The 129814-nt window shown below is 33.3% G+C and overlaps 2 protein-coding genes, 3 long non-coding RNA genes and 1 pseudogene across 7 annotated transcripts; all 6 read right to left on the bottom strand.

Moving 5' to 3' along the window:
* Nucleotides 1-4325: 4325 nt before the first annotated feature.
* Nucleotides 4326-5840, bottom strand: LOC127706035 (uncharacterized). Its single transcript, XR_007984157.1, has 2 exons — nt 5157-5840; nt 4326-4480 (listed from the first exon to the last, which is right to left on the bottom strand). It is a non-coding gene; the product is annotated as an uncharacterized LOC127706035 (long non-coding RNA).
* Nucleotides 5841-34367: 28527 nt separating this feature from the next.
* On the bottom strand, nt 34368-41447 carry LOC127706030 (uncharacterized). The gene is made up of 2 exons (XM_052210421.1): nt 40853-41447; nt 34368-36132 (listed from the first exon to the last, which is right to left on the bottom strand). Exon 2 carries the CDS (start codon nt 36126-36128, stop codon nt 34485-34487), a length of 1644 nt encoding a protein of 547 aa, XP_052066381.1. The 5' UTR covers nt 36129-36132; nt 40853-41447; the 3' UTR covers nt 34368-34484.
* A 22599-nt stretch (nt 41448-64046) lies between these two features.
* LOC127706037 (uncharacterized) lies at nt 64047-69552 on the bottom strand. Its single transcript, XR_007984159.1, has 2 exons — nt 69521-69552; nt 64047-65779 (listed from the first exon to the last, which is right to left on the bottom strand). It is a non-coding gene; the product is annotated as an uncharacterized LOC127706037 (long non-coding RNA).
* Nucleotides 69553-74132: 4580 nt separating this feature from the next.
* LOC127706561 (uncharacterized) lies at nt 74133-99159 on the bottom strand (annotated as a pseudogene).
* On the bottom strand, nt 80727-92650 carry LOC127706036 (uncharacterized). The gene is made up of 2 exons (XR_007984158.1): nt 92604-92650; nt 80727-83175 (listed from the first exon to the last, which is right to left on the bottom strand). It is a non-coding gene; the product is annotated as an uncharacterized LOC127706036 (long non-coding RNA).
* Nucleotides 99160-103687: 4528 nt separating the features above from the next.
* Nucleotides 103688-128993, bottom strand: LOC127706029 (uncharacterized). 3 transcript variants are annotated; one of them, XM_052210420.1, is made up of 2 exons: nt 128406-128993; nt 103688-104281 (listed from the first exon to the last, which is right to left on the bottom strand). In XM_052210420.1, exons 1-2 carry the CDS (start codon nt 128991-128993, stop codon nt 103805-103807), a joined length of 1065 nt encoding a protein of 354 aa, XP_052066380.1. In that variant the 3' UTR covers nt 103688-103804. The 3 variants fall into 3 exon arrangements, with proteins under 3 accessions (XP_052066380.1, XP_052066378.1, XP_052066379.1); XM_052210418.1 differs by lacking the exon at nt 128406-128993 and adding an exon at nt 109379-109557 and having other exon boundaries at nt 103688-105452; XM_052210419.1 differs by lacking the exon at nt 128406-128993 and adding an exon at nt 109395-109556 and having other exon boundaries at nt 103688-105452.
* Between the last annotated feature and the right edge of the window lie 821 nt (nt 128994-129814).

Raw genomic sequence — 129814 nt, 5'->3', positions numbered from 1 at the left:
CAGCAACTAAACAGAATAATAATAGAATGCCAAAAGATATTAAGGCCGTTTAAAAAATCAATATTACTCACAATGCATGCTTCTTTTTATAAAGTCTTGTTGTGGCGCAATAAAATAAAATTGGAAACAAAATCAGTATATTTATCAATATAAACAGTTTTCACAAATTCACAAACATCAACTTATCTCATGTATAAATGTTATATATATTATTTACCAGTTTATTTTAACTTTGTAACTACTAATACTTAAAAAACGTCGTGTACACGTGCTTTCCCTCTACTCATATTGGAATGGCAGCACATATAAACAACATTTATTGTCCAGTGGAAAAGTTGAAATATTAAAAAGAATGTGATTTTAAACAATTTTAAAACAAGTCCATGTCCTAAGTGCCTGTAATGCTCGAGTATGCAAAACTAAGGAAAATGTTAAGAGTTTATATAAACAAAAGTCAGAAAAAGAATTTAAAAAAGTATATAACTCAGCAAACTACATTGTTTAAATAATAAAAAATGAAATAAACTTCACTATGAAAAACTTATCATCATTGGTCGTGCTTTTTATTCACAAACTGTAAAGAGTAATGTACAAAAACACACACTACATGATTCTAATTTGTCATAAATACTGATATTGATGTTCCGCTTTGGTTTGAAATGTAACATTTAGATAAGTCCTTACTGAAACAAAACGTAAGAGGTTTGGACAAACTATCTTCCAATAAAATCATTAATAAAGTTCCAGTAGATGTAAGTTGATGAATTACTTGTGATTTGTAATCCAAGACGTATATGTAGCCAGCATCATCAGTGGTCATATTTCGTGGACCCTGCAGATCGGATGAAGCATAGGAAAAACAGGAGATTCATCTAATGTAATGCAATGAACTGCATTTCCACTTGAATAACAAATATTTCCATTTTGGCAAACGAAAATGTATCCAGAAGAGTTAAGTCCGTATTCGCTTTTAACTGTTCTTTGATTGTTTCCACTTAAGTCTAGGACCTGTATATTTTCTCCAGTAGTTACAAATATATTATCCGGTGTTGCATCAACACCAACACACTCACCTTGTTTCACTTTTACCTTCTTTGATATTTCACGTCTCTCGATATCTAAGAACTGTATGTACGGTTCATATCTACTTGACATAACAGCAGTTATTGTTCCTGGTATTGCTGATATATCATATGGTTCATATGGAGAGTTGATAGATGATTGGTAGGTATCGTTTTTCGTCGCAAAAATATACCTTTCTCGTACTGACATCACAGAAAATCAATGTGTTTTTATCTGATACCGTTATGCCAGTTACTGATTCTAATTTTTTGCCTCTCATATCGATGTCGTAAATATAGGTAAAAGAGATGATCTGGGGCTTAAGAACAACTGGGACCTGTGACTGGCGCTGCTTGTATGGGAAAAATGGAAAGGAACAAGGTGTCTCTGTCAATCTTATTGACCCGAGATCTGCTAATTTTTCCTTCGAAACGCTTTCTACGAACATAAGACTGTTGTTTGCAAACGAGTCAGTAAATTGTTTTACTTTGTTTTCAATTTCATCTAAGACTGGTTTAGATGAATGAACAGAAACGAACGCTTGTTTATCAGAACCATGATCTCTAACAAATTCCAAAGATTCCTTTTGAGCTTTTGTGGATTTTATTAAGTCCCCTATACGTTTCTCCTTTCGTTTTAAACTGGTTAAGTATTTGTTTTTCTTTTCCGTTAGCTGTTTAAAAAGTAACTCTTTTAAAGCTTCCAACTGTTTCACAATATTTTCTTTCATCGTTTTTATTTGTTTCAAAATTTAGGTTTCTTCTTTATTAATTCGACTTCCATTATCCTTGCAATTCTTGCTCAAGTTTTCTAATGCCTCTAGAATAAAAAGCGACTGTTCCTCAGAATCTAGGGAAGACTGCGATTGTTTAGAATTCTTCGAAGCAATGTCAATTGATGTAACGTTCCTGCATGTTTGGTGATTTTTGGGCCAACATTCCTTACAGCAAATAACATCATGATCAACATAAAAATAGTCAAAAGGTAAATGTTGATTATTTGAACAATTATATGATAAATTAATTTTTTCTGGTATTTTACTTATCTCTACCAAATGGTGATTTCTGGACATTTTTTGAACTCTATGCACCTCTGTGCAATCGGAACATAGGGCTTCTTCACATTCGGTACACCATTGGAATGCTGTTGCAGTCATACCACGAGCAGTGCACGGTTCGCAATAATTGGCTGCCATATTTCTACAATGGAAAAAAATCCAAACTTAAAGATGGTTATGCAAATCACAAAAACACGTTAACTTTACACAACTGTAAGAATAATGGGTCGTATATGGTATAATTTATGTTAAAGTGTTATGCATGTAGGAGTGACAACATCATCTATTTTGAGATTTGTCTATTTAAACCTCAAATCTGAAAATAATGGTTACAATGTAATGTGTAATTTTTTTTAGCTTTTGAATAGAGTGGTTCCTTTTATAAATTAAGATTTAAACGAAAATTTGTGCCGTTATTCCATTTTTCTCTACATGGAATATGTAGGTCAATAAAGCTTTTTTGGCTGGCTAGTTAATCAAGTTTATTGAACATATACAAAGACTATGAAAAGACGTAGAGGGAGATAGTATTATCTGTAATTGTTCTACTTTATAAAAGTGTCAAGTATTAAATCAATATAGAAGAAGCAAGCTATACCTCTCTTCTACAGCAATGAAGTCGTGATAACTTTATTTATGAGTGTTTTATTGTACTGTACCTAATCAACATAATCAGAGTGAGAGGAGTCAAAGAGAAGTGTAAATGAGCGTTCCAAACTTTGTAATACCCAAAATGCGATTAGTAAAATAAAGAATATGAATTTGAATGTGTGCCAGTTCGTCATGCCAATAACTCATATGTAATCAAACTAATGATGTCTGCCATGGTGACTGATTTGCAGATATCTAATTTTGCTATATACAGTTTTTTTATTATCTACTATCAAATTTTTCCGCATTAACAACAAAACAAAATCGTCATTTAAGACAAATAATTTCGAAAAGAAGTCGATCGACAATTTCGGTCATTAAACTTTATTTGTAGATCACGTTTTGTTGATCATTTTAGCTATATACACTTTTTCTCTATCTAGTTTCCGAACAAAAGACACACCAAAATGGGTAATAGGAGTGTATACGCTGAATGTCTCGCCTGTTTTACTTATCGTTGAATACATGTTGAAATTCTATTATATGAAGGTTTTACTACAAGTATCTTCCCAGCAGGCACAAAACGTTGTATCAACGTTGATCCAATGTCAGTCTTCAACGTTGTTACAACGTTGAAACTTGGGTTAGTTTTGAAAGTTGTAATGACGTTGAAATTCTGACGTTGAATCAACGTTGCAGTTACAACGTTGTATTGACGTTGATAACATGTTGAAATCGGGTCCAGTGAGGTTGAAATCAGGTCTCAGTTAGGTTGAAATCAGGTCGGGTTTAGGTTAAAATCAGGTCGAGTTAGGTTGAAGTCAGGTCAATTGTAGGTTAGTTGAAGTGATGGTTCTTGGATGTAAATTGATCCTTATTGGCACTTGTTCAAATACAATAACAAGATACCTGAATTATGAAATAAAAAAGCCTCTTTCAAGTTTTATTTCAAGTTAGAATATCCATCAACAGTTCTTTTATCAACAAGAGACAACTGCAAAAGAGAATAGTAGACACTAACAATCAAAACCAAAGAGGAGAGACGGTTACAATATCAAGATTTTATTTGAAGCCAAATATCTGAATATTAACAAAGCTTTCTCTTCTAGCACATCAATTTCTCAAAGCAAAGGAACATATGTAAAAACTCACTACAGCACACTGGTTTGATTCTGGTTGATCACGTTTTCCCACTTATACAAAATCATATAAATGCAGCAAATTTGACACAGTTACACTAAATGCCTCCTTTGTTTTGTGTGAATACATAGCAGGACCATTTAAAAAAAAACCTGATTTCATTTTAGGTTTTTGTTATCCGATATTTAGTTCTTCTTTTTTTGTCTTTTTTTTAAATTTTTTATTGATATCTTGTTGAACTGAAATTTGACTTTTTGAGGGTATACTCCGTTTTTTTTTACATTTATCTTGAAGGCATTTGGAACAAACCATACCATCACCAAGCTGTTTACTCATTCAATCATTATCTATACACCCAATACAATTGAGTAAACCGAACAAAACGTTGCATACCGGTAACACCAAATAATGTATTTCTAAATTTCACTGCCCTTTTTTTACTGGCACTAAATTAACTATAGAAATTAACAAAAAAGAGGTTTTTAAAATGAAAAATTTATTTTGTTTTAAAGATTTATTCTTTTGGCCTAGCAACTCCTTCTGCTCTCTGTGGGGCACACTTTACATGTCTTGCACACTGCTCGGGTATTTTGGATTCTGGTGTCTCTTTGTGGCAGAATAGAACAGCATCTGAAAACATGGAAGAGAAATAACATACATTTGAATTACATAACAAATGGAAGTGTTTAACGACCTTGACTGGATATACATCCCTCGCACGGTCGGTGAATTACATAATAAATGTTGTGTACTTTTAAAAGCCGGAAATGTTATCAAATTCTACCAATTATAAAACAATTATTTTAAATCATAGAACACAACATGTTCATTTGAAACAATTGTTCCAGCTTGCATCAATAACAAGACAAAGCATGAATTCTAACCAGATCTGTTTTTTGCAATAAGCATAATGTTCATATACAGATGAAATTATGAAAGATGAGTGATATTTTACGAAAAAATCTAAACAGTGTTTAAGAGCAGACCATTTCTATGTGTATCAGACACACCCTATCGAGTTGTATTGGAACGAATTGGCTAGTATTCGATTGCACCCCCCCCCCCCCCCTTTTCTGATATTACTGAATCTGTACATGGCTAGATATGTTTTATTTTAGTTTGCTAATTAGAGGTTATATACAATCAAATAATTTAACTGTTTTGACACGAAACTGAATCAAATTCAGTAAGATAAGACCTTGTCATAATAACTGTGAACGTAAGCATGCAGATAACTAATTTGATCATTTGAATGTGTTTGTATTTATCATGATTCTTCGTTAATTTAACTGTAAAATATACTTACGCTAATATCAAGAGGTTTATACAGAAAAGTCTTCTCTCGTCTTTATATCCTTAGACGCAGTTGTTCACTATTTGTTCATCAGTCTGGTGCGATAATTTCTCGAGGATGATTTTCAAAATGTTCTAAACGGATGTTGAAAAGAGGTGCGCGTGCTTGCGTGCGCATCCGAAAGAAAATATTCGGAACTCAACTTGAAAAACCGCGAAAATTTAAAAACTTCTCAATTATTATGATTACATTGCACATCGATGATATTTTAAGTTTATATATTAAATATCAATCGGTAAAAATAATTAAAATAAATATACCAAATAATTGCTCCTATTTATTTAAATGAAAGAAAGCAACTAAACAAATCGATTTGATTTTAAAATATAAACTAAGAATATATCATATTTATACAGATATACATATAATTAAGATAGCATGAACAGGTTTTGAGATCTCCCAAAATATAGAGAATCATCAAACCCAAATTACTTAATAATTGGTTCGAATTGTTTTTTTTTAAAGATACTTAAAATATAAACACAAAAAAAATTAATTTGAAAAAGCCGATTTGTTATTGGTGATGTCTCCTGACCACTTGTTCTTGCCCAAAACTCCTTTCCATGCATAAACAATGCAATCCGGTCTACCCCCTTTTTCGTGGAAAAAAAAATGATTGATTATATAGGGATCATGAAAGCATGACAGGATGAAGCCCCTCACGCTTATGGCAGTCAGTGGACCCCCTTATAAGTATTTTAAAAAGTTCTGGAATAGCCACTTATTATCCAATCGTTTATAATACTGCAGCACTGCTTCTTGTCCGATCTGCTCATCAAATATATCCATACCCTTCAATTTTGACAATGAGATTTTTCTGTCGCGATTGACTGACGTTAACCCAACGTTGAATCAACGTTGTTGTTTAAACGTTGATTTTAAAGACGTAAATTCAATGTTAAAACAACGTTGTAGAGTCAACGTTGAATACCATGACGTTAGATCTACGTTGAATTTAGGTCGATCAACGTCACGACCAAATTTCAACCAAATTTCAACATTGTTACAACGTCGAGTGCCCACTGGGTTATAAACTTAACATTAACAATTTTCTATGAAAATAAGGTCATATGAACCCTGCCAGAGAGACATGTACACCTTACAATCCTTCTGTACAACAAATATAGTGGTCATATTGCTAATAGTACACGAGAAACAGATCAAACCATAAAATCTTAACATTGACAAATGAACCATGAAAATGAGGTCAAGGTCATGTGTACCCTGCCAGACAGATGTGTACACCTTACAACCATTCCATACACCAAATATCGTTTACCTATTGCTTATAGTATCTAATAAACTGACAAAATTACGACTAAAACATTCACCAATGAAACATGAAAATGGGGTCGAGGTCAGCGGAAACTTGACAGACGGACAAGTACATCTGGCAATTATTCCATACATTTTGCTTACACAGCTACTTTTGCATAGGTACTTTTTCTGTACCAAAAATCTGTAGTACTGGAAATCTTCTTTTAATATTTAGTACTATTTTGTTACTTTAAAATTATTGCAATATTTAGGTACCTGTATTTTACAGTACTTGATTTGTACTTTAAATTTAAGTACTACAGATTTTTGGTTACACCGTTACATTTTCAGCATTTTGAAAGTTTGTCTATTTCAAATCTCTTAAAGTTTTGATGTTCAAACATGGAATATTGTGATCACTGTTGGTAGTATTTCTGTACCAAAATTTTAAGTACAAATCAAGTACTGTAAAATACAGGTGCCTAAATATTACAATAATTTTAAAGTAAAGAAATAGTACTAAATATTAAAAGTAAATTTTCAGTACTACAGATTTTAAGTACAGAAATAGTACCTATGCAAAAGTAGCAGTGTATAGTATCTGAGAAATAGACCAAACAACAAAAACTAAACATTGTCCGATGAACCATAAAATTGAGGTATTGTCAGATAAAACCTATCAGTCAGACATGTACACCTTACAATTATTCCCTACACCAAATATAGTTGACATATTGCCTATAGTATCTGAGATACGGACTTGACCACGTAATTTTAACCTTAATCACTGATCCATGGAATAAGGTCGAGATCAGATAAACCTCACCTGTCGGACATGTAGACGTTACAAGGAACCCATATACCAAATATAGTTATCCTATTACTCATAATAAATGAGTATTTCAGTTTTTTAAAAAACTGTTTTTTTTATCCAGCAGTCACTGAACAATGAAAATGAGATCAAGGACAATGGACATATTACAGACGGAAACTTCCTGATATAAGGTATCTGCACACAAGATATGAAGCATTAAGGCCTTCTACCTTCTGAAATATAAAGCTTTAAACAAATAGTTTACACCGTTGCCGTCGCCGCCGCCGGATTGTAACACCTTTGTCTTGCATACTGCGACGAAACAAAAATCGTAATTCAAATGCGTATTACCCCAGACCTACAAGTAGTCAACTGATGATTTTAGTCATGTGGACTCATTTTTAGAAATGGTCCTGCTGATCATTGTGTATGTTACTGCACAGTTTTGTTCTATCTTCTATAGTAAAAGCAAAGAAAACAGCTGCTGTCAGTGTAATAGTGTAACAATATTATGTTGACTTAAAAAGTAAGTTCATTTATCACTAAAATACAGAATTAAAAAAAATAATTCGAAATTTTTCTTTAGATGCAATTTCTTGGTCTTGATAGTTAGCTTCTGTCCAAGATTCATCCACCAGGGTTTACACATCTATCATGTCAAAAGAAATTAAACCCAGACTGTCTGTAAGTGTTAATTGTAAAACAAACGAAGTCCGTTTATCAGTAAAATACGTAAAAAGTAAATAAATGTTTTAACAATTTTTGCTCTGGATACTGTCTTTTAGTCATAAACAAGCTTCTGTCCACGTTTCATCAAAAAGGTTTGACAAAGTTATTGATATCTAAAAATAAACCACAGACTGAACCTAAATGTTGACGCCGCCGTCGACGCCGATAACGATGACGGAATCTCTATGTCTCGCTTTCGCAATATAAATGTCGCAGGCTAGACAAAAATATCGATGTTGAGTGGAAACAGGACAGAGGGATAACGAGACAACCGTATTAAAGAATAGAAAATTAGAAGCGAAACGAAGGAGTGAGAAAAGAAAGGGATGCGTTTTGATTAAATAGCAATTGAAGGGTTATTAGCAAAAAAATTGTCAAAACAATGCATGGACTCTGTATCAGCATTTCGTACGTATTTTAGACTACACCCTATCTAATTAACCACCAAATTACCTCTTTCGACCCTATGCAGCAACACACAGCAATGGATAAGTAATGCAACTGATGTAGACATAAGTGGTCTTTTGGAAATTACGCTGAAGTATGAGTGCCTAAAGTATTGTTTGTAAGACTTTAAATGACGTTCAATTTGAAAAATTGCAAAATTACTTGAAGAAATAATACCTTTAACAAAATTGCGACCAGGAAGCTTAACACCTTTTGTGAACTATTGATTATAATATGGTAGGGTCGATATAAGTAATGTTTAAATATAAACATTACTTTAAACAAGTATTAGCTTTTAAAAAATCTCTTCCATACAGTTTTCAGAATCTATAATTACACAATATCGTCATAACAAGAACCATATTTCTCCATTCTCTTGTCTTTGAAACCAGGCATTAGGTACATGGAAAAAGTCGTTTTCTTGTTTGCTGGTTAAGTTGAATAAGTGTGGTTTTGTTCTGTATCAATTACTTAGTACTCCAGTTACACAACTTTTAGTTAGATTTTATGTGTTTATTGCATTATGTTGCACGAATAGCATTCGAAAAACATTGATTATCATCTTGTTGGTTTGCATTGCTACTGAAAGAGTTAACAGCAACCTCAAATAAACCCCGGGAGATATTTTTTTCTTGTATTATTCATTAGAGATCCATCCTTGCTGATCATCATCATTATTACCACCGAGCTATTTTAGTTTGATTATTTTATGTAAGTTCCTTAATCATTTATAAAAGTTTTGTGTTGCTGTAATCATTGCTTTACTTAACCGTTACTTGGAAATGATGTGTGTTTTATATTTAACTTAGACATGTGATAGGCAATTATGTTTTACAACAAAAACCGTAAATGCTCCCGCAGAATAAGCGTATCATGCGCATGTCAACATTTGCCCCTATCACTACTCGGCCATTCCCTCTATCACTGCAATGGATAATATATAGAATTTATAAGGAGGATTGAAAAAATGCGACTGCGCTGTCGCGGGAAGGACATTCAAAAACAAATGTCTTTACAGACTTCTAACCATGTGGAATAATGAAGAGAGAATAAATATTTATCAAAGGTACCAGGATTATAATTTTATACACCAGACGCGCGTTTCGTCTATATAAGACTCATCAGTGACGCTCAGATCAAAATAGTTATAAAGCCAAACAAGTACAAAATTGAAGAGCATTGAGGACCCAAAATTCCAAAAAGTTGTGCCAAATACGGCTAAGGTAATCTATACCTGGGATAAGAAAATCCTTAGTTAATCGAAAAATTCATAGTTTTGTAAACAGGAAATTTATAAAAATGACCATATAATTGATATTCATGTCATCAACGAAGTGCTGACAACTGGGCTGGTGATACCCTCGGGGACGAAACGTCCACCACCAGTGTCATCGACCCAGTGGTGTAAATATTTATCAAAGGTACCAGGATTACAATTTTATACGTCAGACGCGCGTTTCGTCTACATAAGACTCATCAGTGACGCTCAGATCAAAATAGTTATTAAGCCAAACAAGTCCAAAGTTGAAAAGCATTGAGGACCCAAAATTCCAAAAAGTTGTGCCAAATACGGCTAAGGTAACCTATACCTGGGATAAGAAAATCCTTAGTTAATCGAAAAATTCATAGTTTTGTAAACAGGAAATTTATAAAAATAAACCACAGTATGCATGCTATTTCAGAATAGGACACTTAGTTCATAATATTCAGAATAATAAAAAAACAAAATCGTCTTTCTCGTATACAGAAATGAGATTTTTGCTTATCAAACCATAATCATGCCAGTTTTTTGTTGAATTTTAAATTTTGAATAGAAGGTACTTTATTACATATGTTAATCCTGTTCAAGTACGGTTCGTGCATGTTCTTCAATGTTTAAGTTTATGCGGTCATCGAGTTAGAGTCTGAGATAAAGTTCGATTTAGAGTTCGAGTTATAGTTCGAGTTTGAGTAAAAGTTATAGTCAAAGTGAGGTATACAGTTGTGTTTCGAGTTACACTCGAGTTACATTTCGAGTTCGAGTTAAAGGTGGAGCTATTTTAATTGAGTTTGTATATTAATCTCGAATCTAGAATGAAATAAAAACTACAATATTGCTTCATTTTCGGAGCAATGAATTTTCGAGTAAGAAATCGAACTGGGTAAAACTCTAGTTTAATTTCATGTAAGAAATAAGTTTTGAGGCACAAACGATGTCTCGTTGAAACATATTTGATTTACCTTTAGTAACGTACCCTTAGCAAAGTACCTCGTTAGTGGCTCTATTTTGTCATATCTTCAATTCCCTTAGTAAATATTGAACTTTGCAAGGTGCGGTAATATCTTTTGTGTCATTGCAATGTGGTTTCAAAATGTATAATATCATGATAATGAACTTTGCAAGGTGCGGTTATATTTTTTGTGAGCTCTGCTCGCAATACCCATCTAGTATTTCAGTGCAATGCAGTTTCAAAACGTATTAAGTCATGAGTAATTAAACTTAAAACATATCCAGAATATTATGTTTTGTTTATTTCATTCAGAACAGTTACTATACTCCTTGTGAAATGAACAGAAAAAAAGTTCTTGTATATATTGAAAACTCCTTACACTTATAAACTTACTGGTTAGTTGAGTATTCCTAATCCAAGCGCCATGCATTGTCATCTTGGTGATATAATTAACCAATATGTAGAAGTACCAGTATATGTCACAGGTAACTCTGTGAAAGGGTTAACTATAAAAATCTGCTAGCGAGGCAAATATTCACATGTTAAACAATCTCAATGGAGTGGAACATCCCATCGAAAGGCTAATCTGTATATAAAGATCCAACACTATATAAATTGACTCATGTTATTTACAATGCAATATATTTTGCGATGACCAAGACAGACATCAAAACAATGAAAGGGGAATAAGTCTGAGGTAAAATTCAAACGAAACGTTGCCATGCAATGCTTGCAGAGCGGAAAAGATAAAATCTTAGTTAAAATGCACAATTAGGGAAAACCTCGATCAACCCGTTACTCTTTACTCATCACGGATACATCTTTAATCCCCAGTGGCAAATATTAGATTGATTTGAGGACGAGAACATAATAATGTGATATCTATATGAACCCTGCACACTGCTTTGTACTAGGCTGACATACTAAGCCGGATCATTAACTACTAGTAATACAAAGATTAAAGTTCGCAGAAAAACGTGTCACCCTATCTGTACACATTATTCTAACTTTATTACTCATGATTTAATACTTTTTAACAACATTTGAATGAAATACTAGAGGTATTGCGAGCAGAGCTCACAAAAAGATAGCACCGCCACTTGCATGATTTCCTCATGATGTCCTTGATAAAGGGTTGCTGATCATAAGGGAGCGATTGAACCAAGATTTCCAAGTGGTGAAATCATCCCTTCGTTAATTTTACGGCCGCTATCACGAGATAGTTGACCGTTATGGAATATCCGTTTCACAGATGTAAGCGGATATGTTCGAATTGTCGTAACTACAATCCAGTCGCCTTTCCCCCGAATGTTACATACCGAATTAGACTTATTACCGGATTTGTACTTATATGAGCAACACGGCGGATGCCACATGTAGAGCAGGACATGCTTACCCATCCGAGATCACAGATTACCTTCAACAGGACGTTGCACAAAACATATATACTTTTCTTCATAAATGATCCAAAATTAAACCTCTGTTCAGATGTATATTTAGTTGTATAACTTTTACGTAAATACATATACCCCTGCAGTCGGTGCAGAAAAAAAGTTCCTATATATTGGCTATAACCATTACCGAGGTTTCTTTTTTACTTCATCGATTATAAGTTGATGATGGGCGCTTGGGTGTGGTTCATCCTTACTCATATAAGCATAACATGCAGTGGTCTGTCTGTTTCCTTGGCCTGTGCCTTAAACGTTTCGCTTTCAATTGCTCCGAACGTAATATAATAAAACTCACAAAATATTTGTCAGAATAGGGTTTTATTTTGGGTAATTTACTGAGAAAAATTAATAGCATTTGTTTAACATCCTGTTGAAGAGAATTATGGAAAACAAAACAGTCAACTTAGTGCCGTACCGACCCGTAGTTGTTACACTGATGCCGCTGTTCTAAATTAAGGGGGGTTGACAAAATCAGAATCGGATGACAGGAGGACATTCAAAACTAATTTGCTTTTACAGTGTACACAGTTCAAATGAAATAATGAAACGACCACAGGGGATAAACTACACAGATACATGTGCATGCTAGCTTCAGGTCAAAGAGTCATATTAAGTTGATATTTTATCTGGAACCTGGAGAACCAACACACAAATACGAGTCACCACATTTTTATTATAAATATCCCTGTCAATGCATTGAAGTAGAAAGTGTTTTATGACTTTATTGTATAGTATTAAATAAGTTCGATTTCCATCCTGCAAATGTAGACTTGGCATTTCTATCACTTAGTACAGTCCCAGAACAGTCTTTGTAAGTTCGCAGGTAAACATTATCGCCTTGATTAAGTGCCACTCCTATAGTACCGGAATCAGAGTCGTAATCATAACTGACATCGTTAGTTTCACCATATGTGCTATCGTATATAGCATCATTCACGACTGTGTCAAAGCAGATTGCACCATGGTTACCAGTGTATAACTTGTACGTAAATACAAATAATCCTGCAGTCGGTGCGGAAAAAAAATGCGGTGTATTTGCTGAAACCATTACCAAGTTCGTTTTAACTTCATCGAATATTAGTTGATGATGGGCGCTTGGGTGTGTGTTCCTTCTTACTCATATATGCATATAATGCAGTCATGGTCGGGGTGTTTACCTGGCATGTGCCGATCAAACGTTTTGCTTTTAATTGCTCTGAAAGTAAATATGAAAAAACTCTGAACAGAGTTTTTATTTTGACTCCCTTATGAAGTTTACACTTTGTACTTCCATGCGGTTTTACTTTTTTTATTTTTTGAGGCGCAAACAATGTCTCATTGAAACATGTTTATTTTGTTTTTTGAAACGTACCCTATGCAAAGTACCTCGTTGGTGTCTCTTTTGTCATATATTAGATTCCCTTCGTAAATAATGAACTTTGCAAGGAGCCGTGACATCTTTTTGTGAGCTCTGATCGCAATATCTCTAGTGTGTCATGGCATTACAATGGCATTGCAAAACGTATTGAAACATGAGTGACATCAAAGTTAAAATATATGCAGGATATTTAGTTCTTTTAAGTTCACAAAGAACTATACTCCTTGTGAAATAAATAGAAAAAAACTCTTGTATATATTGACAGGGTTTGTGGTCTGTTGTATGTAAGCGTGCTCGTCTCGGATGCAGCAGGTCTTATTTTTGATCCTGGGTCAAACAAAGACTTCAAAATGAGTATACAGGTAGGGTGACATGTTTTCATACCGACTTTTATCTTTGTAGTACTAGAAGTTAATGATCCGGCTTATCGTGTCAGCCTACTGCAAGGCAGTTTGCAGGGTGTATATCACATTAACATGTTCTTGTCTTAATATTAATGTAATATTTGTCACTGGGCATTTACGACCCATTCATCTACCAATAATGAGGTAAGTTTGAACAGTTCATCGAGGTTTCCCTAGTTGTGCATTTTGATTGAAATAATCCATCGTGTCCACTCTGCAAACATTGCATGCATGCAACATGTCGTTTGAATTTTTTTTTTCTAAGAATAACTCACTTTTGCTTGGTCAATTTACCAGTAAGTCAACTTGAACAGTTGGCCAAAAAAAAACAGATAGTTGATATTTTCAAAGTCTCGGTAGAGAACATTTGTCATTTCGGGGCCTCATTGACAAACATACCACCTCTTCTTTTTTATATTGATGCCACCAATATGAATCCTTCTTCTGCAAAAAAACATTTACATATGCCAGCTACTCTTCTTGAACTTAAAATGAATAAATTTGATCCTTTATAGTTCTATCAAAACGTTCAACTTTTCTACGCGTTAATCAACTATTACACATGCTAAATTGTAAGATTGATTACATTGTCTCTTTAAGTACAGCTTGTTCTTTACAAATGAGAACTTTAGACACAAATTCATTGTTTTGGGGTCATGAACAATCTTGTTTTTTGAAGAACCGCGCTGATTCCCTACAAAAATATACAAAAGATGATATCATTAAAATACCGTTTTCATAAAATATAGAATTTATTCACAACCTTCTTAAGGGAAAAAAAGAAATCCTCTAACAAAGTTCTTTAATTTCACTTTAAGATATACTATTTATGTCCTGTTACTCAAAATTCCTTATTCCAGTGAGTGCTCGAATCTAATATTTCCCAGTGAACTTGAGATTAAGGAAATTACTGAATCTGGGAGGTCTGTTTCATATCTTGATCTTTTCGTCATTATGGACACAGATGGGCGACTTCAAAAATACAAACGTGATGATTTTAACTTTCAAATTGTCAACTTCTGATTTCTCAGCAGTAACATATTTGTTTTTCGTCATATGGCGTTGACACATCTTAATTGGTACGTTGAACTCTTGCATGTACCTGCTATACGGACTTCATATAGATTATGATTATAACACAAAAAGTGCTCCAAAAGAGTTACGAAGTTACTGCAATCTACATGTATCATCGCCAATTGGTTGACCGATGCGATTTATCTATGTCTTATTTCACTAGCGACTTGTGATCGCAGTCGTAGCTTTTTAAATACCAGAAAAAAAGTATAACAAAAATACCGAACTCCAAGGCAAATTCATAAAGGGGAAGTCGATAAAAACTGACAAAATCAAACGTTATCAATCAACGGGACGAGTGATAAACAAGTGTCATATTCCTAACTTGGTACAGGCATTTTCCGAAGACAATGGTGGGTTTAACCTGGTTTGGTAGCTAGCTAAAACTCCCACTTGTATAACAGTTGGTTATAGTTCCGTAATATTGACAAAATTGGACGAGCAACCCAATTAGACATAAAGGGTAATGTGACAATTAATTGGATCCAGCAGCTCAAACCTGTGTAAACATACATCACATCTACAAAATTCAAACAAACATCCAAATAAATCTAATACAATAAGGACGTCAACCTAAAAGGTGATAGTAAATTTGTTGTTGTCCCCGCAGATAAAGCCCCGAACAACATCGTTTTGTATGAAAACCACATTACATAAACTGCTTGATAAATGAATTAAGTATTGACAATTCACCTGGAAACTCAACATTTACCCCCACGACACTTACTAAAGAGAAAATCCTGAATAATCATAGGTCTGTTCTATGTTCCTTTGGAATTTCAACCAAAGATGAAGCACTGGATCTTCCATCACTGTATTGGATACCTAAACTACATAAGTGTCCTTACAAACAACGGTATATTGCTGGGTCTTCCAAGTGCTCCCGAAACCTCTTTCTAAATTATTAACATCAATTTTATCAGCAATCAAAGCCGGGCTTCAAAGTTATTGTGAAATTACCTGTTCTAGAGGTGGCGTGAATCAGATATGGATACTAAAAAATTCCAAAGATCTCATAGAGTACATCTAAGACTCTTTCATCTTGCAATAGTATTAAAACAAATGACTTTAAACAAGTATTCCCTAATCCAAAATAAAAGACAAATTGAAAGAGTTGGTCCTGCTTTGTTTCATAAAAAAGAATGGCCAACGCAGATAAAAGTATCCTGTCTTAGGGAGGGATAAATCCTACTTTGTAAAAAATCACTCTGATTCAAACAAAAAATTCTCTGTAACTGACATCATCAAGATGCTTGATTTCTTGATTGACAACATATTTGTTACGTTTGGAGGACGTGTTTTTCAACAAACAATCGGCATTCCCATGGGAACCAACTGTGCCCCTCTTCTTGTCGACTTGTTCCTTTATTCATGTGAGACTGACTTCATACAAGAACTTCTTAGAAAGAAAGAAAAGAAGTAAGCAGTATCCTTTAACTTTACTTTCCGCTATATAGATGATATTCTCTCACTAAATAATTCAGAATTTGGTGACTATGTTGAACGCATCTATCCCATCGAACTTGAGATAAAGGATACAACAGATACAGTAAAGTCTGCCTCATATCTTGACTTACATCTAAAAATTGACAATGAGGGTCGGTTGAAAACAAAACTTTACGACAAAAGAGATGATTTCAACTTCCCAATTGTATACTTTCCATTTCTATGTAGCAACATTCCAGCAGCGCCTGCATACGGAGTAAATATCTCCCAGGTGATACGATTTACCAGGGCTTGTATTTCCTATCATCATTTCCTTGATAGAGGGTTGCTGCTCACAAGGAAGCTATTAAACCGAGAGTTCCAGGTGGTGAAGTTGAAATCATTCCTTCGTAAGTTTTACAGACGCCATCACGAGTTGGTTGACGGTTATGGAATATCCGTTTCACAGATGATAGTGGATATGTTCCTAATGTCGTTACTAAAATCCCGTCCCATTTTCCCGAATGTAACCTACCGAAATAGACGTATTACCGGGTTTGTACTACATGAGCAACACGACGGGTGACACATGTGGAGCAGGATTTGCCTACCCTCCCGGAGCACCTGAGATCACCCCCAGTCTTTAGTTTTCTATGTTGTATTTTGTGTACTATTGTTCGTCTGTTGGTTTTTTTCTATTTTAGCCATTGCGTTGTCAGTTTATTTTCGACTTATGAGTTTGAATGTCCCTCTGGTATCTTTCGCCTCTCTTCTTTAACGTAGACGCCAACAAGTTCTTGTTGTAAATGGTACATACCGTCTATAGTATACACTTTCTCGATAGGTACAAATTAGATAAAATATAAATACAAGGAAACAACACTTTAAAAACATAGTGCGTCCGAATCGCACCTCAAGACCCACCTGCACAAGGAAAGCTCAACGTAAAAATCCCAGATAGCGGGATGCATAAGTACCGAGTCACGTCAAAAGTCATAAAGACAAAAGAAAGATAATAGCACGAAGACAAATAAAGGGAAGACTGTAATGTAAATAAAAAGATACACAACGTCAGCACCTAGAATCTATAACTCAAGACCATCTTATTTTATTTATGAAGTAGACACTGAATATTTATCTATAAGGTCTTGGTACTTTCCGATGAACCTTTTGAGAAAAAGACCAACATGTTTTTTGGCCAAACCCTGGCTCATAAACTTTTTGCGCAGACACCGATAACGTTTTACAAAGTCTGAGTAGCAGCTGTAAGCTCTTGCATATCATATTAGTTGAGAAATTTAGACTCCATACGCAGTTCTAATTTGTATATTCCTGCTAAGGTGAGGAATATTTATAATTTCAAAATTGAATTTGACTCGTTTGTCATAGATTCTAATACTGAGATGACCGCTGTTTTCAAATTCGAGATAAATGTCTAGAAATGAGCAGTAGAAGCTGTATTTGTGGTTTCTTTAATCTCTAGTTCAGGTGGATATATTAATGGGACCTAATCAGAAAACTAGGATTGTTAATTGAAAAAACATCATCAATATACTTGTATGTGAAATTAAATGATCTAGCTTCTTTGATTTTCTTTTTTTCCACAAGTGTCTAAAGGAACTCCGACTCTTTCAAAAATAAGAAAAAGTTGACAAGGAGAGGTGCACAGTTGGTTCCCATAGGAATGTCGACATCCTGCTGAAAAATTCTACCTCCAAGTCCAACAAATATGCTGTCAATGACAAACTCCAGCATACTGATCACTTGTTCTTCGGTGCAGCATGTTTTATTTTCGGGCTCGTTTTTAATCAAATATGTAGAAATATATCCTAAAACAATAAATTTGTAGCATATGGTACCATTTCTATGGAGAAAAGCATTGTGGAATATTCCTTCATAAAAGTTGTCTTATTTGTAATTTCTTCGTTTAGGTCCTATTCCTGATTGTGATATTTTGTCGGAGAGTGGTTTCGTATGGTGTATGATGCATGCATATCAGGAGACACTTGACCTGTCGAAACACCCGATCTCATTCCTTTTGAATTTCATGCAATTCTCTCTAATTTTGTTTGTCAACTTGATTTATCTTCGTTAGAGATTAATGAGGTTTAAAACAGCGGTAAAATATTGTTGCATAAACTCTCATCATTTATAACTGTTAAGACTGAAAGGTTTTCGGCAGAATGTGGTTATTTATTTGGGCACCAAATGCACACCTTTGTATTTATGTCATTAATAACAATATATGGCCAAACGCAATACAAATCCGTTTTATTCTAATTTACAGGGAAATTTGAGCACAGTTATTGTAAGTTTGATGATATTTTTGCCTTTAATAATCAAGAATTCACTTTTGATTCACGGTGATCCTTTTCTCAGAGAGCTTATGATGTTTACCCACCAATCTACTTGTGGTGTATTGATTGATATTGTTGTCTTGGTGAACACGATTTATTTGTTAGTTGATATTAGTTGAAGCTTGGCTTGCACTAGCTTTCATTAACTCCACATACGTTTAGGCCGGTACTTTGTGTTTTTTGTCATTTGATAGTTTGATAGTTGTTTTTTAGATAAGTGAAGATATAGTAGAGGCAAAAGTAGTATAGTTGTCAAAACTTCATTTCCGATATAAAAACCAACATGTTGAAAAAATCGCTTTAGTACTAGATGTAGCGAGAGTGAAAAAAAAAGTTTTAAAAAGACACAAAGTACTCACCAGAGAGACCTCGCAACTACTGAAAGCTTATACTAACCCCTATTTAAACTAATCAGTTGTTTAAAGCAGAGGACTAACAGTCAACATGGTAAAATGATACTGGCAGACAAATGAAAGTAGCTTACATGTACAACTGCTTTAATTTCTAGTGTACATGTAATATGTCACGATTAATACTCCCATTTATGTGCATCGCGGGGCACTTGTAACACCTCAAGGAAGTTTGATTATAATTTAAAAGCTTATTTTCATACTCTTGATAGCCAATAGCTACAAATGGGATATCACCAATTTGTAGTGTTACTACTGTCCTTTGTATGGATTTCAATGCGTTCAAAACGGCCTTTCTTTTCTCAAATTTTCTTAAAACGTACCCGAGACCAAACATGTCTAACTTTATGTATCGTAGAGGAGCGGTCATCGTAAAAGCATAATCAGAACAAACATAACGTTCATATTCCAAATACGTTCTTATGAGACACTGTAAACGTTTCACAACGATAATACCAGTGTGAATATCTTTACCCATAACTGAAAGTTAGTTCATTATACAAACGATTCCATTGTAATTGGTTTGCTTGAATACAATTGTTTTTTTTTTTATTTCTGAAAAGTTTGCAGCCATGTACTCGACTATGAACCATGATATTGCTTTGCAGATAAGTACAGTTTTCATTTGTATTATTGAACGTGTTACAAAATTGCAGAGAGAAATGCTGCAGAAAAAATAACTAAATTTTAATTATCGTTGATCATTTACAGAAGTCTTACATTTTAAGTAACAATGTTTTCTTGAATCTGTTCTTTTTGCTATGACTTGTAATTAATGAACGGCTAAACTCAATAGCCCTTTTTGGGGACACATCTTCTGCAATTACAGTAAAAGCCAGAACAGCAGTCACTGAAAGTAGAACATACTCTAGGCCAACATGGAGCTCTTTTTACACGCCTAAAACATGACAACACTGAAAATTGATATTAGAAAAAAGAAAACATAAAATATTTATATTGCCCCATTTGTTACAGGAACATGTAATGTTAACAAGTACAAGTACTTATAGTCTAATATTCATATCTGTTGGTTAGTTCGACAACTATAAACGTCGTACAGCTCAACTGATATATTCTGATAGAGCTGCAGATCATTCGAGTGATTTAGTACAAAACTAACTGCAAGGCATAGAGGAATGAACACCATTGATAGCTTTAGAGTCGATTAAGGGAATACAATATATAAAGTCCCTCACTTAAAGTTTATACCATACAAAGACGTGTATGCATTATTGACGAAAAGGTAATGACCATGTGTTATTAAAATGATAAACATCACCTGTATAACATGGTCTGTTGTTTTTTGTGTTGAACATAGTTTTATCGTTTGAATTGTTTTACATTTGTCATTTTGATGCCTTTTATAACGTGAAAAGCGGTACAGATTTTGCTCATTGTTGAAGGACGTACATGTACGGTGACATATAGTTGCTAACTTCTACGTGTTTTGGTCTCTGGTTGAGAGATGTCTCATTGTCAATGATACCACATCATCTTTTTTTTCTATTTGCCAACATATCCATTTCCTTATATCATGTATGTTAATGATAAATTCATCATATATACCAGGATTAAAACTGTAAACGCCAGAATCGCGTTTCTTCTAAAAAAAAAGACTCATCAGTGACACTCGAAAAAAAAGTGATAAAGGCAAAATAAAGTACTAAGTCGAAAAGCATTGATAACCTAAACTTTCGAAAGGTTTTGTCAAATACAGCTAAGGTAATCTATTCCTGGGATAGAAAACCTTAGAATTTTGAAAAAAAATTAAAGTTTTCTAAACGGTTAATTTATAATTATGATCATATCAATGATAATTCATGTCAACACTGAAGTGCTGACTACTGGATTGCTGATACCCTCATGGAGTAAACCTCCACTAGCAGTGGTATCGACACAGTGGTTGTAAATAAACTCATCACAGATACCAGGATTAAAATTTTGTAAGCCAGGCTCGCGTTTTGTCTACAAAAGACTCATCAGTGACGCTCGAAAAAAAAAAAGTTCGAAAAGGCCAAATAAAGTACGAAGTTGAAGAGTATTGACACCCCAAAATTCCTTAAGGTTTTGCCAAAAATAGCAAGGGTAATCCATTCCTAGGATAAAAAATAAATGCGTGTATATCATTTTGTGTAAACCGTTAATTGATAGCAGATAAATGTTTGGAATTCATAAGAAATCGAGTTATCTTTTAATTAACGAAGACAGATATGTGACATATAGAAAACGTTAGGTATGAGTTCTGAATAAAAAAATAAACAACATCTGAATGATTTTCATACATATTTTGATTTTGTGGTTTTATAAATCTGTAGTCTTGTGTATATATTATAATATGGTACATTAGTTTCACAGAATCTTGTTTTACTTTGCTTGTGTTCATGATTCTCATAATTTATTTGAGAGTGTTGACCCTTAACCGAAGAGTATTTGTGAACTTTATGATAAAACGAAATTTGATAATAAATGGAGACCAGACAGGACACTGAAGAAATTATTTGAATGGTATTTGTTTTCCCTGTTTCACTGTTATGCTGGTTACAGATTTGCAATTATCTATAAATGCCATACGAAACTTTTCAAGACTCGATTTAGAGCTCGTTATATTATTTTGACTAGGTCCATAGTTAAAAGGGTTGTGTTTGTTTATGTGGTATATATTAGTTTTTGTTTGACTTTGACGAAGGGGTGTTGCTGTCTTACTGACTCAGTCTTTGTTTTGATATCATCAAATACGACATGTTACTTTTATCATCAGTTGTTTTACTTACAATTATCAACACGATCGATGTGTAGACAAGGAACTTCTTGCTCTATCGAAGCATATGAGTTTATCAACGGTTCGTTTTGCCTCAGTGTAGTATTATCTGCTTTTTCTCTATTTACTTGTATAATCTGTCGTTCTTCGATTTTTTGCTATAGATTGAATTTTTTCCTGTAGACAATTTCGTAATAAAGGTTGTTGGGTACAGAATATTCCTTCAATACACAACATCGTTGAATTTCTTATTATGTCCGTTTGTGATACATTTTGCCATATGTGTTATGCTTGCTTCTAATAGTTTAGGGTTGAGCCCTTTCCATTTGATATAATCTACAATACAACTAATGTTACTTTATAATTTCATATTGTTGATGAAGATTTTTTCCAACGAACATTTCTCTTAAATATGTCATTATTTATAATAAAATTAACTGTTATTGAATCGACTCTCTCGACCGTTAACCGGCTCTTAAAGAATTAAACTGTATTGAATCTATTATTATAATAAAACGACGTGTAGGTAGTATAATGAACTTACTCATGAATAAGTCCATTGTCTTCCAGTATTTCGTCATTTGACATGTTGACTGCAGAAAAAAATATTGTGTATATTCTTACATCTTGATGAGGTAAAATAGATTTCGTCATGCACCTAGAAAATTTGGAAAGTTAAGAGACACTCCCCTCTTATGAGCAGGATACGGGAAAACAGAACAATTTTCATTACATACCACATGACTTGTTCAAAGTTTACTGCAATCTATTCATGTAAGTAGACCTTCCCCCCCCGCCACACACACACACACGACCGTGCGAGGGCTGTATAGCCAGTCAAGGTCGTTAAAAACTTCCATCATCACACACACACACATGTTCTATGTTTAAACTGTAATATATTATAACAAGTGATGTCGTTGTTTGTATTGTATTGTTGGTTGTCTGATTTATAATTTACGTATAAAATACATTTTATATCTTGTTTTTTTTAATTACATATTTAAAATGTACGACGTTTCAAAATTGTGTATTGCGTTTCATCAAATGTAATCAAATATTTTGTTGCAATTTTAGAATTTTTGTTTTTAACAAGACCCATATAAAATTTAAAAAACTGACAAAAAGTAATTCATAAACAGCTAAAAAAAGCCAATTGTAGTCTATGATAAAATATCCTTTGTTAAGTGTAGAGTGCTCCAGAAATTCTGATTTTGGTTCGACGGTCAATCGTAGCACAATAATTCAATTCTCCTATGTACTTCCCAACCCAACCCTTAATTAAGAAGAAATGGGAATTTCAATATTTAGATGTGAATAAAAGGATATGAAGGTAAAACATCAATAAGACAGCAATCAAAAGATCAAAAAAACACTATAGACATGTTTAAAAGAACATATTTTCTTCAACAAGTATGTATTACCCATAATGATTTACTGAAATTGACAAACGTTACTAAACTTAATACATGTAATACATTTCCAATGCAGACGAAAATATCAAAGTAGCAAATGAATCTTACTATGTTGTTTTTAACTGTAACAACAAGACGTGATACCTGCCAACAGAGAACTGTCATTGAAATTAGTAAAAGAATGTTCCTTGGTTTTTATTTGAAAGAACATTGTATTTTATTTCTGTATGCACGGAGCACTCGAAATAAGAACAATAAAAATAACCATTACAAATAGCACTTAAAAGTAAAGGTTAAATTCGGTTTATATGATTTCCTTACCTCCAACAGACATTAACAACAGACAGGTGACTAAACAAACAGAAACCTGCATTCTAATTTTTATAATATTCCGCTAGACACTATAAAAGATATGCATGACATATGAATATGTTTCAGTATTGTTTTTATGATAATTAGTCATTAGTAGGAATCAGTGGTATTAGTTTTAAAAATTATAAACTAGTTGCAAACGACTGTAACTAGTAATAGTAAGAACTTGGTATGCATGAGTTTGAACTCCTTTTAACATTTTGCATTATGCTTCGCGAATGATTTCTAATTTATTCTTAAATCATTTTTTGTCAATTTGCAATAAAAATTTCATTTGCATTATTTTTAAATTGAAAAGTATTTGGTTCGATAGATTTCTTACAGCTATAAGATTAAAATAAGTCCTTGAACATAAGTATCTCTACTTCACAATCTGTATAATTGTTTAAGATTACAAGAGTATTTTAAAATTCGTTTCCTCTCCATATATTGTTATGAAAACTGATGTTATACTTTTGCACCAGAATAAGTTACCACTAGATCATTAAACTGTAAAATATCATTAACAGCAGCCTAATAACGTCATATGAGAAGGACAAAGAATGTCCTCATCTTTCGTTTATATTTTGTATACTAATATGTCAAATGTAAACATTCAAGAAGCGCATAAAGTCGGTTCTAGTCTTTGAATTATTTGCAGTTTTCATTGCACAAATCTTAATACATTCTGAGCCTATTTTGACCTACAATACAATATGCCACTGATTTGTCACAAACTTTTATATCGTATAAAAACTGTTACCATTTTTTTTTAAGCACATGTCGTCATCGTATATGCTATGTTAAACTATACTTGATGTAAAATTAAGAAGGAATGCTAGTGATGTAGTACATTTTGCTTGAAGGGCAGAATTTTCTGTTTGTTAACAATGTGTCATTGGAATTCCTATTGTTTAAAACTACAAAATCTGTGTTTTATTCTTAATTAAATATGATTAAAATGTACTTACATAAGCAAATACAATTTGTATTGTATGGAAGTTTGATAAAGAAATATGTATTGTGTTCCATCATTTATACAACATTGTTACGCAAATGACATCTGAAAAATACAAACCGTTTATTGAAATATCCTGCTTTGCGGTCGTACGTCCTTGCACGAGTAATGGACTAAATACAACGCACAGAACAGTTTTTTTGACAAACTAGAAAAAAACACATTTTCGACTTTATTTCCCTACTTAGATTATGTTCTTAAATCATAACAATAAAAACATCCTTTTGTAACATGTAGAGATACTATTGTAAGTTATCAAATTGATGAGGCGGTCAAAAATACAATCACATTGCACCATTAAATGTGTTACTTTGTGCATAGATGCACGACAGTGGTACGGAAAGAAAGGCAATTAGAAAAATACAACGGTATAAACATAAAGCAACCAGAAAAAATTAAATCTAATATGCAATGTGTGTGTTAACGAAAAGACATAAATTCGACCAGAAAGGAAATTTTATAAAAGTAAATAGATGTGGTATATGATTGCCAATGGAACAGCTTTTGAACTGATTCCATTCATTAAACATAATATTTCCATTACACAATCAACATATATCCTAATCTTTTTAATACATATTAATGCGTGCTTCAACCAACAGGTATCTGTGGTAGTCTATTCAAAATTATTTCAAAAACGTTTTGAATTCAATACAAGGTATTTGTATCTGGGGTGAATTGTAACTTTGATGACGACATTTCATCTATTGATCCACTAAATAACAATATAATCAATTGAATTGCAAGCAAGTACAGATCAGGGTGTTACTCATTCGAAAGGACAGATGTAAACGCTAAAGAATAAGCAGAAAATCATTAGCATGCAGTTTAACTATTTAAACATTACTTGATGATTTTGAATAATCGTAGACACGTGTTTTAAGATTGTTTGACAAATTATTTCACATTTTATTGCTGCATTGGATGTTACAACTATTTTATAGTCCTGAAAATAATTTATCTATTAATCCCCCACACCATTGATTGGCTCTGACCTATCCTGTATGGTACAGAAGAGGGACAGTATATAGATATTAACATAAATACAGTCACAAGAAACCTCATTATATCTATTTAATTGGGAAAAAATGAATTTCATAAAGAACAATCATTTGTTATCTTTTAATTCATATAAATATATATATAAATATAAACATATTTATGTAATTCAGACTGATGGATCAGTTATAAAGAAAAAAAAAGAAATCGCGATCATAAATTTTCCGTATTTCCTAGGCCTTTCGCTCTTCTGCTAATTCGGCTCTGAATTTGGCTAGTTTTTATATGTACATTTGGACTCTCTTATATATAAACATTCTTTTTGTCTAGTTTTACCTTAAAGCAAAGCGTAGGCATGGTTTGAAATGGTATTTCAGTATTGTCTCAAAAGTTATAGAGTCATTTCGAACTATGTTTACTTTGATGGAATAGTTTAAATATATACCCTAACAATGACATAGTACGATGTTTCATTGTGTTATGAATTCTAAGATGACACAGATCCTCGAATGGCTATACTATCTTTATTACGACATTTCTCCGAAATTAAATATAATCAGCGACTTGAATTCACGGTCTAGGATAGGATATTACAAATTATGAAATAAATTAAATAATAAGTAGAATCGCATGAATTTATTATTTATAGTTTATCCGGGTCTGTTGAATATAAAACATCATAAGCTATAACGGGGTGTCCGTGTATATTGAGCTGATTCAGCTCGTTGAATTTTATTTGAAGACAAGTAAATGTATGAAGGTTCTTCGAGTGCATTTTTTATTTCCGAAAGTTTTCTACAGTTATTGTTTGGTGATATAGTTCTTACAGAATATGCTTAAACAGAAAAAAACAAAGCAAAACAAAAAACGCTCATTCTGTATTCCCTGTAGTTCTGGTGTTAGTTTGCTTTCTACATTTGGCTAGCTTTTGATACACTCTTTTGAGTTTTTGTAAATTCTATTATTTCAACATAAGCTTAGATAAAAAAAAAACAGAAAAAAAACCAGTTTATTTCTTTTAGTTTTTAAAATCTAGAACGGCCTCAAAAGTTACATATATATCGGTAATTAGGATACTGCGTACGTTGATTAAACGGTAGAAAGTAGAATACAAATAATTAAACGATAACATTGTGCGATGTTTAACTTGTTTTTGGAACTGTCAGCAAAACACCCTGAGCAAATGTACAAAATTAAGTGATAATTATTTGTTTTTATCTATATTGCTGCCTTGATGACGACATGCAAGCTTGCTTTTCTCTGAAATTTGATATAACTAAATTAAGGTCTGCAACCACAGACCAGTGCATTACTTATGTAGTGTCTAAAGGCTAACATTGGTAGTGTCATTGAAAGTCTTTTATAAACCTACCCAAATAAACCGCGTGTATGGTTCGAAACTGGAGTGAACCCTTGCTCAAAACTCGAATCTGAAATCATCGAGGTGGTTATTAAATCAGTCAAAACTTGTGATTAAAATACAGAAGATGTTTAGTTTTGATTTGGGTATCTCTTCAACATTTATCAGAAAGTATTGGAGCCAATGTTCACATCAAGTCACAAAAAGAAACTCTATATAAAAAAACGATTACCCGTTCATGCATTTTTCTGACTTTTGCTTTACTTATTTTATTATCGTTTGGCCTCACAAAAATATATTTCCATTTCAGGAAGACAAAATGATGAAATGTAAAAAAATAAAATATATATTATTTGATATTGATATTTTGATATTTAATATTAATTTCTACCATGCTTCACAGGCTTTGTACATTGTTTGACCGCATGGTGACATGTAATTGTGTACATATTTTTACTTTGTTCTTTGGTGGATAGTTGTCACAAGAGCAATCTTACCACATCTCTTGTTTTTATAGAAATATGTTCCTTTAAAGTAAGGTGACAGTAGTTTCCCGATGTTCTATCCTCGTAAATAAATTAGGAAGAGAAAAATCAAATTAACAAATAAAAACTGAGGGAATCGCATGAACTCGAAAAGAAGCGAGACCGGATGCGTCGTCGTGGTAAGTGTCTCCTGCTATTAACACTCAGTCATAATCACAATCTAGAATAGGACACAATCGGTAAAATTACAGATCGACGACTGTACTGGTCTCTTAAGATATTAGACCGTGACAACATGTCCTAGTGACTTCCGACACATCGTATCAGTAAACCAATGAACTAATCGATCTGCCAGTAGTGGTGCACAATTAGTGCCCATTGGAATACCGACAGTCTGCTTAAATATCAATCAACCAAACTAAACAAATATGTTGTGGATCAAAAGTCCAGCTTTTTGATGATATTATCTTTGGTGTATTTATCATGGACATCAGTGCGGTTCTTCATAAAGTAAGATTTTTCATGACCTAAAACAAGGAACTTGTATCTATGTTTTTATTTGTGTTGTAAAAACTCTGTTTAATGAGACGATATAGTTAAAGGTTTTAAAGATTATAATTTAAGATTTTGGAGCAGAACCTTAATAACTTTTAAAAATCCTCATCTGATTGACAACGGAGGTTGAATATACCTCATCACTATATTTCTGAATGCCATCTTTTACTGTAGAAAGAATGGTGATAAGAACTTTAGAAAGATTTTTAGTCAAACATCTAGATCATCCAGCAATATATCGTTCTTTATAAAGATTTTTGTAAAGTTAGGGTATTCAGTTTAAACATGGAAGAATTTCATCGTCCATTTTGATGTTAATGAGAAATAGCTAAGTATAGATTTGTTACTTTCTATAATGTCATCTTTTGTGAATGATGAAATGGTATTTGTGGAATTCCCAGTTTTGCTGTAAATTCCAATTTCTTTAGTAAGACATTCCAAATAATGGTTTTTGTAACACAAAAACAGTTTTGTTTTAGGCTTGTCTGCTAAAACAACTAAAATCTATAGTGCAGAGAGGATAAAGTATCCACAATCTTGTGCGTCCTGAAAAGGACAGAAATCCACGAGTTCATTGTTCATCACAGATTTTGAATGCGTGACCGTACAGCTTGTATTCAATCAGATAAGGAGTCCAGTTTTGGTTCATCTGGCTCGCGCTTCATACATTTCCTGGTTTTAACCCAACCTGCATACACAAGAAACCAGAAGTTCTTCCAAATGATGGCTTCTGGCTAACAACTTTGTGAGTTGTTCATTGTTTACAATTTAAAGGTGTGAAGTTACAATATGACCAGCGAGGCTTTTTTTGTTTAGGACGAGGCATAAGAGCAATCGGGCGGTTTTGATTCTATCTTTTTGAGGTAAACTTCTTTAATACGCTATTGTGGTTGAAAATCTTGGAAGCAGTAGGTATAGCGTTGTTTAATGAAATGACAGGTGTAATGTCAAAATAATAAAATCATTGCACAATCTTTCAAATTGGAGAAGGTTTACTGAATTTATCCTTATTACCCACATCGACTTTTATTAACGGTATCCAGTGGTTTAAAATAGTAAATAATTCACTGTTGATTAGTGTAAAAAAGGTGGCAACTTTATATGAACCGACAAAACAATAATGATAATTATGTCGAATGCATAGTCAAACTATCATACTATCTCACTCCAAAAAAAAAAATTAAAGCTTTAAAATTCTAAATTACACGATATTGACAATGAGGAGAGTTACTAGTTAACTATTAAAGTTTAAATTGACAGAAGTCTTAATTAAGTATTTGTTTATTTCTTTTTGAATAAAAAGTTCATATGACATAGAAAATGCAATTTGCTCTAGAATTTAAATGCATAAGATAAGAAAACACAATTGTCATATTCTTATGTTTAAACTTTCAATATACATACGTTTTCCAGGACGTGTAAAATATCTTTATTTAACTAGATTTCTTTACCTGATAGCCTCAAACACCACCATTTTCATAAGAATTTGTAAACAATCGCAATCACCATGATCATGAATTGGATAAATTCAGTATTCCGTGAGTATTTCAATTCTCATCTCTTATACATATAGTACAAAATTATATTAAGTGCACATTTATGACAAAAGAGATGATTTCGGCTTCCCAATTGTTAACTATTCATTTCTATGTAACAACATTTCTGCAGTGCCTGCATGCATATGTAGTAAACATCTCTCATTTGATACGAGGTTCCTATACTGAATTCTTTGATAGAGGGTTGCTGTTTACATGGAAGCTATTGAACCAAGCGTTCCAAGTGGTGAGGTTGAAATCTTCCCTTCGAATATTTTACGGACACCCTCACTACTTGGTACATCGTTATGGAATATCTGTTTCACAGATGACGACGGATAAGTTCCAATTGTCATAATCACAATACTGTCTTACTTTTCTCTAATGTGACCTACCAAATTAGACTTATTAATGGTTTTGTATTTACATGAGCAAAACGACGGGTGCTACATGTCGAGAAGGATCTGCCTTTTTCTACCAGAGCACCTGCGATCATTCCCGATATTTAGTGGGGTTCATGTTGCTCAGTCTTTAGTTTTATACTTTGTGTTGTGTGTACTGTTGTTTGACATTTGGTCGTTTTTCGTTTTTTGCCATGGCATTGTTTTCGACTTTTGAATTAAAGAGTCATTCTATACAGAATTGCAAAGAATTTATTAACCATTCATAATTATGTATAACTAGTATTTGCAATACAAAGTATTTCTACGTCTGTTTAAAATTATGAAATATGAAGACAAGCTTTGGTACACCTACAAATCTAATTAAAATAAAAGACGTAAACACAAATTTCTGCGACAAAAAAAACTTTAAGAGATATCTTTAAACTGTACTTTCAAGAGTATATTAAGTCGATCATTACAGTTCCCATTTTCTAGAATTACTAAAGATATTATTACTCTGTCAATGATCCTATGTGTCCAATATGGACTCTCAGATATTTTTTACTCTACATACTTCATTGCGTCTTGCTGTGACACTTACTACTGGATCATTTGAAGTGTTTACAGGTTTTTTATGATTTGCTGCTACACCACTGGGATAAATATGAGCGCTTACAATTATGTTTAATATCGCCACATTATGTATATATATTTATATATATATATATATATATAAAAAAGTCTAAATTGAAAACAACGTTCAAACCTATGATTGCGTTGGATAAAAACCGCAATTTTTATACGTGTGCATGCAAAACAAATTTCTTCTGAGAGGGGTCTAAATACAGCACAAACAACATTTTCCAAAAGATAAAAAAAGTGAAAAAGTATATTTTAACAAAACGCATTTGACTAACAGGTCGAACAACAAATGTTCTTAAACCCTGCTGACTGCCATTGGCGATTGCCAAATAAACGGGTCACCGATGTAATAAATGGTGTATTTTTTTTGGTCTTTTGGAAAATGTTGTTTGTGCTGTATTTAGAAAAATCAGGCCGTTGTTTTTTCTCGGTTTAATTGTTTTACATTTTGTAATGGTTGGATCTTTCATAGCTTACTATAATAGCCTCATTGTTGAAGGCCAAGCAGTGATCTATAGTTGAATATATCGCCTCCATTTGGTCTCTGTTGGATAGATGTCTCATGGCAATCATACCACATCTTTCAGTTGTATACTGACTTTTGATTCGTAAAAGACGAACAATTCGTCCACAGTAGAAAATAGTCATCATAACAACCTGGTTTCTATTTTTCACTCGATTGTTTTCATTCCTTTACAAAATAAGGGGATGTGGTATGATAATCAATGAAACAACTATCAAACAGTTAAAAAAAACGGATGTTAGAAACAATAGGTCACCGATACAGCCTTCAACAATGATCTAAAATCATACCATATAGTCAACTATGAAAGGCTCCGGCTGGAAACAGTGTGAAACAATGCCAACAGTCTAAATTATGACAAAACAATAAACGAAAAAAGAAATATGACATACACCAACCAACGACACCCACTGAACTACAGGTTCTGACTTAGGACAGGCACATTTAGAATGTGGCTAGTTAAACATGTTCGTGCGCGCAACGCCCTTTTCCTGACCTGTTACAATAGACTATTTTCATATTACCGACTTTTGACTCCGGATTAAATAATTTTTCGACAGGTTACCTACTATGTGGTAGGGCAGGTAAGAGCAACCAGCAACCAAAAACAGTAAAATCCAACACATAATAGGTGTAATTTGGGCGGAAAGTTTACTGTTTTCCCATGATTTTGTCATGAATAAAAAACATTAAACAGTTAATCCCCCCCCACCCCCATTGTCCCAATTGTAATCTTGATTTTACTTTTTTAAGTTGCTCTTACTTGACCGAGTACCAGGATGTCCAACCACAGATAAGGTAACCTGTCGACAAAATATGAATTCCGGAATCAAAAGTCGGTAATATAAAAATAGTCTATTGTGTTACGGCATAACAAAAGAAATAAAATGCTGCGCGGGACTTTCATCCTGAAGGGTTTAGATGTAAGACTGAATACAAAGCCTTTGAAATATCTATAAATATTAAATTCAATTGTATTCAAAATATCTAAAAATGAAGAGAAAATTTCAAACTATATTTATACATAATTTCTTCTCTGAAATTAGATTTGATGCGAATATATTTTTTAACTATGACTCCACTTATAATTTCTATTTACTGAGCAATAAAGTTCTGAGTTTGGATTGTGATTACATATTTGACATAGCATAGTTTCTGACACAGAATGAATGTGGTCTAAGAACTTAAAAATTTGAAATTGGACATTTACCTATTATGGTCCAATATCCAAAATGTAGATACATTGTAATAATCAGCATGTCAAAGAACTCCAAGAATTCATTTTTTGATGAAATCAAACAAAGTTTAATTTTGGACCCTTTGGACCTCAAGGTGGATCAATTTGATAACAGGGCACAAAATCCAAATTCTAATACACACTTAGATTTATCATATCAAAAAACCACATATATTCAATTTATGTTGTAATCTAACAAAGTTTGATTTTGGACCCTGATTTGGATCAACTTGAAAGCTGGCCCAAAATCAAAAATTTAAATACACAGTTTGATTCAGCATATCAAAGAACCTCACATATTCAATTTTTGTTGAAATCAAACAAAGTTTAATTTTGGACCCAAATTTGGACCAACTTGAAAACTGGGCCCGAGATCAAAAATCTTAATACATGTTTAGATTCAGCATATCAAAGAACCACTTGAATTCTCTTTTTGTTAAAATCATACAAAGTTTAATTTTGGACCCTTTTGACTTTATGGAGACCAATTTGATAACCGGTCCCAAAATCAAAATCTAAATACACAGTTAGATTCAGCATATAAAAGAACCCCTAGATTCATTTTTTTTTAATCAAACAAAGTTTAATTTTGGACCCTTTGGATCTAATTGTAAGATTCGGCATATCAAGGAACACCAATAATTCAATTTTTGATGAAATCAAACAAATTTTAATTTTGGACCCTTTAGACCTAAATATGGACAAATTCATAAACAGGGCCCGAAATCTAAATTCTAAATACCCGGTTGGATTCAGCATATTAAAGAACCTAATAATTTAAGACTTTGAATTAAACCCCATTGAAATTAGTCAAGAAATAAGCAATTTATACAAAGTATTACAAAAGTATTGTTTTTGGCACCCTTTTTCCTAAACGGTTAGGGTTATAACCCCCAAAATCAATCCCAACCTTCCTTTTATGGTATTGAATATTTTAGTACAAATGCATAGCGATCCATAGACTTATACTCAAGTTATTGTCCAGAAACCAGAAAGTTCTTGTTTGTTTTCCCTTTTCGGCCCTTAATTCCTAGACAGTTTGGGCCATGACCCCCAAAATCAATCCCAACCTTCCTTTTGAGGTATGGAATTTTGTGGTAAAGTTTCATAGAGATCCATACACTTATACACAAGTTATTGTCTGGAAACAAAATATCTTCGGACGACGACGCAGATATCGCAATAACAATAAACATAATACGAACGCAAACATTTTGCGGTCGTATAAAAACTGCAAAATATAAGCTTGAAAGGACTTAACTGACCAGATGCTTTATAGTGTAAATTTCTTTCAGGTTTCAACCGACCTTGATATGTTGTCCTCATAATAGTGAGGATTATAATAATCTTACTTATATTTAACAACGTAAAAGACAGAAATATAAACTTTAGGTTTGCAATAAAAGTTCTGTTTCAGTTGACCGATTGCGACAAATTCTAACATTTTGTCTTCATTTGCTGAAAACCAAACAGAATAGTAAAGGCAAAAACATATTTAAGCCGTGTTTGACAAAATTCAACGTTACACTACATGTTTATTTTTTATCAACTCCTGTTTTGGGACAGTAAATAACTGAAATCCGATTACCTCTAACTGGCTAATACTATACACAAAACTTGGGGCTACCTCTACCTACTTATTCATAGATTTGTTTTGAATTTTCTTTAATATTTCAACTTATTGTCCCTTTCTTTAAGTGTTCTTGCTATTATTAATTCAATCTTGCAATAAATGTCGGTTGCAGTGATGTCCCGTTACTCTTATTACAACGGGAAGCACGTATGAACGACATTTATTGTAAGGGAAAATAAGTTGCAATATTTTAGAAAAATAATATCTTCAACAAAAAAGGAGGGGGTCAATGCAAAACTCTCGAAAGTGTGAGACCAATTGAAGGTTTAATTTAGCGACATATTTTTAGAAAATAATCAATAAAATGTTTAAAACTCAACAAATAACATTGAAATGTCTTCATACATAAAATTTTTATTCCATTAAGATTCAATGTAAAATCTAATCGAACCTTTGTCGTGCAATTTATCAAAACACTTTAAAAAGTTATTTACAAAACTCCCTCAAAATGTTACCTATATGTTTTGAGTATGGATATTGTTGTTCCGTCTTTATGTGCAATGTAACATTTAGAAATGTCCTTACTGACACAAAACGCAAGAGGATCGTATATATAATCTTCAAATAAAGCGTCGACTAAAGTTCCAGTAGAATTTAGTTTATGAATGTTATTTGAATCTCGACCCAAAACGTATATGTTGTCAGCATTATCTGATATCATATTTCGTGGATTACGGAGGTCAGATGAAGCATAGGAAAAAACAGGACACCCATCTGATGTAATGCAATGAACGTCACTGTTGTTTGAATAACAAATGTTCCCATTTGAGCAAATAGACATATACCTAATCACAAACTGTTCTTGTTTAAGACTTATTGTTCTCTTAAAATTTCCAACCAAGTCTAAGACCTGTATTTTTCCTTTAACTGCTACAAATATGTTTTCCTTTGATGCGGCAATACCACGTGTACAACGTTTCACTTCTACATGATTAGATATCCTACGTCTTCCGATGTCTAGAAACTGTATGTACGGATCATTTCTATTCGATATTACAGCAGTGTTTATACCAGGTATTGCTGTTATATCCCATGGCTGATATGGAGATCTGATAGAAGATTGGTAGATACCTTTTTCGTCACAGAAATGAACCTTTTCCGTATCCATATCACAGAAAACCAATGTGTTATTATCTGTTATCGTCATGCCAGTTACTCCTTTTAATGTTTCGCCTTTCATGTCGATGTCGTAGAGATACGTGAATGCTATTATCTGGCGCTTCAGAACAATTGGAACCTGTGACTGGCGCTGCTTGTAGGGGACAAACGGAAAGGAACAAGGTGTTTCCTTTAATTCTATTGACCCGAAATCTGTTAATTTTTCATTTGAGATGATTTCAACGAATTTGAAACTGGCATCTACAAGCGATTCGGTAAGCTGTTTAACTTTGTGTTCAACTTCATCTGAAACTGGTTTTGATGAATGAATATAAACAAAGGCTTGTTTTTCAGAACCATGATCTCTAACAAATTCCAATGCTTGCTTTTTAGCTTTTGTAGAGTTTACTAAGTCCCGTATACATTTCTCCTGTCGTTTTAAACTGGTTACATATTTGTCTTTCTTTTCAGTTAGTTGTTTTAAAAGTGACTCTTCTAAAACTTCCAACTGTTTTATAAGATTTTCTTTCAGTGTTTTTATTTGATTCAAAATTTGTGTTTCTTCTATTTTAATTCGACTTCCATTATCTGTACAATGCTTGCTCAATTTTTCTAATGCTTCCAAAATAAAGCGCAACTGTTCTTCAGAATCCAGGAACGACTGCGATTGTTTAAAATTCCTTGATGCAATGTCAATGGATGTGACGTTATTGCATGCTTGGTGATCTTTTGGCCAACATTCCTTACAACAAATGACATCATGATCAACACAAAAATAGTCAAAAGGTAAATGTTGATGCTTTGAACAATTATAAGATAAATCTATTTTTTCCGGTATTTTACCTATCTCAACCAAATGGTGATTTCTTGACATTTTTTGAACTTTATGCGCCTCTGTACATTCGGAACACAGGGCTTCTTCACATTCGGTACACCATTGGAATGCTGTTGAAGTCATACCACGCGCAGTACACGGTTCACAGAAATTGTCTGCCATATTTCTGTAATAAAAATAATTTCAAACTAAAAAAATATTCTGTCATTTATACTACTTTCTAAAAGGATCTATTATTAAGATTATGTCAACACCAGAGTTAGTGTATTTCGTATCAGGTCATGCAAATTACATAAAAACGTCTACAAAATTGTAAGAATAATGGTTTTTATATTTAGGAGCAACAACAGCATTAGGTAGACTAGGAGTCTGAGTTTGATTTCGAGTTTTTTTTTTATCTAACCCTTAAATCTGAAAAAATGGTGACAATGAAATGCGTAATTGTTTTTTGCAATCATGAATAGAGACGTTATTTTTATGAATTAAGATTGAAACCATAATTTTTGTATGAAATATATAAGCCAATGACGATTATTTTGGCTCACTAGTTAATTGAGATTATTGAACATATGCAAAGACTATGAAAAGACTCAAGGGGTGATATTATTACATGTATTTCTTTGTTCTACGTTGTAAAAGTGTCAATTGTTAATATAGAGTTATATCTCTTTATCAAGCAATCTAGACCTCTCCTCAACACCAATGAAGTCATGACTACTTTTATAAGTGTGTTATTGTTCTGTACCTTATTAACATAATCGGAATGAGATGAATGAGAGAGGTGTATGAAAGTGTAAATGATCTACAGGGTCCACTTAGAACATACACATTAATACAAATCATAAAGTTCATGCACTATCCACACAAACAACACATGTAATCTAACATACATTATACTGATTATTAATAATTAAAAATGATTAAGAACAAATATAAAAACGATATTAAGAACTTGAAACCATGGGAGGAGGTAGACATTAGTTCACTTTATCTTTTATCTCTTTTTTGTTTGTCTCATCTGAAAAATTTGTATTTAGATACATTTTAAATACTGTATCAAAATTCAAATATTAATTTGTCATGATCCAGATAAAAATGTGTTCTAAATTGATGTTTTTTTTCAGATTCGAAAACTTTGGAAATAAATTTTCTAAGAATTTTAATCTTGGTCCATTATAGAGTAGGCACCTTAGAATTAAATGCATATAACATAAGAAGATGTGGTGTGATTGCCAATGAGACAATTATCTACAAGGGAACAAATGACATAGAAATTAACAACTATAGGTCACCGTATGGCCTTCAACAATGATCAAAACCCATACCGCATAGTCAGCTACAAAAGGCCCCGAAGTGACAAATGTAAAACAATTCAAACGAGAAAACTAACGGCCTGATTTATGTACAAAATAATGAACGAAAAAAAAATATGATATACAGCAACAAACGACAACTACTGAATAACAGGCGCCTGACTTGGGACAGGCAAATGCAGAATGTGGCGGGATTAAATTAGTTTGAAGGCGCTCATTTTCTATTAAGTTATGGGAACAGTGTTGACGGAACCATTCACATCCAGACAGAAGCTCAAGTTTTCCTGTGATTGTATTTTGTTTTCGTTCATATCCTCCAGTTTCTATTCTAAAACTGTGGTTACTCAACCTGAATTTTGTCAAGGTTCTTCTGTTGTTTAAATGTTTCATATTGAAGTGACTTTAATAACTGAAAGTAATTTGAATTTGTAATATGTGCTACATTTTCTAGTATCTTTAAAATAACTGTTGCTTATATTTAGCCATGTCTTTAGAAAGTTCTTCTGGAGACTTTTCTTCACGTACAATTTTAATTTATTTATATTAAATTTTCAAATTGCAAATAGATAGGTTAATGGACTGATTTCACTGTACAAAGTATCTTGAATTATTTGACTGGGTACTGCTAGATTATATTCATCATTATAGGTTCTGATCAACAGGTCATATGAGGAGTGCTCAAGTTTATACCAGTACAAAAATAATAGTTTTAACAAAATTATATATTATGTGTATCTCCAAAGTTCTGACAGAACAGAGTTTTTTAATACAATATGTTTACATAATTTTTTTCATTTCCAAATCTTTGAATTTTTTTTTTATCAAAAACAGAACCTGAAGCATTTTTCACTGCGTTATTTATGTGCGATGAATTTACACATGTTGACTCAAATTGTATGCTATGCGTGGAGTTTTGTATTTAATAATGAATACTGGTTTTTAAGGGTTTTTTGTAAGTTACAAAAAAAGTACATTTCAAAGGATTGGTTTTTTTGGGTTTTTTTTTTTTTGCAATTCAGACTTAGTATCGTAATATAGTACTCTGAACCTTAGACAATGTGAAGGCCTAAGTAAAAAATAAGTCGATAGACGATTTCATCCATACTGACTATTGACTGAATTTGTGTTTCTGATCTCTTCTGCTGTTAAAAGTATCGGTCGATCCATTATAGTTTTTTAAAGACATAGTGTCAGGTAAAAACACTAAAAATAGTCAAAATCATCATTCATCTCCTATAAGGAGTCAAATTACAATTATGATTATGTTTACATATTTATTGATCCTTTGTGATATTCAGTTCCTCTTTATCTACTAAGGTTCCGCTTAAAAAATCGAACTAAATCCATATCAGGAAACAAATGACAATAACTCATACATGTAATCAAACTTATGATTTCTGCCATGTTGACTGATTTGTAGATATCTAATTTTGCTATAAACAGTTCTTTTCATTATCTACTTTTAATTCTTATTGAATAACTTTCTAACTTATTATTTTAATTGCAAAATGTCATATGAATAGTATTCGACAAACATTAATTATCATCTTGTTTTTTTGCATAGATTCTGAAAGAACTAACAGTAACCATGGTAACCTCAAACCACGGGAGACATAATTTATCTTCATACATACATGGTTATAAGCAGCGGGAAAAGTTAACTGGGTAAGAGTGGAACGGTTCATCTCCACCCCCCCCCCTCCCCCCTTCCAAAAAAAATGTCTCAAAGATAAAAAGTGAGAGTCAATGTCTTCTTCCGTATCTCACTTTTCAACCTTTTCTTGATTTCGAGTGTATTATTTATTTGTTGTGTAATTTTATGTTATGTTATGTTATGTTATGTTAAGTATGTTATGTTATGTTATGTTATGTTATGTTATGTTATGTTATGTTATGTTATGTTATGTTATGTTATGTTATGTTATGTTATGTTTTGTTATGTTATTTACTTTATATGGTTCTAAGCAGGCATGGGGTAATGCAAATTTGTAATTGTAATGCATGGTAATGCATTACATTTCCCCAAGTAATTGCATGTTATGTGTAAATGCAGCAATTTTTGCATTACAAGTAATTGTAATTTAATGCATTACTTTAGCAAAAAAGTTGTGTAATTTCATGCATTACATTGCATTACATGGCATTACTTTTTTTCACATATTATATATCTTTAACATATTCTTTTAGATTTACTAAAGCTGAATTGTAGATTTCTTGACTAACTAAGAACATAATCATTTGAATATTGGTTTTCTATTTTCTATTCATTTTTCATCCTCTTCATAAATCGCTACTGAAATTACCAAATGACAACTCTGTAAGTGAATAATACAATATCAGATATAGTTCTTTTTTTCTTATTTCATTTGATTTCATACATTTTCCTGCATAAAAAGATTGATACATCAAAAGCATTACTGTATTCCTTTGTTTTCTAAAAAGATCAAAGAATAACTTGTCATGATTAAATAAAAGATAATTGAACATTGTTGTAAAACACTAATTTGTTTGTTTTACAATCAAATGTTCAACAGTTTGACAATTGATCATTAATTAAGCTCTATGTTTATTATATAATTAGGAAGGAAATTCTCAGTAAATATTTTGATTGAAATTAAAAAAAATAAAAAGTATATTTATAAAAGTATATATTTATATATAGTTAATATTAGGTTAAAATAATCAAAAATGTAATAGCCGTATTGAATAGACATTTTACATGGATACTGAAATCAATACATGGGACAGTTACTGCATATGCTAGAATCTTTTGTGACTTGATGTTGTTTTTCAAAATGTTTGATTTTTCTATTCACTTAATTTACAAATGTAATGTGTAATTCAATGCATTACTTTGCAAAAGTAATTGTAATATAATGCTTTACTTTGATAAATGAATGTAATTGTAATTGTTATTTAATGCATGGTATTGTCAAAGTAATTGTAATATAATGCATTACATTGCAATGTAATTCGCCCCATGCCTGGACTTCTAAGCAGCGGATAGAAGGGAGCTGGGTAAGATTGGAAAGGTACATCTCTACCTCCCCACTAAAACAAATATATCTCAAAGATGTAAGTAGGAGACAATGACTTCTTCCTTGACTCACTTTTCCACCATTTCTTTATTTTGAGTGGATTATGTATTTGTTGTGTTGTGTTAGGTGTTATGCTATATTATGCTATATTATGTTATTTTTCTTTTCTTTTCTTCTGTTGAGTTTATTTTTTGTTGTTATTTCATGTTGCGTTATGTTATGTTATTTTCTTTATATGTGTTTTGTTTTGTTTTAGTTGTTTGGAATTATTTTGTTATTTAGTTCATCTATTTTTTTAAATTCGGAATTAATAAATTGATATGTTTTAGACTCCAACTTTCTGGGGAATGCATAACATAAGATCATTCCAGGTTATATAAAGGTCATGGAAGTATTGACAATGTCATGTTTCTATGATTAGAAATAACATGTATATGCAGCAGTTGATAAGCAATGTCACTCATGTAGCCTTAAGCAATCTTTCTGAAATTACGCTTAAGTATGATTGTTTTTATGTTGAAAAATTGTAAATTACCTTGACAAAATAATCCTTCGACAAAATGGCGACCAGGAAACTTTGTGAACTGTTGGTAATTATAATTTTCCGCGTTTGGCAGTATAGAGGAAAGTTATTGTACTAACGTTTCGTCTGATTAATCGTGTGATTAATCACATGTTTACATGTACATGTAATAAATGAGCGGGAAATATATTCCCGTGTAGTAATCATTCTCTACGCAACACTGATACAGTCAAGTTTCTTAACGATATTTATATATATCGTTTCTTTATAACATTCCAGAGCTCGTTCTTTATTAGGTTTTTATAATGTTTGTGCAATGTATTTGCTCATGTATGAATTTTTGTTGTTGTCATATGTCATATCTTAAAGTATACTGTCCAAGTATGACTCCGGAAACGGTCTTTCGAGCAACGGATTTGGACACAGGTTTCCGACATTTGTTGGTTTTTCCTGGCCGGCGGGATCGTTAAAGATGGAGAAATTTTGATAATTTATTATTTATAACACCAAAGTAATTTATGTTTTATGGTTATGTCACACATGCTGTTATATTTCACATGCTATCATGTTTATTTATTCGTAATAAATCCGGTGTCCTCTAGATTACGTTGGGCAGTCGGCAAATATGTATTTGTTTATTGTATTAATATTATGTATTATATTGGGATTTATGGTATAAATTGCAATGAGATTACATCAGTAAAGTCTGTACTTATCAAGTAGGGTCGATATAAGTTATGTATAAACAATACTATAAACAAATATAAGCTTTTAAAAAAGCTCTCCCACACAGACTTCAGATTCTAATAAAGTACAAATATCATCATACCAAGAACCGTATTACTCTATTATCTTATCTTTGAAATCAGGCATTATTTATAGGAACATGGAGAAAGTCTACTTATTGTTATTTTTTGTGCGCTACTTTAATTCAATTTGCGCGGTCTTGTTCTGTTTAAATTACTTAGTACTCCATGGTGTAATATACCTGACTTAGGTTTGGGGGACTAGAGACAAGTATAATATAAATAAAACGAAGAGCTTTCAAATTATGATCCTTTTACTTTGGATTCAAACACAAAAAGAGGCTGATACAAGTAATAATCACACCAATCACGGACAAGGCAATACAACAGTTCCGGAAAGTACGGATTCAACATACAGATATACAACATCCCCGCCCAAAAATGAAAAATTCCCATATTTTTCGAAAATGTTGAATTCGTACCCCAACAAAAATCAAGTTTTCATTTATATATGACAATACAACATACAAAATAACAGGCACCTTTAAGCTTCATCATCTTTTACTATTACTAGTTTTATATTTCTCATGTTCGCAGACATGTAAATAACTTCAACATACGTATGACCAAATGCTGGTTACTCTTTAACTTCAACATAAATATGATGTAGCGAAATCATATAAAGTATAGCATATCATCATTTTACTGAATTTTAGTGTGCTTGTTAAAAAGTGGTAGATATACAGTACGAGATTAGATTCAGTGGAGTCCCTGCTCCTGGCTAATGGTTAGATACACCTTATAATGAACAAAATTTATAGGTTACACTATGAGAAAAAAAAATCTACTATTGCGCCGACTTTTACGGTATACCATCCCTATCATACACACATGCTCTCGAGTAAATAAAACAATAAAGTGAAACAAATAAATTTCAGCAGAACAAGACTATCAACCAGGGTTATTTCTGAGTCATCTCTTGCACCACTAACACAAAAATCAGATTTCTTTTCTTACTGTACACAGACAGATTTAAAAATTTAATGCTCAGATTTCCATCCAATCAGTCATACATAACGTTCGTTATCATACCAAAACAAATCTTCATTAATATTTACTAACAAGTAAATTTAAGTATCTCCGTACTTCATTTCAAAACTTTAACTTCTACCTCTATGGTTTTTCAAAATATTTCACATGTTGAGGTATACAAAAAAAAACTAACCATTAGAAACTCAACTACTTAAAAATACAACAAGAAATCCTATAATATAGCTGTCCTATCTAGTCTAATCAACATATGTACATGTGGACCAACAAAAAAATCATTAACATAGTGAACTTTGACGGTATTTTCGCACTCAGTGTATTTCAGAAAATAATTAACTGTTCCGTTTAAATCTTTTAACAATTACACAAATTAACTGTCTTAATGAGCCGAAACAGAAAGTTTTATAAAAATTGTAAAATGGAAGTTCTCAAAATGAAAATACTTTTCTCAAAACTTTATATACCGTAATATTCAAATTAGAAGAAAAAAGTAACAGTTCTGTGACAAAAAAAAAACATCTTTGAACATATGTTTGCAATAAATGGTATATACTAATCATAAAATTGTTAACACATAAATAAAATATATCAATAAAATGTATCTTCAAAACAGTTCAGGTAAATTTCTAACAGTAATCAAATAGTAAATCGTGTTTTGTAACTTTCGATATGTCCGATATGCGTGAGATAAATCTCACAGCAAAATATTTCATATACAGCCTTCTTATTGCGATGTCATGAGATAAATCTCACAGACATAAATCTATGGTATAATTGGAGGTGGTCTTGACTTTAATAAGGCACGCGCCTTCGGTCCTAACTGATTTTCATCGATCCAGATAGCGTTCTGTACCGGTTCCCCAATTAAATGTGCAAGGTAACGAATATTTCCATCGTGATTTTTCTTTGCTAAAAATCTTTTCACTTTCAATAATGTCCCGTCTAACGCAGAACTTGTATCGGTGCCTGATAAAGTAACGAAACTGTCATCTCTAAAGCGAACAGGTTTTTGTCTCTGTCTTGTTGATCGCCGTAGATTTGGCACTTCTGGAGCTTCGTCGGTGTTTGTGCTAGATTTGTCACTTGTTGAATTATCACGACTTGTTGACGCAGTATCCACGGTGTCTTGTTTGCTTATGACACGATCTATAAAATATTCACATGGATTTGGTACACGAATATAAGCTGGCTTTAAACGGTTAATGTGAACTGGTTGTGGAATAACTTTGTTTGTTTTGGGTTCCATTAACGAATAAAGATGAGGACTGTCTATGCGATGAATAATATACGGCCCTGCTTGTTTAAGCTTAAACTTCTGACCAGCCCCTCTGGGATCTTTTCCTGAATACACATAATCCCCTTTTTCTAGAGACAGATTATGAGCTGTCTGATTAGCCCGTTCAATCATTGATATTTTAGAGTTTTCTGAATTTTCACGCACTTGATTTCGAATAAATTCAAGTTTGTCAGCAAACTCTCGAATATAATTGTGATAATCTTTTGGAATTTCTGAAAATGCGGTTTTTGTTACACACGATAAGGGAAATGATGGCCTTTGTCCATAGATAATCTCAAATGGTGAATATTTTGTTCCTTCATTCACGGAGTTGTTCATAGAAAAGACGATACTTGGAATAAAATCCTCCCAATTTGTATTGGTCAACAAATACGGTGTAATTCGCTCTGCTAAGGTTCTGTGTGAGCGTTAGCAAGTTCCCAAACAGTGATGTGTAAAACTTGGTGTGAATTTTGGTTTGATATCTAAAAGTCTACATATTTCTTTTGTGCATTTTCCTATCATCTCAGATCCATGATCGCTAATAAGAGTATCAAAAACACCAAACTGAGTGATTATTTTATAAAGTGCATGCGAAACAGTAATTTGGTCAGAATTTGGTATAGGCTCTGTAAAAATAAACTTGCTAAACATATCGACTGCAGTACACACGTAACTGTTGCCTGACTTAGACACTGGAACAGGACCAAAAAGGTCAATTTCCTAAACTTTAAAAGGACGAATTGGAGTCTGAAAAGCAACAATGCCGGCTTTAGTCTTTCTGGTAGTCATTTTACGACACTGGCAAGCATGACATGATTTTATGAAGTCGGACACTTTTCCTGCTAAATTTTAAAAATAATAATGTTCCCTTATCAAATCTACTGTATGCTGAATCCCGCCATGGCCTCCAAGTGGTGAATCGTGGTAAAGCGAAATAATTGTTTTTACGGCTATTTCAGGTAATGCAAGCTGATACTGACAAAATTGTTGTGTTCGCTTATAATTAGATCTTGCGACTCTAGTGTGAAAAAGCAAACCATCGAATAAAGAAAAATCTCCTGTTTCAAGTAGAACTTTACGAGCTAGTTTTTGTGATTGTGGTAAATCACCTTTTTCTAAATATCGGAAAATATTGCAAAATTGCGGGTCATTAATTTGTAACTGTTTTATACTTTTCGGACTGAAATCACAATTTCTGAAAATTTGCAGCGATTCTATTTTCTGTTGGACAGTTTGCTCATCCGAAATAAAATTAACATCTGACAAATCGTCTACAGTTGCCGAAACTAGGCTATCACTATCGGATATATTTGTTGAGCTTAATGCCGATTAGCTCTCCTCGACGGTATTTGTAATAAATTGATCATTACAAGGACTTTCGCCTGAAGTGTTCATCATAAGGTTCTCATCACTAGTCTGAGAAAATCTTATTTCCCCATTGGAAGATTGTATAGAATTTTCTTTTTCGGAAATTTTTGCAGTTGAGTCGGACATGTCAGACACCACCGGTTTCTCGGCTAATGATAAGGGTTGATTCGTACGAACTCGTTTCTTTGTAAATTTGCGAGAAACACAATCATCGTTTTCCCCTGTATCGCCATCATATTCAAAAAAAAAAAGTCAGTTTGTTTGAAAGATTCACTTACTGGCCTACTAAAAAAATTCTGCAAAATATCAATATTATTAAGCTGTAGCTCGTCGGTGACACTTGATTTGTCACTACACAATAAGCTTGTAAAAGGCATTCCATTCGGTGTAATAATATTTCCGACATTTTCGGTGTGATAGGGGAAATATGGATCAAGCTGGTCCGGACTTTCAAATCCTGTTGTTGACGATTTGTTAGGCGCACGTGACAGAGCGTCGGCGACTTGCATGGGTTTACCCGGTTTATATCTCAATTCAAAATTAAACTGCTGTAATATGGCGATCCATCTTTCATAGATTGCTCCTTTTAACTGTTTTGAAAAAGTGGCTTAAGTGCTTGGTGATCGCATTCAACTATGAATTTATGTCCCCTTAAATACATTGAACAGTCTAATATTGCTGTTACCATACCAAGAAGCTCTAATTTCGTGGGACCGTAAGACCTCTGCCATTTACTTAGAGACTTTGAACCAAAACGAATAACGCGTAATTCTTCGCTAGTATCTTCCGTTGGGTGATGTTGATATAACATATATCCTATTCCTTTACACGATGTGTCAACTGCAAGGTAAAACGGCAGGCTGTACTTCGGGAACGCAAGAACTGGAGAGTTCACTAGTAATGACTTAACTTTCTTAAAAGCCTGTTCCTGTTCGATTCCCCATTTAAATTTTACAGATTTTTTCAGTAACTTGGTCATTGGGTCAACTTCCGCACTAAAATTTTGAATGTACTTTCGAAAGCAGTTGAAAAGTCCAATGGCTCGTCGTAAATCTTTAACTGATGTTGGCGATGGCACATCAAGTACTGCACTAACACGATCGGCGGGAGGTTGAATTCCGTCTTTTGATATCAAATGTCCAAGAAAAACACAAGAACTTTGTGCGAATGAACATTTCTTCGGTCCGAGCTTTAATCCGGCAGTGGCAAGACGATTGAAAACTTCATTTAAATCACCAATATGATCTTCAAATGTTTCAGAAACTATCAGTATATCGTCCAAGTATCATAAACAAGATCGAAATGTTAAGCCCTTCAAAACTTTGTCCATCAATAGCTGCATGGATGCTGGAGCAGAACTTAAACCCATTGGTAAACGGAGAAATTTATATGATCCAAAACAAGTGTTAAATGCAGTATATCTTTGACTTTCCTTTGAAATAGGTAATTGGAAAAATCCAGAACTCAAATCTATAGATGTAAGAAAAACGGGTTTTCGGTCAGAAAAAGATTCGGTTAAGTCTTGTAAATCAGGAATTGAATACCGGAAGTCTTGACATTGACTATTTAAGTACCTAAAGTCACAACAAAATCTAAACTGTGACAAACTTGTTGATTTATTTATTAAATTGTTTTTTGGGTTGAGGTCTCGTTCGTTTAGATACAAGAACTATCGGACTAGTAATCGGTATATCTTCCGTTTCTTGAACCGTTGAAATAATACCTTGTTTTAATAATTCATCCAAGTGATCACGTAGTACATTTTTCTTGTCCGGTGACAATCTATAAGGTTGCTGATGTTTGGGTTTAAAGTCCGGTTTTAAGCAAATGTTATGTTTAACAAGTTCTGTATATCCTAACCTTGGATTTTCATCGGTTACAAACAAATCTTTATATTGAATTAAAAATTGTGATATTTGCCGCTGTTCATCGGTTGATAAATGTTTCGGCAATTCAAAGTGTGACAAAAACTTGGACTCAGTTCCTTCACCTGTAGTATGACTTTTATTATCTAATTGTACATTTTGAACAAAGTGTTTGTCCTTTTCATCTGCATTAATTAACATGTAGTCTTCCGTGAACGGTTCAAAATTAGCAATAACGTCTCCACGAGAGATACGAATTTGGTCATTAGTAGGATTTAATGACTTGATCGGAACAGTTTTATGGCTATTTACAGTAAGTACGGCTTTCGAAATTAGAAGTCCGCTTTTCAACAAGTGAGAACTATTCTGGCACATTCCTGTTTGTCCCTGTAGAATATAGTTTGACACTTTACCCCATATCAAAAGTTCAGAATTTGGATCTACAATAACATGCTTTTGTAATTTAACTTTTGCTGTTTTATTTGAGACAGATAAACTACTAAAATCTAATACTATGTTCTTTGAAATTAAGTAACTCGTACCAAGAATCAATGGATGTGAAGATTGAGTTAGAATATACGTATGTATCCAATGTTTACCCTGCGGCACTTGTATTTTGACGGTACATTTGCCAACAATATTAACTGACTGGTTATTCGCCAAAACTATTTTCTCTGATACTGAACATTTTGACGTTTTACAAGTGTCCGGCAAAAAATCATAAAAACTTTTAGAAATAATGTTTATTGAGCTTCCAGAGTCTACAAGTGCTGCGACAGATATGTGATTAACCTTGACGGGCATATGAATAAATTGAGATTTGAAACTAGTTAAATTTTCATCAGTAAATTCGCAGTCTTCAGTATCAGTGCAATAATTAGCATAGTTTATTTCTTCACGTTGACGACTTTGAGGCGGACTCCTTTTTCTGGCACCTATGGATGAACGCCCGAGGGGCGTGCCCTGTGACCCCCGGGTTCGACTGGTTTCCCGGATTACTATGATGGTGACACTGAAAGCACCATGTCCAAATTGCTGACAAAGTTGACACTGCAGAGTTGGACTTATTTCACCGTGACCATTCCAGTTGCAATTTGCTTGAAAATGACCAGGAGCCTGACAATTAAAGCACGTTGTTGGTCGGTTATTTCCTGCCCGACTTGAAAAGTTATTGTTGTAACGAGGGTTTTGATATTTTGGAGGCATTCCTGGTTTGATATCGTTAGTTTGTGATTTTAATTCTGATAATGCTTTTGTGAGCTCTTTAACTTGGTTTTGTAACTCTTGAACCGGATTATTATCATTAACAACAATTGGCTTAGCAGCTGCAACACAAACTACATCGTACTTCCTATACCCATAGTCTTCGCCCATTTTAGCTGCGGACAATGCACTAGCACTGTCTTTATGTGTACCAGCCCTAACAAAAAACGCAAGCTGTTCCGGTAAACCCTTGATAAACTGAGAGAGAATTTCGTGGTCCTTCTTCTTCAAAATCTGAGCTTTCTCAACTATCTGTCCATAAAAATCTTCCAAAATTTGACCCCTACTTAATTTCATATTTTGAAAATTTTCGCTCTCAAGGAACACGGTCGGACTTTGCCAATCTAACTCTATATACTTTTCATCAAAAATTGCAAGAACTTGTCTCCATGTGCGTTTGCTTCCCGCATCTAGTGAATTAAACCATGTTAATGCAGGGCCTGTTAAGTTAAGGTGAAAAGCGGCAATCATTCTTTGATCATCGGCATGGTCAATTTTGTGAAGAGTTGCAAATGAAGTAAATTCTTTCATAAACACCGACGCATTTTCGTGGGGATAACCCCCAAATTTGCGACAAGCAGCCAATTTTTCCATTATTGCATCTGAATCTCGAATGAAAATACCTGGTTGATTTGCCAATGGCACAGAAATTTTGGGAGTGTTTATTGTAGGAACTAAAGAAAGTAATTCGTTTAAATCTGCATCCTCAGATTCGTAATTTCGTGGCATATAAGTGTCATGAAAAAGAGCTAGATTGTCGTCACTATCATATCGGTTCATGAGTAACACTCGATCTTCTTGTCATAGAAAGTTCAAATGTAATGAGATAAATCTCACATACATAAATAAACAGTTTTATTCAAATATACAGCCATTTTCTGCCCTCACGTAACGTTGTGAGTCAAACCACGTGTTTTGTACTGTTGACAATTATTTCAAGGCTTCATTTTAATGTTTCATTTTGTAAATATCAGGTACCAATTGTTCGATTTTAGGGTTCTCCACCATGTAATATACCTGACTTAGGTTTGGGGGACTAGAGACAAGTATAATATAAATAAAACGAAGAGCTTTCAAATTATGATCCTTTTACTTTGGATTCAAACACAAAAAGAGGCTGATACAAGTAATAATTACACCAATCACGGACAAGGCAATACAACAGTTCCGGAAAGTACAACATACAGATATACAACAATGGCCAGTTATACATTAAACTTTCAGTCATATTTCGCGTTTTTATAGCAGTATGTTATATGAATAGCATTCGACAGACATTAAAGTCATATGAAACTTCAAATTAAAAAAAAAAAAAACGATGCATATGTTTTTATAACTAAATGGCTAGTTTTTATTATAAAACCTATGTACATATACATTTTTCTCAAGAAAATTCATTAATTTGTCCAAATTTAGAAGAAATTTACTTTTTTTGAATTATTGGGCTCGCAGACAATAATTTGCCGACATGTTTTCCGTATGCAGTGACCTCAGGGTGACCTTTCTCGTAAAAATCCGGTGATCGCAATAGGCATCGCTACGCCATCGAAATAAACTATATCTTATTGTACATGTTATACACGTGCTTACCTCAATATCCATGCTTCTTTGTTGATTGTTTACTAAGGTTACAATTGGTAAACTTCGGCTTCAATACACGACAATTAATTAGTTGCCATATTTTCACACCAAAACAGACCGAGTGAAATATTTTTTTTGACGATTAAACGATATGGATGCGAAAAAAATGATAAAATCGTGTACATAATAATAAGTTTATGATATATACATGCATTTGTTCAAGAATTAGATTAACATTATTTTTCACCAATCACTCGTTTCATATGACTTTAATTATCATCTTGTTTTTTCGCATCGATTCTGAAAGAGTTAACAGTAACCATGGTAACCTCAAATAAACCACGGGAGACATGATTTTTTTGCTCACCGATTTATGTTTAAAGGGACATTAGCTACGATTTAGACAAAAATTCGGAATACGGGTTTTCTATGTTTCGAGTATTAATAAAAGTGGAATTTTATAATAATATTTCGTTATAAGCTGTCAGTTTGGCCCGAATTCGTCAAAGTAAGCTCAAAAACAAAGCTATTGTATTATATTCTTGCAAGTCAATAATTCAATCTCATGGGAATCCGTATTCATGTGACCTTCAATTTAACCACTTAGCTAGAGATGTGTTATGCATTAACTAGGCATGTTCATCTATTAAAAGGAAAAACTCTCAACTTTGAAAGTGAAACAAGGTTGAACTTTTTCGTTGATCATTCGATCAACAAAAGCATTCATTCTTATACAGGTAAAAACAATGATTAACATAGTTTTTAACCTATAATATGAAATCAAACAGACCTAGAAAAATCCAATTGCACGTTTTCGCTATCTATTTATATTTAAATTTATGTTTAATTCTGGTTATATGACCGTTGTCAGTCTGCAGATGTCACCTCGATTGTTAATTAGATGGCTTCTAGATTAAAATACAAACAAAATGCTGTTACATATTATCGAGTCTTAGACTTTTTAATTATTTATTTTAGACTTTTTGTCATTTGGATATACGTTTTAGTATGCTATAAGTCAAATATGAGAATTTAGATCAAACCAGTGAACATGAATTTGAGAGCTAATGCCCCTTTAAGTTCGATTATTGAAGGTAAGTTCCTTAATCATTGAAGTTGCGTGTTGATCTAACAATTGCCTTAGTAAACTGTGAATTGGAAATAATGTATTTTTTTTTTTAACATGGACATGTGATAGGCAATCATTTTCTGCAGCAAATTCAGTAACTGATCCCGCAGAAGAAACACATTATGTACATGTCAACATTTTCCCCATCATCACTACTCGGCCATTCCCTCTATCATTGCAATGATTGATATATAGAATTTATAGTGATGTATCGACAAATTCCGACTCGGCTGACGGGAATGACATTCAAAAATAAATGTCTTTACAGACTTTAATCCATGTCATGTGAAATAATGAAAGGAAAATAAACCACAATATGCACGCTATTTCTGAATAGGACACATAGTTCATAATGATTTCACTTGATAATTTACAATCTGGAAACCTCAGATCTAACACACTAAATGAGTCATCTTATTTATAATTATAAAATATTTCCCTTTCAGTGTATGGAGGTAGAAAGTGTTTTATGACTTTATTGAATAGTCTTAACTTAGTTCAATTTCCATCCTGCAAATGTAGACTTGGCATCTCTATCACTTAGTACAGTCCCATAACAGTCTTTGTAAGTTCGCAGGTAAACATTATCGCCTTGGTTAATCGACACTACTGTAGTTCCGGAATCAGAGTCGTAATCATAACTGACATCGTTAGTTTCACCATATGTGCTATCGTATAAAGCATCATTCACGAGTGTGTCAAAACAGATTGCACCATGGTTACCAGTGTATAACTTGTACGTAAAGACAAATACCCCTGCAGTCGGTGCTGAAAAAGTTCCAGTGTATTTGCTGTAACCATTTCCAATGTTCGTTTTTACTTCATCGAATATCAGTTGATGATGGGCGCCTGGATGTGGTTCATTCTTACTCATATAAGCATAGAATGCAGTGGTGGTAGGTGTGTGTGCCTCGTTCATTCTTACTCATATAAGCATAGAATACAGTGGTGGTCGGTGTGTTTACCTCGCCAGTGTCAATCAAACGTTTTGCTTTCAATTGCTCTGAAAAATACGTCCCAACAGAGGTTTTATTTTGGATCATTTATGAAGACAAGTTAATACTTTGTACTTTGTACTTTGTTTGTTTTTTTTTATGATGCGCAAACGATGTTTTATTGAAACATATTTATTTTATTTGTTGAAACGTACCCTAAGCAAAGTAACTATTTGGTGGCGTTTTTGTCATATCTAACATTGCGTTTGTAAATAATGAACTTTGCAAGGTGCGGTGATATCTTTTTGTGAGCTCTGCTCGCAATATCTCTAGTGTGCCATGGCATTGAAATGACATTGCAAAACGTATTGAAACATCTGTTACTTCAAAGTTAAAATATACGAAGGATATTTTGTTTTTTTTTTAAGTTCACAAAGAACTATACCCCTTGTGAAATAAACAGAACAAATACTCCATATATATTGAAGACTCATTTCAGGATTTGTGGTCTATTTTATGTAAACGTGCTCGCCTCGGGTGCAGGAGGTCTTAGGTTGATCCCTGTTCAGGTCAAAGAAAGACTTCAAAATACGTATTTAATGCTTCTCTGCTAGGCAGGCGGCATTTATAAGTTAGAGCAAAGACTATTGACACGCAATCAGAATAATGTGTACAGGTAGGGTGACATGTTTCCATACCGACTTTTATCTTTGTAGTATTAGAAGTTAATGATCCGGCTTATATTGTCAGCCTAGTGCAAGGCAGTATGCAGGGTGTATATGCATATCACATTAACATGTTCTTGTCTTAATATTAATGTAATATTTGCCACTGGGCGTTTAAGACCCATTCATTTTCCAATGATGAGATTAAGTTTTAACAGTTCATCGAGGTTTCCCTCGTTGTGCATTTTGATTAAAATAATCCATCGTGTCCACTCTGCAAACATTGCATGCATGCGACATGTCATTTAGGTTTTTTTTCTCTCAGAATAACTCACTTTTGCTTGGTCAATATACCAGTAAGTCAACTTGAACAGTTGGCCAAAAAAACAGATAGTTGATATTTTCAAAGTCTCGGTAGAGAACATTGGTCATTTCGTGGCCTTTTATAGCTGACTATGCGGTATGGGCTTTGCTCATTGTTGAAGGCCGTACTGTGACCTATAGTTTAATTTCTGTGTCATTTGGTCTCTTGTGAAGAGTTGTTGTCCATTCGTTTGATGTGTTTGTGCTTTTGATTTTGCCATTTGATTAGGGACTTTCCGTTTTGAATTTTCCTCGGAGTTCAGTATTATTGTGATTTAACTTTTCATTGGAAATCATACCACATCTTCTTTTTTATATTGATACTACCAATATAAATCCTTCTTCTGGAAATAACATTTACATATGCCAGCTACTCGTCCTTAAACTTAAAATGAATAAATTTGCTCCTTTATAGTTCTATCAAAACGTTCAACTTTTCTACGCTTTACACTACTATTACTCATGCTAAATTGCATGATTGATTACATTATCTCATTAAGTACAGCTTGTTCTTTACAAATGAGAACTTTAGAAACAAGATCATTTTTTTGGGGTCATGAAAATCTTGGGTTTTTTTGAGAACCGCGCTGATTCCCCACAAAAATATACAAAAGATGATATCATTAAAATACCGTATTCATAAAATACAGAATTTATACACAACCTTCTTAAAGGGAAAAAAAGAAATCCACTAACAAAGTTCTTTAATTTCACTTCAGATATACTATTTATGTTACTCAAAATTCCTTATTTCAGTGAGTGTTCGAATCTAATATATCCAGTGAACTTGAAATTAAGGAAATTACTGGACCTTGGAGGTCTGTTTCATATCTTGATCTTTTCGTCATTATAGACATAGATGGGCGACTCCACAATTACAAACGTGATGATTTTAACTTTCAAATTGTCAACTTCTGATTTCTCAGCAGCAACATACCCTTCTTTCGGCAAATGGCGTTGACACATCTTAATTGGTATGTTGAACTCTTGCATGTGAGTGCTATTCGGACTTCATATAGAAGGATTATGATTCTAACACAAAAAGTGTTCCAACAGAGTTGAGAAGTTACTGCAATCTACAGTTATCGTCGCCAATTGGTTGACCGATGCAATATATCTATGTATCAACTCACTAGCGACTGGTGATCGTAGTCGTAGCTTTTCATATATCAGGGGAAAAAGTATAACAAAAAATCCGAACCCCAAGCCAAATTCATAAAGGGAGAGTCCATCAAAAACGACAAAGTCAAACGTTATCAATCTACGGAACGAGTGAAAAATAACTGTCATATTCCTGACTTGGTACAGGCATTTTCCGAATACAATGGTGGGTTTAACCTGGTTTGATAGCTAGCTAAACCTCCCTCCTGTATAACAGTTGGTTATAGTTTCGTAATATTGATCAAATTGGGTGAGCAACCCAATCAGACATAAAGGTTGATGTGACAATTATTTGGATCAAGCAGCCCAAACCTGTGTAAACATACATCACAACTGACTACAAAATTCAAACAAACATCCAAATAAATCTAATACAATAAAGACGTCAACAAACAAGGTGTTATTGTTGATGGTAAATTTAACGAAGACGCCAGCAAAAACGTTTTTGTTGTTAATGGTACATATCGTATATAGTATACACTTTCTCGATAAAATACAAATTAAAAGAAATATAAATACAAGGAAACAACAATATAAAAACATAGTGCGTCCAAATCGCACCTCAAGACCAACCTGCACCAGGAACGCCAAAAGTAAAAATCCCCGACAGCGGGATGCATAAGTACCGAGTCACGTCAAAAGTCATAGGACAAAAGAAAGATAATAGCACGTACGAAGACAAATAAAGGGAAAACTGTAATGTTTATAAAAAGATGCACAACGTCAGCACCTAGAATCTATAACTCAAGACCATCTTATGTTATTTGTGTTGTAGACACTGGATATTTATTTATAAGGTCTTGATACTTTCTGATGAAATTTTTGAGAAAAAGAACAACACGTTCTATGCCAAAACCCTGGCTCATTAACTTTTTGCTCAGACACCAATAACGTTTTACAAAGTCTGAGTAGCAGCTGTAAGCTCTTGGATATCATATTAGTTGAGAAATGTAGACTCCATACTCGGTTCAAGTTTGTATATTGCTGGTAAGGTGAGGAATATTTATAATTTCAAAATTGAATTTGACTCTTTTGTCATAGATTTTGGTACTTAGATGACCGCTGTTGTCAAATTCGAGGTAAATGTCTAGAAATGAGGCAGAAGAAGCTGTATCTGTGGTTTCTTTATTCTCTAGTTTAGGAGGATATATTAATGGGACCTAATCAGAAAACTAGGATTGTTAATTGAAAGAACATCATCAATATACTTGTATGTCAAATTAAATGATCTAGCTTCTTTGATCTTCTTTTTCCCCACAAGTGTCTGAATGAACTCCGACTCATTTGAAAATAAGAAAAGTTGACAAGGAGAGGTGCACAGTTGGTTCCCATAGGAATGCCGACATCCTGCTGAAAAATTCTACATCCAAGTTCAACAAATATGTTGTCATTGAGAAACTCCAGCATACTGATCACTTGTTCTTCGGTGTAGCATTCTTTATTATCGGGCTAATTTTTAATAAAAATATGTAGAAATATATCCTTAAACAATAAATTTGTAGCATATGGTACCATTTTTATGGAGAAAGGCATTGTGGATTTTTTCTTTCAGAAAAGTTGTCTAATGTTGTAATTTCTTCGTTTGTGTCCTATTCTTGATTGTGATATGTTGTCTGAGTGTGGTTTTGTTTGGTGTATGATGCATGAATATCAGGAGACACTTGACCTGTCGATACACCCGGTCTCATTCCTTTTGAATTTCATGCAATTCTCTCTCATTTTGATTGTCAACTTGATTTATCGTCGTTAAAGATTTGTGAGGTAAAAAAAACAGCGGTAAAATACTGTTGCATATATTCTTATCATTTATAACTGTAACGACTATAAGGTTTTCGGCAGAATGTAGCTATTACTCTTGGCACCAAATGCACACCTTTGTGTTTATGTCATGAATACCAGTATATGGCCAAACGCAAGAAAAATCCGTTTTATTCTAATTTACAGGAAAATTTTACAACAGCTATTATGAATTTGATGATATTTTTGCCTTTAATAATCAAGAATTTACTTTTGATACACGGTGATCATTTTCTAAAACAGCTTATGATGTTTACCCAACAAATCTTCTGGTGTTGTATTGATTGATATTGTTGTCTTGGTGAACACGATCTATTTATTAGCTGAAGTTTGGCTTGCACTAGCTTTCATAAACTACACGTACTTTTAGGCCGGTACTGTGTGTCTTTTGTCATTTGATAGTTTTTTTTTAGATAAGTGAAGATCTATTAGAGGCAAAAGTAGTAGACTGTTCAAAACTCCATTTCCGATATAAAAACTAACATGGTTGAAGAAATTGCTCTTCCACTAGATGTAGCGAGAGTGAAAAAAACAAAGTTTGAAAAAAGACACAAAGTACGCATCGGAGAGACCTCGCAACTACTGAAAGCTTATTATAACCCCTATTTAAACTAATCAGTTGTTTAAAGGAGAGGACTAACAGTCAACATGGTAAAATGATACTGGCAGACAAATACTTATGAAAGTATCTTACATGTACACCTGCTTTAATTTCAAGTGTACATTTAATATGTGTCACGATGAATACTCCCATGTATATGCATCGGGGGGCACTTGTAAAACCTCAAGAAAGTTTGATTATATTTCAAAAACTAATTTTCGGACTCTTTATAACCAATAGCTACAAATAGGATATCACCAATTTATAGTGTTTCTACAGTCCTTTGTATGGATTTCAATGCGTTCAAAACGGGCTTTCTGTTCACAAATTTTCTTAAAACGTACTCGAGACCAAAAATGCCGAACTTAATGTATAGTTTTGGAGCATTAATCGTAAACGCATAATCAGAACAAGCATTACATTCATATTCGAAATGCATTCTTATGAGACGCTGTAAACGAAATGCGCATGCTCGGTGCAACAGGACGCTTCTTCTTGACTACCTCAAATTTTTGCTTAAAACCTTTATTTATTCCAATCTTTGGTACACTCTTTGATCAGGAAAGTGACACATATCATCTCACAACACAGTCACATAAAAATACTTACCTAAGGACCCTCAGAAGAAAAATGAACATTTTTCAAATTTGATCTGATTAAACTCTACGAGATCGAGTAAACACCACAAATTCTAGTTCTTAAACATAAACAATGTCAGTGTGGATCACAGTTATCTATTTCTACCAGGCTATGAGGATAAGAGAAAAACATAATAGCCCCTAAGATCTACAAACAAACTAGATATACGTCCAGAGAATATACTCAATCTCTCTGCTTTCTGTAACAAACATCTCAACAAACATATGTTTATACTACTGGATCAAAATCACAGCTCATTACAGGAGAATTAAGTGAAAAGTTACTAAATGATAAAAACTCTGCAAACATAAAACTGCTATTATTGATAGGCGGCGTAGAGACAAACCCAGGCACAAGAACTCCAAAATACCCATGTGCCGTCCGCACGCCCAGACATCATCTTAGGGACGGAAACTTGGTTAAGCGACAAGTGAAAATTTCCCTCCAAAACTTGGTAATGATGTCATACGCAGGGACCGCCAAACTGACGCCCGTGGAGGAGTCCTAATAGCTGTAAAGACACCACTTGGACTTAGCCATCTCAAAGCGGGGAAAGACACTGAACTTATATTTGGGAGCATCAACATAAACCAGAAAAAGAAAGCCATAATAACTTGCCTATATAGACCACCAAATAGGCTTGGTCAACAAACAGCAAACAACGCAATACTGGACATCACTGATCTACGCAAAAAACACAAAAGTAGTATTTTCATCCTTGGTGGAGATTTCAACTTACCAGATACTGACTGGAAAAGTTACACAACACAGGGTACTCAAACATCAAGAGATATTAATAACGCATTTCTCCAAATGGCAGACAATCTTAACATACAACAAATGGTAGATAAACCAACCAGGGAGGACAACACATTAGATGTGCTGTTAACATCTCATCCAGGACAACTCAATAGATGTAAAACCATACCACCTCTTGAGAACAGTGACCATTATATAGTTCTTCTTGACTTTTCACACGGCTTACAAAAACCTAACCAGAAAAAGAGAAAAAATTATCTATGGAAAAAAGCTAACATTGCCATGATAAATCATCACCTTCAAGAAAAACACAATATGTTCAAGAACACAGACTTTGAGGATGTTAACAGCCTCTGGACCAACATAGGCTCGATTTTAGATGCCATCAACCAATACGTACCAACCAGGAACACTTTAACAAAACATTCTCATCCATGGATGAACTCAGATCTAAGACGACTGAGTAATAAAAAGCAGAGGGATTATACCCTGGCCAAAAGCAGTGGTAAAACGCGTGATAAGAAGAGATACAAAACTCTGAAAGCACAACTACAGAAGGAGTCTAGACAAGCACACAGTTCTTACATGAAAGATGTCGTAAGCAGTGACTTGGAGAAAAACCCTAAGAGATTCTGGTCATATGTAAAGAGCCGGAAACATGATGCATCGCAGATTGTGACCTTGAAGTCAAAAGATGGCTTCCTCCATAGTGACACATATACTAAGGCATCTATACTGAACCAACAATTCCAGTCAGTGTACACCAAAGAAGACACCAGTTCGTTACCTGACCTAGGTATTAGTTCACATCCCATCATAGACAATATCATCATTCACGAAAGAGGCGGAGGAAAACCCAAAGTGAAGGGAGATGTGGAACCGAATGTTATTATGAGTTTAAACTGTAAGAGGTTCGGAGCATATAAATGTTTAAAATATGCCGCACAACCCTATATTTTGACCTTTGAAAAAAAAGTAGTGTAAATGAATTTTCCATTCTAGGATATGATTTTTTACGAAACTTCATAGTAAAAGTGGTACAGTTTTAGCCATAAAATGAGTTCCGTAGGGAATTTGCATTGTCTATATTTATAAAAATGGAAACTTTTATCGTTATCAAAATAGAGCAAAGTCCATTTTTACAGCAGTAATTACAAATTTTACGTCAAGGAAAGATGCGAACAATTAAACAAAGATTATCTAAAATTGTTCATCTTTTTATTATCAACAGTATAAAGAAAAGATATATTCGTTTGACCATGTAGGTCAAATTTTCGAAATTTTCCGGGTTCCCGATCAATTAATTCTATGACATGAGTTTTGAGCGTGATAGAACATTTGACCGTTGCAGACGATTCCAATTTACACATTACCCCCCCCCCCCCCCTCAATTTGAGAATCGACTAAGCTCTCCATCAGGGTATTTATTTCTAATCATTAATTCTCCATCAGGGTATTTATATTTAATCAACAATTCTCCATCAGCAGTGTATATAGTGTGCGAATCCTGAAATACCATTTTCACTGTATCCGCTTTAAATTTCTGACGTAGAATAATAAATAAACATACGACAAATTCATGCTTTTTTAATAAAATAAAATTTGTACTGTTTTTATAAATTCCTGATATAGGTAAGAGATGCGAATGGGTTTTCATCGCACCTATAGCCATCCTGGTGTAAAATTGATACACAAATAGATAAATATTAAGAATAGTTCACGAACAGAGCGTGCAAGAGATTTAAAAGCAACAATTAAGTTTCATTTGTAGAAAAATGTACCTTTTAACATAATTATTAATGTTGCATAACTTAAAACAGGTTTTGTCGTTCAACTTGTTGATATTGAATTAAATTCCACTATGCTGTTTTCGTTATGCGATTCATGTTTACTGTCGAATAATGATACATGACTTGCATTTTCACTGTATGGCGATTAATTTCTATTGCATATGCGATGCATTTTCACAGAAGGAAATTAATTAATTTTCATCATATAAAGTCTTAATTCAGACGACCCTCTAACAAAATGTAAGAAGTCAGAAGGACTGATTATATATGCATACATTGTGAGTGAAAGGTGAATAAATTCCGTAAAAATAGCATTTATGGCATATGTAGTCAATTCTATTTTCTCTAATAATTTGTCCAGATCTGATCTATATGTAGAATAAATTTTATCCTTTCCTTTGACACGCCATCATTGAATACATATATCTTGGACAGTAAAGCCAATCCACGTTACCGAAAAAGCAAAGCTAAATCTACATCACAAACTAATGAAACGTCATTAGAGCTATTTTCCTAATGCTTGCAGATTAAATGTGTGGTTGGCTTGCTTGCTTTGTTTGTATAAATGTTTGCTTAAATATTGTAATTAAGTTTGAGCAAACATTTATATATATACAAACAAAGCAAGCAAGCAAACCAAACATCTAAACTACAAGCATTAGGAAAATAGCTCTAATGGATGCATCTTAGATAACAAAGAGCGTTCAAAATACAATCTTCATTTCACTATTGAGTGAGCGGTAACGTTTTCATCGCGCACAAATTATTGCCTTATATTTGACGCTTGGATGACTGGATATTTGAAATTTCACATGCCATTGTGTATACATCTTATACAGTAAAGAAAGTTTGAGTAACAATCGAGTCACCTTAATTTATGTTTGAATTTCTTACAAATTGTTGTTACAAATAAGCAAATACGTAATTGTAAGAATACAAGGCCATATTAAATACATTGTATTGTTATATATTTAAATAGTTCTATGTCACGAGGTATAACCGCCGTACAGTTGATTCCGGACGTTAATTGCTGCATCGCGAAGCGACGTTGGTAGATAGACCGTCCTAATATTTTCACCAAAGACTAATTGACGCACAGTTCAGTTAAGTATTATATGTTTAAGAAAACAAAGTTTTTGCTCCTGACAGCATTGTATATCATTTATGTTACATGAACAAACTGTGACTATTTTAAACAGACAGGTCTATGAATTACTTGTAAACATCGCGAAACAAACATTCTGTGTAACTCAAACTTGATTAAACTACAAATAAAGCATAATTGGTTGGGTCTTACACTAAATGCGACCGTGTTTTTTGTGATTTGTTGTTATTTAAAATACATAATGCGATGAGAAACCCGTTGTTTTATTCTATTTGCAGACATTTGATTGAAAAACTGTCCTCAAAATTTCGGCACTGTACGATTCATTCTCTTCGTAGTTTGTTTGCCTTCTTTGGTACCGTTCGTTGTAAATTCTTGTACTGTTCGTTGTTCGAAAGCCTACCAATATGGTAGAAATGTGTTTGAAACGGCGTGAAAAATTCACAGCTTTTTCAAGCGATTACTAAAACTTTTCCAGGAAAATTCGCCATAAAGATATGCTATATTAATGGATGTTCTACTCCAGTATATTTTCGGATCCATGACACACTAAAAGCAAACTCACCAAAATTATTTGAATATGCATGATATGAACGTGTATCACCTTAAAACGATGTGACGCATATCACCCCGACCTTCATGTGAGCTTGACCTTTGACCTCAAGATCAAATTACTGGATATCTTAGAAACTTGCAATCAGGCGCGATGAGTGGGCTTCTCATGCCCTAGAAAGTTCTGTTTCACGTCAAAGAAATACAAAATTCATGTTGTTTTAATTTTCAATAGGAAATTTTAGAAATGTCAAATAGTTTGAGTAATTGCTTGCTTACAAAAAATAAAAGATAGGTATTTCAATAGAAACAGCAAATTTTGTTCTCTATGTTTTACTAACGAACGGTACAGAACTATACCGAAAACATGCAACGAACGTACAGAAAAAAAATCGACGAAACGGTACACAACGCACAATGTCTGGAATCAACTATACGTTGGTCATACCCGTGTATATTCAAGTAAGCACCTACGGCTAGCTTGCATTTCAAATTGTAAATATCATCAATATTAAAGTCATTAAAAGACTATTTTCAGTTGTCGCTGGTCGAATTATCATAAAAAACAACAAGGAAAATTCATGGCAACTCCAAAAGTTCCATATCAGAAATGATCGCACTTACAGTAATGATACATCGCTTTTATAGTTAAAATGAATCGCATTCAGTAATCAATATTATTGATTCAGCTGCTTTAACTACACTTTTTGAACTTTAATCCTGTTATTATACATTAAAAAGTTATATTCTAATAAAATTGTGTTAAAACATACATTCAAATCAACTATTTTGTATTTTCAAAAAGTAAACAAACGCACAGTTTTTCCCATCATCTTTATTCTCCAATAGACATACTCGCATACGACAGAGAAAATGAACTTACTGGATTCGCACTTCATATACACTGATCAGGGTATTTATATTAAAAACATGCTATAAAATAATGATGGAGAGGTTTTAAACATCAGCCGCAATAGGTTTTCTCTCCAGTTCTGTAAAACGTATCATTTAATTTATTATATGATATTTGCATTTTTTCTAAATACCCCTTCACCATCGATTCGACTATTCTGTATATTATGTGACAATCTGACCGATCGAAGGTGTTAGAGGTCACACAGTGTAAAGCAATACGACTTGCATGTACCAATGGTTACTTGCTGAACAAGGTGTGTATTACATATATATATATATTCCTTTCTTTTTATTTTTTTATATTTTTTTTCATTTATGTTCTATAGTCTACATAACTGTTAGCTGTAATAGTGGTATCATTAATAAATTATTTAAATATAAAAAAAATCAAGGAAAACAAACTGAACCTTAGAATCGTTAAGATGTGTAAAATTCAGATATAAGATGCTGCTACGAAACATTTTATAATTAATGTTATAAAAACATTTTTAGCTGTATGATGACGATTCTGAAAGAATTTTTGGACGCTATGTCTGTGATGTCAGATATTATGCATATGCGATAGCACTGGTGAAATAGTAATACTAATACATAGACAGAGATAATATGACGACTGTCTTTTATAGAGACTGAGTGTTGATATCTACGTATACAGTCAGAGAAAAGATAAGGAATTTAGTTTTTTCGTATGACGAAGCCTTTCAGAGCCTTTTATAGCTTACTATGTGGTATGGGTTTAATTTTTGACGGCCGTACGATAACATTTAGTTGTTAACTTTTATGTCATTTGGTCTCTGGTGGAGAGTTGTCTCATTGACAATCATATCACATCTTCCTTTTTTATATAAAGAATTCCTACTTAATCTTATTTTAAAAATGCAAGTAAACCCTGGAAAAAAAACGAAATTTAAAGGCGTCTCTTAGGGGTGTTAAATGCAGAAATTATAACAATATATTTCTTACTGAAACAGTTCATCAATGAAAATGCGTTTGAGTCCTTAAACGAATTATATATATGAAACAATATTTACAGACACATTCAGTTATATTCTTTGTGGTTAGTAAACCGTCCCACCCCCAACCCCCGCCCCGACGCCACCCCACCCCAACACACTCACACAATATCGGACTCAAATTTGTAGAAGCAGGTGCACAACTTCATGTTCCAGTTTTTTTGAAATTCTGTCAATTTATTTTCAAGGAGTTGAGGCAATCTGTATTCATAAGTGAATTAAGAGGGTCTAGTACAAAGAGGCCAAGTGCATTTTTGACGACAAAATAGGACGATTTCTTTACAAATTAGAGGATACACACACGTTTGTATTCATAAGCAGAATATATCACAATGATATCTTTCACATCTTTCTTAATCTCATGTATAAATGTTATCTATATTATTTACCAGTTTAATCTAAATTTGTAACTACTAATAGTTCAAAACATTACTATCTACAAAACACCTAGAATTTAATTGAAAATATCTTTAAACAGAAAAATGTGATCCATAATGTGATCATAGAGTACGAAAAACTGAGGAAAATGTGAGGAGTTTGTCTCAGAAAACTACGTTGTTTATTTAACAAAATATTTTAACAATTATTTTATTCCATTAAGATTCACTATGTTATTTCCCTATGCAACACATTGGTCGTTCATTTTATTTACAAACTTTATCAAAACTTTAACAAAAGAATTATGTGCAAAAACATACTCAAAGTGATACTAATTTGTTTTGAATACTGATATTGTTGTTCCGATTTTGTTTGCAATGTAACATTTAGATAATTCCTTACTGAAACAAAACGAAAGGGGTCTGTACAAATTATCTTTCAATAAAGTCTCTACTAAAGTTCCAGTGGATGTAAGTTTATGAATTATTTGTGAATCGTAATCCAAAACGTATATATTTCCTGCATCATCTGTTATCGTATTTCTTGCATAACGAAGATCGGATGAAGCATAGGAAAAAATAGGACACTCATCTAATGTAATGCAATGGACTGCATTTTCACTTGAATAACAAATGTTTCCATTTGAGCAAACGGAAATGTATCCAACAGCGCTCTGTCCGAACCGGCATTTTAGACGAACTTTTCTTTGATTATTTCCATTTAAGTCTAGGACCTGTATATTATCTCTAGTACATACAAATATGTTATCCGTTGTCGCAGCAACACAATAACCTCCACTTTGTTCCACTTCTACCTTTTTTGATATCCTGCGTCTTTCGATATCTAGGAACTGTATGTACGGTTCAGGTCTACTTGACATAACAGCAGTGGTTGTTCCTGGTATTGTTGCTATATCCAATGGTTGATATGGAGAGCTGATAAATGATTGGTAGCTATCATTTTCATCACAAAAATAAATCTTTTGCGTACATCACAGAAAACCAAGGTGGTATTGTCGGATACCATGATGCCAGTTACTTTTCTTAATTTTTCGCCTCTCATATCAATGTCGTAGAGATGGGTGAAAAAGGTGATCTGGCGCTTGACAACCACTTGAACCTGTGACTGACGCTACTTGTATGGGACAAACAGAAAGGAACGAGGTGTTTCCTTTACTTCTATTGATCCGAGATCTGCTAATTTTTCCTTCGAACCGTTTTCTACGAACGTAAGACTGATGTCTGCAAACGATTCGATAAGCTGCTTAACTTTGTTTTCAATTTCATCTAAGATTATTTTGGATGAATAAATAGAAACAAACGCTTGTTTTTCAGAACCATGATCTCTAATGAATACCAATGATTCCTTTTGAGCTTTTGTGGAGTTTAATAAGTCCTTTATACTTTTATCCTGTCGTTTCAAACTGGTTACATATTTGTCTTTCTTTTCAGTTGATTGTTTTAAAAGCGACTCTCCTAAAGCTTCCAACTGTTTGATAACATTTTCTTTCATTGTCTTTATTTGTTTCAAAATTTGGGTTTCTTCTTTATCAATTAGACTTCCATTATCCTTGCAATTCTTGCTCAATGTTTCCAATGTCTTTAAAATAAAACGCCACTGTTCTTCAGAATCCAGGAAAGACTGCGATTGTTTAGAATTATTTGAAGCAATGCCAATTGATGTGACGTTCTTGCATGTTTGGTGATTTTTTGGCCAACATTCCTTACAACAAATAACATCATGATCAACACAAAAATAGTCAAAAGGTAAATGTTGATGCTTTAATTTGAACAATAATACGATAAATAATTTGTTCTGGTATTTTACCTATCTTAACTAAATGGTGATTTCTGGACATTTTGTGAACTCTATGCGCCTCTGCACAATCGGAACATAGGGCTCCTTCACATTCGGTACACCATTGGGATGCTGTTGTAGTCATACCACGCGCAGTACACGGTTCGCAGTAATTGGCTGCCATATATCTGTAATACAAATAATTTCAAACTTTAAGATAGAACTTTCACATATCCTTTTTTCTAAAAGGATTTATTATTACGATAATAACTAGAGTTAGTGTCTTTCTTATCAGGTCATGCAAATCACAAACAAACAAAAAACGTTTACAAATTGTAAGAATAATGGGTCGTATATGGTATATATCAGGTTAACGTGTTGTGCATTTAGGAGTAAGAACAGCATTTGGTAGACTAGGCGTCTGAGTTTTACTTTGAAATTTGTCGATTTAAACCTTCAATCTTAAAATAATGGTTACAATGTAACGTGTAATTTTTTTTTAGCATTCGAATAGAGTGGTTCCTTTTATGAATAAAGAGTAAAACGAAAATTTGTGTCGTTATTCTTTTTTTTCATATGGAATATGTAGGTCAATGAAGCTTTGTTGGCTGACTAGTTAATCGAGTTTACAAAGTCATGATAACTTTCATGAGTGTGTTTTATTGTTCTGTACCTAATTAAATTAATCAGAGTGAGACAAGTAAAAACAAGAGGCTGTCAGAGTGATAGCAAACAGGATTCATCTGCATGAAAATGATATTTGCAAATCTGGACCCCCAAACAGGATCATGTAAAAATTAAACATTTACACACACACAACAAAAATAAAATACCACATAACAACTGAGACATCTACCTTCAAAACACACATGACTTAAAAAAAAATAGTTATAAAGAAATTTTTGACAACTCCTCACTAAAATCAATTGAACAGATACAAGCATTGATAGACTGTCTATCCATATACTTATTAATTACACCATTTCGGTTCAAAGGGAAATAACTCGAAATAAAAATAAATCATACAATAAGTATCACTGTTCGCTACTGAAAGGTCTACAACTCAACAACGAGAGATGCTGAAATCGTGAAAATTGAATTTGACCTTCATTTAGTCACAGGAAACAACATATCTAAATTTGAAAAGATTTCGTCAAAGCATTTTCATGTTAATGAACAAACACTGTTTGGTAGCCGACCGCCCGCACGCCCGGCCCGCCTGTCCGCTTTTTCCTTCGAAATTCAGGTTAAAAAGTGTAGATTAGCGTTCTAAAAAAGGGTCCTGTGATGAGTAAAATAAAGAATTTAAATTTGTGCCAGTTCGTCATGCCAATAACTCATATATGCAATCAAACTAAGGATCTCTGCCATGTTGACTGATTTGCAGATATCTCATTTTGCTATAAACAGTATTTTTTTTTGTATTATCTACTATAAAATTGTCCGGATTTACAACTAAACAAAGTCGTCATTTAATGTAAATAATTTCGATCAGGAGTCGACCGACAATTTCTGTCATTTAACTTTATTTATACGTCTAGCCGATCATTATCTAGTTTCCGAACAAAAAACACACAAAAATGGGTGACAGTGCACACGCTGAAATGTCTCGCCTGTTTTACTTATCATTTAATTCATGTTGAAAGTCTGTTATATAAAGGTAATATGAAGGTTTTACTACAAATATCTCATAAACTTAACATTAAAAATTTTCTATGAAGATAAGGTCAAGGTCAAATGAACACTGCCAGACAGACATGTACACCTTACAATCATTCTATACACCAAATATAGTAGTGCTATTGATAATAGTAGATGAAAAGCAGATCAAACAACAAAATCTTAGCATTGACCAATGAACCATGAGTTCAAGTTCATAATAATCCTGCCAGACAGACGTGTACACCTTACAATCATTCCATACACCAAATATAGTTGACTTATTGCTAATAGTATCTGATCAACTAACAAAATTACAAAAACTAAAAAATGTCTAATGAACCACGAAAATGAGGTCGAAATCAACTAAAACCAGCCAAACGGACATGTACACCTGGCACTCATTCCATACACCAAATATTGTGGCACTATTGCTCATAGTATCTGAGAATAAACCAAACAACAAAAACTAACTGTACAATAAACCGTAAAATTGAGGTCATTGTCAGATAAAACATAACGGTCGGACATGTACATCTTACAATCATTCCATACACCAACTATAGTTGACATATTGCTTATAGTATCTAAGATACGGACTTGACCACGTAACGTAACGTAACGTAACGATCAATAGAATAGGGTCGAGGTCCACTGAACCTCACCTGACGGACATGTAGACTTTTGAAGTAACCCATATGCCAAATATACTTATCCTTTTTCTCATCATAAGTGAGTATTTCACTTTTAAAAAATCAAGCAGTCACTGAACCTTGAAAATGAAGTCAAGGACAATACATATATGACAGACTGAAACTTCGTGATAAAAGGTACCTGCACGCAAAGAATGAAGCGTCAACTTAAGGTCTTCTACCTTCTGATATATAAACTTTACATAAATGGTTTACGCCGTCGCAAAATTCGTAAAACTCGTCATGAAGGGCAATAATTCCTATAAGAAGTCGTTCTGATGTAAATACACAATAGGTAGGTCTTACATTCAGAAAATATCAGCCCCTGACAGATTTTCTCCATTAATAGCGGTTTTCAAGATTATAGACCAAATTTGCATATAACTCCTTCGTTCTATCGGCCATGTTGACTGGCCAGCAGGGGCATCGGAAACGATACCCTAATGAAGTTTGGTAAAATTTGAAGTAGTAGTTTAAGAGCAGAAGATTTGTTTAAAAGTTAACGGACGACGAAGATGACGACGATGGACGACGGACGCCAAGTGATAAGAAAATATCGCGTGGGCATTTGAGAAAGATTAGCTAAAGATGGGTAAATATTGTCATTAACGGGCAACAGTTTCTATAAGGAGCCAACTGTCTATTCAGGTTGTTTTCTTATTTGTTGAACTTGTCCTGCTGAACATGCAGGTTATTTTTTTTTCTGTTTACGGCTTTTCTCTTTTATACTTTTTTAAGACAATACAATAGCCAATATCGCAAAAATGGTAAAACGCGAATTTGAAGAGTAATATCACCTTTTATGTATAAGAGTTTCGACCACGCTGACTTAATTGTAGAACTTGTCCTTGCGGCTGTTATTCAATATTACTGAAGACAGTTTAACGTTTTTTTTTATATTTACTAGGTAGGATCATTGGACATAATTATATTAAACTTTAAACCACATAGATGATTGAGGCCAAGTTTGGTTCCAAGTCGCCTTGTCATTAAAAGGGAAAGGTGATATCTTCATACATATCACATTGATTAATCAAATAAATAGATGTATCAAAGTGATATCCCCACGGCCCAAGAGGTTCAGCTGACCTTAAAAAGAGCTGTCAAAGTGCGTAAACCCTGAATTTTAGGTTATAGTTGATGACACAATCAATACCCATACAATGCTTGCAAAATACACTAAATTAAACATAACATTACAGTAAATGTGTGAAAAATAATGTATATGGGGATTATGAAAACACTTGGAAAACAATCACCATCACAAAAATGTCGATATTGAGCGGAAACAGGACAGAGGGATAGTGAGACATCCGTTTTAGAAAATAGAAGAATAGAAGCTGAACGAAGGAGTAGGAAAAGAGAGAATGGAGATTTGATTGGATAACACATTGAAGGTTCGTTAGCTGTCAGACAATTCATGGACTCCGTATAATGTATCAGCATTTTGTGCGTATTTAGACTAGACTAATTGATCACCGAGTTTAACTCCTTCGACCCCATGCAGCAACACACAGCTGCAATGGATAAGCAATGCAACTTATTTCGACATAAGTTATTTGAAAAATTGTAAATTACCTTGAAAAAGTAATACCTTTAACCAAATGGCGACCAGGAAGCTTAACACGTTTTGTTAACTGTTGTTAGTAACCAGGTAGGGTCGATATAAGTTATGCCGGTTTAAATATATAAACAAGTATAAGCTTTTAAAAAATCTCCCCACACAGATTTCAGAATCTAATAAAGGACAATTTATCGTCATAACTAGAACCGCATTGCTCCATTCTCTTGAATTTGAAACCATGCATAAGGAAAATTGAAAAAATCTCGTACGTTTTCTTGTTTGCTGATTTAGTAGAATGTGTCAATTGTCTTATATTATATAGATTACTTAGTACTCTAGTTGTAGAATCTACTTTCAGTTACATTTCGCGTGTTTATTGTAGTATTGTGTATGAATAGCATTCGACAAACATTAATTACCATCTTGTTGTTTTGCATCTATTTTGAAAGAGCTAACAGTAACCTCAAATAAACCACGGGAGATATTTTTCTTGTATTATTCATTAGAGATCCATCCTTGCTGATCATCATCATTATTACCACTGAGTAATTTTAATCTGATTATTTTTATGCAAGTTCCTTAATAATTAAAAATAAAATTTGAGTTGATGTAATCATTGCTGTACTTAACCGTTACTAGGAAATAATGTTTGTTTTCTATTTAACTTGGACGTCATGTGATAGGTAATGTTTTTTTGCAACAAATACCGTAAATGCTCCCGCAGACGAAGCGCATCATGCGCATGTCAACATTTGCCCCTATCATTACTACTCAGCTATTGTCTAAATCATTGCAATGGATAATATATAGAATTTATATGGAGGATTGACGAAATGCGACTCGGTTGTCGGGAAGGACATTCAAAAATAAATGTTTAAACAGACTTTAACCATGTGAAATAATGAAGACAGAATAAACCACAGTGTGCATGCTATTTCAGAATAGGACACATAATTCATGAAGGTACTTAATTGCGTAGGCGGATCCAGGGGGCCCTGTGGTCCCGCCCCACCCCCCCCCCCCCCTTTTTCGAGGGGAAAAATTTGGTTGATTATATACGGAATAACTGAAGCATGTCTGTAGCGGGCTCCATCTTATGGCAGTCAGTGGTTCCCCCTTATAAAAAGTTCTCGGTCCGCCACTGAATTGCATATGTTAATCCTTGTTTAAGTACGGTTCGTGCATGTTCTTCAACGTTTAACTTTATATGGTCATCGTGTTAGAGTCGGAGATAAATTTTGATTTAGAGTTCGAGCTATAGTTCGAGTTAGAGTCAAAGTTAGAGTCAAAGTGATGTATACAGTTGTGTTTTGAGTTCGAGTTAAAGGTCGAGTTTTTTACTTGGGTTTGTTTTTCAATCTTGAATCCAGAAGTTAATAAAAACTATATTACTAATTAATTTTAAGAGCAATGAAATTTCATGTATGAAACCAAATTGGGTAAAATTCTTGTTTAATTTCATGTAAGAAATATTTGTTGAGGCCAAAACGATGTTTCGTTGAAACATATTTTATTTACCTTTAGAAACGTACCCTTACCACAGTACCTCCTTAGTGGCTCTTTTTTGTCATATCTTAAATTCATTTCGTGAGTAATGAACTTTGCAAGGTGCGATGATATGTATTCGTTAGTTCTGCTCACAATACATCTAGTATGTCATTGCAATGTGGTTTCAAAACGTATTATATCATGAGTAATTGAACCTTAAACAGATGCAGGATATTTTATTGTTTAATTCATTTAGAACAGTTAATATACTCCTTGTGATATAAACAAAACTAAATTTCTTGTATATATATTGAAGACTCCTTACACTTATAAACTTACTGGTAAGTTGAGTATCCCTACATGCAAGCCTCAAGCTTTGTCATCTTGGTTATATAATAAACCAATATGTAGTAGTACTAGTGTATTTCACAGGTAACTCTGTGAAAGGGTAAACTATAAGAATCTGATAGCGGGGCAAATATTCATGTTAAACAATCTCAAAGGAGTGGAACATCCCATCGAAAGGCTCATCTGCAAACAAAGATCCAACACTATAAAACTCATGTAATTTACAATGCAAGATATTTTGCGATGACCAAGATAGGCATTAAAGCAATAAAAGGGGAGTTAGTCTGAGGTAAAATTCAAACAAAATATTGCCATACAATGCTTGCAGAGCGAAAAAGATGGAATCTTAGTTAAAATACACAAATAGGGAAAACCTCGATCAACCCGTTACACTTTATTCATCACGGATACATATTTAATGCCCAGTGGCAAATATAAGATTCATATTAGGATGAGGACATAATAATGTAATATCTATATGAACCCTGCACTTTTCTTTGCACTAGGCAGCTGACACGCTAAGCCGGATCCTTAACTACTAGTAATACAAAAAAAGTTCACAGGAAATCGTGTTATCCTATCAGTACATGTACATGTAAACATTATTCTGCCTTCGGCCCGATAATCTTTGGTCTTACTTCTTAATGTAATCTGCTTAGCAGCGAAGCCTCAAATACTCAATTTGAACTCTTTGTTTGACCAGCACAGGGATCAAACCTACCCATTCGAGATGAGCACGCTTACACACAAAATACCACAAACCCTCAAAGCAGTTTTCAATATATACAAGAAATTTTGTTCTTTTTAAGCCATGGCTATGACAGTTTATTTTCGACTTATGAGTTTGAATGTCTCTTTGGTATCTTTCGCTTCTCTCTTGCAAAGTTCACTATTTACTAAGGGAATTCAAAATATGACAAAAGAGATCCACTAACAACTTATGGTACGTTTCTTAAGGTAAACTAACTCTGTTTCAACAAAACATCGTTTGCGACTCAAGATATTATTTCCTCCGTGAAATTTCTTACTCGAAATTTCATTCCTCTTAAAATGAAGCACTATTATATTTTTTCATTCTGGAGACGCGATTGAAATACGAACTCAAATTAAAAAGCACGAATTATAACTCGAATTTTAAACCGAGTGTAAGTCAAAACACAACTGTATTACTAACTTGGACTCTAACTCGAACTCTTAATCGAACTTTATCTCAAACTTTAACTCGAAGACCACATAAACTAAAACGTTGAAGCACATGCACGGATCGTACTTAAACAAGGTTTGACATATGTAATTAAGGCAGGCTAAATGTCGTGTAATAGGCAAAAATCTAATTTTTATTATGACAAGCACGATTTTGTTTATTTAATATCCTTCAACCAGACGTTGCACAAAAGATATAAACTTTTCTTCGTTAATGATCCAAAATTTAACCTCTGTTCAGACGTATAACTGGTGAGTTTTGTTTATATTTTTTTTCAGACCAAAGCAAAACGTTTGATATGAATCACAGCACAGCACCCATCTTCAACTGTGATACGTATACTAAGTTTTTTTCTAATTTAATTTGGAAGCTGGAGAACAAACCCACAAGTAGGGGTCACTCATTCAGTATTTAAATAAACGTAGAAATTGTTTTAATGATTTAATGTTTAAGTAAGACTTAGTTTAATTTCCATTCTGCAAATGTAGATTTTGCGCTTCAACCACCAAGTAACGTCTAAGTACAGGCTGCTTATGGTCGCAGGTATACAATATCACCTTGGTTGACCGCAACCATAATAGTCCCAGAATCGGAGCCGAAGTCGGCATTGGCATCGTTAGTTTCACTATATGTGCTACCGTATATTGCATCATTTACAAGTAAGTCAAAATGCATAGCACCTTGATAACCAGTGAATAACTTGTACGTAAAAACATATACCCCTGAAGTCGGTGTAGAAAAAAGTTCCTATATATTTGCTATAACCATTATCAAGGTTTCTTTTTTTACTTCATTGAATATCAGTTGATGATGGGCGCTTGGTTGTGGTTCATCCTTACTCATATAATCATGGTCTGTGTGTTCATCTGGCCTGTGCCAATTAAACGTTTCGCTTCCAATTGCTCCGAATGTACAGTGGATTCATTTATTTTCGTGGGTATCAATTTTCGTGGTTTGAGGGAAACTTCGTGGATATTTGATTTCGTGGTTTTAACTATCTCTGAATACTAATCCTATAGAAAATGTGTAATTCGTTGAACATGTAATTTTGTTGTTCATCTGTACCCAAGAAGTCCACAAAAATTGGTATCACTCGAATAATAATAAATCCACAGTCAATATAATAAAATTCACAAAATATTCGTGAGAATAGGGTTTTATTTGAGACAATTTACTGAGAAAAGTTAATAGCAGTTGTGTAACATCCTGTTGAAGAGAATTATGGAAAAACAAAATATTAAACTTAGTGCCGTACCGGCCGTAATGTTAACTGATAACGCTGTTCTAAATTAAGGGAGGGAGGGGGGGCTGAAAAAATCGGAATCGGATGACAGGAAGGACATAAGAAACTAATTTGCTTTTAAAGTTTACACAGTTCAAACGAAATAATTAAAAGACAGCGGGGGATAAACTAAACAGATACATGTGCATGCTAACACCAGGTCAAAGAGCCATATTAGGTTGATATTTAATCTGGAAGCTGGAGAAACAACACATAAATACGAGTCACCACATTTGTATTATAAATATCCCTGTCAATGCACGGAAGTAGAAAGTGTTTTATGACTTTATTGAACTGTCTTAAATTAGTTCAATTTCCATCCTGCAAATGTAGATTTGGTATCTCTATCACTTAGAACAGTCCCAGAACAGTCATTGTAAGTTCGCAGGTAAACATTATCGCCTTGATTAAGCGCCACTACTATAGTTTCAGAATCAGAGTCGTAATCATAATTCACATTAGTTTCACCATATGTGCTATCGTATATAGCATCATTCACGAGTGTGTCAAAACAGATTGCACCATGGTTACCAGTGTATAACTTGTACGTAAAGACATATACCCCTGCAGTCGGCGCGATAAAAGTTCCTGTGTATTTGCTTTAACCATTACCAAGGTTTGTTTTCACTTCATCGAATATCAGTTGATGATGGGCACTTGGATGGGGTTTATTCTTACTCATATGAGCATATAATGCAGTGGTGGTCGGTGTGTTTACCTGGCCTATGTCGATCAAACGTTTTGCTTTTAATTGCTCTGAAAGTAAATATAAAAAAAAAAACTCACAAAAAATACGTCTGAACAGAAGTTTTATTTTGGATCCTCTATGAAAAAAAGTGTTTATACTTTGTACTTCCATGCGGTTTAACTTTTTAAATTGATTAGGCGCAAACGATGTTACATTGAAACATATTTATTTTATCTTTGGAAACGTACCCTATGCAAAATAACTCGATGATGGCGCTTTTGTCGTATCTTAAATTCCCAGACCCTTCGTAAATAGTGAACTTTGAAAGGTGCGGTGATATCTTTTTGTGAGCTCTGCTCGCAATGTCTCTAGTATGCCATGGCATTGCAATGGCATTGCAAAACGTATTGAAATATGAGTAACTTCAAAGTTAAAATATATGTAGGATATTTTGTTTTTCTAAGTTCACAAAGAACTATACTCCTTGTGAAATAAACAGAACAAAAACTCTTGTATAAATTGAAGACTCCTTTCAGGTTTTGTGGTCTATTGTATGTAAGCGTTCTTGCCTCGGGTGCAGGAGGTCTTAGGTTTGATCCCTGTTCAGGTCAAACAAAGACTTTAAAATAAGTATTTTAAGCTTCTCTGCTAAGAATGCGGTATTTATAAGTAAGAACAAAGACTATTGACACGCAATCAGAATAATGTGTACAGGTAAGTTGACATGTTTTCATACCAACTTTTATCTTCGTAGAAAAGAAGTTAATGATCCGGCTTATCGTGTCAGCCTAGTGTAAGGCAGTATGCATATCACATTACCATATTCTTGTCTTAATATTTATGTAATATTTGCCACCGGGTGTTTAAGACCCATTCATCTATCCATCAAGATATAAGTGTGAAGAGATCATCGAGGTTTCCCTAATTGTGCATTTTGATTAGAATAATCATCTTGTCCACTCTGCAAACATTGCATGCATGCAACATGTCGTTTGAATTTTTTTTCTCAGAATAACTCACTTTTACTTGGTCAATTTATCAGTAAGTCAACTTGAACAGTTGGCCTGCAAAGAAGATAGTTAATATATTCAAAGTCTCGGTGGAGAGAATGGTTTATAGTTAGGGGTTATAATTCAATGTAATAAGCAAAGGCAATGGCGTTAAAATTAGCTAACGTTTACAAGCGTAATAAGTAAAACTTAAAAACGGTATGCGAACCCCATGTCTGCATATAAAATGACACGATATTCTTGTCGAATAATTTAATAATGTGGTGTACGCATAATTACAATGGTAAACTTGAAGTTGATAATATGGAGTAATATACAGATAAAAACACATTTTCTCAGAATAATATATGTGTCCATAAAACCTTTTACCCTGTCACATGATCACATTACCATTGTCGGTGAACATCGAAATCTGTCAATTCCTTCTTTGGTATACAATTGTTTTAGTTCACATCACAAGGAACATGTGTACTTAGCTTCAAGGTTGCCACGACTCCATTGTAAAATACATTAAACATCAGATTTTAACTTGATCAGTAAACAGCGAAATGTGGGTCAATAGTTCATACCATAATGAAATATAATTAACGGAATATTGACCTTTCATTTTGATATAAATAGCGGCCGGATACAGGGGGTGTGGGGGCATCCTCATAGGTCATAAAATTCAACTTGTGTTTCAATACGTTTTTCTCATTCTTGGCTGCCGATCCGCTTGTTATCGATTGGACCCTCCTCTCAAGTTTTTTGACAGTCCTTGACACTCGATGGACATTTATTGAAATTCGAACTCAAATAAAATTACTCGAATTCTTACTCGAACTCTATAAGGATCGAAATTGAACTGCAACTTATCACGCAACTCGAACAGTTACACTCACGTAAACTAGAACTTTGGGTCGAACTTTAACTCGATAGTTAGCCACACTATAATTCATATGGTATTGTCGGTTTTCTTACTGATATTTGTGGGTTTTCTTGGTTTCTGTTTCGCATTGATGCTGCAGTTCTGTGTCATTGTAAGATTACACTTTTATTTAATTCTCAAGTTGGTTTTTTATGCAGAAAATACGTGTTCCCATGGTATATATATTAATTAAGTATGTCGGGATTTCTTTTGAATTATTGATTAAAAAAGAAATTATTAATTCTACATAAGGAAATGCCTGTACCAAGTCAGGAATATGACAGTTGTTTTCCATTCGTTTGGTGCGTTTGAGCTTTTGATTTTGACCTTTGATAAGGGACTTTCCTTTTTGAAGTTTCTGTATATTTGTTATTTTACTTTTTTGAAGAAGATCTAGTCAGGATCTGAGAGACAGAAATCCAACGATATTTATACCCAAACAAACATCCAGAGGGCAACATGAACCTACAAAACAGACAAGAGTCTATACATTAGATAGATATAGATATTTTTATTCACCAATGAAATGAAGGGATATTTTCAAACCATCAAAACGACGAAAAATTACAAATAGTAGGCAACATACAGTGTTCAATAATAGACAGATGGTTCACTCAATGTAAAGCTCCAAATCGTTCCGGATTTATATAAAAATTGTAAATAGCTTTAACAAAGACTGTCATATGAAGTACAACGAAATCAGAGATCAATATTGTAATTAGATTGAGGTCAGACGTCGTTCGGGTCAAGTAGGGTCACCTTCACTGTGCAGTATATATATACAGCTAGGTAACATACTCCGACTTGATTGTTCAATAGGTATTACATATTGCTGATTTGCTACATAAATGTATTGTAAAGGATATGACGAAAAAATGAATGAATGTTGTATTAAAACTCACCTACTTTTGTTTTCGTGTTGTCATTCTTCATTGGTTCGTCTTTCATCCGAAACTCATTTCCAGGAACCTCGTTGGAATATTCCATCTTACCGCCGGTTAGTTTTGTGCCGTCGTCACGTGTACATGTGGTCGAAATTGTGAGTCCAAGACGATAAACTTCCTTCTTATTTGCCTGGTTCTCAATGTCTAATCGATCGACGTGTTTCCGAAAGGAACTAGTCTCTATTTTCAGTGACTGTTTTTTAATTTCTAGTCGACCAACATCTTTCCGAATAGCCTGATTTGCATCACGGAGGCTTATTATTTGCCATTCCTGTTGTTTAAGTGTGTTACGTATTTCTGAGAATTCGTTTTGCATATCAACTGCTGCTATAAAGCCAGGCAGTAAAAATATTACTCAAAAGATTTCTCCATTTTGTCGACAGAATTACGAGATAACAAACTGCACTACTTTTGTGAAAATTCAAGACGAATAAACTTGTAAACTATTATTCAATTTGCGCAACTATTTTTCATGTTTAATGCATCTTCAGGTGCAGATCAAAGATGTTGATAAAAGGGGTATGCTGGCAAGCCAGCGTTTAGAATGATACTTAGTCAAAAGCTTATGCATTTATCATGAACCTCCAGAAAGGGATGTCGGTCCCCCTGCTCCTACCCTTAATCTGCATTTAAGCATCATAAACTAACATTTGTGTCGATAAGTGATACACGGAAACATTTTGCAGTGAGCAGAATTAAACACATGTTAAAGAAAAATAATAACTAATTTTCTTTGATACGGGGTAATATTTTTTGTTATCTAATGAAACCCAACCATCTCCGTTAATCTATCATTTTTTATATATCAGTGTTTATCATCTACTACTCATTTCACTAATTATCTTACGAGCAAAATAACTCCTAAGTCGTGATCATTTCAATACAACTTACAATCACTTTTTGTCGTAAGAATTTTGTGAAAAGAGCTCCTGGTTCCTGCCTCTTTCACATTTAGTTTGCTTAGTTATTCCATCAGAGGAGGTGAGTAACCACCCTCTCCCGCCCCTTCACAGCCTTGCCATTCAGGATAGCAAATAGACATCCACTAACGACGCATACACATAATCTGATAACACTCAGTTATTCATTTTACCACAGTCACTGAGTGTATTCGTTACTTGCAGATGCGGATCCAGTGTACGCATGATGTTAGAACGGCCAAAGCGCTTATCAATTTCGTGGACTGAAGCGATGCGAAATGTTTGCTATTGTGTTCTATGCCAGAAACAACTATACCAACGTTTGATATTAAAGTAGGGTGCGCGACGGGTGCTCCCTATACAGGTAAAATAAATAACCCGTTATCGTCTTAGTGCATATCAATTAAAATGTTGCAGATTACACGGTTTTAACGGATAACAGGTTTAATATTTGACCCATAGATATCAAAGGCCACCAATGGGTCTTCAACACAGCATGAAAATCCCGCACCTGGATTTTATATACCGGATGAAGGGTTGGAATTCATTTGAACTCTGTTGAAAATTGTGGAAAGACGAAATGTCGCTTTGAAACGGACCAAAGGCAGAACTAACAAAGCTTGTTGTTACGTATATGTCGCAAGGAGATAGTTCAACGATGCATGGGATATAATATCTCCATTCTTAGCGAACATGGATACGTATTTACCCATCCTTTATATTATGTTCACCCTCAAACTGATACACGAAAAAAGATTTAACATGTTTCGATACTGTGGTTCCACAACGAGGTCTTAATCTTACATTCGAATAATTAAAAAAACAAGAACATATATTGTTATATAGACAAGGCAACACTTTATGTGAGTCTCGCCTCTCTGTTTTATAAAACATACAATTGTTGACATAACATAAACAGAAAACATACAGGAGCCACTAATAAAAGAGTAAAGTGAGACTATCGTAAAATGTATACAATTTATCTTCAATATATTTGAATTGATTATATAAAGTACACCTTCTGTTCACTAATTTAAATGATAATGGCAGCATGAAACATGTAAAATCATATAATTTCCCTATCGCTTGTGGTAAAGTATTTGGCATAAACCCGTGGTTAAATCAATATAAATCAAACCCCGGGGTTTTTCTCTTGAATATTTCCAAAAAGCTGCAGTTGAAATTATATTTCAGAATATTTCTTCAATTTGGAACTTATATCATAAAAAAACATTTCTATTGCTTGACATTTGTAAGTTACTGGAATTAACAAACTACGTGTCACATACAGTATATAACGACATTTTTGTTTATTTATTGCTAGACTATCTCCTCTTTGTATGTTTAAAAATAAACTTTTATTTTGTTAAATTGTTGGTTTTGTCGCCTACGGACCTCTATTCTATAACTTTTATAAATTGGGTCATAAAACTTAATTTTATCCAATCCAAAGAATTCAATAGTAACCCTACTATTAAAATCCTTGTCTAAACTAAATCAAATCTAAAAATAAGTTATTAATATTGTCTTCTGCAACAAAAGATAATAAATTGACAAAGTAAAAAATATATAAGTTCAGTAGGAAATATTTAATCATTTGTACTCCGAGATGCAGACATATGAGACATGGTCGATCGGAAGGCAACCATTTTGATTTGATGAAGCCAAAACGTCACTGAAACTAACTATAACTGTTTCAACAGTAAAGAAGAGGCTCCAAAGAGCCCGTGTCATTGATCTTGGTTTATGCAGATCTCCAACAATGGTTACTACCTAACATTATAGACTAGAATACAATTCATGAAAGAAATCTGTTTTTGTTATTTCTGGTCATTTTTGTCTATTTACAGTTTCTCTCTATCATCTTTAGTTTTTGCCCAAAACACAAAAGAGAGTAAACATTATCATTTAAGGGAAATCACTAATATAAAGAGTCTACTAACTGTTACATCAAAATTTGACTTATTTGTAGATTTTGTCTTGCTGATTTTTTGCTATAAAGTTGTATCTATCTATTAAATTTTTCAAGATAATAGGCAAAACCACTAAGAATAGGTGAAAATCGTCAACAACGAGCAAAAACCCTAATAATGAGTCGACTGATGATTTCAGCATTGTTTGACTTATTTGAAGTGGCTGTCTTGTTGTTTATTTTTTATTTTTATTTTGTCTGTTTATCTATTATAGTTTTCATAATAATAGGCAAAAATACTAAAAACAGGTCAAAATCGTCATTACAGAGCATAGCATCCGAAAAGTTGTCTGACGATTTCGGTCATGTAGCCTTATTTGTAGATCGTTCTTCTCTTGCTGATAACTTTTGCCATATAAAGTCTCTCTACAGTGATCAAAAACTGGAAAGGACTTATTATCAGAATTAAATGAAGGTCTTTCCCTGGAAAGGAAAAAAAACATACAAAAAATATTCAAAAAATATAACAGATGTTTATGACAAAATGCAATAGCACACTACTCATGGTTTATTTCTTCGGGTCCTGTTGTAGAACATTAAAATATTACATGAAAAAAACATCAGTTTTCCTTTCAGTATTAACAGTTTTGGGTGTTTATCATTTTTATCAATTACACAAATATTCAAATAATTTCGTGTATATATGCTTTATCATTTACCAGAATATGTTTCAATTTAACTTTAACGGGCTAATACTTCAAATACTATACACAAATCTTCGGGTATTCATGAGCCACCTCCTTTGTTTTTTATTTTTATTTAATAAGATTTTTATTGAATTTTCTTTAATATTTGAAGTTCTTATTCCTTACTTAATGTATGTTTGCTTTATTCAATTAAATTTTCAATAATTGTCGTTTACAAGTACCGTCCCTCTACTCATAATGTAATTGACAGCACGTGTAAACGACAGTTATTGTATAGGAAAATAAGTTGAAATATATACGAATTTTTAAGGAGGAAATCTTTAACACAAAAAGGAAGATCTCTAAGTGCCCGTGATATTATATTACGCAAATCTCTCGAAACCTGAAACCAATTTAAGAATTAATTTATAGAAAATTGTTTTAGAAAAAATAATTAAAAAAATAATAAAACACAACAAATTACAATACATAACATAAAATGAGGCAAATTGATTTCATTCCATTAACATGATTAAGATACACTGTAATAACTAATCCAACCGTAGTCATGTTTGTATTGAAATTTATCATCGAACTTTAAAAATGTATGTGCAAACTCACTCAAAATGTTACTAATTTGTCTTGAATACTGATATTGTCGTTCCATTTCTATTTGCAATATAACATTTAGACAAGTCCTTATTAAAACAAAACGCTTGAGGAAAGGACAAACCATCTTTCAAACAGATTTCTACTAAAGTTCCGGTTGATGTAAGTTTATGAATATTGTGTGACAATTTACTCAAAACGTATATGTTTCCAGCATTATCCATATTTCGTGGGCAACGAAGATCAGGTAACGAATACGAGAAAACATGACATCCATCTAATGTAGTGCAATGGACTTCCTTCGTGTTCGAATAAGTAATGTTCCCATCTGAGAAAATGGAAATGTATCCACCGGTGTTCTGTCCAAACCCGTATTTTAGACGAACTGTTCTTAGAATATTTCCATTGAAGTCTAGGACCTGTATATTGTCTCCAGTACCTACAAATATAGCATCATTTGAAGCAGCAACACCATAACCTCCACTTTGTTTCACTTCTACCTTCTTTGATATCCTGCATCTTTTGGTATCTAGAAACTGTATGTACGGTTCATATCTACTTGACACAACAGCAGTGGTTGTTCCTGGTATTGTTGCTATATCCCATGGTTGATATTGAGAGCTGATAGATGATTGGTATGTATCGTTTTCATCACAAAAATATACCTTTTTTTGTAATCACATCACAGAAAATCAATGTGTTATTGTCTGATACCGTTATGCCAGTTACTCCTATTAACCTTTCTCCTTTCATGTCGATGTTGTAGAGATTGGTAAATGATATTATCTGGTGCTTCATAACAATTGGAACCTGTGACCGGCACTGCTTGTATGGGACAAATGAAAAGGAACAAGATGTTTCCTTTAATTCTATTGACCCGAGATCTGCTAATTTTTCCTTCGAGACGTTTTCGACGAACGTAATACTTGTGTCTGCAAACGATTCGGTAAGCTGTTGAACTTTGTTTTCAATTTCATCTAAGACTGGTTTGGATGAATGAATAGAAACGAACGCTTGTTTATCAGAACCATGATCTCTAACAAATTCCAACAATTCCTTTTTAGCTTTTGTGGAGTTTACTAAGCCCCTTATACATTCCTCCTGTCGTTTCAAACTGGTTACGTATTTGTCTTTCTTTTCAGTTAGCTGTTTTAAACGTGACTCTTCTAAAGCTTCCAACTGTTTGATAACATTTTCTTTCATTGTTTTTATTTGTTTCAAAATTTTGGTTTCTTCTTTCTTAATTCGACTTCCATTATCCTTGCAATTCTTGTTCAAGTTTTCTAATGCTTCTAAAAGAAAGTGCAACTGTTCTTCATAATCCAGGAAAGACTGCGATTGTTTGGAATTTTTTGACGCAATGTCAATGGCTGTGACGTTCTTGCATGTTTGATGATTTTTTGGCCAACATTCCTTACAACAAATAACATCATGATCAACACAAAAATAGTCAAAAGTAAATGTTGATGCTTTGAACAATTATACGATAAATTGATTTGTTCCAGTATGTTATCTACATGTACTAAATGGTGATTTTTTGACATTTTTTGAACTCTATGCGCCTCTGTACAATCGGAACATAGGGCTTCTTCGCATTCGGTACACCATTCGGATGCAGTTGGAGTCATACCACGCGCAGTACATGGTTCACAGTAATTGGCTGCTATATTTCTGTAATAAAAATAATTTCAAACTCTAAGATAGAACTTTCATATATACTTTTTTTTCTAAAAGGATTTATTATTAAGATAATATAATCACTACAGTTAGCGTCTTTCTTATCAAGTCATGCAAATCACACAAAAAAAATTTACAAATTGTAGGAAAATTTATCGTATATGGTCTATACTAGGTTAAAGTGTTGTGCATTTAGGAGAAAGAACAGCATTTGGTAGACTAGGCGTCTGAGTTTTACTTTGAGATTTGACTTTTTAAACCTTAAATCTTAAAATAATGGTTACAATGTAATGTGTAATTTTATTTTAGCGTTCGAATAGAGTGGTTTCTTTTATTAATTAAGATTAAAACGAAAATTTGTGCCGTTATTCTTTTTTTTTCTATATGGAATATGTAGGCCAATGAAGCTTTGTTGACTGGCTAGTTAATCGAGTTTATTGAACATATACAAAGACTATGAAAAATCGTGGATGGAGATAGTTTTACATGTACTTATTTTTTTCTACATTGTAAAAGTGTCAATTATAAAATCAATATAGATTTATTTCTCTATGAAGCAAGCTATACCTCTTTTCTACACCATTGAAGTCATGATAACTTTGATCAATGTTGTACCTAATTAACACAATCAGATTGAGACGAGTCAAAGAGAAGTGTAAATGAGCGTTCCAAAATACCCAAAAGGGTCCTGTGATAAATAGAATAAAAAATTTGCATTTGTGCCAGTTCGTCATGCCAATAACTCATATATGTAATCAAACTAATGATTTCTGCCATGCTGACTGATAACCAGATATCTAATTTTGCTATAAACGTTTTGTTTCATTATCTACTATGAAGTTGTCCGCATTAACAACAAAATAAATCGTTATTTAATGCAAAAAATGTCGATACGGAGTTGACCGACGATTTCGGTCATTTAACTTTATTAGTAGATCACGTCTTGCTGATCATTTTAGCTATATACAGTTTCTCTCTATCTAGTTTCTGAACAAAAAAAAACATACAGAAATGGTTAACAAGAGTGCACAAGCTGAAATGTCTCCTTATTTTACTTATCATTGAATTCATTTTGAAAGCCTATAATATGAAGGTTTTACTACAATTATCAAATACACTTAACATTAATCATTTTCTATGAAAAAATGGTCACGGTCAGATGATTCCTGCCAGACAGACACGTACACCTTACAATCCTTCTATACACCAAATATAGTGGTCCTATTACTAATATAACCTGAGAAACAGATCAAACCACCAAATCTTAACATTGACCAATGATCAATAAAAAAGAGGTCAAGGTGGTGTAAACCCTTATTATAAACAAGAGTTCCCTCAACCAACATTCATAGCTAAACTCAAGACTTTACACCGTTTTTCTTTTTTCTGATTGCCTAAGGTATGAATTCTTTTCAAATAACGGTGTTTCGGGATTTTTAGATTGGCTCACTCTATAAGTGGCCTACTTTGGGTCCCTTTTCAAAAGTCTCCCAACTAATGCCGGGTTTCGGCAAAATATTCTTTAAGATTTCTGCTGCGTTTATACTAGTACTCAATGATAGGCACTTGTTTAAATATTTTTCTGCATACCTCATCTGCCTGTAAATAATTCCAGGACTTTCTTAATGCTCTACCCAGCCCTTTAACTGCCTGGTTATATTTAGTTATAAGAGTCACAGGTATATCTTTCTTAGTGATCTATCTTGTTAATGTATTGCAACGTTTAACTTTGTTGCAAGTATCTGAAATCAGATCTCTAGTAATGCGTTTATTATATCCTCTGGCTACTAATTTTAGTTCAAGGTTAATTAGGTGCTTGTTCAAATCAATTTCATTATTATTATTTCTTATGTGCCGTATAGTTTCTCCCACAGTGATACTTTTAAAGGTACTCTGTGGATGAGAGCTATTAGGTGGTAAATATTGATAAGTTTCTGTCTTTTTAATGTGAGATTTGACATCCAAGATTCCATTTATATGAAATCTATCACCTTTATAAACCTTTAAATCTAAGTAGGTCATTAACTCTTCAGATACTTCATATGTCAATTTTAACAGATTGTCAATGCTAAAAAATTCCTCTATTTGTAACATATTACCAGTGAAGACAATAAAGCCGTCATCTCTATATTGACAGTGTAATTTAATGAGTGTTCTGTACTGGACTGGAATTTATCTAATATCATCTATAGAATAGAGGCCAGATGTAAATCTGTGCATGTAGGCGATAAAATACCTCCCATGGGAGCGCCTATTATCTGTTTCTAGATGTGTCCATTAAATTCAAATTCATTGTTTTCTAATACTATTTTAATCAGCTGAGCTTAATCTACTGAGTTGGGGATTTGAAAATCATATGATGGCTTGTCAATTATTTCTAAATTGTTGATTAATGTTTCTTGTAAATCTTTTATTTGCATGTTTGTATACATTGAAATAACATCATAGGCAATCAGAAAACATATGTTTTCTATCTTTTCTTTCTCTAATTTTACAATAAAATCTTTAGAGTCTTGAATGAAGTATGGATCTTTCCTCAATAAAGGATTAAAAATAAGTTCTTTGATTTTTTTTCAATTCTACAAGTTGGGGAATTGCTTTTGTTGATAATGGGTCTATATGCAACCTCAATATCTGAATGGCTAAAACCTTGTTTAATGATATTTGTAACTACCTCTGGGTTGATTTTGTGGATTTTAGGTAGAAAATACATTTGCCCATGTTTTGGGTTATATCTCCGTGTCAGAAAAGTATATGTTTTCACATCTATTTCTTTCTGAGAAAACAATTTCCTAACTATCTCTTCTATCTTTTTACTAATAGATGCAGTATTAAGTTGTTCAAGTTCTACGTAATATATGCTACGTAGGTGATTTTCTCCTGCTCTAGTATAGTCATTCTTATCTATTAATACTGTGGTATTATTTTTGTCTGCTTTAGAAATATAAATCTCAGAATTATTAGTAAGTTTCGCTAGCGATTTACGTTCTACCCTCGACAAATTGTCTTTAAATGAGTTCACCTCCAAGCTAGATATAGCCAACATTGTGTCTGTTATATAATTTTCAAGAGAATTGTTGCACCTAGGAGATACATGTCCTGTTTTCAAGTATAATGGATGGAGTTTTTTATTTTCTGATATGTCAGAATAACAAAATCTACATCTCATTTTCCTGGCTAATTCTATAAAATCTGCCATAATATTATTTCTGACGTGAAATATATTAGGACTCGGAACAAATTTAGTCCCGTGCTTAGTAGGATGATCTCTCCATTAGATAATTTTGTTCTAGTAAAATTAAGAATAAAATTCTTATTGAACTCAGCTCGAGTTCTCTTATTTCTTTGGGTTTTTGAATTAACCCTTCTCTTGCGATTTATTAATCTATAAGATTTTCTAAAGCGTCTGCTACCCATGCTGATAAAGAACATAACTGCCGAGAAGGAAACAATAAATACTGATAAATCTAAACTACACATGCGTGCGCATTAGGACAGCCCAATAGAAAAATAATAACATACTTCCGTAAAGATTAACTATCATTTAATCAATAAATCCTACACTACAAAGAAATAATAGAAACTCAAAAATCCATCAAGTGAAAAAGTTCACATATAAAGTCCGACTTTACTGTGGTTGTATGAAGTACTAAAATCTAAACTAAAAACTAGTTACGGTAAGTTTCCTTTCCAGGGAATATTTAAAGTTCACATATAAATCCTGGTTTTATTACACTAAAATTTTTTTTGGAACTTATCTTTTGGCTTAGCCACAGTTGGTTTCCTAGCCAGAGAGTCTTTATAGTTCTGGAGTTTTCTATTGTACTCCTCAATTAACTCCTTTGCCGCTTTAAATAATTCCCTCCTTTCGTCATACTTAGCTGACTTTTGCAGCTTTGTATCTGCTTCCTGCAGTATGTCATCTAGTTGTTTAGACACTTCCCGAATGCCTTTAGCAAGTGTTTCTGACAGTTGTGCTAAGGCAACAGTTTTTAAGTTCTGTTGTACATCTCGAACTTTATCTTTGATATGTTCTTTTGACGGATGCTCCATCAATCTAGGAATGAACTTCAAATCCACACTCATGTAGGGAGGCAGTATCTTTGAACCCTTGGCCAACCTCAGCCCTTTTTGGGTGGTGTTCAAGTTGTGCTTCACCCTCATAAGAGTCCTTAGCTCTTCAATGACTGGTTTCACTGTAGTGTCAGGCCCTTCCTGTGGAATCACTTGTATTCCCTCAGAGAACATAGGCCTGCGTATTTCTTGTTGAACCGACTGTGGCATATTGACATCACTAGTGGGTTAGTCTAAGTTTAAGCGGTTGAAATCCATTCTTTTCTTTTTATTCAGTTTCAATTTTAGCTTATCTCTGTCTGAAGGCATTAGAATGAATGAGGTTTGTTATTGTGTTGCCTTGTACACATGTGGTCTATATCTATTACCACTCTGGTCATAAAGTATTGCAATTCCATCAACTGGCTTGTGATTTATGGAATATGTGTTCCGTTCAGAAAAGATAAAATTATAAACGGTGACACTTTGTTTCGAGTATGTATGGATCATAGTGACAGAAAAAATATTTTTCCCACGTAGATACTCTAAAAGAATATTTTGCCGAAACCCGGCATTAGTTGGAAGACTTTTGAAAAGGGACCCAAGGTAGGCCACTTATAGAGTGAGCCAATCTCAAAATCCCGAAACAGCGTTATTTGAAAAGAATTCATACCTTAGGCAAACAGCAATGAAGAAAAACTGTGTAAAGTCTTGAGTTTAGCATGTATGTTGGTTGAGGGAACTCTTGTTTACAATGTTATGTTGTGGCGGTGCTACAAGGTTTTCCCTCCCGAGAGTATCTACATACTCGAGACAAAGTGTCACCGTTTATAATTCTATCTTTTCTGAACGGAACACAGATTCCATAAATCACAAGCCAGTTGATGGAATTGCCATACTTTATGACCAGAGTGGTAATAGATATAGACCACATGAGTACAAGGCAACACAATAACAAACCTCATTCATTCTAATGCCTTCAGACAGAGATAAGCTAAAATTGAAACTGAATAAAACGAAAAGAATGGATTTAAACTGCTTAAACTTAGACGAACCAACTAGTGATGTCAATATTCCACAGTCGGCTCAACAAGAAATACGCAGGCCTATGTTCTCCGAGGAAATACAAGTGATTCCACAGGAGGGGCCTGACACTACAGCGAAACCAGCCATTGAAGAGCTAAGGACTCTTATGGAGGTGAGGCACAACTTGAACACCATCCAAGAAGGGCTGATGTTTGCCAAGGGTTCAAAGATAGTGCCTCCCAACATGAGTGTGGATTTGAAGTTCACTCCTAGATTGATGGAGCATCCGTCAAAAGAACATATCATAGATAAAGTTCGAGATGTACAACAGAACTTAAAAACTGTTGCCTTAGCACAACTGTCAGAAACACTTGCTAAAGGCATTCGGGAAGTGTCTAAACAACTAGATGACATACTGCAGGAAGCAGATACAAAGCTGCAAAAGTCAGCTAAGTATGACGAAAGGAGGGAATTATTTAAAGCGGCACAGGAGTTAATTGAGGAGTACAATAGAAAACTCCAGAACTATAAAGACTCTCTGGCTAGGAAACCAACTGTGGCTAAGCCAAAAGATAAGTTAAAAAAAAGATTTTAGTGTGATAAATGCAGGTTTATATATATGTGAACTTTAAATATTCCCTGGAAAGGAAACTTACCGTAACTAGTTTTTAGTTTAGATTTTAGTACTTCATACAACAACAGTAAAGTCGGACTTTATATGTGAACTTTCTAACTTGATAGATTTTTGAGTTTCTATTATTTCTTTGTAGTGTAGGATCTGTTGATTAAATGATAGTTAATCTTTATGGAAGTATGTTATTATTTTCTATTGGGCTGTCCTAATGCGCACGCATGTGTAGTTTAGATTTATCAGTATTTATTGTTTCCTTTTCGACAGTTATGTTCTTTATCAGCATGGGTAGCAGACGGTTTAGAAAATCTTATAGATTAATAAATCTCAAGAGAAGGGTTAATTCAAAAACCCAAAGAAATAAGAGAACTTGAGCTGAGTTCAATAAGAATTTTATTCTAAATTTTACTAGAACAAAATTATCTAATGAAGAGATCCTCCTACTGAGCAAAGGAATTAATTTGTTCCGAGTCCTAATATATTTCACGTCAGAAATAATATTATGGCAGATTTTATAGAATTAGCCAGGAAAATGAGATGTAGGTTTTGTTATTCTGACACATCATAAAATACAGAAATCCATCCATTATACTTGAAAACAGGACATGTACCTCCTAGGTGTAACAATGCTCTTGAAAATTATATAACAGACACAATATTGGCTATATCTAGCTTGGAGGTGAGCTCATTTAAAGACAATTTGTCGAGAGTAGAACGCATATCGCTAGCGAAACTTACTAATAATTCTGAGATTTATATTTCTAAAGCAGACAAAAATCATACTACAGTATTAATAGATAAGAATGATACTAGAGCAGGAGAAAATCACTAACGTAGCATATATTACATAGAACTTGAACAAGCTTATACTGCATATATTAGTAAAAAGATAGAAGAGATAGTTAGGAAATTGTTTTCTCAGAAAGAAATAGATGTGAAAACATATACTTTGCTGACACGGAGATATAACCCAAAACATGGGCAAATGTATTTTCTACCTAAAATCCACAAAATCAACCCAGAGGTAGTTACAAATATCATTAAACAAGGTTTTAGCCATTCAGATATTGAGGTTGCATATAGACCCATTATCAACAAAAGCAATTCCCCAACTTGTAGAATTGAAAAATTCTTAGAACTAATTTTTAAGCCTTTATTGAGGAAAGATCCATTCTTCATTCAGACTCTAAAGATTTTATTATAAAATTAGAGAAAGAAAAAATAGAAAACAAATGTTTTCTGATTGCCTAATATGTTACTTCGATGTATACAAACATGCAAATAAAAGATTTGCAAGAAACATTAATCAACAATTTAGAAATAATTGACAAGCCATCATATGATTTTCAAATCCCCAATTCAGCAGATTTAGCTCAGCTGATCAAAATAGTATTAGAAAACAATAAATTTGAATTTAATGGACACATCTATAAACAGATAATAGGCGCTCCCATGGGAGGTATTTTATCGCCTATATGCACATATTTACATCTTTCCTCTATACTTAAGATGATATTAGATAAATTCCAGTACAGAACACTCATTAAATTACACTGTCAATATAGAGATGACGGCTTTATGGTCTTCACTGGTAATATGTTACAAATAGAGTAATTTTTTAGCATTGCAAATAAGATCGACAATCTGTTAAAATTTACATATGGAGTATCTGAAGAGTTAATGACCTACTTAGATTTAGAGGTTTATAAAGGTGATAGATTTCATATAAATGGAATCTTGGATGTCAAATCTCACATTAAAAAGACAGAAACTTATCAATATTTACCACCTAATAGCTCTCATCCACAGAGTACCTTTAAAAGTATCACTGTGGGAGAAACTATACGGCACATAAGAAATAATAATAATGAAATTGATTTGAACAAGCACCTAATTAACCTTGAACTAAAATTAGTAGCCAGAGGATATAATAAACGCATTACTAGAGATCTGATTTCAGATACTTGAAACAAAGTTAAACGTTGCAATACATTAATTAGAAAGACCACTAAGAAAGATATACCTTTGACTCTTATAACTAAATATAACTCGGCAGTTAAAGGGCTGGGTAGAGCATAAAGAAACCTGGAATTATTTACAGGCAGATGAGGTATGCAGTAAAATATTTAAACAAGTGCCTATCATTGCGTATAAACGCAGCAGAAATCTTAAAGAATATTTTGCCGAAACCCGGCATTAGTTGGGAGACTTTTGAAAAGGGACCCAAGGTAGGCCGCTTATAGAGTGAGCCAATCGAAAAATCTCGAAACACCGTTATTTGAAAAGAATTCATACCTTAGGCAATCAGAAATAAAAAAAAAACGGTGTAAAGTCTTGAGTTTAGCTATGTATGTTGGTTGAGGGAACTCTTGTTTATAATGATCCATGGAATAAGGTCGAGATCAAATGAACCTCCCCTGACGGACATGTTGACGTTACAAGGAACCCATATACCAAATATAGATATCCTGTTACTCATAATAAGTGAGTATTTCACTTTTGAAAAACCTGTAATTGTTTTCAAGCAGTCACTGTACCATGAAAATGAGGCCAAGGACAATGGACATATGACAGACGGAAACTTCGTGATATAAGGTATCTGCAAACAAGGAATGAGGCATCAAGGCCTTCTACCTTCTGAAATATAAAGCTTAGAACAAATAGTTTACACCGTCACCGTCACCGTCGCCTCCGCCGCCGGATTGTAACACCTTTGTCTTGCATTCTGAGACGAAACAAAAATCGTAATTCAAGAGCAATTACCCCAGACCTACAAGTATTCAACTGATGATTTTAGTCATGTGGACTCATTTTTAAAAATGGTCCTGCTGATCATTGTGTGTGTTACTGCACAGTTTTGTTCTATCTTCTATAGTATCAGCAAAGAAAACACAACTACTGTCAGTGTAAAAGTGTAACATTATTATGTTGACTTAAAAAGTAAGTCCATTTATCAATAAAATACAGAATTTAAAGAAAAATAATTCGAATTTTTTCTTTAGATGCAATTTCTTTTTCTTGATGATTAGCTTCTGTCCAAGATTCATAACACTCCATGAGGGTTTACACATCTATCATGTCAAAAAATGCCAGACTGTCTGTAAGTGTTAATTGTAAAAAAAAAAAAACGAAGTCCGTTTTTCAGTAAAATACATGAAATGTAAATAAATGTTTTAACAATTTTTGCTCTGGATACTGTCTTTAGGTCATAAACAGGCTTCTGTCCAAGTTTCATAAAAAGGTTTGACAAAGTTGTTGATATCTAAAAATAAACCACAGACGATGAAGGAATCTAGGATCTCTATGTTTAAATGTCGCAGGCGAGACAAAAATGTTAATGTGGAGTGGAAACAGGACAGAGGGGTAGCGAGACAACCGTATTAGAGAATGGTAAATAGAAGCGCAACGAAGGAGTGAGAAAAGAAAGGGATGAGTTTTGATTAGATAGCACATTAAAGGGTTATTAGCTGTCAAAACAATGCATGGACTCCGTACAATGTATCAGCAATTCGTGCGTATTTTAGACTACACCCTATCTAATTAACCACCAAGATTACCTCTTTCGACCCCATGCAACAACACACAGCAATGGATAAGCAATGCAAATTATGTCGACATAAGTGGTCTTTTGGAAATAACGCTTAAGTATGAGTGCCTAAATTATTGTTTTTAAGACTTTAAATGACGTTCAATTTGAAAAATTGCAAATTACCTTGAAGAAATAATACCTTTAACGAAATGGCGACCAGGAAGCTTAACACCTTTTGTGAACTATTGAATATAATAAGATAGGGTCGATATAAGTTATGTTTAAATATAAACATTACTTTAAACAAGTATTAGCTTTTAAAAAATCTTCCATACAGTTTTCAGAATCTATAATTACACAATATCGTCATAACAAGAACCGTTTTTCTTCATTCTCTTGTCTTTGAAACCAGGCATTAGGAACAAGGAAAAGGTCTCCTCGTTGTCGTTTTCTTGTTTGCTGGTTAAGTTGAATGTGTGTGGTCTTGTTCTGTTTAAATTACTTAGTACTCCAGTTATACAACTTTCAGTTAGATTTCGTGTGTTTATTGCATTATGTTGTATGAATAGCATTCGAAAAAAATTAATTATGATCTTGTTGTTTTGCATTGCTACTGAAAGAGTTAACAGCAACCTTAAATAAACCACGGGAAATATTTTTTTACTTGTATTATTCATTAGAGATCCATCCTTGCTGATCATCACATTTATTACCACCGAGTTATTTTAGTTTGATTATTTTATGTAAGTTCCTTAATAATTTAAAAAAATTTGTGTTGATGTATATAATCATTGCTTTACTGAACCGTTACTTGGAAATAATGTGTGTTTTCTATTTAACTTAGACATGTGATAGGCAATTATTTTTTGCAACAAATACCGTAAATGCTCCCGCAGAATAAGCGCATCATGGGCATGTCAACATTTGCCCCTATCATTACTTCTCGGCCATTCCCTCAATCATTGCAATGGATGATATATAGAATTTATAGAGAGGATTGACGAAATGCGACTCGGCTGTCGGGAAGGACATTCAAAAATAAATGTCTTTACAGACTTATAACCATGTGAAATAATGAAAGGGAATAAACCATAGTATGCATGCTATTTCAGAATAATAAAAACAAAATCGTCTTTCTCGTATACAGAAATGAGATTTTTGCTTATCAAACCATAATTATGCCAGTGTTTTGTTGAATTTTGAATTTTGAATAGAAGGTACTTAATTACATATGTTAATCCTTGTTGAAGTACGTTTCGTGCATGTTCTTCAACGTTTTAGGTTATGTGGTCATCGAGTTAGAGTTTGAGATAAAGCTTGATGTAGAGTTCTAGTTATAGTTCTTGTTTAAGTAAGATCCGTGCCTGTTCTTCAATGTTAAATTTTATGCGGTCATCGAGTTAGAGTGTGAGATAAAGTTCGATTTAGAGTTCGAGTTATAGTTTGAGTTTGAGTAAAAGTTAGAGTCAAAGTGAGATATACAGTTGTGTTTGAAGTTACACTCGACTTACATTTCGAGTTCGAGTTGCAGGTCGAGCTTTTTTAATCTCGAATCTAGAATGAAATAAAACTATAATACTGATTCATTTTGAGAGCAATGGATTTTCGAATAAGAAATCGAACTGGGTAAAACTCTAGTTGAATTTCATGTAAGAAATATGTTTTGAGGCACAAACGATGTTTTGTTGAAACATATTTTATTTACCTTTAGAAACGTACCCTTAGCAAAGTACCTCGTTATTGGCTCTCTTTTGTCATATCTTAAATTCCCTTAGTAAATGATGAACTTTGCAAGGTGCGGTAATATCTTTTTGTTAGCTCTGCTCGCAATACATCTAGTGTGTCATTGCGATGTTGTTTCAAAACGTTTTAATATATAAGTAATTAAACTTCAAAGTTAAAACATATGCAGGATATTTTGTTCTTTTTAGTTCATAAAGAACTATACTTTTTGTGAAATAAACAGAACAAAAACTCTTGGATATATTAAAGACTCCTTTGAATGTTTGTGGTCTATTGTGTGTAGGCATGCTTGCCTCGGGTGCAGGAGGTCGTAGGTTTTATCCCTGTGCGTGTAAAAAAAAAGACTTTAAAATAAGTATTAAATGCTAATCAGGTGGCATTTATGAGTAAGACCAAAGACTATCGACACGCAGTCAGAATAATATGTACAGATAGGGTGACATGTTTTCCTGCTGACTTTTATCTTTGTACTAATAAAAGCTACGTTTGTCGTGACAGCCTAGTACAAAGTAATGTGCAGGCTTCATATACTTTTCATTATTAATTAACTACACTGTTATTTGACTTAATATGATGAAAACTGCCTATGCAATATAAAGGTGTCAACTCGGCCAATACAGAATAACTCGGCCAATATAGATTTTTTTTCTGTATTGGCCGAGTTCTGATCCGGCCAACACAGGATTTCGGAACGTCTCTAGTTTTTAGATCGAAAGTCACGATAAACACAAACTGAAAGTAAACAGTTGTTTGGAAGACGCAGTTTTCATTTACTCACCATAAACATGCTGAAACGTTCAGTATGGCATATATTTCAGGCTTAAGACGGTCACATTCATTTAAAAAGCATTTTGAAAGCAGACGATGGAATTATTTCAGGTTTGGGAAACGAGTAGATTATCACAAAGTTCATTTCTTGTCGACCTCATAATTAATTAATTTCACGATGCTACAAATCGATTTACTGTTTACTTTCGCTTCTCATGTTTTGTAAACTGTCATTTATTTTTAAACCTGAACCAGGCATATGCATTCTGGAAGGGTGACCTGTAATTGTGCAAATCTTCGTTCTTTGCTCAGTTGGCTTATGGATAGTTGTATCATTTTCAACTCCTACATTATTTTTTCAGTTTGTTTCTGCATAAATCATGCAATGGCAGTACCTTTCCAATTACTATTTATGTGTTGTGTCTAAATTTAAATTGTAACACTTTATAGTGACTGGAAAGGGTAGAAAAATTCATCAGATGAGAAAATGCTGAAGACACCTGGAAACGACACCAGATCATAAGATAGAGCATCTTATAAAAAGAAACTGAAATTTGGATAGTTCCACTTCAAGGTAAAAATGTTTATCTCTTGTGAAATGAAATAAAAAAAATATTGTAACACTGTAGTTAATTAATAAAGATACTATTACGTGTATTTCTGTATTGGCCTTGTTATTGGTCCTCGGCCAGCTGTATTGGCCTTCGGCTTCGCCTCAGGCCAATACAACAAGCCTCGGACCAATAACAAGGCCAATACAGAAATACTCACGTAATAATATCATATAAAACATGGTTTTGTCATTATATGAATGCTATATTTGCATTTTGGGCATTAAAGGCCAATTCGTCTATCCATCATAAGTTAAGTGTAACGTGTTCATCGAGGTTTCCCTAATTGTGCCTTTTTATTAAGAATCCATATTGTCAACTCTTAACATGGCAACATGTCGTTTGAATTTGCTCACAGACTAACTTACCTTTTAATCATTTGTTTTAACGCCCATTTTGGTCATTGCAAAATCTCTTGCATTGTAAATTACATGTGTAAATTTTTTAGTATTGGATCTTTATTTATACGGATGAGTATTTCGATGGGATCTTCCAATACATTGGGATTGTTAAACATGGATATTTGCCCCACTAGCAGATATTTTTGGTTTAACCTTTCACAGAGATACCTGTGATACATAATTAGTACTTCTGCATATTGTTTCATTCTATCATCAAAATGATAATGCGTGAGGCTTGCATCTAGGGATACTCAATTTACCAGTACGTCATAAAGTTTCCCAACAAAACGGATAGTAAATATATCAAAAGTCTCGGTAGAAAAATGGTTTATAGTTATATTAGTTAGTTATAATTCAATATTTTAAGTAAAGGCAATAGCGCCAAAATTGGTAAACTTTTACAACCATAATACGTAGAAAATTCAAAACAAACTGCAAACCCCATGTCTATATATAGTATATGACACGATGTTCTAGTCAAAGAACTGAATAGAATCTGTGGCGTATACTCATAATTAAAAAAGTAAACTTCTTGTTGATAAAACTGAGTAATTTACCGATAGAAAACACATTTTCTCGGTTTAATATGTGACCATAGGACATTTTACCCTGTCACATCATCACATTACCATTTTCGATGAACATCGAAATCTGTGTCAAATCCTTCTTTGGCATTCTTTTTGTTAAGTTCACATCGCAATGAACATGTGTATTATGTTTCAAGTTGATGTGACCACAACTTCATGGTAAAATACATTTAACAGCGAAATTTGGGTCAATAGTTCATATCATCACGAAAAATCATGTACGGGATATTGACTTTAAATTTAGATACATTGCATTTAAATAAGTAGAAAGTGGATCCAGGCAACTTGAGTTTTTGTATTTTTTAATCATTTTTGGTTGCGTGAATTATTTTCGACTTGGACCTCTACCATATTTTATAAAAGTACTTGACCCGCGATCGACGCTTATTGAAATACGAGCTCAAATTAAATAACTCCTTTTCTAACTCGACTCCAACTCAAAGCATTATTCGAACTCTTAACTCGATGGCTAGCCACACAACAAGGCATATGGTATTGCCGGTTATCTTGCTGAGATTTGTGGGTTTCCTTGGTTTCTATTTTCCCTTCTTTTTTTATCCAGTTTATTGTTTCATTGATGTTGCATTTCTGTGTAATTGTAATATTACCGTTTTAATTTTTTTGTATGTTTGCTTAAGTTTTTTTTAAGCAGAAAATACGTGTTCCCATGATAAGTATGTTAAATAACGTTTCCAGAAATATTATTAAAATATTGATTGAAAAAATTGTGGAATTAAAGAAGCCCTTGTCAGTGGTCAGAGAGTCAGCAATCCAACGATCGATTAATACCCAAAAGACATCTAGAGGGTAACATAACTCAAACACAGACAGGAGTCTAGACATTAGATAGATATAAATTCAAATTCAAATTCAGTTTTTTTATTTCCTAATCACAGGGCCCTTTCAGGCATTACAAAATTTAACACGATCATTCACACTTTCATACCAATCTTTCTCACTCCGCTCACTCTGATTATGTTAATTAGATACAGAACAGTAGAACATACAGTTCGTGAATAAAGAGAGATAACTCTGATTGTTATAATAAACATTTTCTTTTTAACTAGGTAGATGATCATTAAAATTGAGTACAGTTATGCTGTTTTCTTTCTGCAAAGTTAAGCTTTAAAAATTCACACAATAAAGATAAAAATATGTTGTCTTCATTTATCATTATCCAAATAAACAAGTTATTTGTACTTAGATATTTTACATTGGGGAATTGGTTATCAACCTGAGATAGTAAAGTTTTTCTTCTAGGGTTATATTTAGGACATTGAAGTAAAACATGTACCTCGTCCTCTACTTGGTTTAAATCACAGAACTGACAAAGCCGTTCACATCTGGGTAATGGTTCTAGTTTTCCAAGAGAGTTGATTTTTTTTATCACGTCTTCCATTCTCTACCCTTAGAAAAGGATCTCTTATTCTTAATCTAGATAGCATTGACCGATTATCTTTATTTCTTATTTCTAAATATTTTTCAAACTGGAATGTAGACTTAAACTTAAAGTAAGTAGCTAATTTGCCTTGGTTATCAGGTGCATGTAGAATCTTTTATACTTTTCCAGAATTTAAGGAAATCATCTTTTAGTCGTTTTTTATTAGTACTTTAGATTTAGTTTTACTAAGATTTTTGCAAATTGAAGGGTCAATGTTTAATTTTTTGCTGAATAATTTAACATTAGAGTACCAGGAGTTGTCTTTATGATCCCCATTCTTATATTCATTATAAGGACTTTTTGATAAGTCACTTGGTGAGTGTTCTAGTCTAAACCAGTACATAATTTTTTATGTGTTCTAATGTCAACATATAGGGGAAACCTTCCAAGTTCTGAGATGACTGCCATAAAGTGATATTTCTATTCACCAATGAAATCAATGGAAATTTTTTAACCATAACAACGACAAAAAGGACAAATAGAGGACAACATACAGTTTTCAACAATAGACAGGTGTTTACATAATGTCAAGTTCTATATCGTTCCGGATTTATATAAAAATTGTAAATAGCTTTAACAAAAACTGTCAAAGGTCTGACGTCGTTCGGGTCAAGTAGGGTCACCTTAGCTGTGCAGTATAGCTAACATACGCCGACTTGATTGTACAATAACTATTACATATTGCTGACTTGATACATATATGTATGGGGGAAGGGGGGGGGGGTTGTTGTGAGATTCTCGTAATATGACAAATGAATGAATGTGGAATGAAAACTCACCTATCTTTGTTTTCTTGTTATCATTCTTCATTCTTTCGTCTTTCATCCGGAGCTCATTTCCAGGAACCTCGTTGGTATGTTCCATTTTGTCGTCGGTTATTTTTGTTCCGTCGTCACTTGTGGGCGAAAGTATGAGTCCAAGACGATCAACTTCCTTCTTAAGTGCCTGGTTCTCAATGTCTACCCGATCGACATGTTTCCGAAGGGAACGAGTCTCTATTTTCAGTGACTGTTTTTCCGTTTCTAGTCGACTAACATCTTTCCGAATAGCCTGGTTTTCATCACGGAGACTTGTTATTTGAGATTCCTGTTGTTGAAGTATGTTACGTATTTCTAAGATTTCTTTTTGCATATCAAATGCTGCCATAAGGCCAGGCAGTAAAAGCATTGCATAGCAGAAAGTCTCCATTTTGTCGATAGAATTAAGAGATAACAAACTGCACTACTTTCGTGAACATTAAAGATAAGAGCCAAAATGAACATGTGTTAAAACTTTATAAGACGACTAAACTTAGATACTATTATTCAATTTGCGCAACTATTTGTCATGTTTAAAGTATCATATTTCAAACTAACATTTTTGGCGATACGTGATACAAGGAAACGTTTTTCAATATACAGAATTAAAGAGAAATAATGGTTCATTGTCTCTGATATGGGGTATTATAGCTGAATTTTCTAATAAAACTCCACCATTTCCGTTAAAATGGTTAATCTATTACTTTTTTTAAAAACATATCAGTTTGTAACATTTAATTCTTGTCTTTAACTTTTACTTCGCCATCTGCTAAGTAATGAAATCAAAAGAAGTGAGTAACCACCAATCGATTGTATGAACTAATCATATTTCTGTAAAATTTTCATGAAAATTGTGATTTCCATCGTCACTGTAAAAATTTGAAAGTCAGAAATTTAAAGTCAAATGCGTATGTAAAATTATATAGTTATGTACGTAAAGTTATATAGTTATGTACGTAAAGTTATGTAGTTATGTACGTAAGATTATATAGTTATGTACGAAAAGCCGGAGATTCCTTTCCATTTTGAAACTCGGGCCTCAAATGTCAAACTGAAGTCAACTAATTGGGTAAATACATTTTCCCCTTAACGATTACACTGTTGCTCTGATTTATTCACTTCAAAGTCGCAATTCAACATGTTCAAACAGTTAAACTAGTTTAAAATAACATTAAACAAAATCATGTCAACCAACTGCTTTTAAAAATTGGGAAAATGAATATGCTAGCCCGGTAAAAACTAAAAATGAATAATCTAACCGAATACAGGATAAATTGAGTATTCTACCACATCGATATGCAGCATGAAATTGTGTACAAAAACAAAACTAAATGCCTAGCAACATGTTAACATGAATACTAGTACTACGTCCGCAAAACATCCTTTTGCACAAGTCAGGAATATGACAGTTGTTTTCCATTCGTTTGATCTGTTTGAGCTTTTGATTTTGCCATTTCATACGGGACTTTCCGTTTTGAATTTTCCTTGAAGTGCGGTATTTATGTTATTTTACCTTTTACAATGGCAAATATTCCATTCCTTCTGAAGAGATTCAGAACAAGAGCACACTCATAATCAGGGTAGGCCGGGTTCAAAGATGGATATACCGGATGAAGGACAGGAATTCATTTGAACTCTGTTACAAATTATGAAAAGACAAAGTTTCGCTTTGAAACAGATCAAATGCAAAACCAAAAGAAGCCTGTTGCAAAGCATCCTGTTCTTTTCATCGCAACACCTCTGAAACCACACAACAGAATATGATGATTTGTTGATATTTGGGACATACTATAAAGCATCTTTCGCGGCGATGCATAGGATTTAACATGTCCATTCTTAGCGAACAGGACTTCGTATTCATACATCCTTTAAATCCTGCTCACCCTCAAACTGATAAACGAAAAAGATGGAACGTTTTTTATCCTGTGGTTTCCCCGCAAGGTTTTCTTACATCCGAAGAATACCAAAAAATAAGAAGATATATTGCTATATAGACAAGGCAACACTTTATTCAAGTCTCACTTCTGTGTTTATAAAACATACAAATAGTGGTATAACATAGACATAAAGCATAGAAGAGCCATTATAAAATTGGTAAAATGTGTATACCGTATCTACAATATCCAATTGATTAAATAAAATACATCAGCGTTTGCAAATTTTGCCTGCATAAAAATTTAAAAGTACATAGTTTTCCTATCGTTCGTGGGAAAGCATTTAGCATAAAGGGCCAACCCGTTATAAAATCAATATAAATTCAAGCCCCACTGGATTTTTTTCTTAAATATATATCTTCCTGTGGAAATAATATTATAGAACATTTCTTCCATTTGGAACTGATTTTATAAAAAAAATTCTATTGTATGACAATTCAACTTAAAAATTCATTTGTAAGTTTCTGGAATCAACAAATTACGTGTCACTGACATTATACAAAGATTTTTGTTTAATTTAATTATTGCTAGCATATTTGAGTACTGACTCTCCTCTTTACAAAAATAAGGTGATGTGGTATGATTGCCAATGAGACAACTATCCACCAAAGTTCAAATGGAGTGGCTGTACGCAATTATAGCAACCGTACCGGCTTCAACAATGAGGAAAAACCCATACCGTATAGTCGTTATTAAAGGCCCCGACATGACAAATATGAAACAATTCAAATTAGAAAACAAACAGCCTAATTTATAATAAAACAATTGACGAAAAAAAAAACAAATATGAGATACATGAACTAACAGCAACCACTGAACTACAGGTTCCTGACTTGGGACAGGCACATAAAGAATGTGGCGGGGTTAAACATGTTTGTGAGCGCTCAACCCTCCCCTAACATGGGACAGCACTAAAAAAGAACAAACTATAAAAATCAGTTGAAAAAGGCTTAACTCATCAGATCGATACAAAGAAAAACACCAAACAAACACACAGACAGGTCGTGGAAGGTATATATTTATCCCTCATCCCTAACAACAACAACAAACACACTAAGTACAGATATGAGAGCACTCGTAGTTACTGACAGCTAGTTCAAAGCCAATAGTAACTAATAAAACAAATCATGTATCTAAGATTAAAATAGCAATCAGTACACATCCAACATCCAATATATTTAATGTAAAGACGTTATTGATAGTCAGAGAAAAACATGACCTTGTATGTTAAAAAAAACCTTCATTTTGTTAATTTGTTGGTTTTGTCGCCTATGGACCTCTATTCTGTTACCTTTATTTATTGGGTCATAAAAATAATTTTGTCCAATCCAAGGAATATAATAGAAGCCCTACTATAAGTATCCTTGTCCAACTAAATTGAATCTAAAATTAAGTCATTAATATTGTCTCCTGAAACAAAAGATAATAAATTGACAACTTGAAAGTAAAACATCTATAACATATATAAGTTCCAGTAGTAAAACTTAAATATTGTGTACTCCGATGCAGACCTATGAGACATGTTCGATCGGAAGGCAACCATTTTGATTGGATGAAGCCAAAACGTCAAAGAAACTGTCTATAACCGTTTCACCATTACACAAGAGACTTTAAGGAACATGTGTCGCTCATCTTGGTATATTTCCATTTTCAACAGTGGACACTACCTAACATTGTAGACTAGAATAGAATTCATGACAAAAATCTCTTTTTTGTTCATCTTGTATTTCTGGCAATTTTTTTCTGTTTACGATTTCTCTCTATCTTGTTTAGTTTTTGTCCAAAACACAAAAGAGGGTAAAACATCATCATTTAAGGGAAATCACTCATATAAAGTGTCTTCTAACTATTTCCCCAAATTTGACTTGGCTTGCTGATCATTTTGCTATAAAGGGTATATCTATCTATAATATTTTTCAGGATAAAAGGCAAAAACACTACAAATTTGTAAAAATCTTCATCAAAGAGCAACAACTCCAATAATGAGTCGACTGACGATTTCAGTACTGCTTGACTTATTTGTAGATCTTGTCTTGTTGACTATTTTTGCTTTTTAAGGTGTCTATTTATATTTACTATTATATTTTAAGATATATATTTCTGTAATAATTTTCAAGATAATAGGTAAAAATCGTCATTACAGAGCAAAAACTTCAATAAGTTGTCTGACGATTTCGGTCATATAGACTTATTTGTAGATCGTTCTTCTCTTGCTGATCACTTTTGCCATTTAATGTTTCTCTCTACATGTATCAAAATGTGCAAAGACCTTATAATCAGAATAAAATCAAGGTCTTTCCCTGGAAAGGAAGAAAAACTTACAAAACATTTTCAAAAAATATATTACAGATGATTATTACAAAATGCAACAGCAAACTACTCATGGTTTATTTCTCGAGTCCTATTGTAGGGCAGTAAAATATTACGTGGAAAAAATCAGTATTCCTTTCAATATGAACAGTTTTGTGTGTTTATCATTTTTATTAATTACACAAATAATCAAATCATTTCGTGTATATATGTTATATCATTGACCAGAATGGGTTTAATTTAACTTTAAATGGCTAATACTTCAAATACTATACACAAAACTTGGGAAAGAGCTCCCTCCTTTTTCATTTTATTTGTGTTTAATAAGATTTTTATTGAATTTTCTTTAATATTTTAACTTATTATTCCTTACTTTATGTATGTTTGCTTTTATCAATTTCAATAACTGTCGTTTACAAGTACTGTCCCTCTACTCCTATTGGAATTGACAGCACGTGTAAACGACATTTATTGTATAGGAAATAAGTCGAAATATAAACGAATTTGTAAGAACAAAATCTTTAACACAAAAAGGAAGATCTAAGTGCCTGTGATGCTATAGTACGCAAAACTCTCGAAACATGAAACCAATTTGAGAATTAATGTATAGAATTTATTTTAGAAAAAGAATAAAAAAAGTATAAAACTCTACAAATAAAAAAACATACTATAAAATGAAGAAAAACATGTTTTTATTACATAAAGATACATGGTAATAAGTAATCCAACCTGATTCATGTTAGAAGTGTAATCTAAAAACGCAGTAATGTGCAAAGCTCACTCAAGATGTTACTAATTTGTCTTGAATACGGATATTGTTGATCCGTTCTCATTTGCAATGTAACATTTAGACAAGTCCTTATTGAAACAAAATGTTAGAGGTCGGGTCAAACTATATTCAAATAAAATATCTACTAAAGTTCCAGCGGATGTAAGTTGGTGAATTTTTTGTGAACCGTAATCCAAGACGAACATATTTCCAGCATCATCTGTTATCGTATTTGTTGGAAAACGAAGATCGGATGAAGTATAGGAAAAAACAGGACACCCATCTGATGTGATGCAATGAACTGCATTCTTGTTCGAATAACAAATGTTCCCATTAGAGCAAACTAAAATGTACGAACACGTATTCTTTTCTTGTTTTAGATCTATTGTTCTTATAAAATTTCCATTTAAGTCTAGGACCTGTATATTTTCGATAATATCTACGAATATGTTATCTCTTGTTGCAAAAATACCACCATTTTTGCTCTGTTTCACTTCTACCTGCTTAAATATTTGACGCCTTCCAATGTCTAGGAACTGTATGTACGGTTTAGATTTACTTGACACAACAGCAGTAGCTGTTCCAGGTATTGCTGCTATAGCTAATGGTGCATATGGAAAGCTGATAGATGATTGGTAAGTATCGTTTTCATCGCAAAAATATACCTTGCTTGTATTCAAATCACAGAAAATCAATGTGTTATTGTCTGATATCGTCATGCCAGTTACTCCGTTTAACTTTTCTCCTTTCATGTCGATGTTGAAGAGATGGGTGAAAGAGGTGATCTGGCGCTTGAGAACAACTGGAACCTGTGACTGGCGCTGCTTGTATGGGACAAATGGAAAGGAACAAGGTGTTTCCATTAATTCTATTGACCCGAGATCTGTTATTTTGTCTTTTGAAACGTTTTCGACGAACGTTAGACTGGTGTCTACCACCGATTCGGTAAGCTGTTTAACTTTGTTTTCAATTTCATCTAAGATTGGTTTGGATGAATGAATAGAAACAAATGCCTGTTTATCAGAACCATGATCTTTAACAAATGCTAATGATTCCGTTTGAGCTGTTGTGGAGTTTACTAAGTCCATTATACATTTCTCTTGTCGTTTTAAACTGGATACATGTTTGTCTTTCTTTTCAGTTAGCTGTTTTAAAAGTGAATCTTCTAAGACTTCCAACTGTTTGATAATATTTTCTTTCATTGTTTTTATTTGTTTCAAAATTTGTGTTTCTTCTTTATTAATTCGACTTCCATTATCATTCCAATTCTTATTCAATTTTTCTAATGCCTCTAGAATAAAACGTAACTGTTCTTCAGAATCCATGAAAAACTGCGATTGTTTGGAATTCTTTGAAGCAATGTCAATGGATGTGACGTTTTTGCATGCTCGGTGATATTTTGGCCAACATTCCTTACAGCAAATAACATCATGATCAACACAAAAATAGTCAAAAGGTAAATGTTGATGCTTTGAACAATTATACGATAAATTAATTTTTTCTGGTATTTTACCTATCTCTACTAAATGGTGATTTTTTGACATTTTTTGAACTCTATGCGCCTCTGTACAATCGGAACATAGGGCTTCTTCACATTCGGTACACCATTGGGATGCTGTTGGAGTCATACCACGCGCAGTACACGGTTCACAGTATTTGGCTGCCATATTTCTACAATAACAATAATTCCAAACTAAAAACTAAAACCATCGTTTATACTACTTTCTAAAAGGGTTTATTATTAAGATTATATCATCCCTAGAGTAAGTGTCTTTCGTATCAGTGTGCAAATCACAAAAACACGTTAACTTTCCACAATTGTAAGAATAGTGGGTTGTATATGGTCTAATTTATATTAAAATGTTATGCATGTAGGATTGAGAACAGCATTTGGTAGACTAGGCGTCTCAGTTTTTCTTTGAGATTTGTCTATTTAAATCTTAAATCTGAATATAATGATTACAGTGTAATGTGTAATTTTTTTAACATTCGAAAAGAATGGTTCGTTATATGAATTTAGATTTAAACCAATGTAATTAAAATATAGACCTCTGATTTCGTTGTTCTCATGTATTCCCTATATATATATATATATACGAGCGCGCGATCAGAATTTTAATCAGATTGGATTTAAACGAAAATGTGTGCCGTTATTCCTTTTTTTCTCTATAATAGAATATGTAGGTCAATGACTAGTTAATCAAGTTTATTGAACATATGCAAAGACTATGAAAAGACGTAGAGGGAGATAGTTTTACATGTATTTAATTTTTTCTACATGGTAAAAGTGTCAATTATTAAATCAATATAGAGTTATTTCTCTATAAAGCAAGCTATACCTCTCTTCTACACCAATGAAGTCATGATAATTTTATTTATGAGTGTTTTATTGTGCTGTACCTAATTAACATAATCAGAGTGAGACGAGCCAAAGTGAAGTGTAAATGAGCGTTCCAAAATTTGTAAAACCCAAAAGGGCACTGTTATTAGTAAAATAAAGAATTTGAATGTGTGCCAGTTCGTCATGTCAATAACTCATATGTGTAATCAAACTGATGATTTCTTCCATGTTGACAGATTTGCAGATATCTAATTTTGCTATAAACAGTGGGTTTTTTTTTAATTATCTACTTTTAAATTTTCCGCATTAACAACAAAACAACAAAACAAAATCGTCTTTCAATCCAAATAATTTCGATAAGGAGTCGACTGACAATTTCGGTCATTTAACTTTATTTGTAGATCACGTCTTGTTTATCATTTTAGCTATTTACAGTTTCTCTCTATCTAGTTTCGAACAAAAAACACACAAAAATGGGTAAAAATCGTTATTCAAGGGCTATTACTCCAGACCTATAAGTAGTCAACTGACGATTTTAGTCATGTTCACTCATTTTTAGAAATGGTCCTGCTAATCATTGTGCATGTAACAGTTTGGCTCTATCTTCTATAGTTTCAGCAAAGATAACACAACTAGAGGCCATAAAGAGCCTGTGTCTCTCATCTAGGTCTATGTGCATCTTCAACAATGGACACTCTCCAACATTTTGAACTAGAATAGAATTCATGACAATCATCTCTTTTTTGTTGATCTTGTGCTATAAAAGTCAACAAAAAAGAGATTATTGTGATAATTTTTTGTTTACAGTTTCTCTCTAGTTTCTATTTTAACCCAAAACACAAAAATCGTCATTTAACAGCAATCATTCCTAAAATTCCGGCGAAATTTGAATTGTTTGAAACACTGTCTTGCTGATCATTTTTGTTTTTTTAAAGTGTCTATCTTTCAGAGTTTTTCAAGATAGTGGGCAAAAACGCAAACAATTGGTAAACACTTTTATTGAAGAGCAAGAACTCCAATAAGCAGTCAACTGACGATTTCAGCCATGTTGATCTATTTGTAGATCTTTATTTGCTGATCATCTTTTGCTATCAATGGTGTCTTTCTATCTATTATAGTTTTCAAGATAATATGCAAAAAAATTAAGAATTGGTAAAAATCGTCATTCAAGATCTATAACTAATAATAAGGAGCCGATTGACGATTTCGGTCATGCTACCTTATTTGTAGATTTTGTTTTGCTAATCATTTTTGCTTATTTAAGATTATATCTATCTATCATAGTTTTAAAGATATCAGGCAAAAAAAATTGGTAAAATGTGTCATTAAAGGACAAAACAATTTGTAAAACTCGACTCCAGTAGTCGTCAAATAGTTCCGACAATTTGACTTCTTTGTGGATCTTTTCTTGCTCATCATTTTTGCCATTTAAAGTTTATCTCTATCTTTTATAGTTTTTAAGATAAAAGGCAACAACAAAAAAACAACTAGTAAAATTCGTTATTAAAGGACAAAAACTGCAACAAGGAGTCGTCAGATAGTTTCGACAACCAGGCTTATTTGTAGGTCTTGGCTTGCTGATCAGTGTTGTAAATAAAGTTTCTCTCTATCTACAATAAATTTGAAGACAATAGGCAAAAATGAAAAAAGAACAAAATTCGTCAAATTCGTCACTGAAGTGCAATAACTCCTATAAGAAGTCGTCTGACAGTTATGATGTAAATAGACAATAGGTAAATCTCAACATTTTGAACATGTTAGCTCCTGTCAGATTTTCTATATTGATAGAGGTTTTCGAGATTATAGACAAAACTTGCATATAACCCCTTTGTTCTATATTAAGCCATGTCGGCCATGTTGGTTGGCCGGCAGGGTCATCGGACATATTTTTTGATAACGATATCCTAATGGTGATTGTGGCGAAGTTTGGTAAAATTTGGAGAAGTGGTTTCAAAGGAGAAATTTTTTGTAAAAGTTAACGGACGACGAAGATGTCGAAGATGACAACGACGGACGACGGACGGTAAGTGATAAGACAATCTCACTTAGGACCTGGGTCTTTGGGACATGTGAGCTAAAATTGGGTAAATATTGTCATTCAAGGGCAATAGTTTCTAAAATGAGTCATCGGTCTACTCATGCTGTTTACTTATTTGTTGATCCTGTTGATTAGTGTTTATTTTTTTTGTTCTCTTTATTATACTTTTTTATATAATACAGTAGCCAATATCGCAAGATATGGTAAAATTCTACTCTAAAGAATCGACGATTTCGCCCACGCTGACTTAATTGTAGATCTTGTCCTGGCGGCTGCTATTCAATATTGCTTAAGACAGTTTCATGTTATTTATTATATATTTCTCAAAATTATAGCTATAAAAGTACAAAAATGGTCAAAATCTTCATTAAATGAAATTTACTCTTAAAAACATTTTTTAGATTTTCCTAATCTATAATGGTTTTCTAGATATTATACAATACTTGCATTTTACCCCTATGTTCTATTTTTAGCCTTGGTGGCTATGTTGGTTAGCAGGTATGGTTACAAAGTTTTGTTCCAAGTCGCTTTGTCATTTAAAGGGAAAGGTATTTTTCTTTATACATGTTATACAAATCACTTTGATTGATGAAATGAAGAGATGTATCAAAGTGATATCCCCACGGCACGAGTGGTTCAGTTGAGCCAAAATGAGCTGTCAGAGTGCGTAAACTTTGAATTTGTGTAATAGTTGATGGCACCACAATACCCATACAATGTTTGCAAAATAAACTAAATTAAACATAAAATTACAGTAAATTTGTGAAATATAATATAAATGAGGATAATGAAAACATTTGGAAAACAATAATCGACACTGACTGCTATAACAAAAATGTCGATATTGAGTGAAAACAGGACAGAGGGGTAGAGAGACACCCGTATTGGAGAATAGAAGAATAGAAGCGGAACGAAACAGTAAGAAAAGAAAACGATAGAGATTTGATTGAATAATACATTGAAGGATCATTAGCTGTCAAAACAATTCATGGACTCGGTACAATGTATCAGCATTTTGTGCGTATTTTAGACTAGACCCTATCTAATTTACCACCGAGATTACCTCCTTCGATCCCATGCAGTAACACACAGCAATGGATAAGCAATGCAACTCATGTCGACATAAGCGGGTCTTTTCGAAATTACAGTGAAGTAGGAGTGCCCAAATTATTGTTTTAAGACTTTAAATAACGTTCAATTTGAAAAAGTGTAAATTACCTAGAAGAAATTATACCTTTAACAAAATGGCGACCAGGATGTTTATCTCCTTTTGTGAACTCTAAGTGTTAATCAGGTAGGTGTTTAAATATAAACATTACATAAACAAGTATAAGCTTTTAAAAAACCTCTCCCACCCATATTTCAGAATCTGATCAAGTACAAAGTATCGTCATAACTAGAACCGTATTTGTCCTTTATCTTTCCTTTGAAACATAGAAAAAGTCTCCTAATTGATGTTTACTGTTTGCCGATTCAAATGAATGTGTGTGGTCTCATTCTGTTAAAATTACTTAGTACTCCAGTTTGCTTTACAACTTTCAGTTAGCGTGTTTATTGCATTATGTTGTATGAATAGCATTCGATAGAAATTTTAATTATCATCTTGTTGTTTTGCATTGATTCTAAAAGAGCTAACAGCAACCTCAAATAACCACGGGAGATATGATTTTTTTCTTATATTGTTCATTAGAAATCCATCCTTGCTAATCATCATCATTATTATTATCACCGATTTATAACTTAGTTTTGATTATTGTATCAAAATTAGGTATGTTCCTTAATCATTTAAGATGCTTTTTGATGTAACCCTGGCTTTCCTAAACCGTTAATTGGAAATAATGTATTTTTTTTTATCTAACATGAGGACATGCGATAGGCAATTATTGTCTGCAACAAATACTGTAACTGCTCCCACAGAAGAAGCGCATCACTAGCATGTCAACATTTTCCCCATCATTACAACTCGGCCATTCCCTCTATCATTGCAATGGATGATATATAGAATTTATAGGGAGGCTTAACGAAATGCGACTTGGCTAACGGGAAGGACATTCAAAAATAAATGTCTTTACAGAATTTTAATCATGTGAAATAACGAAGACAGAATAAACCCCACTAAGCACGATATTTCTAAAAAGGACATATAGTTCATTATGAGTTGATAATTTACAATCTGGAGAACCAACACACAAACTTAGTTGCATCATTTTGTTTTATTATATATATATATCCCTTTCAACGCATTGAGATAGAAAACGTTTTATGATTTATTGAATAAACTAAGGCTTAGTTCAATTTCCATCCTGCAAATGTGGATTTTGCCTCTCTATGACCCAGTACAGTCGTAGAACAGTCTCTGTACGATCGTAGATATACATTGTCACCTTGATTCAACGCATACACGATAGTTCAGGAATCACCATTTAAATCGTCTGTTTCACCATATGTGCTATCGTATATAGCATAATTAACGAGTATGTCAAATAGATAGCACCATGATTACCAGTGTACAACTTGTAAAGACATACACCCCTGCAGTCGGTACGGTAAAGGTTCTGGTGTATTTGCTATAACCGTTACCAAGGTTCGTTTTTACTTCATCGAATATTAGTTGATGATGGTCGATTGGGTGTGGTTCTTCCTTACTCATGTAAGCATAGAATGCAACGGTCTGTGTGTTGACCTTGCCTGTGCCAATCAAACGTTTTGCTTTCAATTGCTCTAAAAGTAAATATAATTTTTTTTACTAAATATACGTCTAAATAGAGGTTAAATTTGGGATCATTTGTAACGTAATTTGATTTTTGTGTGAATCGTTCTGCTGAAGTGAATTGAGGAAAACACAATACTCACCGCAGTTTCTTGTTTTTGATATATACAAATGAGAGTCTTGTCGATTTAACAATATTTAGACATTTTTTTTTATTTTAAATTTTGAAAAGAAGGTACCAAATTATAAATGTTGATCTCTTGTTTAAGTGCGATTTGTGTTGATAAATGAAAGTTTGAGTTGCTGTGGTCATCGAGTAAAAGTTCGAGATAAAGTTCAAGTTTTTTTTTATTTTGAGTTGAAGTTCGAGTTATGCTTCGAGTTCGAGTTACATTTTGAGTAAGGGTTCAAGTTAAAGTTCGAGTTAGAATTCGAGTTTTTTAATTTGAGTTCGTAAAAAGTAAAATAACAAAAATACCGAACTCCGAGGAAAATTCAAAACGGAAAGTCCGTAATCAAATGGCAAAATCAAAAGCTCAAACACATCAAACGAATGGATGTATTTTAATAAAATTCAATAGCGGATCCAAAAATACTATCAATAATACTAATTCCTTTTATGAGCAATGCTCAATAACGTTTCCAGTAGGAATTCGAATTGGAATTGAAATGAAATTTTAAGTTAAACATATTTTTTGAGGCACAAACGATGTTTCATTAAAACAGATTTTAAATAAGAATTAAAATAGGATTCCAAGACTTGATACTCAAAATGGCAAAAGATGGCGAAAATAAAAATGATTCTATAGTAGAAATTGTACAATCTAAATGCATGCTTATCATGTTTTACATTTAGAAACTTATTACCTGTAACCCAAGCAATGTACCTTGTTAGTGGCTCTTTGTTGCCTTAAGTTCCCTTATACATTGTATATATAGCAAACAATAATCTTGCAAGGGGTGGCGGTATCCTTTTGTGTACACTGCTCGTGATGCCTTTATTTGCCCTTGCAGTGTAACTTCAAAACGTATAAACAATGAGTTATTCGTTATTACAAAAGAACTGAAACTTATACCAGAATTTTGTCCCGTTTAGTTCATAAAGAAGAACACTCTTTATGAAATAAACAGAACAAAATTCTTGTATATATTGTAGACTCATTTGAGGGTTGGTTTCTTTTTTGTAAGCGTATTCGCCTCGAGTTAAGGAGGTCGTATGTTTGATCTCTGGCAGGGGTTAAAGACTGAAAATTGGTATCTGCTGCCTCTCTGCTAATTAGCCAGCATTCAGGAGTTAGAACAAAGACTTGCCGACACGCAGTCATAATAAAATGTCACGGTAAGGTGACATGTTTTCCTATAGACTGTTATCTATGTACAAGTTAAAGATCCGAAACAGCGTATCCGTTTAGTACAAAACAGTGTGCAGAGTTCATATTCAAATCACATTTTACATGTTATAGTTCGTATATGAATGTTGTATATGCCACTGGACATTAAACACCCATTTATCCATCCATCAATCCATCCATCATGAGTAAAGTGTAACTTGTTCATCGAGGTTTTCTTGATTGTGCCTTCTTATAACTAAGATTCCACCTTTTCCACTGTGCCTTCTAACTAAGATTCCATCTTTTCCACTATGTAAACATTGGCAAAATATCGTTTGATTTTTTTTTCACAGAATAACTCCCTTTTTTGTTTTGTTTTATAGTGTTTGATCTTTATATACAGATAAGCATTTGAATTGGATGTCCCACTGCGTTCAGATTTTAGCATGAATGTTTGCCCCGCCAGAAATTCATTTAGTTTATTCTTTCGCAGAGTAACCTGTGGCATATACTATAGTACTTGTACAGATTGCATTATTCTATCACAAGGATGGCAATGAAAGCATCTAGGGGACTCAATTTACCAGTAAGTCATACAATTGGCCGACATATGGGATGGTAAATCTATCTAAAGTCTCGGCAGAAATAATGGTTAATAGTTGAATTAAAGGGTTATAATTCAATATACTAAGGCCATAGCGCCAAAAAAAACTTTTACAACCGTAATAAGCAGAATCTTCGAAACGATCTGCGAACCCCTTGTCTATATATAAACTGTATGTGACACGATATTCTAGTAGAAAAACTGAAAAGAATCTGTGGTCTTATCATAACTAAAAATGAAAATTTGTAGTTTATAATATGGAGTAACATACCGATAGAAGACGCATTTTCTCAGAATAATATGTGTCCATAGGACACTATACACCAGTCAAATCATCTCCATTACCATATTTGGTGAGCATCAAAATTTGGGTCATATCCTTCTTTGACATACATTTTTTTAAGTGCACATCATACTGAACATGTGTATTAAGTTTCAAATTGATGTGGCCACAATTCCATGGTAAAATACATTAAACAAAAACTCTAACTTGATCAGTAAACAGCGATTATAGGTCAATAGTTCATATCATAACGAAAAATGATGTACGGAATATTGACATTCTTTTAACATATTCTTTTTAAATAAAAAATAAATAGGGTCATGTGTCAACAAATCAGAGTTCATGGGAGAGAACATATTTTTAAAAAGGATGACGGGAAGGACGTTTTCTTTAACTGACTATTCTCCACATAATAAAAATTAGTTACGTACTCGCTAACATGTTACACCTTACCACATGGTTTATGTACCTGTTCCAAATCAGGAACAGGTAATTCAGTGGTTTTCTTTAGTAACTGTCTGCCTTATATGTTTTCAGCATATAACAGGTCGATGGTTTCTCTTTTGAATTGTTTCACATTTTGTCATGCCACAGCCTTTCAAACTTACTATATGGTATTAGTTTTACTCATTGTTGAAGGCCGTACAACACCATACAAGTGTTTTGCATTCTCATACTGTGATTTCTGGTGGATACTAGTAGTTGCCTCATTGGCAATCACCCTACATCTCCTCATTTATATATAAATAATAACAAGTGAAGATCACAAACTACACTGTACATACTAGCTTCAGGATACAGTTAAACACCATAAGATTAGACTTATAAACTTATTACATGTACTAAGTTTATTAATTTAACCTGGAAGCTGGCGAACAAAAAACAGTATGAGTCACTCATTTAGTATTAAGAAGAAAGAAGATGTTGGTTTGAATGATTTATTGTTTAACTAAGATTTAGTTCAATTTCCATCCTGCAAAGGTAGACTTTGCATATCTACCACAAAGTACATCCCCGGAACATTCTTTGTAAGATCGTAGGTATACGTTATCACCTTGATTTAGCACCACCACCAACGTTCCGGAATCAGAGTCGTAGTCAGCACTGACATCGTCAGTTTCACCATATGTGCTATCGTACATTGCATCATTAACGAGTAAGTCAAAATAGATAACACCATAATTACCAGTGTATAATTTGTACGTAAAGACATACACCCCTGCAGTCGGTACGGTAAAGGTTCCGGTGTATTTGTTATAACCGTTACCAAGGTTCGATTTTACTTCATCGAATATTAGTTGATGATTGGCGCTTGGATGTGGTTCTACCTTACTCATATAAGCATAGAATGCAATGGTCTGTGTGTTTACCTGGCGTGTGTTCATCAAACGTTTCGCTATAAATTGCTCTGAAAGTAAATTTAAAAAAGCTCAACAAATATACTTCTGTACAGAGATTTAATTTGTGACATTTTATGAAAAAAGTTTGAGTGTTTTGTGCAATCATTTAGTAACGGGAATTAGGGGAAACAAAATAATCAACTGAGTTGAAATTCTATTGAAGTTTGAGTAAAAGTTCGACTTAGAATTCGAGATGGGTTGAACTTTTAGACAAGCTGGAATTTAAATTCGAGTTATACATTGAGTTCGAGTCAAAGTTTGAGTTATACATTGAGTTCGAGTCAAAGTTCGAGTTATACATTGAGTTCGAGTCAAAGTTCGAGTCATGCTTTGAGTTCCATTTCGGGATTTTGTTGCGTCTCGAGTACACTTCTAGTTAAACTTCGATTTACATTTGAATTTAATCTAGAGTTCGAGTTAAAGTTAGAAATCAAGTTTTTTTAAATGTTAGTTCGTATTTCAATCGCGGATCCAGAATGGGAAAAAAATATATAATTCTGCTTCATTTTGAGAGCAATGATAAATTAAATTTCGAGTGAGAATTCGAATTGGATCAAGTTTGAGTAAAATTTCAAATTTAAAACATTTTCGAGGGGCAACTATGTTTCTGGGAAACAGATTCAAAATGATAACTTAAATGGGATTTCAGAGACTTTTAAAATACTCAAAATAGCAAACGATGGCAACAGAAAATAATTCTAGTAGAAATTGTATAATCTACATGCATGATTATCCCTTTTTCAGCTTAAGACACTTATAAGGCTACACATATTCTAAGCAAAGTACCTCGTTAGTGGTTCTCTTTGGTCATATCTTAAATTCCCTTAGTAAATAATGAACTTTGTAAAGGGTGGTGGTATCCATTTGTGAGCTCTGCTCGCAATACCCGTCTAGTTTGTCATTGCAATGTTGCTGTAAAACGTATTAAACATGAGTAATTACTCGAAAACTTAAAACATTTGCCGGATATTTTGTTCCGTTTAGTTCATAAAGAACAACAATCCTTGTGAAATAAACGAAACAAAAGTTCTTCTATACATTTTGTATATTGAATACTCCTTTGAGGGTTTGCTTGTCTCTTGTGTGTTAGCGTGCTAGCCTCGAGTGCAGGAGGTCGTAGGTTTGATCCCTGTTGAGTCAAACGAGACTTGAAAATGGGTATTTATTGCGTCTCTGATAAGAAGGCGACATTAAGGCGTAAGAGCTAGACTATCGGCACGCAGTCAGAATAATTTGAACAGGTAGAGTGACACGTTTTCCTGCGGAGTTTTATCTTTGTACTACTAGTAGTTATTGTTTCGGCTTATCGTGTGGGCCTAGTGCAAGGCAGTATGCAGGGTGTATATGCATATCACATTAACATGTTCTTGTCCTAATATGAATGTAATATTTGCCACTGAGCATTAAAGACCCATTAATCTATCCATCATAAGGTATGTGTGAAGAGTTCATCGAGGTTTCCCTAATTGTGCATTTTAATTAAGATTCCATCTTGTCCCCTCTGCAAACATTGCATTCATGCAACATGTCGTTTGAATTGTTTTTCTCAGAACAAGTCATAGCTTTTCTAAAAAGCTAGCCGTCTCATAGCTGATGAAATTTGAAAATGTTTTTCCATGCAGAATAACATCACAGGCACTTGTCTCTGATTTTTCCATATATACCTTAATATATAACATTAATGTATATATGACATTTTTTCGGAGACAAATGTCTGTGGGGGAATGTATACAAACACCGGGGGATAAAAAAAGGGAGGACACTAACTCAATTATCTGCGTTTGTATCTGTTTATCTGTTTATCGATATTTTTCTGTTTTATTCATTTACTTCTTCCTAGTTCAGATGTTTATTTGTTTGTTTTAGAAAATTATGGCCAATTCCGCCTGTATCTGTTGCATTCATAGAAGGTCTCGAAAAGTGTGTTAAGAGTGAAACGTAGTAAAATTTAAACATTAAAGAACACAAAAATATTTTTCAAAAATTTCTCACATCTTTTCAAAATGATCTTTCCAAAATGATTCTTAATCTTATATTGAACAGTCTTTTATCTGCCTTTTGCCATTTAAAACAAAGTAAAACTAGAAGTGTTGATATCTAGAAAAACTAAGCTTAAGCATTGACATTATAAAGTTAATGTACTGGTCCATAGTCACGATAGTCCCGATAAATCAACTCATCAACGTTTTAAGGCTATAGGGACAGGAGTAAGTTGAACAAGGCCAAAATATTACTAGTATATCGAGCTTTAAATTCGAATTTTGATTGATGACTGTTATAACAATGAAACATTTTAAAAACAATAACTAGATTAGATATCATTCTTTGACGACACAGTTAGCATGAATTTTAATTTCCCAGCAAACACAAAGAAAGCAGGCCGCGAATTCCATTCGTTTTCAGAACCGGGAACAGCGCTAGCGCACACGTCGACAAAAAGATCTTGCAACATCATGCTTATAATAATTACATGTTATAATAATTAAAATATCTGATTAAAATAGTTACTTTGTCGAATACAGCGCTTTATACTATTCAACCTTAAATTTCGTTGAAATCTATAAGATTCGGAAAATTTCATCAAATTCTGTTTGTGATGCCATTTTCGGATATACATTCCAACGCAACTTTCGAAACGTTCAAGAAAATTCGTTCTATTTCACATTGTCGCATGAAGGACTTGATCGATATTGAAAGAAAAATAAGGCCTTTCTCGTACTTACCCTTCAAATCTAAACATGCTGGATTATCATATTCTTTTGTGGGAGAGCATTTATATGTTGACATACCGGTATATGTCTTTCTGTTTTATTATCATAGTGTTTGTATGTGTATACATGTTTTTAAATTCCTCTAGAAAACATCCATTTTCAAATCATCCAATGCCAACATTATTTTCGTCTTTTAGATGAATTAGATGTTTTCTTTCTCTCATTTTCGTATAGCATGTTAAGTATAAATAGTCAATAAATCTCAGAAACAAGTATAAGACGTTTGTTTTTTGACTGTTCATTGTTTTCAGTTATGTATATTATAATTCATTTTTTTTTCCATAATTTTTTTCACAGTTATTCTATATCTAGCTAGACATTGGAGGGTTAAAAGCTAAATAAAATATTATAATGACATAATATGTCCATTGTAGAAGCCTTTATTACTTGTAAGAGGCATACGCTGTTTGAACTTTAGAAGTAAGGAGATCTGTGTGTCGATTAATTGGATTGCCTGTCTTAATTATTTATGTATCATACTTCAAATCTCCTTTAAAACATATTTAGAAATTAAAATATGTTAACATGTACAAATAATAGCTTTTATGGTCTGACAGTCGTTTCTTATTATTATCCCCTCGTCTTATGTTGTTCAAATTCTGTTATCTTGCCACGGTAAGACAGCTGGGCATCGTTTAGCCGAGCGAAGACCCTCTAAATCATTCCGGCGTAATAATCAATAATAATCGAAATTAATTGATTTGGTTATATCCGTTTTTCAATTAAATTGTTACCGTCGGATTATCCTACTAAGTATCAATTTGGATAACCGAGGAAAACAACATGCGCGGTGTGTCCCTAGGTTTTCATTATTCATATACGTTCCAACTATAATGACTCTATAGACTCTATAGATAAACGGGTTTAACCAAATCAATTGATTTCGATCATTATTGATTATTACGCCCGAATGATTTAGAGGATCTGCGCTATAAACATTCATTGCAACGAGCGACTGAATAAAATGTGGAATGATCACGTGACTGTGCGTTTTTATACATTACGAAATTGCAGCAGTTTCGGCTATTTATAGAATAATGTTGCTGTGTACCGATGTGCATGATTGATCACGATGCAACTTTAATAACTAAAATCATGAGTTCAAACCCGACACTTTACGGGATTGAAGGACAATTACTAGGTTTCAAATTGCCCCAACCAATCAACAGGCTTTTACAATGAAAGAGTCAGTATATTTATCTTCCAATCAGGTAGTAAGAAAGCATTCAGTCCGAAGACTGCCCGTCGTTCAATTTATAAAACCGTCTCCGAGTAACGAGTAACGAGGAGACGGTAATAACTCCCTTTTCGTTGGTCAATTTACCAGTAAGTTCAATAATTGGTCAATAAAACGGATAGTTAATATATTCAAAGTCTCGGTAGAGAAAATGATTTATTGTTGTATCAAGGGATTATAATTCAATATAATGAGGTAAGGCAATGCCGTTGAAATTATCTAACTTTTACCACCGTAATAATGGAGCAGAAACTTAAAAACGATCCGCGAACCCCATGTCTATAAATAGTATATGACACGATGTTCTAGTTAAAGAACTGAAAAGAACACTGTGTCTAATCTACCCCGGCAAAACATGTTTGGACTCAATAGTATATAATATCCGGTATGGTGATAGGCCATCAACAGACAGAAAAAAGGTCGGATTTTTGTTTATTCATGTTATTTATTTGTTATTTTTTATGACATTGAAGAACATAAATACAGATGTAACCATTTTCGATTGTGAGATATAATACGTTCTAGATTAACGGAGAAATAAGTAAAAAGGCACGTCACCATGATGAATTGAGTGAAACTTGCCTCGAATTTATTGTTTAAATTCTCGGTAAATTGTGCACATTAACGGAAAGAAAGATATTAACATGGAGATCTTCATAAATGTACCGATATTGAATTATTGACTTCCCAGACACTAATTCACCGATATTTTCCCGTAGGCAGTGACCTTAACTACGAGACCTCTCGTTATAACTAGGCCACCGCACTCCACAAGTGCAAGGAGAAAACCTTGATGAAAGAATGTAAACAAACTTGCTCTGGAAGGTAAATAGTATTAACAGATTCTTAAAGAACAAATTTAATACAACAAATCATTTAACAACTGTTAAGGAAAAGTTTAAATAACAAATGGAAACGCGTGGAAAATATAAAAACAAATTTCATGGCTCTTTCTATTCGCTAATTTGTCACGTTTTCCACGTGCTCTATGTTTATTGTTTATTGATGTCACGATCCGCTAAACTTCGGCATTAATCTCGAAAGTTAATAAGCTTGCGATCAACAATCACTGAATGAAATTTTATTTATCGATAATACGCTATATATTCGTAATAAATATAAAAAAGAGTGCATTCAAGACGTAGTTTAGTAATTATGCATGCATTGGTTCAATATTTTTGATATCATTAAAATTTCAAGAAACTCGTTTCATATGACTTTAACTTGAGTAAACAGCGGAATATGGGTCAATATAGTTCATATCATAATGAAAAATTATGTACGGGATATTGACACATTGCATCTAAACAAATATAGCAGGCGGATCCAGTGGGCTCTGAATATGCAACTTGAGTTTTTGGTACTTTTTTCATTTTTGGTTGCGTGTTCCCCCCGCCCCCAATTATTTTCGACTTGGCCCTTCACCCCCTTTTATAAAAGTACTTGATCCGCGATTGACGCTTTTTGAAATACGAACTCAAATTATATAACTCATTTTCTAACTCGAACTCTAACTCGGAATTTGACTCGAACTGAAAGCATTATTTGAACTTTAACTCGATGATTAGCCACACTATAAGTCATATGGTATTGCCGGTTATCTTACTGAGATTTGTGGGTTTTCTTGGGATCTGTTTCTCCCCTTTTTTTCGGTTCTTTAATTCGCATTGATGTTGCATTTCTGTGTCATTGTAAGATTAGAGTTTTGATTTTTTTGTATGTTTGCTCAAGTTCTTTTAAGCAGAAAGTACGTGTTCCCATGGTATGTATGTTAGATAAGGATGCCGATATTTCTATTAAATTATTGATTGAAAAAATAATTATGAAAAAGATCTTGTCAGTGGTCAGAGAGACAGCAATCCTACGATATTAATAACGAACAGACATATAGAGAGTAACATAACTCAAAAACAGACATGAGTCTATAAATTAGATAGATATAGATATTTTTATTCACCAATTAAATTAAGGGACATTTTTGAACTATTGAAAAACGACAAATAGAGGGCAACTTACATTGTTCAATAATAGACAGGTGTTTACATAATGTCAAGCTCTAAATCGTTCCAGATTAATATAAAAATTAATAGATCTAAATAGCTTTAACAAAAACTGTCAAAGGTCTGACGTCGTTCCGGTCAAGTAGGTTCCCTTTAGCTGTGCATGAAGCTAAAATACACCGACTTGATTGTTCAAAAACTATTCCATGTCGTTGACTTGATACATAAATGTATGGTAGGGGATATGACGAAAAATGAATGAATGTAGTATTAAAACTCACCTATTTGTGTTTTCTTGTTTTCAGTCTTCATTCTTTCGTCTTTCATCCTCAGCTCATTTCCAGGAATCTCGTTGGAATATTCAATCTTATCGCCAGTTAGTTTTGTTCCGTCGTCACTTGTGGGCAAAATCATGAGTCCAAGACGATCAACTTCCTTCTTGAGTGCCTGGTTCTCAACGTCTATATCATTTGCGATTCCTGTTGTTTAAGTATGTTACGTATTTCTGAGATTTCTTTTTGTGTATCAACTGCTGCCAAAAGGCCAGGCAGTAAAAACATTACACAATAGACAGTCTCCATTTTGTCGACAGATTACGATATAACAAACTGCACTAGTTTTATGAAAATTAAAGATAAGAACCAAAACGAACATATGTTAAAACTTTATGAGACGACTAAACTTGCATACTATCATTCAATTTGGGCGAATACTTTTCATGTTTAACTCATCTTCAGGTACAGATCCCTGATTTTGAAAAAAGGGTATGTGCTGGCAAGCCAGCGTTTGGATTGATACTTGTCAAAAGCTTATGCATTTATCATGAACCTCCAGAAGGGTGTCGAGCCCCATGTCCCCCTCCCCTAAATTTGTTTCTGATCATAATAAACTAACATTTTTGTCGATACGTGATACACGGAAACATTTTTCAGTATACAGAATTAAAGAAAGATGATAATTCATTTCTTTGATACGGGGTATATATTTTGTACTTTCTATTGAAAGTACACCATCTTCGTTACTCTATCACTTTTGATATATCAGTGTTTAACATCTACGACTCATTTCACCAATAATCTTACGAGAAAAATTACTATTAAGTCATGATCATTTCTGTATTACTTATGATTACTTCTTGTCGTAAAAATTTTGTGAAAAGAGCTCCTTGTTCCTGCCTCTTTCACGTTAACTTAGCTAAGTTATGCCATCGGAGGAGGTGAGTAATAACCCCCTCCCAACCCCAACCCCCCCCCCCCCCCCCCCCCCACCCCCCAACCCCCCCGGCCACCTTAACAACCTTGCCATTCTGGATAACACATCATCTGATAACAAGCAATTATTCATTTTGCCAGAGTCACTGAGTCTATTCGTTGCTGCGGATACAGTGTGCGCATGAAGTTAGAACGGGCAAAGCGCTTTCCAATTTCTTGGACTGGAGCGATACGAAATGTTTGCTAGCGTGTTCTATGCCCAAACGAAAATACTATCTTTCGACATTAAGGTAGGGCGCCGCACGCCGGGTGCTACCTATGCAGGTAAAATAAATAACCATCTTAGTGAATGTCTATTAAGATGTTGCAGATAACACGTTTTTTTTTGGAAATGCATGTTGACGATAACAGGTTTTATATTTGACCTAAAGATATGCAATTCACTATGGTGTTCCCAGCCTGAATCAACCCCTTACTTAATTAATGATAATAAATGCATATATATCTGGAGATGATTTAAGGATCGATTCGATTGATATAATTGTTTGATTAGCATTCAACGGCAAATATTCCATTCGTACGTACTGAACAGATTCAGAACGAGAACACACTCGTAAATCAAGTTAGGTCAGTTTCAAATAAAATTGAGAATAGAAATGCGGAATGTGTCAAAGAGACAACAACCCGACCAAAGAGCAGAAAACAGCCCAAGGCCACCAATGGGTCTTCAACACGGCGATACAATCCAGCACCTGGAGGTTATATACCGGATGAAGGGTTGGAATTCATTTGAACTCTGTTGAAAATTGTGATAAGAGGAAATATCGCTTTGAAACAGACCAAACGCAGAACCAAAAAAGCTTGCTGTAACGTTTATTTCGTGTGGAGATAGTTCGACGATGCATCGGATATAACATCTCCATTCTTAGCGAGCGTGGATACGTATTTACACATCCTTTACATCATGTTCATCCTCAAACTGATACAATCTTTTTCGAAAATGCGTTTCCACCAAGAGGTTTTCTTACATTCAAATAATAACAAAAAAACAAGAACATATATTTTATATCGACAAGGTAACACTTTATGTAAGTCTTACCTCACTGTTTTATAAAACATACAAATAGTGACATAACATAAACATAAAACATACAGGATAATAAAAGAGTAAAGAGAGACTATCGTAAAAATGTATATACTTTATCTACAATATTTGAATTGATTATATAAAGTACACCTTCTGTTCACTAAATAAAATGTCATTGCAGATTTTGGCATGAAACATGTAAAAGTGCATAATTTCTCTATCAATTGTCGTAAAGTATTTGGCATAAAGGGCAAAACCCGTGATAAAATCAATATAAATCAAGCCCCGCGGTTTTTATCTTGAATATTTCTCAAGTTCCAGTGGAAATAATTTTCCAGAATATCTCTTCCATTTGGACCTTATATTAGAATAAATTATATTGCATGACAATTGAATTTCAAAATTCATTTGTAAGTTACTGGATTCAACAAACTACGTGTCACTGACAGTATACAACGAAATTTTTGATTTATTGCTAGAATTTCTGAGAACTGACTCTTCTCTTTATATGTTTAAGAATAAACTTCATTTTGTTAAATTATTAATCTTGACGCCTACGGACCTCTTTTCTGTTACTTTTATAAATTGGGTCATAAAACTTAATTTTATCCAATCCAAGGAACTCAATAGTAACCTTACTATAAAAATGCTTGTCCAAAATAAATCAAATCTAAAATTAAGTAATCAATATTGTCTCCTGAAACAAAAGATAATAAATTGACAAAGTAAAAAATCTATAAGTTCCAACAGGAAAAATTTAATCTTTTGTACTCCAAGATGCAGACATATGAGACATGTTCGATCGGAAGGCAACCATTTTGATTTGATGAAGCCAAAACGTCACAGAAACTGACTATAACTGTTTCACCATTAAACAAGAGGGCCCGTGTCGCTCATTTTGGTTTATACGCATCTTCAACAATGGACACTACCTTACATTGTAGACTAGAATAGAGTTCATGACAGAAAAATGTTTTTGTTGATCTTGTATTTCTTGCCATTTTTGTCTATTTACAGTTTCTCTCTATCTTCTGTAGTTTTTGCCCAAAACACATTATCATTTAAGGGAAATCACTCATATAAAGAGTTTACTAACTTTTTCCTCAAAATTTGACTTGTTTGTAGATCTTGTCTTGCTGATCATTTTTGATATAAAATTGTATCTATCTATTAAATTTTCTTCAAGATAAAAGTCAAAAACACTAAAATTTGATAAAAATCGTCATCAAAGAGCAACAACCCCAATAATGAGTCGACTGACGATTTCAGCATTGCTTGACCTATTTGTAGTTCCTGTCTTGTTGAATATTTTTGCTTTTTAAGGTGTCTGTTTATCTATTATAGTGTTCTAGATAATAGGAAAAATACTAAAAACAGGTCAAAATCGTCATTACAGAGCAAACCCTACAACAAGTTGTCTGACGATTTCGGTCATGTAGACTTAATTGTAGATCGTTCTTCTCTTGCTGATATTTTTTTCTATTTAAAGTCTCTTTCTCCATGTACCAAAAAGCGGAAAGACCTTATAATCAGAATAAAATCAAGGTATTTCCCTGGAAAGGTAAACAAATTATAACAGATGTTTATGACGAAATGCAATAGCACACTACTCATGGTTTATTTCTCGAGTCTTGTTGTAGGGCAGAACAATATTACGTGAAAAAAATCAGTATTCCTTTTAAAAGTAACAGTTTTTAGCGTGTTTATCATTTTAAATAATTACACCAATAATCAAATCATTTCGTGTATATATGTTATATCATTTACCAGAATGGGTTTAATTCAACTTTAACTGGCTAATACTTCATTCAAATACTATACACAAAACTTAGGGCATGAGTCCCCTCTTTTTTTCTTTTTATTTGAGTTTAAAAAGATTATTATTGAATTTTCTTTAATATTTGAACATATTATTCCTTACTTAATGTATGTTAATGCATATTGTTATTCTAAACTGTTTCCCAAAATTGATCGCCCTGAAGATCATAAAAAACAGTTTATTAAAATAAAGTATGTCAATAAAGGTTTTGATTTTGTAAATATTGCCGGTATTTTTAACGACCATTCTGTTAAAGAACAAATTCCGGGATATTTTGATAATACTGAGCTCCCTCTTATTTGTTATATTTACAAGAAATCTACCCGGAAATTTGTGTTTAATTATAGCCAATTGTGTAAAGATGTTAATACCAGTGAAAATACACCTACCTCATGTAATTGCAGTAATTCCGAATACATTTATGGACCCATTTCCCATGTTATAACAGGAGATCTTAACATCGTTCAAGACTGAGAGTTAAAATCATTCCTCAGTAAAGGACCTAAATATCGTCCCCCGTCAATTATTAATTGGAATGAGTGTCGTAATATCATCCACGACTCATTCCATACTTACTGTTTGAAATGGATAAAACGGGAAAAAGCTGACAAAAAATCTTTGGACTCTTTTTTTAAATCAGTAATGAACATAGTTGATATACGTATTCAACATTTTAAAGAACATTTTACTCTTAACAATAACCACAAGAAACCTATTTCTCGTATCAAACATAAACTAAAAGAACTAGCCAAGGAATTTGTTTTTGTCCCGGCCGATAAAGCTGCTAATAATATTATTATTGTTTGACGTAAATTTTACATTGAGGTTCTGAAAAAAGAAATCACCAATTCACCAACATTCCAACTGACTCCATTTTCAGAAAACGACATCTGTAACAAACATAAACTTTTAGCTACCGCTTTACAAGCAGAACCAAATACAATGAAAGTCCCAACTATGTATTGGCTTCCGAAGCTACACAAAACACCTTACAAATATAGATTCATTTCGTCTTCAAGCCATTGTTCCACTACTAAATTGTCTATTCTTCTTACCAGTACACTTGATACAATCAAAAACCTGATAATAAATTGTTCAAATAAGGCCTTCGAAAATAGTGGAATTAATAACCTTTGGAGTGTCAAGAACTCGTTGGAAGTACTTGATAAATTGCATGCATATATTGGTAATTTTGAATCTGTTCAAAGTTTTGATTTTTCTACCCTATATACCACATTGCCTCACATTCTCATTAAGAAAAAATTCACATACCTAATTAAATGGGCATTTAAAAAGTCGGAATGTGAATATATATGTTCAAACTCTTTTAGGTCATTTTTTAGTAGCAATAAACAAAAAAACTATGTCAATTGGACATGCTTTGATACTATATATGCCCTTGAATTTTTACTAGATAACATTTTTGTTCGCTTTGGAGATTCCGTATATCGCCAGGTTATCGGAATTCCAATGGGGACTAACTGTGCACCACTTATTGCGGGCCTTTTTTGTATTGCTATGAGTTACAATTTATGACAAAAATCAGCAAAGAGCCATCGAAACAACATCTGATACACAAATTTAATAATACTTTTAGATATTTGGATGATATTTTGGCTCTCAATAATGACGACTTCAGTATGTATACTAAAGAAATTTATCCTGTTGAACTTACTTTAAATAAAGCTAATACTAACAATGACCACTGCCCTTTCCTCGATCTTGATATCTATATCATTAACGGAAAGCTTAATACTAAAATATATGATAAAAGAGATGATTTTTTCATTTCCTATCGTTAATTATCCATTTTTAGATGGTGACGTTCCCTTGTCACCATCTTACGGTGTTTATATATCTCAACTTGTACGATTCGCTCGTGTATGTAACAATGTTTTAGATTTTAACGAGAGAAATTTATGTATTACTGAAAAATTATTACACCAGGGTTTTCGATATCACAAACTAGTCAAAACATTTACTAAATTTTATCATCGGTATAAGGACATCATTCGTTAATATAGCTCAACATGCAGACTTCTTATACGTTCAGGTATTTCACATCCAATTTTTTATGGAAATATTCTTTATAAAGCACAAAAATGTCAGTATTCACCTCTGAAGCTAACAAAACCTTTAAATAGACTTATTAAGAAGGGATATAGTTACGATACTGTTGTCAGGTCATTAAAGATTGCATATTTTGGCGTTAATATTGATTCACTTATAGGGTCTTTGCATCGGCACTAAACACATTTATTTAAAAACCAGTTGTTGGCATGACACGGGTTATGTTCTTCTCATATATGTTATGATGGTATGATACTAAACCCCTAACAGGAAGGATTGTGCCTGATATTCATATGATGAAGACATAATCTTTCAATCAGTTTAATTGAAGTCTGGAGCTGGCATGTCAGTTAACTGCTAGTAGTCTGTTGTTATTTATGTATTATTGTCATTTTGTTTATTTTCTTTGGTTACATCTTCTGACATCAGACTCGGACTTCTCTTGAACTGAATTTTAATGTGCGTATTGTTATGCGTTTACTTTTCTACATTGGCTAGAGGTATAGGGGGAGGGTTGAGATCTCATAAACATGTTTAACCCCGCCGCATTTTTGCGCCTGTCCCAAGTCAGGAGCCTCTAGCCTTTGTCAGTCTTGTATTATTTTTAATTTTAGTTTCTTGTGTACAATTTGGAGTTTAGTATGGCGTTCATTATCACTGAACTAGTATATATATTTGTTTAGGGGCCAGCTGAAGGACGCCTCCGGGTGCGGGAATTTCTCGCTGCATTGAAGACCTGTTGGTGACCTTCTGCTGTTGTCTGTTCTATGGTCGGGTTGTTGTCTCTTTGACACATTCCCCATTTCCATTCTCAATTTTATTGGTTTTATCAATTTAATCTTTCAATAACTGTCGTTTACAAGTGCTTTCCCTCTACTTTTAATGGAATTGTCAGCACGTGTAAACGACAGTTATTGTTTAGGAAATAAGTGGAAATATTCACGAATTTTTAAGAAAAAATCGTTAACACAAAAAGGAAGATCTAAGTGTTTACTGTGAAACTATAGTACGCAAAACTGTCGAAACACGAGACCAATATAAGAATTAATTTATAGAATTTTTTTTTGAAAAAGAATAAAAAAAGTATAAACTCAACAAATAAAAATACATAACATAAAATGAAAAAAAAATGTTTTCACTACATTAAGATACATTGTAATAACTAATCCAACCTTATTCATGTTAGAAGTGTAATTTAAAAACGCATTTTTAAGCAGTAATGTGCAAAGCTCATTCAAAATGTTACTAATTTGTCTTGAATACGGATATTCTTCTTCCGTTCCTATTTGCAATGTAACATTTAGACAAGTCCTTATTGAAACAAAATGTTAGAGGTCGGGTCAAACTATATTCCAATAAAATATCTACTAAAGTTCCAGCGGATGTAAGTTGGTGAATTTTTTGTGAACCGTAATCCAAGACGAACATATTTCCAGCATCATCTGTTATCGTATTTCTTGGAGAACGAAGATCGGATGAAGTATAGGAAAAAACAGGACACCCCTCTGATGTGATGCAATGAACTGCATTCTTGTTCGAATAACAAATGTTCCCATTAGAGCAAACTAAAATGTACGAACACGTATTCTGTTCTTGTTTTAGATCTATTGTTCTAATAAAATTTCCATTTAAGTCTAGGACCTGTATATTTTCGAAAATATCTACGAATATGTTATCTCTTGTTGCAAAAATACCACCATTTTCGCTACGTTTCACTTCTACCTGCTTTAATATTTGACGCCTTCCAATGTCTAGGAACTGTATGTACGGTTTAGATTCACTTGACACAACAGCAGTAGTTGTTCCAGATATTGCTGCTATAGCCCATGGTACATATGGAGAGCTGATAGATGATTGGTAAGTATCGTTTTCATCGCAAAAATATACCTTGGTTGTATTCACATCACAGAAAATCAATGTGTTATTGTCTGATATCGTCATGCCAGTTACTCCGTTTAACTTTTCTCCTTTCATGTCGATGTTGTAGAGATGGGTGAGTGATGTTATCTGGTGCTTTAAAACAATTGGAACCTGTGACTGGTGCTGCTTGTATGGGACAAATGGAAAGGAGCAAGGAGTTTCCGTCAATTTTATTGACCCGAGTTCTGCTAATTTTTCCTTCGGGGCGCTTTCTACGAACGTAAGACTTGTGTATGCAAACGATTCGGTAAGCTGTTTAACTTTGTTTTCAATTTCATCTAAGACTGGTTTGGATGAATGAATAGAAACGAACGCTTGTTTATCAGAACCATGATCTCTAACAAATTCCAATGATTCCGTTTGAGCTTTTGTGGTATTTACTAAGTCCATTATACATTTCTCCTGTCGTTTTAAACTGGTTACGAATTTGTCTTTCTTTTCGGTTAGTTGTTTTAAAAGTGACTCTTATAAAGCTTCCAACTGTTTGATAATATTTGTTTTCATTGTTTTTATTTGTTTCAAAATTTGTGTTTCTTCTTTATTAATTCGACTTCCATCATCCTTGCAATTCTTGCTCAATTTTTCTAATGCCTCTAGAATAAAACGCAATGGTTCTTCAGAATCCAGGAAAGACTGCGATTGTTTGGAATTCGTTGAAGCAATGTCAATTGATGTGACGTTCTTGCATGCTTGGTGATTTTTTGGCCAACATTCCTTACAACAAATAACATCATGATCAACACAAAAATAGTCAAAAGGTAAATGTTGATGGTTTGAACAATTATACGACAAATTAATTTTTTCTGGTATTTTACCTATCTCTACTAAATGGTGATTTCTGGGCATTTTTTTAACTCTAGGCGCCTCTGTACAATCGGAACATAGGGCTTCTTCACATTCGGTACACCATTGGGATGCTGTTGGAGTCATACCACGAGCGGTGCAAGGTTCGCAATAGTTGGTTGCCATATTTCTACAATAGAAATAATTCAAAACTAAAAATGATGCTATTTTTTTCATTTTTCTTCTAAAAGCATTTATTGTTAAGATTATATCATCACCAGAGTAAGTGCCAACAACAAAAAAGTAACTCTTCGTGTGATAAGTGTAATTTTTTTTATGTTTTATTCACATCGGTAAGTAAACCCAATCTAATTACAATATAGAATTCTGATTTCGTTGTGCTTATATGATTAGAAGGGGAAGCGAGT

The sequence above is a fragment of the Mytilus californianus genome, unplaced genomic scaffold, assembly GCF_021869535.1.
Source record: "Mytilus californianus isolate M0D057914Y unplaced genomic scaffold, xbMytCali1.0.p SCAF_6, whole genome shotgun sequence".
Lineage (NCBI taxonomy): Eukaryota > Metazoa > Mollusca > Bivalvia > Mytilida > Mytilidae > Mytilus > Mytilus californianus.
Note: the sequence above shows the minus strand (reverse complement) of the source record. Positions and strands in the feature narration are given on the sequence as shown.

Excerpts from the sequence above, each read along its gene's own strand:
- LOC127706030 (XM_052210421.1), bottom strand. The coding sequence starts at position 36,128 with ATGGCAGACAATTTCTGTGAACCGTGTACTGCGCGTGGTATGACTTCA.
- LOC127706029 (XM_052210418.1), bottom strand. The coding sequence starts at position 105,448 with ATGGCAGCCAAATACTGTGAACCGTGTACTGCGCGTGGTATGACTCCA.